Genomic DNA, 144,179 nt, shown 5'->3' with positions numbered 1-144,179 from the left:
TGGAGCTGGTTCAGATCCACTCCCGTAGATGCAGCTCCCACTGCAGTTGATGGAAACTTCATCTGTGTAATTGTACCAATGTAACAATTATAAAATTGGACTTTCAATGCAAGTTTTCATTGGATTATTTTGGCGGTGCTTAGTTGACAGACTGTGGTACACCTAGTAGTTCTGTGTATTTGAACAGACCTATTAAAAGAAATAAAAAGGATATCACAGTAAGCCCCATAATAAACAGACTACTAAAATCCTATTTCAGCAGCAAGAAGCAGCATGGCCCTTCATACAGGTACCTCGTGTTCTACTAATCTAGAAGATTGTGGGAAGATCAAATTAAAGCAGAGTGAGTCCTCAGATGAATAAGAATTTAATTTCATTGTGTTCCTATCAAATCCCTACATCTTGATCTCCAGATCTCTGGAAAAACTCTTTACATCGTGATAAACTTGAGAGGAGACTCTGGATAATCTGGCCTCTTGTATGCAGAAGCAGAATTAATTTTAGATTTTTTTTCAGCTGTCCTCAAAGAAAGGACAACGTAGGGTCATAATTTTTTTTAGATTACCTGAAATAGGGATGTTTTAGTTGTTGCCATTCTCAGCAGAAACAGCTTATTGTTGAAGCTATAATGTCTTCTATCAGACCTCACAGCAGCCTTTCTTTCCACACCTGTAGGAATGCACATACCTTTAGAGCCAGAGAGATCTCCAGCTGCAATTCCAGAGTCCTGCAGCTCCCTCTGCTCTCCCCACTAATTTGCAGGTCCAAGGCATCAGTCACATCAGTGGTACCAAGGTAGTTCCCTTCTTTAATTATACAAGAGGGATAACATCAGTTATGGGACCTAGGGAGCTAAGAAGAAATGAACTGGTTTACAAAATTCATGTTTGAGAAGACACATGTTGAGACTAGGACTGACCTGGGGATCTTCACTCCATCCTCCATTCTGCACCACAGAGTTTGGAATCTAAACTGCCTCAGATTGCCAGCAGTGGGAATCACTTGTGCACTTGTGCACATGACAGTCAAGCATGGATTTAACAACAATGCTGTTTTTCCTTTCTTAATATTGTGTAGGACAAGGCAGCATCATATCACTACCAAAGTACTGCACTACAGATAAATTATGTCGCAGCTTGACATTCTGTTAACTTTCTGATCATCCAAAAACATAACCTTGTGAATTCCAGAACTATGAAATTTCACAATCAAGAGATTAATAATTTGTGACTGTATTTCCAGAAATATTAAATTAATGAAAGCAAACCCATGCATCTCATTTCTGTTTTTTTCTTTTCATTTGGGGATTTTTTTGTGGTTTCTTTTTAAAAGAATTGTGCAAGGGAAAAACTTTAGTTAGAAAACAACCATTGAAATTTATGGATTATCTGAAAGTTGGGAATCGAAACAGCAGTGAATAAACTCATTTATTTCCAGTCATTTTCTTTCAACAGCCAGTAGAAGACTGATTTACTGATAAAAGCAGCTATTTTTCCCCACAGCCTGATACAAAATAAATTAGTTACCTTTATAATACAGTGCATGGAATTTAGTATAATGCAACTAAGGCAGAGGGCACCTGCAAATGAACCAGATGTTAGATCATGAAGATGACTGAGCGATATACTTTTGCACAGTTCTCACTGAACTGTTAGCAGTTGGACAGAACATCTGGTGCTGGGAATTCATCAGCTATTCTTCATCAACTTACTTTCTAACAGACTGGTCTAGGGGTGACTGTGAATGCTGATCGTGTTTCCTTAGAGTCCAGGGAAATCACAACATGTAAGTGGAATATAAAGAATGAAGAGAAATAAGGCAGGGCCGTGAACAACATCAAAAGAAAACAAGCAAACAAACAAAGGATTGTTGGAGGAGGGGAAGAGCCAGGCAAAAACGTAAATCAATTTCATGTATTTTAACATCAGAAACCCTGAACTGATATAAGAATATTCAAACTCACTATATTAGCTGCTTTTAGCAAATTAAAGCTCCACAAGCAGCAGTACAGAAGCATCTACTCTATAGCAGACTTGGGATATACATGTATTTTTACCTCTGCAAAACTTTTACTACTGCAGTCTATTCTGGCAGCCTTGAAATCAGTGTCTTAGCAAAAAGGTCAGCACCACTCGCACCTCTGCAAAAAATGGATAAAAAGAGACGACTCTCATGCTGAGTATGCTCATGTCATTGAGCAATGAATTCCTTTATTTTCTACTTAAGCCTTAAAGAAGGCATCAGAGTTATCCCACTTGTGCCTACACTCACTTTTCACTGGAAGAGCAGCATTACAGTTTCTTCATCCACTTGGCAAATCACCCTGCAAAATTGTAAGTATTTCCTACAGGGACTCTACTCACAAGTCTCTTCCCACGTAACTGATGACCAAAGAGTTCATCTGTAACCGTTAATCATCTCTAGGAATTCACCAGTCTGGTTCACTGTTCCCTCTCATGGGAATTTAGATTTTTAATGTTGCAAGTCATTTCTTTGTTTAATAATTTATATTCCTGCATCAAGACTTCCCCCCAAATTAATAGCACTTGCACTGCCCAACATAAAAAGTTTTTTTAAAACACAGCTAGGCCAGAACAGAAACGGTGGGCACAGACCTTAAACCTGAAAATGCTACATAACATCCGGTCAGTTGCTGCAGTGATTTGCTCAGTCCATGCAGCAGTGTAGGAATAACAACAAAACTGACAGAAAGAAAGAAAGCCTTAAAATGTCCAAACCTTCTTTAATAGAAGAGTTATGATATTCTGATATTGTAAGCTTATGGAGAGCTGTGTTTCATGCAGTCTTAAATCTTTGTTAAAAAAACTATTGTCCTTCTTCCTCCTGACTCTGAATCCAGTTTTATTTTTTTGGATTCTAATTCATGTTGTCAGCTTTCAAGTCCAGACACTGCCAATCTACAAATACAGCAGCTTTTTTTCAAGTTTTATAGTGTTCTAGGATAAACATCTTGGGGAAACATGACATGTGGATTAACCCTTCCACTTTTAGCACTGAAGTACTCGCTTTAGTGATCTGTGCTATGTTGAGTCAAAGGGCATTCCACGATTTCTGAAGGGCTTCCAATAAAATTGTGCATACACAGGAGATCAGGTAAATTAGACATAGGTGAGACCTATCAATGTTAGTAGACCTGGAAGAGGCCAACAGCCCACCACAGAGTACTACTACAAAGCCTCAGATCAGACAGGTGTACAGTCCCAAATTAATCTCTAGATTATCTGCTATGAAAACAATTGTCCAAAATCTTCTATGTCTTCTACTTCCTGATGCTTAATTTTAACATTGTGTCAGACATCAGGATGAGCTGCTACATCCTCCAGGGTATAATCTATTTTACAGTCAAGAACTGTTGAAAATTACTTCATCTAATTTTCTGCAGAGTCTGGTGCTCCTGTGTTTTTTCTTAACCAGAACTATGGACTAAAACCTCACTGAAATCTTCGTGGTGTTTTCTGAAGTGAACTAGAATTCCTCATTCCTACCAATAAAATAATGAGTTTGTTTAATGAGTTGGGATATCCAGTATCAATTTTATGTTGGACCAGAAGTGTTGACACAGTTCCTTGAGTCAAAACTATAATTCCCAAACAGAAATTCTGATGGGTTTGCTGTCCCTTTAATCATATGGCTTTGCACAAAACCAAATTCCCTGCAGACTTTTAGAACTTTACCCTCATCCTCTCCCCACTCTTATTTTCCTCCCTACCAGTGTTCAACAGGTGTATAGATTTTTCAAAAATCTATATTTTATAAACAGATTTTTTCCTATCTGTTTTTGCTCAAACATTCAGCCAGACAACTATGACTTCTCACTGTTTCATCACTTCTACATCTTGATCCCTTTCTTCTTTTACTGCAGAAAACTTACAGAATGTAGAGGTTCTAATAATGACTTTCCCCTGGAGTAGCTCCTGAAAGCCTACAAACCATTGCCTCAACCCATGCCAGATTTTCAGGAAGCAACTTCAGCAGACCAAATTTGCAGATACTTTCTATAGGACTATCAAGTTATTAGCCATGCTAAAATGCAGGTCAGTTTTTCCATGACGCAAACTTTCTTGGATTTTAGAGTAGTCATATCCCATTTTTGGATGACTGCATGTTCCTGGATCATGAACTTGATTTAGAGCAGTTCTGCTCTGAACACCCCACTTCCCACATTTTTTTTAGAATGCCTTTTCCAAGACACTTCCTTTTAGCATTTCAAAAACTAACTACTATTATTCAGCTGCAGAACTAATTCATTCCTTGCCCTTCCAAATCTAGGTAGTTTTTCATTCCATGAAAGAGATTTTCTTTGGACATGTGTGATGCTCTCCGCTAACCAGTCTTGCATTTCTAAAAATGCTTTTTATAAACAAGTTTTTTTACACTGCCAGCACTTAATGGAACTGTTTACCTTAATATTTGAATTACTGCCAATTTCCTTTATGTTTGAACAGTTCAATAGAATCTTTTGCCTGGACATGGAGCTGTACTTATGACCAGCTTTCACCAGTTATTCTCATGTTTAGCACCATAGCAAACTCCTTACTTTCTAAGTGTCACAGAATCACAGAATGCTTGAGGTTGGAAAGAACCTCTGGAGGGTATCTGGTCCAACATCCCCGCTCAAGTAGGGTCACCTAGACCTGGTTGCCCAGGACCAAAGAGTTTCTGAATATCTCCAAGGATGGAGGTCTCATAACTTCTCTGGGCAACCTGTGCCAGTGTTCAGTCACCCTCACAGTAAAAATGTGTTTCCTGATGTTCACAGGGAACCTCCTGTGTTTCAGTTTATACCCCGTGCTCCTTGTGCAGTCGCTGGGTACCACTGAAAAGAACCTGGCTCCATTTTCTTTGTACCCTGCCTTCAGGTATTTATAGACATTGATAAGATCTTCCTGAGCCTTCTCTTCTCTAGGATGAACAGTCCCAGCTCTCTCAGCATTTCATCATAGGAGAGATGCTCCAGTCCCTTCATCATCCTTGTGGCCCTTTGCTGGACTCTCTCCAGTATGTCCATGTCTCTCTTGTAGTAAGGACCCCAGAACTGGACACGGGACTCCAGGTGTGACCTCGCCAGTGCTGAATAAAGGGGAAGGATCACCTCCCTCAACCTGCTGGCAATACTTTGTCTAATGCAGCCCAGGATACCATTAGCCTTCTCTGATGCAAGGGCACATTGCTGGCTTATGACCTTGACATTCTTTAGATTTCAAGTCCAACCAAACATTCATAAATTGTTTTATTGTCAATTTAGCTTTACAGCCCTTGGTATGCCTGTACTACAGATCTCCACAAGTCCTCCATCAACTCAGAGACAGCTGACTCTTTCTTCAATATTTAGCTTTTGGCACACTTTAGCTAGCTGACTTTCTAGTGCATGTCCTGGACTTGCATCATTTCTAGACCAATCTGTTTTCTGAGAGCAAATTCTTCAGTTTTATTAGACTTTATCTTGGCCATTAAGATATGCCTTCACACCTAGTCATTTATTTGTGCTACAATGCTGAACTAAGAAAATATGCTATCCTTATACATTTTAATGTAAACTGGGACATCCTGACCTCTGGCCAAATGGCCCTTTGTCTAAGCTTTCTTACCATTATAGAGAAGACTTTGTAACTGTGTGTTTCAGACTGCCTAGACATTTTGCATTTATTGTTCTAACAAAAGTATTCAACTAAATACCATTTTTTTTCTGCTTTTTATGGTAATAAAAATATAATGGTCTTTGGATCATATGAAGTTCTTCCACTGTTTGTTCCACATTATTACAGGTGGGTACTAGCTCACAGCATATCTTCTTGATTTTTCAGGTTACCTTCCTGACCGGAAAGAAATGATAAACTGGCTTCTTTTAAATCATGTAGAATAAGAAATTGTGAAAAGGCTAGGTGACAGCATATGTTTGATGCTGCTGGTGGTTTATAAGCATCTGAACCCTTTGAATACAAGGGATGAAGACAAACGAAGTCATTTTCCTGGCTTAGAGCAAGCATCTTTCCAGAAGTCTTCTAGCCCATTCTCCATATTTCTAAATTTAGATTGATTCGTTCTTCCAACCTCAGTTCCAACCTCTTCATTCTCCACCTCAGTTTGCATCATAAACACCAAACATCCTTCACAGAGGTTATGTTAACTACTGAATGCCATTGCACCTTATTCTATTTTGGGCAAAATATTGGGCAGTGTTGTCTTCTATAGCTATTTTACATGAAAAGCAATGATGTAGTAAAGTTTGCTTTAGCTTTTTAATCTTATATACTTCATTGTTTATACAGTAAAAGACTTGAATGTATAAACGTTAATAGACACAGTTCTAACTTGTCTGTGTTGTCAAATAAACATTGTTTTTTGCCTGAAAGATATTTCTCAAGCACATCATCATCATATTAAGAAATTTTTTTTTCTACAAATTTACAAGCAAATGCCAGGTGTTTTTAGGAGCTTTATCAGATAAAGTTTTACTTTCCAGCAGAACCCTATGCTGTTGAACATAAAATAGGTGTTGTGCTCCATGCAAAATATCAAATGTGAGGGAAGCAATGAATGTAAGGGAAACAATGATAAAATTCATATATCACAAATCACTCCACCTGGGAGTCTATTAGAATGGCTACCTCAGTTAAGTGCACCAAAGCACAGTAATTCAGTTGACTGATGCTAACAGCCTGTTCAAAAGAAATGACAGCTACTTAATATTTCACTTCATACCTTCTAAAGCACAGAATTCTCAGCTTCACAAGGGTGGGGTGCAGCAGAACCTGACTCCAGATATATTGAATTCATAATGCAATTGATATATCATCTGGGAATGCCTGACAACCTTATCTGGGGTGTCAGATTTTGATGAAGTTCAATGACAGTTGGTCTGACTGATTAAGCACAGCTTCACCTATGCCTGCATTTCAATTTTCCATATGCATGAATCTGGGAGCATTCCATTCTGTCAGACTAAAGACTATCGTCTACCATCTGTATTTCTTCCAAGACACCTCTTTACATGTCTGGTATGTAAAGTCACTTAATTTTCCACATGGCAATCAAGAAAGGATGTGGATCAACTGGAGAATGTTCAGGGAACAGGCCTAGTAAAAAGTCAACTAACATTTACTAGAAGAAAGAAAAAAATTGAGCTGTTTTCTTTAGAGAGAGAAGACTGGGGAGATGTGTATTGACTTTTCAAATACGTAAGAGGTAGCCATAAAAAGATAAAGGGAATAAACTCCTCTCTATGCCTACCATGGGTAAAAGCAATATTAGTGGTTTAAATTACAGCAGTAGAGATTTTGTTCAACATTGGAAAATAAAAGCTTCCTAATAATAAGGACAATGAAACACAGGAATAAGTTGTCAATCAAAGTTGGTGGAACCTCCACCATAGAAAATTTTAAGGATTTATTGGATAGGCACCTTTCAGAAATGAAATCCATTTCAGGTACATCTGCTTCATGTATACCTTCATGTATAGTGTCCTCTTCTTCATCTGTGCTCCTTTACAACCTTATTTTCTATGATCAGGTCCTCCCTTTAAGTTGGGTTCAGAGAGGTTTTTCAGCAGCCCTATTCACTTCAGAAGGCACTTAGACATCTGTCTAAGACTTCTGATGTACTTCCAACTTTAACATTTTCAGATAATACAAAGAAGCATTTCAGTTGAAGATTCATTGTTTGATGTTTAAGTCATGGATTTTTCTATGGCTCTGAAATGCAATTGCAATCTCTCCAATATATGCCATTTTTTCTCTCCAGCCATTTCCATTGATTGGGTAGAAGAAGATAGCTATGGAGTTGCAGCTAATGACTCTATTTTGCTACCTAGATACAAGATCTAGGAGGGGCTGTGTGATAAGTGGATTTTAGCACTCTTTATTAGTGTCAGGCCACAGAGTTTTGATTACGCCCAGTTCATTTCTTATCTTGCCTGCCAGATTTTTTGCTGCATGAGATTCAAATATATCTCTACTGAAAGTCTTATGAGAGAGAATACTGATAGAAAATTAAATAACTGTTTATGGGATTTTCTGATATGAAAATCCCAAGCTGCCAAGATTCATCTAAATCAGTTCCGGGAAAAGAGCAGGGCTAGAATAATATTATATTTTTCTAGTTCACATGGTGACTTATTTCATTAACATAACAATTTGCTCTAGACCCCTGAATGATGGCTGTAAAGTACAATCAGCCACCAGCTCTATCAACATAAGTCAAACTGTATTTTTGCTGAGGGACAGAAGAATGTTCCATTACAGAAAAGAAAGTATTCTGCAGTACCTTACAGAGCTTATTGAAATGTTTCAGTCCATATACAATTTAAAAATTGTCCTAAAGCTCAGCGTCTCTCTTCACCACTAGAAGCCATCTGCAATTCTCTGCTCCTCATGGTATGGTGGAAGTACAGTGGAAGTTTACCTACTTAAGCTCCATTTTCTTTCCAACTCTGAGAAGATCTGAGAATCTTAGAAGAGCTGAAGTCACTGAAGATCTAAGAAAAGGGTGTTATTACAATTCTTTAACACTAAAGAGTGAACTTGGAACAAATATTTAAGCATCCTCTATAAAAAAACATAAGATACCCAGCTGAAAGTACAGAATGTGAAATGCAAGTCCTTTAAGACATTGTAGATTCTGCTACTACAAAATGCACCGATTAGTCAAGGATTGATTTTCCAGGGCAAGCTGCTCTACAGGAGATGTTTCCTGAATGATCAATATATTATTGCTCATTCAGTGAGTGATGAAGCTTGCCAGCCTGACAGAGCATTATCAGCTCACCTGGAAACACATCTTCCCTGTTCTCTAACATGGAGAAGGGCCATGAGCAGTAGACTTCTGTGAAACAAATGCAATCCACAATGACATTGCCATTATCACATTAGCCTTAGTGGTTGGATTATTCATATATGTCACTGGCACAAGTGACTGTAAAAAATACTTCAGATTATGCTCTTTTCTAATAGCACACTCTTCCCTTTTTTCCTGGCACATTTTCTTGACTTTTGACATTATAATCATGAAGTACAACTGAAGGACAGAGCCCATCTCCCTGCTTAGTCATTCCCTCTCCCCTCAAAAGTCACAGAAATTTATGTCACCTTCCCTTAAAAGCCTCCAAAAAAGGAGATTATGCTCTCACTGTGGGTAATCTCCCTATTTTTCATTCATGAGCGAATCAATTAGACTGCCTAAGAACTATGCCAGGTCAACTCAAGGGTCCTTGTAGTCCAGAATTTTATCTCCAACAGCTATAAACAGAAGAGTGTAACAACAGAACAAACACACAGTCTTCTTCAGACTACACTCACTGGCTATAATGAATTCTGGCTTAGGAAATCACTGTGCCAGAGTTGCTCAATGTTTTTTAGTAATACACAACCTAAAACTCACCTGCAACAGGTAGATTCTATGTGGAATAAGGAAACTATACTGAAGAATTATACAGCCTCAGAGTTAATTCAAGATTCATTGTTGCAATTTATATTGTAGTGAATATCTCTTGAAAAGCTTCTAAAGTGTTCAATTAAGTTTCCGATTTTATCACAGAATCACAGAATCATCTAGGTTGGAAAAGACCTTGAAGATCATCTAGTCCAACCATTAACCTAACACTGGCCAGTCTCAACCACACCATATCCCTCAGCGCTATGTCAACCCCATTTCACTGATCTCCACCACTATCACTTGCTACCACAGTTCTTAATAGACTTCAGTGTGCTCTGAATTGGGCTGAGGAAAAAATTCAAGTCCTAACTTTTGGAAATTGTTGCTAGAGTAAACGAAGAGTCAATTAAAAGTTTTTACAGTAGGATTCCCTTCCCTTCTCTGCTTGAAAGTTTCTATTCCTCTTCTTTTTTTCCCAAATGGTTATCTAAAACTAGTGACTTTGTTTCAAGAACATTTGCATTTTCAAGTCAGCAAAAAGGATTTTGTAAAAAAAAAAAAAATCTGAAAATGATTATTTCAACCAATAAACTCTTGCAAAAACTATGTGTGCTTTTCCCAATCTTTTGAAAGAAAAGCATTTTAAAAAATTCTTTTTTTTTTTTTTAAGGAATTTTCCTGTTCCTGTCCACCTTTTTTTTATATATTGTTTTCTGCTGCAAACAATATACCAAGGTAAAAAGCCAACAGTGTCTGCCACATGTAAGATGGCAAGGATTGTTAATGAAAGAAATATACACAAATATTACAGGTGTTAAAGGTAAGAAAAAAAAGTTGCATTTATTAAAATTATTGCTCATGTGCCTTTTAAAAATCATTAAATTACCATTGATCTAACATCCTCATTTTGCAGATGCACCTCATCATACTTGTGATTTTCTTCTTTATTTTGATTTGCCTGATTAATCTCTGCCTCTTGTAAAGATTAACCATTTTAGATGGGTACATTCTGCAGCAAACAAGAAGCTGGGAATATCTCAGATAGGTTACATGATGCAGCAGTCTAATACTTTATCTAACGTCAGTATAAAGATTCCTGCATGGTAAGAACAATTCTTATATTTTGGAGCACCTCTGCAGCATACTCTGAAGGTATTAAAATGGTATCACACAGTTTTGCTTGTTAGCTAGTGGATAGACAGCTGAAGCAACTAAGGAGATACTAACATGGAATAATGTCTGTTTAGTACAACTGGCCTGTTGTTAATTTACTAGGCATATTTCCTTGACTTGAAAAATGCTAGATGCAATGGAGACAATATAGTTATTCATTCATTTTCAGATGTGGCCTTATGATGTCTGAAAACCTCTGAGCAGTGATATACTTCAGATAGGCAACCGCATAAATTACTTAGACTGCCAAAAGACAAATTGAAAAAAAACCTTGAGCTCCATACTTTATAAAATACCCAAGTGAATGAAACACCAGTGCAAATTTTGGAATGCTCTGGGCTGAGAGCTGGTGATGAAGCCAAGTTATGAGGTGGTTTCAGCAAAGTTATTTTAATCTTCTTTGGATGTTTTCTGTTTCTTCCTTTCCTAGCATGGCTCCCCTTGGATGGCTTCAAGTAACAAACTAGGATTTTAGACTTTGAGGAAAAAATTATAAAAGGGAAAATAATACGGAAATTTTAATTTTTGTCACTTAAGAAATTCCTGGCAAATATTTAATGAAAAAGAATACTGGGAGGTAATTTAAATCCTTAAGACCCCTTTGTTTAGATTCAGGTCTGTTGCACTGAATAACCAACTTAGGAAGTTTCTTCTCATTTTCGTTTCATTAATCAAAAATGTGGAAAAATAGGTTATCTTTTCACATTGGATGCACAAGAGTAGAACACAGATATGATATGCAAACACCATCATATATTATATTATTTCTAAAAAATAAACAGAAATTGTGAAAAGGCCTTTGAATTACACAGGAACTTATGCCAAATGAAAAACCTGACTGAAAGTCTCCACTGAAATCAGTGCTCTTAAAGGCTAAGGACATAAATATCATGTTTAAATAGAGCTATAGAGAACAGCTTTAGACTATGAACCTGCCTAGCTTTCCCACCCTGAAATACCCAAGGGCTTCATTAGCTGTAAGGTGGTATATCCAGGGAAAAAAAACCTTACATTTTTAGGGCTCCAGAGAGGAAATAAAGGGCACATGCCTTTGCAAAGCTTCAGTAATGTTATTTTGATTAGAGGAAGGTTTCTTTCTAAGGAAGCTATTAACTACGGGAGTTTAAAATGCTATTTTAAGATACAGGAGTAAAGAAGTTGCACTTCAGTGAGCATTAGCAAATGATTTCTGGCTGCTTTTAAAGGGGTGCAGAGGGGTTAATTGGCTTTCTGCAAAAATGCAGAAGGATATGCTGACAGACCCAAGAATTATTTTGAAGACCAGATAAGGAAATATACATGCACACACACATTTTGTGGAAGTACTGTCAGCTAAACAGACAAGCATTGCAAGTTGTACATTCACAAGGTGTCTAAAATCCTGTAAAAACACCATACAAACCTTAGAGGAGGAAAAGACAGCATGATGACAGTGGCTTGCTCATTTTATGGGTAAATTGAAGGGATAACTGGGATCTTCCTCCAAAGAAAGCTTGGAGGAGCGTGAAAGGTTTTTTCTGACCAACTCCAAGAGCAATGTAAAGAGAAAAACAACTACTTCATGTATTTTTTCAGGTTTGTCATTTTGCAGCAGACACCTGGGACGAGGGCTTCTGAGCTCCAGTGACTATCAAGCTTTTTCAGTCAGCCTGGATGCTTTGGGATATGAGCTAGAAGTTTTTCAGTGCTGTTTTCAGTTGTGGGTCATGTCAGTCCTAGACCCATCACATGAAAGGGGTGCAGCACAAAATAGCCCTAACAGCAGCTGTCCAAGACCTACTGAGTGGAAAGTGATTGTGCAGCACGTCTGGTGACTTTCTGTGCATGCAAGATTTCTGCACCGGGTTCCAAAAGCCCTGTAAGCCTCACTGACAGTGTTGGCCCCACCAGCAGTTTGTTGTTAGAAGTGCTAAGGCTAACAGGCTCAAGCCAGAGTTGACCTATAGATGAATCCTGTATATATTATAACTGATAACCATTGTGCTAGTAGGTATTGTACTAAGTTATAACAACTCACTTATGCTGATGTAAAAAGTGCTAAAGTGTTGAAGTATTGAAGTCTGAACAACAGGCCCCAAGCCGAAGCTGCTCACTTAGCATGTAATCATTAACAAAGTATATAAGCTCACTAGTGAAAGATGCAGCTTAGACAGAATATAATCAGTAGTGAGGATGAAATGCTGAGAGAATGTATCCAACTTTCCTTTCTCAGCCTTGTTCAAGGCTCAACCCTAACCCTAACCCTAACCCTTGTTCAAGGCTGAGAACCCAAGTATTTCGCCTTGTTAGAAACTCCCTTGGTTTCCCCTCCTGAGCCCTGGCCAGGCTTTGGGTGGAATCCAACAGGAGAATGAAACCAGATATTTTCCACTCAAAGCAAAGGTGCCAGCTATTCTGGCTTGCTGATTTTTGGTATATAAGGCTGGACCCGCTCACAGCAACTTTGGAAGCCTCACCTATGGGTGGACGCACCGCGTAGGGCTTCCCACTTGCCGGGACAGGCTCCCAAATCCTCGCTGTAACCAGGGCTCCCCAGAGACTGCGGATCTGGATGATGGTAACGGGTGCAAGTGGTGATGGATCTTTCTTCATCACTATTCTCTCTCTCTGGTAGTAATGATTTGATGCATTACCCTGCATTTTCCTATTTGTTTGCTTTAGGTGCATTATTCTGCCTTTTCTTACTGCATGTTTTCTGTATTACTCTGTTACATCATTTAGTTATCACCAGTAAAATACGCCTACTCTTTTCACTCTGGGCTCTGAGTTTAATTGGTATACTTAATCAGCAACACATCGTTGCAGAGGGAGATTCACCCAGATACACATGCACTAAGGATATGATGCCTGCTTCTTTTGCCACATTGAGAGGAAAAAAGGGCGATGTCAATGATGGATTATCTTTCCCACAAGAACAGACAGGCCAAGACAGCATCCTTGGCATTCCAGTGACAGAAAGAACACTAGCATATCACACACTGATACTCAAATCCAGTAAGCATCTCTTTCTTGGGTTTATCTAAGTTCATCAACAGTCTTGCTCTCTGCACTTCTGTAAGCTCACAACTTTCATAATGGCACTGCTTTTGTACCCACTGTGTCTGATGCCATCAGTCAAATGTGCAGCAGAGAGTCTTCTTGTTTTGAAGTCTTTCACTTACACCCATTTTAAGCCCAAGAATGGATTGCCAGGCCCCAGGACTCCTGCTTCAAATTATACAGCTTACTTTAAATAAGCTGGCAGTAAAGTCCTGGACATGCCCTTCAGTGACAGACTTTGCTGCAGAAAGGACTGAACCCATTTCAAACTGTGAGAGTGTTTTGCATTTTATCCTCACTACTGATTATATTCTGTCTAAGCTGCATCTTTCACTAGTGAGCTTACATACTTTGTTAATGATTACATGCTAAGTGAGCAGCTTCAGCTTGGGGCCTGTTGTTCAGGCTTCAGTATTTCAACACTTTAGCACTTTTTACATCAGCATAAGTGGGTTGCTATAACTTAGTACAATACCTACTAGCACAATGGTTATCAGTTATAATATATACAGGATTCATCTATAGGTCAACTGTGGCTTGGGCCTGTTGTCCAAGCCTTAGCACTTCAGAGAGAAAACAGATCTCAGATACTTGGTCTCTCATGAACAAAATCATTATCATTTATTGTCTCCTGGCACTGTTGAGTCAATGTGCATAGCTGAACACTAGAAGTGCATGAGGACAGATGATGGCACTTGGTTATCTGATACCAAGGTTGGCTTAAAAAAATTGTACCAAAAAATAATACATTTAATTAGACTACTGAGAGAAAAATGCTGAACTGTTGGTTGAAACAGCCTAAGATTCAAGCACTGAGTCAACTCTTAATTTCTATTTAATTTTTGTAGAAATTGTGTTGAATAGTGAAGAGAAGCTACTTAAAAAGAGGCATAGAAAGGCAGTTGTTTAGTGTGACACCCAAGGCAAAAAAAGGAAAATAACAGAAGAAAGTAGAAATACAGACAACAGGTAAATCCAGAGTCTGGCCCTCCTAGAGATGCTGATTGATATTTTTCATCCCTATTTTGGCAGAAAAAAGGTCTTTTAATTACACGTGGCAATACTGGCACCTTACTTTCCCTAAATTCTTACCAGCCAGTGTGCCCCACTGCTCAGAGAAGAAAAAACACTAATGGAAAAACAAACTCAGTCCAGTAAGAACTTCTTTCCACTCTTGCTACCCTTTCTAAAAAGAGGCAAGTACCATATCTTTGCAAAGTTCACAAATATATTCACTGATATCACTACTGTTATTAATTTCAGACAGCTACTATAATGACAAGTATAAATGTCCTGTAAGAAAAGGGTGTTGGCAGCATGACATATTATATTCAAAAGTCTTTTTGAGATTGACCTGGCTTTTGGTTAGGGACAGCTTTAATCATAATGGAGACTTTGTGACAGGGTCTTCAAACTTAAACTACTCATGAGACACACACATTAATCCTGGATAGTAAAGGCCATTAGTCCTGCACTTCAAAAAAGCTGACAAATCTGATCAAACTCTTATCTAACGTAGAAAAAACATCCCAGTGAACCCTAATAATGGGAAGGATAACCCCACCCAGACTACGATTTATAGGAAAATATGTGAATTTCCTAATGTAGAGTTCAAACCACACAAAAAAAATTCCCAGTTTCTTAGTTTTTCAAGAGCAAACTCCAATTATGCAATTCTAATTTGAAGCAGTATTGCTGTTACAAATGTATCGCTCATTTGTTCCTTAGTAGTTTCACTTTCTGGCTTTCATCCTAACACAGAACTGCAATTTGCAGGCTGCAAACACTGCACAGGGAAGCTTCATTCTAAATAAAACAGTTTCACCATTATTAGTTTAAAACCACCCAAGAAAATGTATGCATATGATGTGTATAACAAAATTTAAAACCTGAATTTATACCATGGCATCAGACCACACCATCTTAAGATTTCTTCGTATCATCTGTGGGCTTTGGCATCTATGCTAAAATAAATCCTAAACAAAGAGGTGTAGCTTTACTTTCAATACAGTTTGAGATTTGTCACTGACTTTAATAAAGCAGGACTCAAGTCTATAAACACTATTCAAACACGATGGAAGAAGACAGACATTTAACCATGTAACTGACTCATATCAGATGGTACATGATTTAGAAACTAAGCATCATCTGTCCTCACACTCTTACTTTAAAATATTGCAGTTCAAAGGGTTTTTATCCAAATATCACTGCTCTGGAAATGATCATGAAAAGTATTCTGAAAGCATGACATCAGAATACATGTCCAAAGGTCAACAGGTGTTCTCTACGGAAGATATACCAAGCAGCAGTTTGGAGAACAGGTTTATCATTTCACAGTTGCCCCTATTAAACGTAATGGACCAGATCCAGTCAAGAATGATAGGAAAAAAAGAATGTAAAAAAGGTTTTAATGCAACAATGCTACAATACTACTAGACATTACCAAGGCAGTGTGTGAAGAAAGATTAAATTCAGGAAGACTATTGCTGCCCTAACGGCCCAGTGGATAGGGTACAAAACTTCAAATTCCTCCAAAGAGAGAAAACATGGACCCTCACAGACATCAGAGTTTAGTCTTATTTTTAACTAAAAGGAGTTCAGACACTATGGGGACAAGGATAGCACATGAATATATACAGAAATAAAAGTCAAATATTGGGGGTTTTGTCTGAACCATTTGAAAAAATGAGTAAGCCTATTCAAAGCTCTTATAAATACTATGGTGAAAATTTTGGCCAGGAAGGGAGTAAGTTCTCATCCTCTTGATGTAAAGTTTTCTGACAGCACCTTTTACAGGAGCACAGAGCAACTGGAGAGCAATTCCCACAGCCTAGGTAGATTTGCTGACCTGAAATAGAATAGGATCTCATTTATAAAAGAGTGATGTCTGAGTACCTGTCAACAATCTGCAGACAACTAAGTCGCACTGATGCATATTGCTGAATGATGGGTAGAAAGAGGAAAAAAAAGGGTGAAGGTAGGGGGAGCTTCATTGTCTGAGTGAGACCATGGTGGAGATGGGATAGGGTGGAGTGTGTAGTAGAAGGAAAGAATGAACGTCACAGCATAGTGGGCAATATTCTACTTGGAGACTCCTTCACCTTCTGCTGATTTCTCTTATATTTCATTCACAGAGCAGTGTATGAGTCATAGTACCCTAGGGCATGTTAGAAACCAAACACACGCCGAGTTAGAAAACAGGTATATGCAACAGCACAACATTCCTCGACCTAATGTGATTACAGTGCCCATCTCTCACCTCACAGCACCATTCACGTCCTCCAGACCATTGGCCTGGAACACTGCAATGCTTTTTTTTTTTTTTTTTTTATGGTATCACACACAGAAAACACTGCAGTCCTTTAACCAAACTGCCCTCCAAATTATTTTGGGGTGAAATTCAAGGCAGCAAATCTGATTAGCCAATCTGTTGATCTAGGCTGTTCAACAGACCCTTTCAGCTATGCCCGTCTCATTTTCTGCCTCCTCCCTTCGTTCCAATGCATCATTCAGTTATTCAATAAGAATTTTGGAGGCACAATTGCTACGCTATCACTATGATTGCAGGAAGAATCTTTCTTTTCTAGCTTGATCACTTTCTCCCTTTGCTCTACTGTCCTCTACATAGTGGTAACAGTACAAATGAGTGAAAAAACAAGACCTGTATCACTGTAACAATTTTAATTTGAGGACTGCTTTATATATTTATGTGAATGAAACTCTAAATTGAATAAAAGTGAGTGTGTGTTTATTCTGTAGAAGAGTGAGTCCCCGATGTAAAGCAGGGGATCATTTTCCAGTTGACGCAGCAAGTCAGAGCCAGAGTAAAGACAAGATCTCAGATGCAAACCTTCACACAACTCAGAGGGGCTGATTTTCCAAAAGTAGATTCTCATGCCTGTCTGCAAAATCAAATGAACAACAGCAACAAAAAGATAAGGTCTTTTGCTTTCTCTCAAATGGAATTATTGCAATAACTAGCTATTTATGAAAGTCTTAACACAGGTTTCTATTGAAGTTTTTAGATAACACTCTCTCCCCCCAAACTTGCGTTCCAGTGTGGCATATGAGAACCAGGCAAAGATATAAGAGTATATATTGTAAAGGATACAGTTGATGGGCATGTAAAGGCAGAGGCATTTTCATGTGATCTCAGGAGTAGTACCAACATTGCTCACTGGAATATAAACAGATATCTTCTGTAATAATAATAAAAGTTCAAGATGTTTATATTCTAAAAAACCAAATATGCAAGATGGAATTTCCTCATGTATAACATCTGTTAAAAATAACCACTGAGCTCTTCTGTTGCCATGCACACAGAACACATCAAAAAGGTCCAAGAGTACAGTCCTTGCACAACCAGTTTCTGAAGCAGTAGGATCAAGGGAAGGACCAACGGTCAAACTGAGCTTCACAAACATTTATCCTGTTAAAAGTGATTGGCTGGCTAAGCACCATAGCATCATCCTTACTAATGACACCATTCACGATATCGTGAAGTATCCCAGCAGCCCAGCAAAACACCACATAAAAAGTTTGCAAGAGTACTTTATTTAACATAGAAGAAATAATTTCCACCCTCAGTGAAAGCACTTAGCAACCTCAAGGATCTTTCATAATGTAAATATTCCATAGAGTACCATTGCAAATGCATTTTTAAAGAATAATATAACTTTGGTTCTGCAGCAAAAAGGACTTTGGCAAGTAATTTACAGTTCCTGCAGTGCTCTATACCCTGTGTTCCTGTTAAGTAATAGCAATATGACATGTTCCTTCCTTCTTGTCTATCTGTCTACTGAAAGTGAAGCAGCTATTAGAGATCTATAAATTACACAATATGCATTCTAGAAGGTCAGGTTTTATCACTGCTCTAGTGCAATACTAAGTTGAATAAAACCAACAGTAGCTTCACTATTCAAGACCAACCACCTGATCTTTAAGACTAGAAACAGAAAGGCACCAACAGCTTGGAGTATCTATATCGGACTCAAAACATCCTGAAGATATAAGGATGCAACATCTTTTATTTTAGTGAAGGACTGGCAGATAATATTCAAAGCTCTAACAGGCATGTTCTTTCACATTACCTAAACTGAAGGCAAATGATGACCTTGCCTTAGGACATGAAGAACATTCCTTTCTTCTAAGATGAAAATAAAAATAGTGTTGCCAGCTTTTCTCTCCAGAAGAGAATGAACAGTAACTGCTGAAATTCTTCCCGGTCTACATATGTGAAATAAAGTAGGTCAGGAAGCAGTCAATGGTAAAGCCTTTCAGAAAAGCTACCAGCAGATGAAATATGTGGGAAGGAAAGAAGTGGGCCTGTGATTTCTCATCCATGCAGTGTTCCAAATGTGTAGGCTACTGTTTAAGGTAGAACTGAGACAAGTGGATACTTTTGAATCAACTTCACAGTCATGTCCCTTTTGAAGATCAGTCCTCAGATCAAAAACAAGGATAAGACTGAAATAGCTGCTCACAGAATCAAGACTTCACTCTGCTTCAGCCTCTTACACTCTCCTTCAGCCAATGAGTAAGAGAGAGGGCATAACTATGAGCAACCTATGCAAGTGGCTCCCACTTTGTGCTCCCTCCTAGGTACATCATCACATCTTCCTTCCTGATAACTGATCTAATGTGTTGGCTGCAACTATTTGACCTGAGCTGCATCCCACCACCATGCTGCACCTTTCCATCAGGTAAACACAGCAAGAGAAGAGCCTGTGGCACTGCACTTCAGCTACAGATTTATAGTCCAACCAGATTGTGTTAAAGAGCACACTGTCCTACCATGAGACACTCTGATCCCACTACTCATACAATTTTCCATTTAATCTTGTACTTGACTTGATTTCCATCAGCCTGGAGTAACCTCAGAGTGGCACTAGAGCTTGCTGAGCCAGGAGCTTGCTGATGGCCAGGATGTCATGCTGGAGAGTGATTAGACTTAGCTATAGAGAAGTAATTCTTCAATAAAGAGGAAACCTTCCCTTTGTTCATCCGCATCACATGGTGACTGAAGAAAAGAAAATTATGTTACTTGGCTTGTCACCTCCTCAGCCTACACAAGTGCAAGTTTCCCCAGTCATTACCACATCCTAAATCCCTAACTGTGCAAAAAGCTTTGATTTTTCTTTGCCATAGAGAAAAGACACACACTCCCCTTACCCTGCACATCCTACATTAGAAAGCATTTTTGGGGAAGTTCTAGCATCCTGTGTTGTCATCCGCTAATCCATGCAAGGTTTTGTTTTGGATTTAAACTTCCTTTGAAGGGTTCCTTTTTTTTTTTTTTTTTTTTCTTTTAAGGAAAAAAAAGGTATTTAAAGAACCAGATAAAAATCCCACAGTCCTTTTAGATCAATACTCTCAAGGCTGGCCAAAGTCCAATTAGATTTAGAGCGCCACTTGCTGCCCTTCTTTGCATCCAGGAAATACAGACAAAATCCACTAATATCAAGAGATTTCTTCTGAAAATAAACAAATGTCATTTAGTCACTAGGCCTCATTTTGTTTCGTGCACTTCTCTGTTATTTATGGCCCCTCCCAGGCTGCCTACCCAAATTATCCACTGAGTAGCAAAGGTATTAAAATGCTGGGTTTTTGTATGCTCCCCAAATCTTGCCAGCTCAGAAAAACTCGTAGCAAACAGGCAAAATAAAAGGCAAATACAAACACATCTGGCAGCTCACAGGAAAAATCAGTTTCTTATGTTGCTATTCCTGTGTCCTCCTTGGACAGTAATTTCTAAATTAAGTAGCCACTACACTGAAATTAAAACCAGTTTTATGAGCTCTAGAAAACAAAATGTTTAAGTGATATTGTTTGTTCAGTGAATGCTACAGTGCTAGTAACTCAGTTGGGATGTCTCTTGGTTCTGTCTTGATAAACTCCATGATCCATCCTGGTGATAACTCCTCCACACTATTTAGACTGTAAGTCATCTTCTAAGAAGCTCCCATCCCATGACAATTTTGCACAGGGTCCAGTCCAGCAGAAGCCCATCTCTGCAAAATGCTGACAATCATCTCTCTGACTGAAGAATATAAGAATCTGTTTTCAAGGTGCGTAAATCTGATTTCAACTTTCATGCTACTGATGTGGAAGTGAGTGGAAGAACAGAGGTATTTTTTTAACATTAGTGTAGAAGAGTGGAAGGCTGAGCTGAAACAAGGAGATAGGATCCTAGCAGGTTCCTCATAGGAGGCATACTCCAGGTGAGTTATAGTACTGCTGTAACCCCCACTCAGTAGGCGTGATGGAGGATAGAAGAAGGCATAAGAAGGAAGAAAAAAATGAATGGGGGCGAAAAAAGTTGAACAGTCTCTCACATTGAATGTATGAGATTTAAAGAGTGTCAGTGTAGTTGACAGGTTGCATGACACCAGATTCTGTAAAAGTAGGACTATTGTTTTCACTGCTTATGCTCGATTGAATGTGTATCACAGGCTGAAGACCTGACCTGACCTTACCTAACCAGACCAGAAAAAGAGCTACGAGAAGAATGTAACTTTCAAAGAATGAATGTACTCTACAAATTTAAATGCATGACACAGGCGCATCTTTTGCACACGTATGAATTCAGCGGGCTTGATTCCTCATTTTCCCAAATTGTAAATGCTGTAGCTGCGCTTATATAAGGCAAGTATAAGTGGAAATCAGAAGAACCAAACCCGTGATGTTCATTTCACGGTTATATTTCTTTTTGCTGACTTCGTTGAAAGCAAAGCGGCTCTGTCGGACTACGGTCTCGGGTCGTACAAGTTAAATAAAGAGGAGGCGAATATGCTCAGATTAGTGGGCAGGCTGTGGTTGCCATCTGGTGGCTAAATGTGAATAGTACAGGAAAATAATAGTCCCATCTGTCAATCATGCGTTCTTAAAATAATCTTTAAAGAACGTGCAAGTATTATCACTATATTCTTTTGTTTCGGGGTTAGTAACATGTCTAAGATATTCAAAGATTTATTACTTAAATATACAAGTTCTCAGAAATTGACTTCTTCTCTTTTACCTTTTGCTACGAGAAATCAATCATTGCGTTCTCCTTCACTCTCCCTCATGTAACTTACTCTCTGCAGACTAGCTCTAAAAAGACTTAAAGTAGTTGCATGTAGAAGAGCAAGAGATTCTCATGTTGTCCTCATCCTTTGTCTAATAGAACAACGACCCTACAGAGATTGCCACCTTCACCACCCCTATGCCAGCACATCACTAGATCCTGTAGAATCTAGACAATATTGTTAGACAATAACAGATGGTGTTGATTGACTGATGTCCAGGAAGCTGATATGGAGGTGGCCAAGAGCATCAGAAGGACTGATGCAGTTTAAGGCTGTTTCTATTTTCAAAATACCAATATACAAGCTTTCCATTCATTCTCCCCAGCTTCCCTATTTCTGTGCTGTCTTTTCAAATAACTTTGGCTTGTTCCAACAGAAGAACAAGTTGCTATTGGCAACATTTCTTTTTTAAACCCCCTCTGCAAGACTGTCTGAAGGATTTACCCTGTGGGTTCAGAATGTAGAACACAATTTCTCCAAGGACTAAATGAAAAGCTATAGTAAGTCAGGCTGCCTTTATTTAAGCTCTTCAGGTGAGGAAGAAATGATTATCCCTTTTGGTAAAATACTCATATAAAACCTTCAGTCAGGTGTGTATGGCTACAGTGCCATATTTCACAGGCATCCCTACATATGCGCAGCACATGTCCCATCTGAGGCTGTAGGTGTGCCTATAACACAAATTAATAATATAGTATATGAAATGTCACATACGTTCTACAGAAAACTAATGTAATTTTATTCAGATGATCACCTTTACAGGTTTCTATGCAGAATACAGCCAACCTTTGCAGCTCCTTCTTAGCATCCACGAAAGAACCTCTAAGTTCTCATCAATGGGTTTGTTTTAGTAGTCTTTTAGCAGCAAAACCTAAAGTCTACATCAATTTCACTGACCACCAACAGCCACTGAAGGGCAAGAACCTGCGAGTTGAATACTGTAATACTAAATACTTTGACAGACCTGAATTCTCTGTCACCAGTAAGATTCAGTCAGGACCTGCTCAGCTGATCTCCATACGTACCTACTGCCATACATCCTTTCACTTCAGTCTTCCACTATGGAGGTGCAGGAAATGTGTTTGGTTTGCACTTCTCGCATAGCAACTGAAGCACATGCGAGGAGATCTTTTTTTGTGATGATACTCAGCAATGAAAACAGACTAATACATGAATGTGACCTGCCCTCTCATGCCTGCCATTCACATCCAGAGAAAAAAACATAGACATGGTAGGTCTCACTAATTTCATTGACCTCATACTTGAAGGTTGAGAGGCAGATGGTAATTGTAACTGAACCACAACGGTGCTGGAATTATTAAGGTATCTCTTAACAAGAGAGGAAGGAAAGGCATTTACAACTGAAGTAATTAATCTTGTAGTGACTGAGGGAAGAAGTGGACCCCACAGATCCAATTTCATTCACCCTGCAATCTGCCAGACTCTCATTTCAATCAATTTAGTTTAGTGCTGTTTCAAGCTCCACTAGAATGATGCATTTTCAACATAAAATGGCTCAGCAGAAGAGGGCTTTCCTTACACTGCTGCATAGAACAGCCAGCGTGACTGAATTCTTGAAGTGAATTTCTTTCTTCAAACAATATCAAATTCACTGACTGAACATGGGGAAATAGATGTTAGTACTTCCCTTGCACATAGAGTTTCAGAGAACTGATGACTTCTCTTTAGAGGTCAGGGCAGGAGAAAGCGTTTTTCACCTTAAACTGCAGGACTTTCACAAGAGTAATTTTAAAGAGTTGTTTATTTCTTGCTTTGCCTTTCTTCAGCTTCCGTCTTTAATCTGAACTCTGTCCTTTGTTCATAATTTTTCTTCTACAGCTGCATATCCTTTTATTGCTCTCGCAATTATTTTTTTTATCAGGAGGTTGAGTGTACTTCAATTTGTCCTTCACATAGTGATCACACAAAGTTCAGGAGTCTGATTTACTTGTGTATCTTTCCAATTTCACACCAGTGCAGTTTCTCTTTAAAGAGACTAGAGAGTAAGACTGCTGTGATTCAGGCCAACACTACAGATTTGTATGCAGTACTGAAAATCAGTGAAGTATTTAGGTGTCTGGGAGACAGTTCATCTGAGCTGCTGGGATATTTTTCAAGGAAAGACAATGCTTGAAATATGCAGACAAACGGGGGAAAAAAAACCTTCCCCACTTTTCACTGACTGCAGAAATTATGATACAGTAATACAGTAAGTTGAACTGTATCTGGTAGTGTTTTTTCTACACACACACAGTGCATAACGATCAAAACAACTTGCCTTTGCAGTTGCAAAGCCCAAGAAATCAGCTCATCATCTGAGAATCAAATGTAGACATAAGGAATATTACAGGCTTTGGATTCAGGGAAGTTATTGTAGTCCTGTGGTCAGGACACAGGGCTGAGGAATCACAGACCTTCCTGTCTGCTACAGTGACCTCAGACAAGTCAGAAAGACTGTACTTCAGACTCAGTGAGGATTAAAAGAAGTACCCTTCATAAAGTGCTTCAAACTACCTGGGAAAAAAGGCCAAGTATTCTAATTTATCCATATGATAAAAGAAATAAAAAAAGAGCATGAAATCTCCAACCACAGAATTATCCTGAATAGCACAAAAATTGAAACAGACATTGTAAACTTCTGGAGCAAATATTTATTTCTTACATCTGACCACAAAAAATCCCACTGAGAATTATTAACATCATTTCTGAGAAAATGAAATTCACAACAGGAAACTATAAAAAAACAAGCTTCATATTTTGTATTACGATGCAATCGCACAACAAACACAAATGTCCACAACAGTGGTGCCTATTTTTAATTTGCTTTTAGAATTTAAAGCTGCTATGTCTTGTTCACCAGCAGAATTGAGATGGATCCCTGCTTCTGACTACACATACTAAATCTCTTCTAGCTTCAATACAAGATTTTAAAGAATAAACAGCTAGGAGCAGACAAAATTTCCAAAACACATATAACAGTAATAAACACAGCAGTACCACTATTCTGTAAAATTCAGAGAATACATATTGAGTAACTGTGACTCACCATCAGTAAAAACGGGTATTTAATAGGCAATATAATTTAAGTCTGTGTAGGTAGGCACAGAAAAAATCCCTCTTATCCTTTGCTCCTGTAGCACGCATAAACTAGGATATTAGTAGGCTTCAGAACACTCCAGTGCAGCTATGAGGAAAGCAGAAATGGTCTGGATGCTCATCTTAAAGCAGTTGCAACATAACTAAATTGCATTTTATTGATTTCTCAGAGCAGAAAGGCACATATTTTGATATCAACTATGCTCTAACACCTGAGAGGTTTTCCATGTGTACATCATTAATTCTGCTCCATTCTCCTTGTTTTCCACGTTGGCATCCCAGTCTTTGCTAGAACCACCAGAAGAATCTGTGCTTGCTATATGTGAAAGATCAATGCCCTGGGAAGGCAAAAGCTGAAAACAGCCACAGAACAAACTGCCTTTCTGTAAAAACTTGTTCACAATCCATAGAAAGATTCAAGACAGTTCAGCCATGGTAGAGTTAATTCTGTGCTAATAACAGGCCATTTATGTTCTCATGGTGACATTAACACAGGACAGCTTGAGCTAATTTAACATTCTGCTGCCACAAAAGGGGCGGATAGTCCCTGGATCATCTTTTGCCATGTCTGCAGCTTGTCTGACTCCTCCACAGGCCAATTCAACACCATAATCCAGCAGCAAACTGAAGTTGAGAGGAGTAAACACTCCTCTGTGCCATACTGATGAAGCCTAATGAATCAGTTCATGAGGAGTCCAGTGAGCATCACAGTTCGGAGAGAACTGACTAGTGAAGCCAACAGCAGGAGGAAGCAGCAAAAGCTCCCTCATTCAGTATAGTAAGCTGTTAAATCAGTGCAGGCATCTTTACTTAGCTTTATCCTTCTGCGTGTTGCAACACTGGGGCTGAGACTATCTCTGTTACAATTCAGAATTACCTCAGGTCTTTCCATGTGTAGCACAGATCCTTAGAGGCCTTCATACTAGTTCACAGTACCTTCCTCTTCCTTCTTTTACAATGTACTACCCCAAAATGCTGTGCCATTTGAATAATCAGACTCCCTTCTTCAAATAGATGAATTCTGCAGAAGCTAAAGTGTTCCAGCATTTCATTAGGAAGCCCCAGAAGATGGAAGCATAATTATTTCTAACAGAGTAACTAATGTCACCGTTCAAGACAGAAGGGAGTTAGAAAAGCACACCTGGGCAGGTAGTTACTATGGTAAATTCATTACCATTTTCACTAGGGCTTAAGAATGGATTCCCTTGCAGAATTTTAAAAGCTTGGAGAGGAGAAAAGAGGATAAAAAGGAACTCAGAGGAGAGAAGGAGGACACTGCTGCTTTTTTTGATTGCCACCAGAGCCGCAGGAGAAGGAATGTTATCACAGCAGTGTAAATACTCCACAGATCTCTAAGCACACAGCATAGGGACAAGGCACAAACCCAACACAGAAAGCTAATAAACTTGACTACCAAAAATTAAAATTGGGGAGGTGCTGTTTACACTGTTTATCTCAAATACAATGAAAAGAGTATATAGAAGGGGAAAGGAAAATACAAGTTATAGACCTACTTATTATTTGCATATCTTATATGAGTAAAAAGTGTGAAGCTGGTATTTTGAGTTTCAAAATATGAAGCTAGAATAGATTGTAAGAAAAGTTTTCTAGGTGAAAAGTCTTCTAGGTTTCATTTCCTGCTCTTCTATTGACACTTTACAACAACACATCTAATTTAATTCACTCATGAAGCATGTAACAATAACTTCCATCAGAAACACTTCCAATTTAATTACTGAGTGGTTATATAGCATAATAGAGACTTGGAACTCATGAATTTCTTTACTTTTTTTCAAAATAAATTATTTAATCCTACAGAACCCTTGGGAGCTAGGCAAGTCTTTTTATTGCACTATCTGTACCGCAAATTTGTAACAGAAACAGAGTTTAACATTTACAAAGCAGACTGCATATTAATTTACAAGAAGCTCTCCATTAAAATCACAGAATCATAGAAAAATGTTAGAAGGGACCCCAGGAGGTCAATTCAGACCAACTCCTGCTCAAAACAGAGGTAATGTCCAAGTTAGATCATGTTGCACTGGGCTTTGTTCAGGTGTTTTGAAAAGCTCCAAGAATTTATATACCACATCTTTGGGCAGCCTGTTCTAGTGCTTACCCACTCCCATGCTGAAGGACCTGTAATCATGAGACTTCTTCTAGTTGTTTAAAGAAGATTTCACCCATTTTCTCATCTTGAGAGAGCAGTCAGTAGCAGATGACCCACATGATGTCCCCTGTTAACCTCTCCTCAAACCCTGGCACATAACCTCTCAGCCAGCCTGCCACCAATTCCACAGCAGAACTCTGTGCATTTGAGCATCCACTCTTTCACAGTTAAAACTCTAACAAAGACTGGCAGCTATAAGCAAACACACTTTTATTTGACAAGGTGTAAAAGCTTTCGTCAGACACTACAGTAGTGTTACCTCCACACTAAACTGGCTGTTCCTCCAGTGCATTGTAAGTGACCTAACTGGTTTGACCTTCTTCGCTTTATGGTCTAGCCAAGAGTTTGGAAGCTCCTGACCTAATCACCTATCACACTAGCTTTGTGACTCAGAGGAATGAAAGGCTACTGCAAAAACTGCCACTGAGACAACTTCTCCCCACCTTTCCCCAAATCCTGAACCTGAGTGAACTCACAGCATGCATCTAGTAGGTACATCAAGAACCCTTCCCACAACTATCTGTAAGCCTTATTTTCAGTAAATTAATGTGACAACTTTTTCACATGCTGAAGGGCTAGCAAAGAATAAAGTAGTAATCCTGCAGGTATATCAAAAGAAAGTAGCACAGAAGTTGATCTTATTGTATGTGTGTTTGAGCAGCACCTTAACATACAACTAGGTTCCTCAACACCTTGCAATTGCAGATCCTACCTAAAATAGTCACATGAAATTGGTTTCAGTCGGACCTAAGGAAAACTGTGTCATGATGAATGATATGTAAAAGGATAATCCTAACCATAACATTGCTTGAGATTTGCATCTCAAAAAACTGAGTTTGTTTCTTCAGGTGGATGAGTGGAAAAAAGAAAATTTAATACACTTGTCACAGCTCAGAGATAAGAAAAATAACTTATAGTACTTTGATTAGTAGAAGATTTTCTATTAAAGCATAGAGAGAGGACAAGCATTAACTTTTCCTACTTTTGCTTTATTGAACGTTTCTGGTTTAGTGAAATGGCTTTGCCTGCAAAGTGCTATACAATTCTGTATAGGAACAAGCATAACATTTCATGCGTTTATCATGACTGTAATCTGTTCTTGAATAAAGCTTTCCTCTGCCCTTTGGCTGCTGCTATTGTGTATTTAAGGGTCATAACGTCCTGTCCAAGCTCCAGGCACGCGGCAAGACTACATATATAAAATGTCTGCAAGCAGTAATTCACAGATTCTAAGTAGTGTGGGCAGGTCAATTAGTTTCAGAGTACTGAACAGCACCAAACTTTTGACAATATTCACATCTCAGTTTCCTCACTGTTCCTTTCCATCTTATTTTATTTGAATAAGTGTGGCCATAAGCCACTGGGATTGATTAAATCCCTCTGGAATATTAATTGAGAGATAAGATATGCTTTTACTCAGCATCTAGTCCCATGGTGCTTCATTAACTTAATTTCCAAGTGCTTCAAACAGAAATTAGCTGACCGAGGAGCTCTTTCAAGTTCCTGTGCCCAGAGGTGCCCTGGCCATATTAATCAGTTTAGGAATACCAGAAGACATGTCCATTCTTCAGCCCGTCTTAACTTAAACATCACATTGATTTCAGCTTCCGTCAATGAGTAGTGGTGGAGTAGTGAACACAGGCACATTATGCCCCTCCAGGTACAGAATGGGGAAGGAAAGTAGACTGCTGGGTAGAGGTACAACCTTCCACTGTGCTCATTTCCAAGCTTAGGTTCCCTGTATATTTTAGGGGAGAGCTGGACATTCCAGAATGGTATCTACAACAGCCAGCACACTGAGAGCAACTTAGCAGGCATCTGGGTTTGACTTGACAACATGGCAGAGTACCCCACTCAGAGTGTCATTAAAAGCAGGGCTTTTGCACAATAGGGCCAGACTGCGTTGGATACTATAAAGCAGAAGACAGGACTAATATCACAAATACTGGCATTTTTTATAGTATCTGTCTGATCATTTGGAGATTTTTTGTCTCATAAAATTTCAAAACATGCTACTGTTGTGTCACTGGTGTATTGCTCTTTGCAACCAACACTTCTGCTTTCCACGGGGCCCATCTAGTAGTCTTGTACTAAGATTTCCTAAGCGCAGTGGGCTCTGCAGATGAGGTTGGTCAAAGTCCAGTGTCTGGAATTCATCCTAGACTTAGGTTTTGTCTGCATCAGCAAGTAGTGTGGTGCAATAGGCACAGTCCTGTAGAGTGCTTGCACCTGCTGTTGAGAACAGGCTGCCCATGTTATATGTGGACACGGACACAACATAACTACAGACTTTGTGTCTTAAACATCAGCTGTGTCCCTAGCTGGCACCTGAGCAAGGGTTCTGAAGATGAAAATCTGTGCAGAGCCCAGAAGGTCACCTCTGGGTGCAAAGTTCCTCTCTATTCATGGACCTAAAGGCAGTCTGCTCCCAAGTGTGATGACCTAAGTGAATGGATAGGTTTTTCCAAAACAATACAGTGGAGATTTTAAGAGATGGAAGAAAGACTCCAGCAAAGTCAAGTGTGTACAAAGTTTGAGGATTGTCCTCAAACCAGCAGTTGGGGTGCACCGTCACTCTTTGAGGTTGTACCTCTGTAAACTGGGAAAAAAAAAAAAAAAACCAACCCACAGCACAGTGATGTCTGGTAGTCAACCTACCTTCTGGTAGTAAGTCCTCATGGGCATATACCTCTCTGAAGAGTCTTTATAACCTTTCAGAGAGTGTTGGGTACTTGGGTATAATGTTTCATAAAATAAATCTCTTAAAATAACGGCTTTTACCTTTTTTCCCCCTCACATTCCCCAGGCTGGTGTTGCCCTCTCTTGCACGTGCTCTGAGGAGGACCGCATGGCACAGCCCTGTGTGACACAGTCACGGCAAAACGGGTGTCCAAATCATCACTTTAGCTCCCCACCACACTTTGTAGCAAGTTAAAAGAAATACGAGGTGGCAGGATACCTAGGCCATGCAGGGAGTGGGGGGTGAGCACGCCTGGACCTGACAGACCTCAGCGAGAGTGGCAAGCGCCCGGGCAGTGGCTTCGGCACCCGGGCGCGGGGGCCTCTTTCCTGGGCGGTGGGGGAGAGCGGAACACCTCACGGGCGGCCCCCGGGCTCCGTGTGAGGCGGCCGGGCTGAGGCGTGAGCCGCTGAGGGGGCCGCGACCAGCGCCCGGCGCCTGCCCGCCCACGGCCGCCTCCGGGGCGGGCCGAGCCGCGGCGGGACTTCGGTCGGCGAGGCGGGCGCTGGCGGGAGCGGCGCGGAGCGGCGGGAGCGGGCTGGCGGCGATGTGGAGGTCGCTCAGCGCCGGCAAGGAGCCGGCCGGCCCCCGGGCAGCCAGCGGCCGCTTCTGGGCTGTCGTCCTGGGAGCAGCGGCAGGGTTCTTCCTCCTCGGGTTCCTCATCGGTACAGTGCAGACTGACCCTCCCTCGGGTCGGAGGGGCTCTCCCGGCCACCCCTGGCCTTTCCAACCGGGGGAGGTGGCTCGGCGCCGGGCCGAGGAAGGGGCGGGCGGGGGGAAGGAGCGGGCGGGTTTCCAGCAACGGGGCTTTGCGCCGGGGGTGCCCGAGGTGAGTCCGTGCTCGGCCGCCGAGAGCCCCCTCCCTCCCTCCACACCAAGCAAGTGCAGTCACCGACCCCTCCTGGGATTTCCAGCTCCTCCGCGGGAGAAGGGGTCTTTGTCTCTTCTACTTGTTTTTTGATTTCCTTTTACACAAAGTAGTTATGCTGTGGGAGGAGAAGAGGTGCGGGGTTTGTGAGGAGGGCACAGAAGACTGGCCCCTCCAGCCTACTGCGTTGAAACCGCACCGGCCCAGAAAGGCGGGATGATAAATACAGGGCTGGAGGAGCGCTGACAGGAGGGGTGGAATAGTCTTTAATGTTCCACCTCCCCTCGGCCCAGACAGGCAAACCTGTGGGTTACTGCCACAAGATTTCCCCTCCCTACCTCCCCTTTGGATCAGGATCAGTTTGGGGGAGGAAGGAAAACAAAAGAGCCACTTGTATTGTGAAATGCCTTTTGGTGTGTACTTGGGGTTAGTGCCACTGGGAAGCCCTGAGCGAATTCCACTGGTGTGGAAAAGAGCCTTTTGCTGTGCCGGTGACTAGTGCCTCAGTAGTGCCAGCTTGTTACCTGCTCTTTGCTCCCCACCGCTTCTCTCATTTGCACTGCCCGTGTAACTGCTGCTGCATTTGCACTGAACATGTCCAGCCTCTGACTTAAAAATAAAAACAGATGTCAGAAACACTTTCTAGCCAGGTGTTCCTCTCATCACTTACTCTGGTAATGCCTGCACAGTAAGGGAAGGATTCCAGAATAAGAGCCAGACAGACCAGAGAGTGAGAAAGGAGTTACAAGACATCTGTTCCTTACAAAGGGTGTCTGTGTTTCTGTGCATTTTTGTAAAGCTGCTGCCTTATTACTGAGGTGGCTGATACGACTGACATGACTGACAGCATGATGTTCTGGTGCTAAAGGAAGATAGATAAGTCTCCTTAGCATCTACAGTAAAATAACCGTGATGAATAAATATAGTATTTTATTCCCCTCAATATCTATCTAGGCAAATAAGTTCTCTTACTGTGTGGGGGACTGCCACTGCTATCACTGTGCAGCCTGTATTAGGTTGTGGCTGCTTGTCTGTGCAGAGATAAAAACAATTGTAAAATACATAGTGAAAATCCTGCAGTGATACCAAGGAGAAATGGTGTGTGTCATGGGAATGTTGCTGTAATGTTTTTACTGTTGTATTTTGCTGTGTTGTACAGGCTGGTTTGCAAAACCTACAGAAAAGAAGACATCTGTGAGTCCTCATGAGGACATGAAGGCGGCATTTATGACTGAAATGAAAGCAGAAAACATCAAGCAGTTTCTTTAGTAAGCAATGTGTAGACTAATCAGTCCGAAAAAGAAAAATTCAAGCAGGAACCAGCCCAAGGATGCCATCAGACAGAGGATGGTGTGCAGGTTTTCAGCCATAGGTTTTATCTAATGTGTCCCAGTGAGCTGTGATGGACAAAACAGTCCATCTCAGCTCCTCTCATTCTTGTTTCTGTTGGAAACAATTAAGTTGTCAGTAATCTCAGTACTTAAAGTAATTAAAAATTGGCCAAGCTCTTGCTCAGCATTTGGTGAATGCTTGTACAATGATGCAGAGGTTCAACCTTTCTCTTATGTGTCCTTTTTCAGTCTACAGTGTTTATCTTCTATTGATTTTTATGGAAAAATCATTCACTTTAAATTAGGCAGTACGAATGTACTTAAATCAGGAGACATTAAATGAAAAATAGAGGAGTACCTCAGTGTAAGAGACAAGAAAGTCATACCAGTGTTTGAGCCTTTAGTTCTTTCTCCAGTTTAGGCCTTAATAACATTGCTACTCTCCCTTCACGCTTTGTTATACTGTGACCAAATTTATGTGTTAATCTGTCACCATTCTGACCTTGTACTCACTTTCATGAAGAAAAATACGTTTCCAAGCTCTCTCCCTCTGCACAGTGAATAGCTAGAATAGACATAGTAGATATCAGCTAGTCATCTGATTAGACTGTTCATAATAATAAATCTAATAGTCTTAAAGCTTTTCAAGACCATGTTTTTTCCTAATATTTTTTTTTTCATTCCATCTACCCTTTATATTAGGTGATTTTAAATATACTCTTGTTTCTTTTATTAAATCCTAGAAACAAAACTGCTAATATTTGTTCCTGAAAATTTAAACAGTGGAAGATGACAATATAGATATGTTAAAAATCTATTATAGTTTAATTACTGTAATTAATTTCTTAATTTCTGTAACTTAGAAGGTTTAACTACAAGGAAGATGATGTAGTATTATTTATTTATTTTAGAGATCTTGTAAACAGATACTTTTTCTCTTAGGATAGTGCGGTATTTGGTAAAAACATGTCTTTATTTGAGTCAGTAATAGACCAGAAGTCATAGTTTATTGATAGAAATTTACTTTCTGTGTAAAGGAAATGATAGAGTATCAGTTATTTTAGGAGTGATCAACAAATTTGGGTTTGCCTTAAATTCCCATCCTGATTACATAGCATGGAGTTGTATCTTGCTGCAAAACTAAATTCCTGAAAAAACATTTTCGGTTTATAAGATTGTGGCAATACTACTGATTTCATTTTAAGTGCACTTACCACAAACTATTGCAAATAAATTAGCTGGAAAGTACGTTCTCTTTACTACATAACAGTCATGTCCTGGACTATATAAACATTGAAAACTGAGAACTTAGGATTTTTTACAGTCATAATGTGTGTTTTGGCTCCTACAAAGTCAACTGTTAAACAGCTCTGTAAAAGGACTGCTTTCTGTCCTCTAAACTCTCTGTCTCTATGCCAACAGGAAACATTGTACCTCATTTACTGTCACAGGGCCAGTTCTGTGGTGAAATATGACAGATACTTAGCCACTGCTCAGAACTACCAGTACAGGCAGCGAACAGATTAGAAGAGGAAATGAAGAAAAACAATATGATTCAGTTAAATAGGAATATAATACAGGAGAACATTATTGCATACAGCAAATTTTAATGAAAACGTGAGACTTAAGCATTCCTAACTCTTACAGAAGACAGCGTTGGCTCTAACAATAACACATAACTGCTCTTGGTTCAGAAAGTGATACTGTCACTGTAACAGGGACTTTTAGTACAGGGTTGGTACTCGATGTTGACATCATCAACATGGTTTTATCTAGCAGCATTCCCCTGCTAAGGATTTTGGAGAAAAGGAGGCTGAGGGGCAACCTCATTGCTCTCTACAGCTTCCTGAGGAGGGGAAGTGGAGAGGGAGGTGCTGACCTCTTCTTCCTGGTGTCCAGTGACAGGACACATGGGAATGGTTCAAAGCTGTGCCAGGAGAAGTTTAGACTGGACGTTAGGAAGCATTTCTTTACCGAGAGGGTGGTCAAACACTGGAACAGGCTTCCTAGAGAGGTGGTTGATGCCCCAAGCCTGTCAGTGTTTAAGAGGCATTTGGACAATGCCCTTAATAACATGCTTTAACTTTTGGTCAGCCCTGAAGTGGTCAGGCAGTTGGACTAGATGATCCTTGTAGGTCCCTTCTAACTGATCTATTCTATTCTATTCTATTCTATTCTATTCTATTCTATTCTATTCTATTCTATTCTATTCTATTCTATTCTATTCTATTCTATTCTATTCTATTCTATTCTATTCTATCCTATTCTATTCTATCCTATCCTATCCTATCCTATCCTATCCTATCCTATCCTATCCTATCCTATCCTATCCTATTTCTATAATTCTTTTAAAGTAATTTGTTTGATGGCTTGGTTCTCACTCAAAGCCAAGAATTAAAATTTTCTCCAATCTTACAACCGTTCCTTATCAAAGATCCAATTTCCTTCATTAACACCAGCTGGTGCAACACATGGTTCTGTGGCATGTTGATGGCATGATCATGATGGCATGACAGGATGAAGACATCATGATGACAACCTCATGCAGCTCGGAGTTTCTTCAGCTCATTTCACCACTGGACTTTCTCAATGATCTGGACAATTCTTTCTTTTCAGACAATGGGTTGCTCACTATTTATTGTATCTTTCACTGTTATTCATGATGCCTGACTTTTAAGTCACAAGCTGTTGGGTTTTTGTGTTCCTTGTTTGTAAGCCACTGTGAACTCACTTTCTCTTGTTTGCTAACAAGACACATTCAGAGAGAACTTTTAGATAAATCAGTATTTATGCCAAAATTAATTAAAATAGTGGGATCCAAGGAGAATATCCAGTTAATTAAAAGTAGGGATCAGAGTAATTATGCACATTTCTAAATAGAATACACAACAATAATTATACTTAATTTTTTAATCACTTTACAAGGAAGGTCAGTCTCATTATGCATAGCAGTGATTGGTCTAAGGTCACCCGGAGGACGAGTAAAGCAAGAATAGGCCCAACAGCTGATGTCCTCATGCCATTCTTGCTAAGCCACGCTGCGAGGAAGATGCAAACACCTATGATAGCTCAGGACAGACTGAAACCCTTTACCTTAACTTATGTATAAGACAGGCAAAAACATAGATTCAGAGGAGTCTGGGTACTTATTTAGCCTGGGTACATCTGGTCATCTCTAGGGGGATTTATTTCCAGCTAGGCTAAGAGTTCTGATTATTAACTGCCATGCCTGATCCTGACTCATTGCTTCTTTTTCTCTAGCAATTTTACACAGCTTCCTCACCTAGCAGGAACAAAGGAGAATCTGCATCTGGCACAGCAAGTCCAAGCTGAGTGGAAGGAGTTTGGTTTGGATTCTGTTCAGCTGGTTCATTATGATGTCTTGCTCTCTTACCCTGATGACACTAAGCCCAACTACATCTCAATAATTGATGAGCATGGAAATGAGGTACAGAAAACACCAGTTTTTGCAACCAGCCAACAAAATCACCTTCATACACCTGGGAAAACTGGGAGGGAAAGCTATCCTCTGTTAATGGTGTTGGGCCTGATCCCAAGTGCACAGAAATCAGGGGTTCCAGTTTGCCTTTATATTTTGTATTTTCATTTTGTAATGTATGTGCTAGGAGTACTAATATCCTGATTCATATAGCATACTGACATATGGATTAAAGGAGAATTATATAAGAGAATTACTTGATGAAATTCAATTGTTTTAAAATTATTCTGTTGTTTAGAAAGAGGAAAGCAACCATGGTCAGCGTCATTATTTGCATTGATTCATTATACAGTATTGGTGATTCTGCTAAATTCAGTTTCTTGAAGATTAGAGTCTAGGCCTCGAGATGTACTATCACAAGTAACATCAGTTCATTACAGAGTAGCTCTAGTTCCCGTAGAAGCTCCAGGGATGAGCAGAATGCAAGTGGGTTTTACCATTATGATCTAACCTGCTCTTATCTCTTATTGAACTGAGACCACCTTAAGGGACCCTGTGTTCATTTAAGCAGGTTTCTGTGTGAAGAGTGGAGATGGGATTTGCAAGATCACACATTGAACCTGCCTACTGAAAAGGATGCCCAGTGCTTGCTAAAGTTTCGGCCATTCCTCCTTTAGAGTTCTAAAACTAGAGTCCTTTAAACTGCAAATGCATGTGAAATGTGCCTGAATAGACAGGACTTCTTTTCCATATTGCCTGGTTTATTTTTTTTCTTTTTCTCTTTCCCACTAGATTTTTAACACATCGTTATCTGAGCCTCCTCCTCCAGGATATGAGACTGTTAGAGATGTGGTGCCACCCTACAGTGCGTTTTCAGCCCAAGGAATGCCTGAGGTAACATAGTAGAATAGTAAAAGAAATGGAAGTAGAGACAGAAATAGAAGTAACAGAAATAGAAAAGAGGGAATACCATAGTGTAGTGTAGCATAGCATAGCACAGAATAGCACAGAGCAGTATAGAATAATTTGAATTTCCTGGGTCTTAAGCTTTAGTTCAAAACCTGACATATCACCAGTAGGAAAGATGTCCTTTATGCTTCCCAGGCTAACTGTAGGTCACCTTCCTGGAAAGTGGGAGAAACGGTCAAAGTTCTTCATACTAAGAGAGGCCAAGAAAGCAGCTCACCCATTTTCTGGGTGAGTGCTATAATCTGGGAGTTGTGGAAATGTGGTTCGGCACTGCTAGCACTATTACTTTTTCCTGCAGCTGCCTTTTAAAAATAAGTGGCAGTGACTGTGTTGAAGGTTAAATACTGTCAGAGTGGGATAGTAGCTACCTGCCTGCTAGAGTGAGACCCTGCAGAGATTTAGAAGTAGTTCCCATTCATTTCAGGTTCTCAGTAGATGGAGGAGGGAATATATCTTGGTCTGCCATACAGATTGTTAGAAAATTTAAGTTTCTTCTGTGTGGTGTATATTAACTAAATCCCAATAAACAGTTGGATGAAAAAAGTTAAGTTTTGAGCAGAAACTTTTTTAACAGAAATATTTAGCAAAAAGCAGGCAAAGTAGTGAAGTCATATTCTGTCAGACAGTAGTAGTAGTTTGGAACATTAGCATCATAAATGATGGTAAAATTTTTCACTTCCTTTTTCAGTGATTGCAAAAGTACTCCCACTCAGTTAATGATGGTCACAAGTAAGAGGTGTCCTTTAGATCTCTAACTATGCTAAGAAAGCCCAGACAAGACATTTTATTAGCCCACACTATATTCTCAAAGCTTGTATTTTGTAATAGTTCTATAAACGTAAGGGATTTCATCACATCACCAGGAAATTATGATACAAAACTGTCACAATGCTCTGATAAATTTATTACATTGATGTAGTTCTTAGTACTGTTAATGAAAGTTAAAGATGAAGAATTTTCAGAGATACTAAAAGAATTTAATTAAGGAAGCCTGATTTGCTATGCACTATATCAAATAATGTCAGAATCTTCAAATAAGCACCTTTTGATGTAGTTTCAGAAATCTAGAGATTGAGTAAATTTGAAATTATTCTGCAACATCAGGAAAAATGCTATGAATACAGATTATATACTTTATTTCAGCTATAGTTGTAAGACCTTCTTCTAAAGATCAGAACTGTTCTTTATGTGATGACATCTACTTAAAGACATTACTTAAAAAAACCCTGAAAAGTGTGAACAGGTTTTCACCATAAAATGTTACTCTCATATGTTAACTTGTTTTGCACTTCACTGTAGAACAAGGGCCCTGAATGTAAGAACCCCGCAGGTTGCTATTAATTGTTATAATTACAGCTCTGTGATTATGTAAGCTAAACTATTGAAATCGACATTTTTGTATGTGTTGTTAAAAATACAATAGCCTAAATATGTAGGTATTCTGTACAAGATATTCTAAAGAAATTATGTTAAAATGGAGGACCAAATTCCCCTTCTACTTAATCTAAATAGACTGGAAGAACTGTCTTGACTTCAGAAGAGTTACAGTTGATTTTACTGAGAGGGAAAACTACTCCATAAATTCAGAAAAACCTCCCCAAGAACAATCCTTGTGTTTATGAATTGTTCTCTGAACAGAGAGGACCAGAATCTTACTAGATTTGAAACTGTTTGGCTTACTTAAATAGCATTCCCATCATTTAATGACTTTATTCTGAGTTCATTTTGCTTAATTTAAGAAGAAATTGTGAAACCAGTACAGTCAAAATGACCATACCACAGTCTTATCAGGACCAGGATATGCTGTATGCTGTTATATGCGACCACCTGAATGTCTAGTCAGCAATTTTTATCTGTATAAGAGATTTAAGTTTATACCTTTTTGAAATTAACTTGAAGATCTCTCTGGAGGTGTCTGGTAATATGGAGAAATGCACTAAGGAAGAGTTTCCTGTCACCTAATTTTAATTGTCTAAAATTGTAGGCATCTTCCCTAAACTAGTCTTTGAGGCTTTTTATAGGCATTTACTCTAAACCAGTCTTTGAGGTATAATAAATGAGAGGTGTATCCAGAGCTCGATTTATTCCTTCCTAAAATAGGTGTTTAAAACAGATTTGGGGTGAACTCTCCTGGACAGGGTGAGTTCTCAGAGAACTTTCCAGCTCTTCACTGGCTATGGAGAGCACTACAGGACCTTCTCAGACAATGCACACAGCTTTTAGGTAGCTGACATTAAGGAAGATGAATCACGTACCAAGTGTTGAATAACACAGTTGAAACACAGTCATGAAGAATACTTTATTCGTGTGAAAGGTGTATTTATTTTGACAGTCAACCACCTGTAGCTTCTGCCGTATTGAATAAGAATCGAGTCCTGAGAATTTCAGAGGATATTGGCATCATTCAGTTTACTGCATAAAATACAATTGATATTTATTGTGGTGTCTGGGCCCAGAATACCTCCAGCTGTCCAAGACTGACTACAGCTTCAACAGACTAGAAAGAGAAGTAAATGCTGTACTCTGGTCACTTCAGGTTTCTGATTCAGAAGCCATATCTTAACATTCTCGATTGTGAACAAAGTCTGGCAGCTTTGGATGGTAGGAGTCTAAATTCATTAGAATTCATTTGCCTGCCTAATTGTCTCATGATCAAAAAAGAACTCATACTGGAGCCAGTCCCAGAGCTCATTTTTCCCAGCTTATTTTCTTACTAGATCACATACTCCTGACATACTCATTGACATTGTTGTTCCAAATTCTACCTCTTTCTCTCAGGGTGAGTTAGTGTATGTGAATTATGGCCGCACTGAGGACTTCTTTAAGCTGGAGCGTGAAATGGGAATTAACTGTACGGGAAAGATTGTTATTGTCAGATATGGAAAGATCTTCAGAGGAAATAAGGTAATGCCACTATATAAAGATGTTATTTGTGCTGTAATTCAGTTGATTTCAGGAGACTGAAACACTGACCTAAAGTGTTTTGGAGATTTTAGCATAACTGAGTTTTCATAGAGCTGTGTTCAAAGAATAATCTTTATTAGAAGATATTTGATAGATATAATACATCTATAGGACAAAAAGTAAATAAGTTGGAAAAATTTACATATTTTTATATTCATTTGCATACTATAAATTGTTCCAAAATATTACTAACATTCTTGGGAAATACACTCTAACTCTGAACTAGGCTGTTGTTGCCTATTAGTTCAGCTGTGCTTTAAGATGCCTATATTGTGTTTCTTTATAACAGTTTCTGTACACCAGGCAGAGACTATAACTATATGGAGGTTATTTTAAATTCTGTATTTATTCAATGTCCCTATCATATAAATATTTTTAAACTACAGATTTCTGCAGATTTCCATGGCCTGAGAGGAAAGGAAATAATCATGTGCATGCTTCAGGCATGCACTCAAGTTATTTCCTCAATAGGAATGTAAGAAGATAGTCTATTTTAAGTGTGTTTGGCTCTTGTACAAAAATTAGTTTGACCCTAATTTGGCAGGACTATAATTTGTATTTCTCAGTTACCTAAGGGTATCAAACCCTGAACCTCCTTGCTGGAATGCCAGATCTTATTATATGCTGTTGACTAATCTGTGAGCTTTTAAATGGGTAACTCACTGGTTTACATACATACCATTTTCACCAGTGAAAAGTGACATGTAACTCATATTCTGGGTCAGATAATATTTTCACTAAATTGTTCACCACACTTAAACATACTATCTGAATGGAAAAGACTTAAAAATTGAAGAAGGTAACTGCTGTCTGTGAATCTTTTCTTAAAATGAAATACAAACACGTCAGTGTTACTAATATCTAGAGGGGCGGTTGTCCTGTGGTTTGGAAATTACATGCCCTCTTTGAGACAAAGGGAAGGTATGTTAATTCTTAGCAGTAGCATTTCTAATGACTGTTTATATACTGAAGAATTCATTAGTCTATATAAAATCTGGAGAACTGTACTGTTATTTTCTGACTTCCTAATGGTGTGAAAAAATAGGACAGAGGATGAAGGCAAGTACTGTATTTCTAAAAAAAGCTATGTTATTTCTGAATTAAAATACCCAAATTTAAAACTGTTGAGGATTAATTGTCACTCAGTCACTATACATCACTGTCATGTCTAGTAGCAAAACAGATTGGGGTGTCAGAATGACATACATTTTCTCTCTTTCACTCTCTACCAACCAGTATTATACAATAATAAAGTTGCATGAGAACACTTTTTTAATCAAAACAGCATGCAGGTCAGTCCTTCTGCCATAATAAGCATAAGATACATACTCTTTGGAGTTAGTCTTTTTCACAGCCAAAGACAGTTTCAAGCTCTCCAGTAATAATCTTTCTGTGTACTCTGAACTCTTGAGATACTTTCCAGAGATCATTTAGGTAAATAAGGTAAATACATTACTAACTGAACGATAAGGTTGCATCAGTGTGATACAGTTTTTTCTATCCATGATGTGTACATTTCAATAGTCAGTTGATTGTAATGATCTGGGTGACAGAATACAAACTCAGGTTATGTAGTAATACTGTGAGGGATCTTTTCCATGTCACTGCAGTTATCTCCTAACTAAATTTCAAAGCAATAGCAAACCTCTTACTTTCATACAAAACCAGATATATGTATATATATTTTCAGGAAATTTTATGATATGAGACAGTTATGGGCCTTTTACTTACCTCAAGCACTGTAAAAGGCCCTGAGGAGTAATCACTGTCATTTATAATACTTTCGTTTGCCCCTTGAACTCTTGTGTCAAGCTATGGACTGGATAGGGACCAGAGATGTGCTTTGCAGGTGAAGAATGCTGAACTGGCAGGTGCCAAGGGAGTTATTCTGTACTCTGACCCTGCTGACTACTGCGCCCCAGGAGTAGATCCTTATCCAAACGGCTGGAACCTGCCAGGTGGAGGAGCCCAGCGTGGAAATGTGTTAAACCTGAATGGGGCAGGGGATCCCCTGACGCCAGGTTATCCTGCAAAAGGTGAGTGACACTAGAGAAGTCATGCTCTGGGGGTCTGGTTTCAGGAAAGGGGGCAAAGGTAATGGGGATGTTCTTTCCCTTGGAACAAAACACATTTTTTCTTCGTCTTTCTGTTGCTCAAAAGAGGCAGCTTTGGGCTTCATGTCAGTAGGCCACTTCTGCAAATGGTGCATGAGAGAAAGTGAGGGGATGTTAAGGGAGCCACACAGTGCAGTGCTGAACTGCTTAACTTCACAGATATACCCAAGTTAGCCCAGAGATCATGACATAAGTATTCAACAACTGAAGTCATAGTGTTCTTTCTGTTTCTGATGAGTGAGTCAGCAAGGAGCTAGGCTGCACAGCTCACAGATTTTTTTGCTTTTGCAGTTCTCCTTTCTTCAGGATTTAGGCTCCTTTCCCTCCACAAAAGCCCCTGCTGGCAATGCTGGGATCTTTCATGCTGTGACTCATGTCACCCTGGCTGCAGCTGAGGCTCATGAGAAGATGACCATTCCCCACTGGTCCATCACCTTCACCTCATGCTTCCTCAGCTGCTTATTTGAGCTCTGCCTAAGCTGTTTCATTTAGCACCTGACCCAGATCATTTTGACTGAAAGGCATTAAGAATCATTCACGCCAGCACTTGAGCCAGCATATCTGAGGGAGGCAGTCACCTCAAGAAGAGTAGTCCCTAGCGGATGGGGAAAGTTACCTCTAGCCAGCACAGCATGAGCTGGAAGAGGTTATGTGTTCACAACAGCAGCATGGCAGAAGCAGATCATGAGAAAGGTTTCTGGTTCCTCATGCTAGAGTCAGTGATCTCAGGGGTGAATCCCTGTCTGCTTTCCTCAACTATTCCATACCTGCTGGCTTGCAAACATCAAATTTTGTCCACAATGTGAAAATTAAGATTCTCATTTGTAAAAAAACCTATGATTTGTATTTGAGCTTTACCAGAACAAAACCAGCAAACCAGCATATTCAGTAGCCCAGTGTATAAGATTTCATCTGCATCTCTAATCAACTGGCAAAAATTTTTTAGTTCCCAGCTGAATGTTCCAGGCATCAGACTACAGGCTTTCTCTTTGCTCTTGTTCTTTATCTGTGGCTTAGTCTGAAGTTGTTTCCCACAGACGGAAATCTTTCTATCTAAAAGCTTTCAACACAAAAAAATTAGCAAGTAATTTTAAAATTTCCAGCCAGGTCTAAATGCATGTCTGCAGACACTATGGGAGAACCCTTGTTAGTGTCTCTCTGAAAACATATTGTTAAAGCATAAAAAATTAAATCACTGAAGAAATGTCAGCCTGTCTTCGAGGAAAGTGAAATTATCCCTGACTCCAGTGTTAGGACTATGCTATGAACTGTACAGATTTCTTCCGAGAGTTGTAAATATGAAAATATCTGTCTTTTGCTTTCAGAATACACCTACCGATTAGACAAAGCCAGTGGTGTAGGTCTCCCAAAAATTCCAGTTCATCCCATTGGCTATCACGATGCCGAGTTATTACTCCGGTAAGTGTATGGGAGACATGAGGAATTTTAAACAGACTATTTTTTGAACGTTATGACAGTATTTGAAAAGAAATGGAAAATACTTTTGCACTGTGCTCTACTGTAGCTGTTGAAATAGTATACGTTTGTCATTAGGTGCTCTGTAGGACGTAAACTTGTTATCTATTACTACATATCAGATACAGGCAGAGTGATGTGGAAAGGATCATTTGCAAAATATCATGATCAGTCAAGTAAACTGAAGTTATAAAGTTCTCAGTTTGAATAAAAGCAAAAATTTTTGAGGATGGCATGATACCTGTCTCGTGAAAAAGACCTCAAACGAAGTTGTTCATTTGTCCAGGGAAATACTTGCCATGCATGTTTGATGGGACAGTGTCTGTACTGTCCTCTGTTAAATGAAGGTGGGTGCTTTCTCTCATCAGGTATATTACATAGCATAAATATGAAGTTATGCTAGTGAACTAACATAAGGACAGTGAAGAAACTGCAGTATTATAGGGGATTTAATACACATCTACGTGTAAGTAAGTGTGCTTACTAAACATGCAAGTGACATGAAGACAGGCTACCAGCTTGCCAGAGGACAGCATTAAAATTCACAATTATCTTGACACACCAAGTAAGTTCTCTAAAAAACCTAAGGTGTGATTGAGTTTGCAAGTGTACCATTTCCCTAAAAATGTACCAGTAATCATCTGTATGAACTGCAGAGATACAGAGCAGGAAATGCCAGGTTGGCAACAGTACCATGGACAAGTGTTTAGGGCAGTAAGTGAACATAATCTTGGGTGTGTATTTGTATAGGAATTTTACATCTAAATCACATGAGCAATCATTCTGCTCTTGTCTGATGCCTCTTTGAATATTGAGTCAAAAAAAAATTCTATCTTGGTTTTCTATGCAGGTTTCTTCTGAAGTATCGAAACTATTTATTTTTATATGAGGCTGAATTTTACTGTCTTTGGTGTTTTTGCATACCTGATGTTCATTAACACTGGTTTAGTGTTTTTCCTATTTCCTCTCAAACTTTCATGGTCTAATATATCTCCAAACTGTCTTTTCTCTAAAACTTTCTGGTCATCACTGTTATGAGGATAACTTCTTATAATGATAAAGGTATAGGTTAAAAAACCCTCTTTTTTCCACTGCCAACTGGTAGTGGTAGAGCAGATTAATATGTATAAATATGATATAGCTAGGTATTTCTCTTCAGTAAGTTGTAAATAATTATAGAACTTGGTTTTAATAATTATGAATGAAATCTAAATCCTCTAAAAGTACTGGGTACTTGTTTTCACTTTTGTCTTGAGAAGTCATAACTTCTGGTTATTCCTGCCATTAAATTTTTATATGAAAAATATACTGAGGACTTGAAGACATGCTGAAGTTTCTGTGGAATACAGTTTGACTGAAGTATGCATTTACAGTAAAGGATATGCTTTCATTTACAATAACTATATTTTGCCTTATAAGAACCAGAACATCCAGCATACTTTTCAATATTTTTTTTTGTGTTTCTCACAAGTTCATGTCAAAATTATAAATCCTTTAGAATAGGTGAATAAGAATGGGTGATTGCGATCCACTGGATTACTGCATTTCCAGTTGTGTTAACTGAGAAAAAACATCTTGCCTTTGACAACAGAACAAGAAAATGACTGGGACTGATCATGTTGCTCCAATTTTAGACATTGTTGAAACACATCAACTCTGTCTATGCTACCAGATTAAAGAGTGTCCAGGGACAGGCACTGGAAGACAACTGCCTATGCTGTTAAACTGTTAGAATGGTCTAAGTTACTCTCTGCTAATTCAAGTGCAAATGCATTTTAAGGCAGTAGAAAGTTCCAGGGACCATTTACAAGAGGCAGTTTGTATGCACAACCTTTGGAGGCCAACACTGTATTCCAGGATAGCTGTAGGCTGTTCCAAGCTGATCTCAGTGCTCAGGACTATTCCTCTATGTTTATTTGCTAGTATTAATGTAGCTGAAAACACAGATTATTCTCCTGTGGAAACTTGTAGTATACATTGTCAAAGACAAAGATCATCACTGTGGTCTGTGTGTGCATGTGACCTAACGAAGTGTGGTTCCTGGTTCCTCATTTGTGTTTGGTGCTATTGTAAGATGTCTGTGAGTAATAATGATTTTTTTTTTTTCATAATAGTAATATGGGAGGATATGCACCACCGCATAGTAGCTGGAAAGGAAATTTGAATGTGTCTTACAACGTTGGTCCTGGTTTCACAACAGATTATTCTACAAGGTCAGTTTTGTTTCATAAGGAAAGCATGCTTGGGATCAGAGAAAAACATTTAGAGCAATAGAATTTGACCAAAGGTAGAGTAGCTGGGGTGATCTGCATCATTCCTTTGATTATGACAATTTTCTGGGCTGAAATGTGCTCAGTGCAAAGCTTCAGTAGGTTTACATCTTGATTGGATGGATATGACTGAATTGCTTTAGTTTCAAGCCAGTCCTGAACCAGTTTAACTTGAAAAACATCTAGCCTTTGACAAACTATTAGATGAGACTGATTATTTTTTTGGGAACTGAATTTATTTGTTGTCTTTTTAAAATTCATGTGGGTCCAGTTTCTGGTCTTACCTATTGCCTTATATAAAACAGTATTAACCTACAAGTCAAGTTTTCCAGAAAAAAAGCTTTAACGACAATGTAATTTTTATTGCTTCAGATTGTTTTTAAATTGATTTAGTAATTGCAGTTTAGGACTGAAGTCCAGGTGTTTCAATATTGGCTGAGCTATTGTTCTGACTTCTTTTGAACCGTTTGACATTTTCCTTATGTCTTGGTCATACCACGTGAAAAAATCTTTCTGAAAAATATACAGACAACCCTTGAGGATGATTTGTTGCACCTCCAGCTGTGTTGTAGAAAAACACACAAAGAAAGTCTCTTGATGCAACTCAGGACTCTCTGCTACCTGAGGTGCCACATCAGTATTGACTGTGCTGGAGTCTGTTCTGATTTGCACCAATCTCTAGATAATTAGAACTATTTACCTTTTCAACATTAGATGGTTTTAATTTTTCTTTCACTCTTCTGAATTTAAAAATTAACTGCTAGCAAAAGGTCATTGAATTTGGAGTTCTGAGCCTGTTATCTGTATAAATCTTACTGACATCAAGAACAGTACATAGCTTTTAAGGACTAAACGGTGTTCTCAGTTGCACAGATATAAATCCAGAAAAAACTACATTGAAATATTTTCAGGATTTACTTTAGTTTAATGTAGGGTAAATTTGGCCAAAATGCTTTCTTTACAATTTATATTGTACACTTTTGAAAGGTGTCAAAATGTTTTATTATCTAATCTGGTGGATTTTCTTTGGATTTTCTTCCCAATACACTAGAAAGGTGAAAATGCACATTCATAGTAACAATGAAGTAAGAAGGATTTACAATGTGATTGGTACCATCAGAGGCACAGTGGAACCAGGTAAAGTCATTTGTCTTCAGTGTAATGTGAGTGTGCAGTGACCTCTACATGCACTTCATAGTTACAAGGGGGAAATGAGGAATATAGTTTTCTCTGAAATATTGCACTACATGATCATTGGTGTTGAAATGTTTATTGCACCAGCTTTCATATGGTTCAGGGTATGTCAGCACTTTCACTGTAAATGCTGATTTTCAAGGGGGAGTCATAACCAAGACAGAAATATTTGTCTTCAGGCAAGTAACTCTGTAATTGAAAGAATATTCTTAAGTGGATATTCTTCCCTACTAAAACAGGAATGCATTTTGCATTCCACCTGAAGACATCATATCCACCACTGTCTGTCTTACAGTCTCTTGTAACCAGTGTGATTTTACACTCTAGAAGAACAGATATATAGACATCCCCAGTATGATAATACATCATTTAACCTGAAACTACAGCACTTCCCTGTTGCCTGAAACACAACTGTTAACTATATTATAGTAGCACAGATGTCTAGTCTGACTTTGATCTTATTAATAACATCTTTGTCATGATTTGGACAACCCTTTTTATGATTGACTACATATATATTCAGAGAAATACTGCATTCAGCACACCTTAATGTTGTGAGTTGGCATGCTGTACAAATGTAATTAGTGGATCAGCTTTACCGTGAAACAACTATTGTAAAATATAGCAAGATGCTTCTATCTTTAGAGGAAAGGTGCAGTAGTTCTAATAATAAAAGTAACATTATGGAATTTAAGAGGTTTTAAGTCTTATGGGATCAAGTTATTGTGTTTGACAAATTCTTTAGCACTGGCTGAAAATGCAGAAGAATGTCTTTGGAGATTTAAAATGTCTTTTGCCTTTCTATCATGTATATTATAAACTATTAACCTTTGTTGTCTGATACCTACATGGAAAATTAGAAGTTACTTCCAATTAACATCTTCATGGAAGGAAAATTTTTTTCTAAGTAAACCTCCATAATTAATTTCTCTAGACAGATATGTCATCCTGGGAGGCCACCGTGACTCATGGGTATTTGGTGGCATTGATCCTCAGAGTGGGGCAGCTGTGGTTCATGAGATTGTGAGGAGCTTTGGAAAACTGAAAAGGAAAGGTAATGTAATGAAAGAATAAAGCACACCAGAATAATCACTGCTCTCAGCAGGACCCATTGATTTCTCTGGGATTTAAGCATATGCTTAAAATTAAATGTGTATCTGATCTCTCGAATAAGCACACTGCTCTGCAGCTGTTAACTAGTTCCAGTTACACCCTTGGTATATGTGAGGTACTTTTCTACTCAAAAGAAAGTAACGGAAAAACAAAACACAAAATGAGGGATACTGAAATAAATATGACATTTATGTACAATTGGTTACTGTGTATTTGAGGCTGGTCAGACTGGTTGTTTCAATGGTCCTATAAAACTGTGGTGGACTGATCAAGGCTTCATCAGGGCAACATTGAGAGCCTTCTCAGCACTTGACTGCAGTTTGGAGACAAACCCAAGAGTAAATAATGTCTGTGTAATGCAGAGAATGAGCTGTGCAAACATAGTAGGAGGTAATGGTTAAAAATATCTCATGCCTAGTTACATTAGAATAGGAACAAATGTCAACTATACCAAGTTTCTGCTGCTGTCAGAGCAAATGCTATCTCCCTATCTGACATCCCATGGAAAGAAGCTCTGACATAACTCAAATACTGTGCTAGAGGAGCTTTTTTTGCCTACCCATTACAGTTAGAACCTACTGACATTTAGTTTTCTTTCCATTCCCTCCTACTTACTGATATCAGGGGAAACTGTCTTTGGAATGCAAGCTTAAAAAAAAAAAAAAAGTGAAAAAGAAAGGGAGCAAAAGATGAAAAGATACCAGTAGCCTCAAATAAAACTGGGCAGAGATAGAGAGGCAGGGCAATAGAGCCTTTTCTGTTTAGCCTGGGTTTAAATCAAATGCAGAACTTCAAGTGGAACATCATTGTTTTGAAGGTGGTCTGTCAAAGTTACAGTGAATTCCTTAGGTTTTGAAATCTGGCATTTGGGAGACAGGTCAAAGAAGTTCAGTAATAGTTATGAAAACATGCCAAACACTTTCTGTCAAAGTAGACACTGGTATACAATGTGTACTAAATTGAACAGAGCAAAAAAGAGTAGAAAAGCTTTCTTTCAAGGATTTGTGCACAAGCACATTATTTTTCCTTGTTCAGAGTTTTAAATTTTAGAAAATTATCTTCCCATTAAAGCTGAGGGAAGAAAAAGAATACATTATTTGATGCAACACTGAAGTAGAATTGAGATTGCTACAAAATAAGCAAACCATTACTAGATTAGGTTAGTGAAGAAGTTAAAGTTCCTTAAACACACCTCTTTCCTCACAGCTCAGGATAAAAGATGAGCCCCCCCAAAATGACATTTGTTTTCATGTTATTTACCATGTAACAAGCAGTCTTTATTTCTGTAATACAGTTTTCATGGTCTTTTATTGCAGGATGGAGGCCAAGGAGAACAGTGATATTTGCCAGCTGGGATGCAGAGGAATTTGGCTTGTTAGGATCGACAGAATGGGCTGAGGTAAACCAATAGTGTTCAAAGAGAAGTTTGCACAGTGGCACTTCTTTGAGAAATCTGTACTAGAAAGCAACACTTCTTCCGTCTCTCTTCCTCACTCTCTCTCTCTCTCTCTTTCATTTCCTTTTGAACTTCCAAGAATATATGGCTCCTTGCAGTATATGATGTCTTTCCCTGAAACAGCTGTTATTTCTGTGGATGGGAAAATAGTTCTGAGGAAAAAAAGTTCATCAGCCTTTTCTTCCTCTTTTCCTTCTCGTAGGAAAATGCCAAAGTATTGCAAGCACGAGGAGTGGCTTATATCAATGCAGATTCCTCCATCGAAGGTACGTAGTTTTGACCTGTGTTTTGCAGAAACAGTGATAGTATATACAGATGACTGGGAGGCATTTTGGCTTGGAGATCCGTGTAAGTTTCAATGTGATAATTTTGTTGCATTAGTTTGGGAGTAGATATGGGGAGAAACCGTGACCCAGAATCATAAAGTATCCTTCAGATAGTCCTGTTACTTCAGGGCAGAAGTCCATTACAGTAGCTACACTATTTGGGAAGTCAGGGGGAGAGACGAGAAGTGTTGTGGCCCTGTCAGCAGTTCTATGGCAAATCTTTGGAGTCAGCTTCTCCTCTTAGAAAGTGTGTAATAAACATAGGGACATAGAAAAGCTCTTAAGGGTTGCTTCAGAAGCTGGGCTGTAATTCATCCTAACCAATACAAATGCACTGACAAGATCATAGAATTGTACAGGGAGAATCAGCTTGTTCCTTGAGGGTAGCTGTCTAGTCCCTTTCTTATTAACAAATAATGGTTTCAGCTGAGTAAAACTTGCTCCTTCGAATAGTTTTTCCTTTTTTTCAGGAACCTACACACTACGAGTGGATTGCACACCACTGATGTACAGACTGGTGTACAGTCTGACTAAAGAGGTAATATTGCTTGAAATTTTTAGCCAGCATGTTCAGTGCTCACTTACTGGATGGGACCCAGTGTCTAAAATATGGTGTCAGATGTTTCTTTCTTTCCTGACTGCAGTACCCCTTTTAAAGTCAGTAGCTAAGTAACTGGAGCTTTTTCCCAGGAGTGGCAAAGGGATTCAAGCTTATACCTTTAAATTATTAACTATTCAGGATTAGGGGATTTTTCCACTCCTCCTGTGAAAGTATTCCTTCTAAGAACAAAAGAGTAAAAAAATGCCATGAGCCAGAGGACAGAAACAAGCACAAACCTGGCTGCCCAGTCCAACTACTAGGGTGCCCATGGTAGTGGAGACTTTGACTCCCTTTAGGCAGGGGAAGAAATTAGGCTTGCTACAGCATTGTTTTTAGCATGATGTGACAGGTTTGGTCAATGTGCTCAGCTTCAGTGCCCCCTGTTGGTTAGTCATGGGCTCTGACCATGATGCTCTCACACATATTTGGATGGCACACAAAATTAAAAGGCAAGGACCTTTCTCAGGCTGTAGCCTCACCATCTTAAGAGGTAAAATGTTCCTTGCTTTGACAGTGGGTCTTAGAGACTGGCACTAAGGGGTTTTTATTTCTGTTTTCTTTTTTAATGTTCATCTGAATTAAAGCATGAACATTGCTTTAGTCATCTTTGTGTGTATTTTATATACATATCTATAATATACATTCAACTACTGTATATATTCTATGAATCTACTATATCTGCGCTCATCTGCTGTATATATTCAGTCCTCCCTTTTCCAGGGTTGATAATTTGTTGTCTCTTGGAACCTGGCATTAGACCGGTACAAAAGTAAAGGAAATGTAGTAATTCAGTATAATCATTTTCTGGCAATTGAAAGACAACAAACAAAATTTAACTCGGTTAAAATTAGGTGGCCAGAAAAAGATATTTCTGTCCTGAACTGCAGAAGCACTGATCACCTGCAGTTCCCATAGTAACCTATGCTAAGTGCAGGTGGTCAGAACAGTCAGAAAATCGAGTCAGCAGAGTCTCAGCTTGGACACCAAGAGCCTTCATTAAAATGTTGACCTAAATACCAGTAAATACGGTTACATAACCCTTCCTCGAGCTGGGAAGCAGCAACAAATGCTGATGAATACATGTAACCACAGCTTGTTGGTAGCTGATGTCTGAAGAGAATGCTGATCAGGAAGCAGGTCCCCTGTGATCCCATCAAAGTTAATCTGTGGCAAAAACTGTTAATGCTGTTAACACTGTTCTATGAACAATTAGCTTTGTGACCAAAACTCCAAATATATTAGTTTTATTTTGATTCCTATTGTGGCGTAATTCTTAGATAGTAGATATTAATATCTATTCTATTATTAATATCTATAATCTTTACTAAATTAAAGATAATAAAACCTCATCAGCCCACCAATAAAAAGGAAAGATGAAAAAATAGCCACAGTATTTAACCTGCTTAGTAATCTGGAAAGTAGTCAGAGTGATAGGAACAAACTTTAGGATGATCATGATTTATATGCCTCTGTGGCAGCTATGATGACATAAACACCAAGTACTGTACACTTTGCCCTTCTAAGGTTACTGCTGCATCCATGAAAATAACTTTTTGTGAACTAAAACAAGGTAGAAACAGTTTTGAATTAATCCATTACAAAACTGAAATTTCCTGCGTAAGTGAAAGAAAAAGCTTTGGGTTTGTGAGGGATTTTTGTGTTGAATATTTAAATTATGAAAATCTCATAAATAAATATCAGAATGTAAATATTGACTTGAAATATTTTGCTTTCCGTGTGTTTTCTTCCATCAAAAATTACCTGGTTTTAGCAAATAAACTGTTCCTCTGGAAAGCGCTATACATTTGAAATGTTAAAATGGAAATGAAGAAAGGTTGAGGGACTTAAGACTGTGACTTATTCATTGCTGTAAAGCCATAGGCTTTATGTGATCACAGGTTGTATATTTGTTGCTTGGTAACACTTAAAATTGTACCCTTTGTCTTTTTTTACAATATACTTTTTCTAGATACCAAGTCCTGATGAGGGGTTTGAAGGAAAATCTCTGTATGAGAGCTGGTATTAAAAAAATCCATCAAGTGAATATAAAGAGGTCCCCAGGTCAGTGACAAAAGAAAATAAATGATATACCAAAAATTATTATAACTTGTGTGGGTTTTTAAGTGTGGGTTTTAAAGAAATACCCACTTGAAAAACGGAGTGCCTAAAAGAAATGGTGTGATTCTCAGCTGGTGTAAATTTCAGAGCTTTATTGATTGCAGCTGATACACTATTGTACAACAGCTTTGTGAACTTGCCTTTGTAGCATGAACAGGAGGCTTTATATATGAAAAGTAAAGTGTTCGTGCAGTTTATAGAGATTTAGACGAATAAGGGTAGTATGCACAAGCCAGCAGCAGGCACACAAGATGCTAACGCAGCAGCTTTTCCTTGAACTCGCTTCCTGTCTCCTGGAAGGCCTTCAAGTTTGGGTGACTGGGGAGCACACCAAGCAGGATTTTACAACACTGTCCTTCAGATTTACCAGGCTTTCTCTAGAGAATCTCAGACTGATTGTATTCCATGGAGCCATGCTGATACTGTTGTGATTTCTCTGAGTTGAGAGCTCGGGATAGTGGAAGTTCAACAGGAGGAAGGTCATTGGGTCTTCTCAATGATTAAAGAGAGTGAGTTAAATTCTCCTCTTGAGAGTTTGATTTCTCTGACCCTGAGAATGATGACTGTGCTTCTCTAAGAATGCAATTGATAAGGTGCATGTAATGTAGGGGTCACAAGCAATTCATGGTATATTGACAGAAATAGTGTACTAGGGAAAGACTGTAGTGACTGCAACAGCAGAATAAAGAATTGCCACGGTACCGGGAAGCAAACTAAAATTATACTTTAAGTATTGTCACTCAAGGCATTTTCCTTTTTCTTGTTAAAAGAATAAATAAACTGGGTTCTGGCAATGACTTTGAAGTCTTTTTTCAACGTCTTGGCATCGCTTCAGGGAGAGCACGTTACAGTAAAAATTTGGTAAGTCTGTGTCTTTGTAATTTTGTCTCCCTTGTAACTGCCTGAATAATATCACCTGTAATTGAGCCATTTAGACTGCCAGTTTTTTGGAGGAGTTCGGTTTAGTGTGTCAGAGTGGAGCCCCAGTTCATTACTAGAACTCTATGTGCTACTGCAACACAAATATTTATTAAATAGGTCAGCTTGGTGTCAGTCAGACGAAAGACCTTTGCTCAGGATAAATGGATGTGCTCAAAATTACCTATGGTTGATGAAGGGTTTATAAGTGGCTTATGATGACTTTTGAATGATTTTTAATAACTTACGAAGTTCTGAATTCAAAATGGTTCATTTTTAATGGAAAATACATGTTTGACTGTGGAGCGTACTGTGAGAGGAGACTGACAAATGTTCAAGGAGCAATCTATTCAATGTGGTGTTTTCCTCTGAAAATGTGTATCCAAAGGCACAAACAGGAATGACTGTTGAGATCCAAGCAAAGAGAGGACAGGCAATCTCACCTTAATTTAGCCAACTAAAAGTTATTTGGCTGTTCTTAGCTACCTTCTTTAGGCTCTACGTGGTCAGTGGAGAGAGGTATCTCCAAATGACTGTTCGTCATAGGTTGATGTCCAAGAGAACCACCACTGAGCAGTTCTTCTCATTCGACGGTCTGCAGTAGCTACATAGGGTTAGTGTGACCTGAACACTGAACTTTACAGTGCCTTGAATACCACAGCAAAGGTTTTCAAGCAAAGCTGAAGTATCCACAGCTGAATAATGGTTTTGTTTGGGTTGGTTTGTTTCAGAATGTAGAAAAATATAGCAGCTATCCAGTTTACCACACTGTCTATGAAACCTATGAAATTGTGGAGAGGTTTTATGATCCCACTTTCAAGAATCATCTGACAGTAGCTCAGGTACGGGGAGGGCTGGTGTTTGAATTGGCCAACTCCGTTGTGCTTCCTTTCGACTGTAGAGATTATGCATCAGCTGTGAGCAACTATGCTCACATCATCTATAATTTGTCAAGGAATCATGAAGAGGAACTGGCAACATACAATGTATCCTTTGGTACGTACAGGCTTTCATCGCACTCCTCTGTTAATGCTAGCAGTGCCTTATCTTAATGCGTATCTTAGTCATGACCTGACATTTACCTTGCGTTGAATGAACAGTAAATAAAATAAGTGCCACACCCTCAAATAATTTGAAATTTGAATATTTTGTCACTAGTATGCCTGTGTAGAGACTATGCGACTGCCAAGTAGAGCTGACACAGTTACACATTCATGGTTCACTGATGATGGCAACAAGATATCTTTGTCTTGGTCCCTAAAAATAATAACACTGCTTTGCAGTGTTGGATAATTCTCCGTCCAACACTGATCATAGGATAATTCAGGTTAGAAGGAACCTCAGGAGGTCTCTAGGTCAGCCTGCCCAAGGCAGGGTCAGCTCTGAGGTCAGACCAGGTTGCACAGAGCTTTATTCCATCTGGTCTTGAAAACCTGCAAGGACAGAGACCAAAACCTCTGTGGTCCGCAGTGCTTGACAGTCCTTAGGGTAAAAAGATTCTCCTTATATCTAGTCAGAACTTCTCTTGTTTGAGTTTATGTACTCATGATGGCAAGTGCAAGCACCATGAGAGGTTTGCCTCATGGCTTGGTCAGGCAGGAATGGTTCAGCCCTGTGCCACAATAGGGATCTTCTACTGGCATGTGAAATTTTATTTCATGTTATAGGGATTCACAATACGCTTCCTGCCTGAGAAGCCTTTATTTTATTTGCAACATTATATACTATTCAGTTTAGAACTTGGCTGCTAATGACCAATATCAGGTATGTGTGTCTGCGTGTGCACACACACAGATGTACTCTCAGTCTTTCTCAAAACTCTGTATGTGTGGAGGTACATACCAGTAAAACACAGCTTGTTGTGATTTATAAATCCCAGACCTACTTGAACAGTCTGGTTCTGGCAATCCATGCTCTAGTTTTTGGTGTTTCTGTACATTCTTCAAGTAGGAAATAATAATATTTACAAAAATACTGATTTCTATTGTCTGCAAGGCAAATTTTCACACAGAATTATGTAGTTTTTAATGTAGAAATATGGGGTCATCTGATTTTCGATCAGTGAGAACTGACAGATCATGATCACAGTGAAAGATAAAGCTTTAATTTGAAGAATTTGATTTGTTAAAAGATTTCTTTGGAATTTGAAGTTAAATACTTCCTTCCTGCTCCCTCCAGATGCTCTCTTTTCAGCTGTGGAGAATTTTACAGAAGTTGCTGCTAGCTTTCATTACAGACTGCAACAAATAGATACCAATAAGTAAGTTTAACTCTTTTTTTTTCTTCCAGTCAAATGCTCCATGTAGTCCTCTGAGCTCAGAGGGCATAGTCTTCACTTGCATTTAGTCCCCTGAATAACCTTGGTGACAAATGACAGACAGTCATTTGTTTCATTTTAAGTCCTTATGGAGTCTTGTCTTTAAGGATCTGGTTACTCTACGAAAAAAAGTATAGAAATGTTGGATTAGTGGGCATCAGAGACACTGCAGAGCCTGGGAATCTAGCCATGTCAGCTTCAAAAAGTGTCCAACTAATTAGTGTCAATTCTTGACAGGTTTTAGTTGAGGAGCAGTGCCAGGATGATACATGGATGTAACTAGAATGTTGGTTAGCATAAGCAGAGACAGCTGAGGTGTGTAACTCCCTCTAAGTAGAGACACGTCCTAAGATTTTGTCACTGGATTAGCTTTAAAGGATGAATGTTGACTCGTGGTCTTCGTTTGCCAGCACTCTAGTTTTCAAGATACAGGTAGCACTTATTGAAAATAAAAAAAATAGCTGTACCGTGATTGTGGTTGTGGTAAGCTTTTTTGATGAGCTTTCAAAAAATTCTATACACCACCTATACCAAAAAGTCTAATTTGCATTTGACTAATTTACACTTTCTTTGTAGGCCATGCCCCAGAATGACAAACCAAACTTTCTTTTGTACATACATATGGGTATGTTACAGTTCTTGGGAAGAATCTAATTTAGTCATTAGTTTACCGTTATGGAAGACTAAGTGAGAATAAAAGCCATCTTTTTAATGGCACCCACTTTCAAGATAAATGACTTAACAATAATTTCTTATGTAAAATATGACATTTATGATATATGACATATATGTGGCATTTTCAAATTGGTATCATTGATGGATGGCTTAAATCTAAACTTTAATTCAACCACCCAGTTTCGTCTTCCGTTTACACCAATGTAAACTTGAAACAATTTCATTGGTGGTAGTAGTTACTCCAGCCTTACTGTGGTATAAGTTTTACCTTTTTTTAATTGGTGAATGCCTTCAAAGCTTTACAGTAAGTTACTTTGGATGTAAACTACCAAACCCACATATATTCAGTATAATCTTCACAGTTCTTTTATTTGTTAAGCATCAGTAGTATGCTCAGAGCCATTCAAAGCACACAGACACAGATGGTCTCTGCTCTGGGGAATTTACAATCTGCTGTCAGAAAAACACAATTCTTGGATGACTCAAAAGATGATTCTAACATCACAAGGTTCCTGTTTCTCAGATGTTGTGGTTTCACATAAAAATAAATGTGATTTTATTGAAGTAGTTCGCAGCTGGCTGGCTTTGTGGAAAATAGGGTCTTCAGAAAGCTGTTGTACAAAGGAAAATAATGGTCTGCCTAAGCATCCTAATGAAAAGGAGATAAAGGAATAAGATGCAATATGAGAGAAAATACCTGAAAGTCTCTGTCTTCTTTGATACTATTCCTTGGCCTTTCAAAACAACTTTAAGAGACTTTAAGGTTATGAACCAGATTGTCTCACAGTACATATCAGCATAATTCTGTTGTGTGGGTTAGCTGTCTTTAGTGGGCTATACTTTAAGTTCAGCATCTTGGATCTACTGTCTTTCATAAATCAAGATCTGTGTACATTGGGGCATGGGACGAAAGTGGCCAAACACTCTGTAGCTAACATATTCCTGTTTTCTTTTTAGCCTACTTGCTGTCAGAACACTAAATGATCAGCTCATGTTGCTAGAAAGGGCTTTCATTGATCCTCTTGGATTACCTGGCAGGCCATTCTATAGGTAAGAAAGACTTATTTTTCACTTTCTGCCTGGAATACATTATGAGAATTCCGTTAAGATTTACAGGTCTCTAAATGGAATTGTAATTATTTTATTCAACATGGTAAAAGTAGATTAAACAGGACAAATAAGATTGAAAAGGGAAAGCAACATTAGGGGAAATTTCAGTGAGATACACTATACAGAATGAGGAAAAGTCTTGTTGGAAGCCTATGCAGATCAGTAAACGCATTTCCATTGATTTCATTGGACTTCTAAACATATCTGTAAGTTTGGCCCTGGACTCAGTTGAGTAATTTCAGTGATAAAGGATCTTTAGGAAGTTATTATTATTTGAAAGTGAAATAGGGTATAACTGAAGTACCTACAATTTGATCTATTATAGCAGAACAGTCATGCAGTACTTCAACAGCAGTGAAGTGAATTCAGTAGTCCTCTCGTCCAGTTCAAGAAGTTAATCTTGTTTGAGAGGCAGAACAGTCAAGTCTAACTTTTTGGTCCTTCTACCAGTCTACATAATTCAGAACAGTAATCTTTCCACTAAAAAGTAACTGTAGAAGGAGAACTTGAGATCTACAGTCCTTGTACCTCTGATAGCTTGTGATTAAAAATCTGTGGAGAACAGTCTCTTGTTAAAGCATCAGCTTTCCTTCCTCAAAACATACCTGTATCTGTTGGAGACTGTATATCTGTGAGAAAAGAAGCTGTCTTTTTTTAATCTCTCCATTTCATCTAAAATGAGAGAAAGGTAAATATTTTAGTGAACTTCATCTCAAGTCCTCTTAGCTATAAAGTTCTGGAATTCACATGGATAATGTAGTTTATGTTATTTTCTTGCTTCATAGATTATAGGTACTATTGCTGCAATAATCTCATTTATTTACATCTTCAGTGTCAAGAATTTAACAGATGATACAGAAACAGATTAGTTTTATCCAAAAAATAATATGTTTTGTTTTCCTAATGCAGAATATTGGGTTTTTTTTTTTCCTTCAACTTCCCCACAGACATGTTATCTTTGCTCCAAGCAGCCATAACAAGTATGCAGGAGAATCATTCCCAGGGATCTATGATGCCATGTTTGACATTAAAAACAAAGCTGATCAACATGAAGCCTGGGAAGAAGTTAAGAAGCAGATTTCCATTGCAGCCTTCACTGTGCAGGCAGCAGCAGAAACACTGAAAGAAGTAGCTTAAATATCAACAACATAATCATCAATGAAGACTACATATGGCAGTTTGCAGAAGCCTTAAAAACAGAGCATTTAAAAACACTAGGAGGATTATTACAAAGAACACAAAATCAAAAAAATCTTGTTCTTTGCAAATAACATACCCAAGTAGAATGCATTTAGCAATGTTAACAATGTAATGCACCCCATTCGGAGAGCTCAGGCTTTAGATATCTTCTGAAGTGAGAGTGAAAAAGTTTCATGTTTTCTCTCAGCTTCATGTTTTAAAAATTGCTAACCACTGGATTTATTTTCAGAGCTTTGAGTTTTGCTAGCCTGATTATTATGGGAGTCTTCATAGTGCATCAGGAAACCAGAAGTCATTTCCTGTTTCTATCAGTTTCTAATTTTGTTGTTGACTTTTGATTATTTACCTTGGAGTTGCATAATTATACTCCAGGATAGCCCTTTCAGCTCTCCTTTTACACAAAGATTCGTGTATGAAGGTGGGAAAACTGTCACATACCGTGTGCAGGATGTATAATGATCATAACAAGTTTTGGGCAGACAGCCCAGAATACTCATCCATGACGTTCTTATCTTCACATGCTGAGTCTTGCAGCTGTTTGCAAATAAAAGGCAAGAAGCCACCTAAGTCACCAGAGTAAAATCAAGGCAATACATCTTGTCAGACATCATCTCACAAAACATGTCTTTCGAGATTCAGACCTACTTTTATTCTTTTATCCAAAATCTACCCATGCTATGCCTCTTCCATATCAAGGTATTTTTAATATTAAGACAATTAGAAGCAAAGAAAATTCATCATATCCTTAGTTTGAATGTATACCAAATTATTACTGTCTTTGTAGAGTCTGTATTTCTGATTTTGGTGTGCAGTTTACTCCTATGACAGGCTGCTCAAAAGTCTACTATCTACTTTATCGCTGCTGGCTGCTCCACTGCTCCTTTTGCCAGTGGAGAATTCATTATGATGGTCTATAAGCCACCTCTGGTGAAATTAGCCAGGTTAGTTTAGATCATCAGTTAGGTTGACCTAGAGGATTTTGTCTGCAGTAATCAAGGGAATGATAACACAAATCCACCATGCAGAAAGGAGCAGCAATAAACAGCATCTGTTAACTAGCTGGGTACAAAAAGTATTTTTCTATTGCTAAGGAGGATGAACTGAAGCGCCAGACTCCAAAATTGTGGTGATCTTTCCCTAATGACCTACCTGTAAACTTCCTCAGCAACTTTTTCACTCAGCCCAGAAGACATAATTTTTTAATCTCTGGCCTAACCATAGCATTGTTCCATTTAAGTTTAATTAGAGCCCTTTTTGGGAATAGCTAGCAGATAATATACAATGTCAGGGCCGAGGACCTCACAAAATACAGAGATAGTTACACTCTTAAAATACAGCAACATCCATTTTTAAAAAAAAAGTCTGTGGGCTGTCACCTAGTCACTGCAGGGAATAGGATATAGGAACAGAAGTTCTCTCTCTCCTATTGACTCTGTTCCCCTGCACACAAAAAACTCAAGACTAACTGGTCTAGAGAGAGGAAGCAACTGGTTGTAACGCAGTGATTTACATGATGTTTTGGTAAAGTGGAATTCAAACTGTTCAGTGCCTTCTCACACATTTGGGTCTGCTTTGTGACCCATCTTTGTTCAGTGCAAACCACAACCTGTAGCATTTGAATTTGTAAAGCAAATGGAGCCTTGCTTAATTTTTTAAGAGAAGAACATCTTAGATTGACTCAGTCCAGCTCGTTCTCCAAGCCCTAACCCAGTCTCCTGTCAAAGAGATCTAAGACCCTAAGCTCCATGCTGTCAATGAGGGTCTTTCCCCAACTCGCTTGTCAGCATGAAGCTTTTCTGAACTCCATTCTGAGAAGCCTAATACTAGGTGCTGACTTCTTTTGAGACAGCCACTGTGATTCTTATCCTTAGCTTATCCAGCATCACCTTGGATGTTCCTGGTCCCACTACACAAAACCACCACAATTTACAAATTTGTTATGACAAACCAGCACTCATTCTGTTTTTCCTCAATATACTGGGCTGCAGCTTGTGCCTGTTCAACAGCATCTTCAACAGGTGCTAAGACATCTTTGCATGTTTATCTGGGCCTTGCTGAGAGAGGGGAAGACAGACAGTGGGTGGTATTCCATGGTAAACTGTCTGTGCTTGTAAGTGTATACCTCAGACTCCTTCATTTGTGTGAGGAAGGAGGCACAGGTGTCTAGTTCTGCAAGCCCCAAGTTAGACAAGGTAGCACCTAGCATTTAGACACATCATGGCCCATTCTAAAGTTCTTGATCAGTTTTTAAATTGAAAATAAAGATGCTTTTTAGTCTTCAAGAACTTCTATGCAAATTCTGGCAAGAACATTCTTCTCACTAAATCATTTCTTATTGTCAGTCTTCCATGGAGTCTAGATAGAGCCACTGCAGCCTTCAGCTCCTCAGAGATTATTCCAGGCAGAAATGGCTGGTGTTATTACTGGACAGCAAAGGGCAAAGTTTATGTAGCTAATTACTGAAGCTACATGATCTGTAGTCATCTGTCCAACTCATATGTCAAAATATATGCATGTATGCTTATGCAACTGTCCATTTCCTATGTGTGTCACTAGGATTATGAGTTCTAAACAAAAAGCAAAAAATGAAACAATAGTGTATGCCTCGAGAAATGTCATTTCACATGACTCATTTACCAGGATGATACAAAGAAACAAGGGTCACATTTCACATTTATGATCAAATTTGGGCCAACTGACATGTGCCAGGAAATGAAGACATCTAGTTTCTACCAGACAAGTGGGAAACAATGGTTAAATAAATAAGTAATATGCGTTAAAATCACTGTCTGTTAATATGTTCTTGCAAACTTTGTAGCTGCACTGAGAAACATTTCTAGTCCATTGATTTTGAGAGCTCAGAAAACTGTCTGAACCAGCCACATGTGCAGAGAGGTGGTATGCTATGGAGCAGTCTACTAAGAAAAAGGCAGACAATGAGAAGCCAGATACAGGAATAACTACTTTTTAAGCATCTGCATTTTTTGTTAGATCTGCCAGGGTATCTCAGGGGCATACCTATTAGCTAACTCAAACCCTGACTGTCAAATCCTTTCCTACACGAGGAGTCAAGATAAGATTTATATGCTAATTCTCCTTCGGCAAAGTAGAACTTTAAAGTCTTTTTCTAGACTTCTACAGTGAGTTGAAATTTAACACTGCCAAATGCTGTTGACCAGATAGCTGATTTGGCTCTCAAGCTCTGATACTATTCCACAGTAACTGGCCAACAAAGACTGTTGAATTAAATAAATAAATAAATAGAATCGGATGTTAACAGGAACAAAACCCAAAATCAACTAAGTATGTTGAATTTATAGTTTATTAATCATCTAACCTGAGCCAGCTGTTCATGTAACTACAGATGGTTTTAGCTAGAGATGGCCATTAACAGAGCTGTTTACTATAATCAACTTTCAGTTCTTTTATTTTCTAAATATGCTGTGAGTAATACTTGGAAGAACTAAGATCCTAATGCCGGACAGCTCCTTGCAAACACTCATTTGGCTTTTACAGTTATTGCAGACAAACTCACCAAGTCATTGATTTATATACACCAGCAGACTTAATTACAAGACAGGAGCTTTAAAAGCATTTAGCAAGCAGAGGGAGGAACCTAGCTGGCACTGTGGCATTGTTGAGAGCATCCTTTCCAGTTTGAGCAATTATGTTAAAGAATCTGGAGGTGAAATGAAAAAGTAGCAGTATTTTTTGAAGAAAGTACTTCCTATCATGATCATAAATTGGATGGTCTGAAAATTTTTCCAGAGAAGTCCACACAATGACCATCCTAAATGACCATCTAAATGACCGTCCAATGACCATCTAAATCAAGTTAAATGAAAGAATACATGTGTGTTGAAAAGGTAGAAACTATACTTGTGTTAAAATGAATCCTTGCTTTCATGAAACCAGCAATGTCAGTGTTACTTTGGCTGGAAAGTCTGTTGACCTGGCAGCATAATTTCTAAATTAAGATGCTGTTGACACAGATCTTACTTCAAGTGTTGATTTAGCTGAGACAGAGCAATCACTGGTAGACAAGATCTTTGAGATGGGACCTGTGCTCATCTCTGCTTGTATGAGCAGTTTGAAATGTGCTGCTGGACTACAGACAATACCATAGTGGAGCAGAGCAGCCAACTCTCACAGCTGGAGTCAGAATAAATTGTATTCTTTCACCTGATGGACAGCAGCTCCCCAGGGCAGGGGATTGTAGTAAATGGAAGAATATCACACAATTATAGGATCATAGGATTGGAAGAGAACTCAGGATGTCTCTAGTGCAAACTCCTGCTCAAAGCACAGTGAGCTCCAGGGTCAGACCAGGTTGCACAGAGTTTTATCAAGTCCAGTCTTGAAAATCTCCAAGGGTGGAGATCGCATAACCTCTTTGTGCAACATATTCCAGTGCTTCACTGCCCTCATGATGGAGAAGCTTTTCCTTGTATCCAGACAAAACCTCTTGTTGTTTCAGTTTATGACTGTTGTTTCTCATCCTCCTGTCATGCCTACTGAAGAGGCTGGCTCTGTCTTCTTGAGAAACTTCTTATACATGCTGGAAGATATTGTTTGGTTTATGTTCAATGCACAGTCCTTTACTCTGCCTCAGTAGATACATTCCTCTTGTAGAAGAAAGGATCAAAGTTTGCAAGATGAACTTGTCAGCTGACAACAATGTAAACTTTATTTTAACTGGAGTCTGATAATGGACTCCTGAAGTTCAAGATAACAGAGACTCCAACTCCAAGCATCGACATTTACTACCCTTTTAACCTGATAGTCAGATAGACTGCAGAGGCCATGAGAGAGTTTTGGGGAACTGCAACTGGCAGAGTCAGAAGGAAACTACTCATTTGAAATTGTGCTTGAGCATTCCCCTGTTGCCATTTTTCCTGCAAGAGCTGCCTTTTCCACACACCAGGGCCCTTTGATCTCTCAAGCCACAAGTTCAACCTTTAGTCAAACAACAGGTCAAGCAGCACAACAGTAGCATATCTTTCTTGCTGCTGATATTAACCTTTGGAGCCCAGTTGCTGAGCAGCTACAACCTACAATTTACAAGCCCTGTCATTCATTCTGTGTATTATGTGTTTTTCTGTACTGTTGCTGGTTTTGCTAATTGGCTGCATAGCATAATTATGCATTCAACAAAAAAATCCATGCTAGTTTTGCATTTGTCATTCATGTGTATCTGCCGTTTTTGGAGCTTTTTTAGTTTACCACATTTTGGGGGGTTTTTGTTGTGGCTTTTTTGTTGGGTGTTTTTTTTTTTTTTTTTACTAAGCAGAATATATGTAGCTATCTACAAGTTCTGCTAGCTTCAGCTGAACCTCACTCTTGTTTTCACTCTCAAATGTGCAATTCTCACTACTCCTGAGCTCACTATGAGGCCTATGCTGTAACTGATAGTTTTCTTGCTAGTTTTAAAAGTGGTATTAATTTGAAGAAGTACTGTGTGTTCAGGAGTTTGTCTGTATTTTGTACTTTTTTTCCAGTTTTGTCACCTGGTCTGAGAAAATAAATCTCTCCTAATCTTTTCATGTTGCTTGTCTTGCATAATTTTTGTGACTACTTAGGACCGGTTTTATCTCCCATCAGCCTCAGGTCTTAACGTTGATTACATTTAGGCTAAGGTTGGTATTTTCAACATTGAATAAAATACCCAACTATTCTCAGAGAAGCAGCCTTAGCAGTATCTCGCAGATAGTAGAAGTGCTAGCAGGAAAAGCCCCATGTAAAAGAATAGGGTGACTGACAGATGCAGTTTTGGTTTGGTCAGGAAGTTACTCAAAGAGAGATGAGTCTTATGGGATACTGATTATGTTAAAAGCTCAGAGCTTTCTCCTTGGCTGCTAAGTGAGATGCTCAGTAATAGCTAAGAGTGAGATGAGGTTTGGTTTGGAGCAGCTTTTTACACCTCCTCACAGGTGTACACCTCCTCTAGGCATGCTGTAATTAAGATCTCACCATAGCAGGCTCATTTTAATCTGACTCCAGTTGTTCTGAGGAGCATTTGTAAGACATGATTCTAGAACGTTGGCTTTGTGATTTAGTAACATGTATAGTGGGTTATTTAGGCCATGTCCCAAGACTCAGGAAACAGTGAACATGCAGGAGAGATACTGCGTTCCTTATGCTGCCTATCTTGGAACTGGTAGTACCAGCAAAGGGGAGAAAGTAAAGGAAGTACAGAAAAATAAAAGAGAGGGACAAGAAAGGAGCAGCAAAACAATGCTAAGGAGAACCACCTTTTCCAGCGTAAGCACTGAGGAAAATGGAAGCTGGTATATGAGGAGCTAGTTTTATTCCCCCTCCTTTCTTTTGGAAAACTTAGTTCTAGCTCCTCTTTGCTCTCTCCCCACATTCTTTAAGAAGCATCTGGATTTCTGCACCCTGTTCCCCCTTCCAAAAGGGAAGCCAGCAGCATCTATAAACTTTGTTATCAAACCAACTTTAAACTTCTGTTCTCCTGGGTGAATGGTATTTATTTAGCCTTTATATGCTCTTTTACTCATCTTCCCAGGGAGTGTGTAGATGAGATAGCTCAGAGATACTTTTGCAACATATGAGCAAGCAATTTCAAATATCTATGTATAAAATAGATATGACCCAAGAGGGACAACAAAAATTCTTGTGCAGTAATGTCACTCCTTACACTGGCGTCCACAACATACCAAGCTGATTCATAGAATAGAATAGGTTGGAACAGACCTCCAAAGATCATCTAGTCCAGCCCCCCCTGCCATGGACAGGGGCATCTTCAACTCAATCAGGTTGCTCAGAGCCCCGTCCAACCTGGCCTTGTATGTTTCCAGGGATGGGGCATCTACCACCTCTCTGGGCAACTGTACCAGTGCCTCACCAGCCTCACCGTAAAAAATTTCTTCCTTCTATCTAGTCTGAATCTACCCTCTTTTAGTTTAAAACCATTCCCTTTGTCCTATCACTACAGGCCCTACTGAAAAGTCTGACCCCATCTTGCTTATAAGCTCTCTTTAAGTACTGAAAAGCCACAATAGGTCTCCCCAGAGCCCTTTCTTCCCCAGGCTGAACAACCACAACTCCCTCAGCCTGTCCTCACAGGGGAGCTGTTCCATCCGTCTGATCATCTTCACAGCTCTCCTCTGGACCCACTCCAAGTCTATGGAAGAAGCAGTAAATAATCCCTTATTCAGCTGGGAAAGATAAATAAATATTTCAAGAATTTAGGGCTGGAAAGAACCCAAAAATTCCAATGTATGAAAATAGGAGGTTTCAGAATGTGGCTTTATTCAACACTGGAGTAGGACTACAATAATTCATGAGAGAGAGACCTACTTGTTTTCAAACAGTTGATGGCACAGTTGTTCGGTAATCTGCTCAAGCAATACATATGTGAGGTTCATTACTTTTCTATGCCTGATGAAGAGCATGAGTTTAAACACGACTGGATAAGTTTGCAGGACTGGTTTATGAAGACTGTGACTTTCTTTCCCAGTGAGTATTTCACTCGTTTACAACACCTGAAGGAGTTTAGGAGAGAAAAAATTAGCCCAGATTAACCAATAATTAGAGCACCTCAACCTAGTCAGAATGACAATTTTTTACAGAGGACTTCACTTTCTGAGGGAAATGTTATAACTCCAGGGCTCTTCTGAGTAACAAACTTCCCTGCCATTTATATCAAACTCCCACTCTTGCTCTGGTATGTCTGAGCCATCACACAGCCAAGGAAACACAAAGCTGCTCAAACATTTCCATCAAGGCATGGATCAGTCCAGGGCACCCAAGAACTCTGTTTTTTTTCCACCCACTCAACAAACTTCCTCATGAAGAGGAGGAGGAGAAGGGGGAGGAGGATGAGGCGGTGGTGGTGGTGGTGGAGGTGCTCCAGGTGCTGGAGCAGGTGTTGCCCTGCAGCCTGGGGACGAGGCCGCAGTGGAGCAGATCTCCACGCTGCAGCCGGTGGAGGACCCCACACCAGAGCAGCTGGATATTTCCTGAATGAACTGCAGCCTGTGGAGAGCCCACACAGGAGCAGGGGAACAGTGGGAGGAGAAAGGAGCCACAGAGAGGGGCAGTTAGGTACTGATCATAATCCCCATTCCCCACCCCCTGTGCCGGGTGGGGTGGGGGTGTTGGAGGAGTCAGGAGTGATGGAGTGAGGGTCAGCCTGGGATAAAAAGGCAGGGAAGCTGTTGTTTTAATTTTTGTCTTTGTTTTCTACTACCAAATCTATTTTAATTGGCAATAAATTATTTTCCACATGTCAAGTCCGTTTTGCCCGTGACAGTAACTGGTTGGCAATCTCTCTGTCTTTATCTCAAACCACGGACATTTCCATCCTCTGTTCTTCTGTCCCACTGAGGAGGGGGAGCGAGTGAGCAGCAGGGTGGGTCTGTGGCCCTTAGCCAAGGTTAACCCACCACAGCTGGGAATATATCTCATTCTTTCTCAACCTTAATCACGACTATCGTAAAATCTTCTTCAGCAGCACAACATTTTCTATCTGCATCCCTTTTTGAAGCCTGCATATGCAGAGAGATCATGGCCAGTTCTGAGCAGCCACTTCTTTTAATGGGGTTAAGCATTTTGCATTGCTCAACAGCATTCATTAAGATCAGCTCTAGTTCAACATAAAGTATTAATCTGAACTGAAAACAGAAAAAAGGATAGAATAAGTTAAAATGACTTGAGCATATGCAGTACAAGGCCCCTTGTATTGCTCATTCTTTTCACTGAACTTCACTTGTCCATGCTTATATCCTAGTTATGTCCAAGACTCACTCTATAACGAGAGGAGAAGAAAAAAAACACTTCTAAGGTATAACTTATTTCAGTCTAAATCAATGCCTGAAGTGAAGCACCTGTTTCTCACCACCGATTTCTGAAATAGGAAGCCTGCTTCAGAAGGTGAGGAATTGGCATTATACGTCTCTAAATAAGATGAGATGAGCCTCACCTCCAATGCCTGCTTGGCCCATTCTGTGCTGGCTTACCAACACTTTTAACAGATACGTAAGGCAACATATGCAGGGTCTCTAGGTCAACCCACAAAAATTTAGTACTCTAGGTCATAAAAGATGTGGTCCGTGGAAATGCACAAAAAGCAGTCTTTAGAGTTTATCATTTGAATGACACTCAATACTCTGTGAAGAAGCCCTGCAAATCTATCAAGGTATATGGTACAAGTAGGATATGAAAATATTGATCACTAATAAGGGAAAATAGGTTCACAAGTCATACGAGGACTGTGAAACCCCAGCTTGGTACTACAGAAATATGAGACATCAGCTTCACAGACCATGATGGAAACAAAGCAGAATGATCAGGCATTCCTAGTGTGATCTGGTGACTTGATTTCATGTTTTTTAAAAAGTAATCAAGTCAATGTATTATTTACTGGGTTTGCATCATCGTTCATAAAATAGTCACTCATGTGAGGTACCTTAACCTTGGATTTGAATCAGGTTTCAACTCTAAGGAAAGTCTTTGCTTCAAATTCAATTCAGAAGTCTCTCCTTTGTGGTCTTTGTGTCTTTGGATGGCAGACTGGGAAAAGGCAGCTTTCCATTCAGCCTAGTCCAGTCTAAACCAGTAAAGCCTACACGGCAACTGTCCTGGTGTTACTTCAGCCCCTCCAAGTGATATGTGTTGCACCAGGACTAACATTTATCATGACAGATCTTTTCATAATACTCTTCCTATTGTAAACCAATATATTTTCTCAATGCTTTCTGATTAACATGAGAACGTCACACTCGACTTTGCAAAACATGAGTTTTATGCACTTCCTTTATATCCATTGACATTTCTGGGACAGGTCTGGCTCAAAAATCAGTCCAGGAGGAGAGGAAACAACAGCATGGATGTTAAATTGCCAATGAGTTTAAGGCTCAGAGTCTCCTCTAGACAGTATGACAGTTGTGTCCCTTAGTTGCATCGTATTATGTAATTAGAAATCTCAGGGATTCAAATAAGAATAAAAAGAATCACAGAAAGGCAGCAAATGACATTGCCTTATATAGTCCCTTACATAGGAATTAAAAGCGTGTCATGCCAGCTCTCACAACATAGTCTGCCCAGAGACACCTGAATCACAAACATTGGCTTATATGCTTTGGTAAAACTTCAGATTCCACTGTGATTTTGAGAAATTACTAAGATATTAGTAAGATACCAGTATTGTATTATTGACATTGACTTAGATTTTAAATTTCTGAGGATTTGAGGGTGGTTTTAAATCTATATAATGAAAGATTGGAAAAAATCTTCAGTAAAAGTCTGCCCTGGATTGGATGCAATGTGTGGTAATGTTTCAATCAAGAAATTCAGAATAGCAGCCACATGCATCTGTATGTGAATCTGTAAGGAATTCCATGGATAATGGATGTTTTCTGAGACAGAACAGGTAAGAGAATGAAAAGTTTTTCTTTGATGGTCTCAGATGAAAATTACCAGAGATCAAGCGCAAAGCATCCTCGTTGTGCTCTTGACAGCAAACAACCTTGTTGTGAGGTCTGTCTGGAGCCCATATCACACAGAATGCCCTCAAAATCCTTCCTCATCGGACTGACTTAAGGACGTGACTCTTGGCATGTTTCCATACTGCTCTGTGAGTGACCGGTCGGTATGTTTTGAAACCGTCGTGCCCACATGATCCTAAAGCACTCTCTGATTGGCTCTGCGCTTCCTTTAGATCAAGAAGTGCTCATGTAGAACAATATGCAGATATAGAGAGAGACATTTCTGTATATATCTATGTGTGGACAAATGTGTATAAATATATATTTATTTATACATAGATACACTTTATGTGTATAAATACATCTATATATGTGTATATGTTGCACATTATATATATTATACATACACATATATGTCAATATAGTAAGGAAATAAGGATCATAAGAAAAGACCCAAAAGTTTTCCCAACCCCCCACGCAAACCAGAAGGGCCAGCCAATGGGTTCATAAGTCAGAAACTTTATTTCAAGGTTGGTTCCGGACAGAGAAGGTGGGTGTCACGGAGCTCCCCCTGTCCAAGGCTGTGGGGATCTTCCAGCTACCTGTGGGACCGTGGTGGGGTGCGGACTGGGGCTGTGTGTGCTTCCTTGTTCTCGGGTCAAGGGCTTTGCAGAAAGCTGCAGAAGTCTGAGGAGGGAGGGGACGGGAGTGTGCCAGGGTCTAGTCGTGTCCCTGTCTGGGCCTCAGCCTGTGAAAAATAGGACAATATGTACAAACAGTGGGAGCAGCCACCCTCAGTGACCGTGGGCAACCCCTGCCCAGGGCTCCCCAGCCTCAGGCCAAGACTGTCAGTCCCCATCTCCCCAGCAGCTTGGAGACACCTGTCCTGGGGTGGCCATGTCACCAACCCCACCACCAGCCTGCTGCCCACTGTGGCACGGCCACTACATTGCTGAGGCTGCTGCCAGGAGCAGATAGCTCCAAAATGGCACCAGTCAGGTGTTATTTTGATTCCTTATCTTTACGTCGATGTCCTTGTAGAAGACTGCAAATCTCTCCGGCTGAGTGGCCAAGGACAGGGGTGTGCCATGGTCTGGTCACGTCCCCTCTGGGGCCTCTGGCCCTAGAAGGCAAAGGAAGAGCAGCCACTAACTGTTGCACCCCAGGCAACCCCTGACTCTCTGCCTGTGGCCCAGCTGTCCCCTTCCCTGCCCTCCCACCTCAGCCTTTGCTCACCCACCAGCTCGCCTCCAGCCTGGCTCACCGCCCAGCCCTTTTCACACCCTCCCTGGGCCAGCTGTGTCACTGACCCTGCTGTGACACGGCCCCTGCCCACGTTCTGCTCTGACAGAGCCACTCTAGAACCAGGGAGGGGCTGCCAGGGGCTGATGGACGGCCCAGCCCTCAGCTGCCCAGGGAAAAAGGGCTGTTGCTCTTCAGATTTACTCAAATGCAGTGGGCCAGATGATAACTCGAGCCTCTGAGGAAAATGGCCAACATGGAGAGCCCACTGTTGCTCCTGTCTGTGGGGGACAGCCTGTGGCCAGGGCTGTGATCACGTCACAGCCTCTCATCACCCCCAGCCCACCCCACCTCCCCTCGTCCTCCTCCTTGCTGTCAGGGCTGGGGCAGGGGGCGGTGGAGCCCAGCATGAGGGTGCAGACAAATAAATGTGGTGTCTAAATGCTGGGGAGAAATCCAGGTCTTTAATACTGACCTAGTGCCACTTTGGCTGTCAGAAAGCCTGATGTCCTATGAATAGACATGAAACCAGCAGACTACTGGACCTGGGAAAAATGCTTATTCAGGTGGGGTATACTAAGGCATCTGAAATTGCACTAAATACTTATTTCAATTCCAGTTTTATTGCCTGGAACTCCACTGGCTCTGGCTCTGGACAGTTAGCTCACACCTGCCTGCACAGAGCAGGATTCAGTCATCTGTAAACAGGCTCTGCAGTATCACTTTAGGGGTTGTGAGAAGTCTCACCTGACCTGTAGCCGCTACACCAGAGCAGGGCAGGCCTGATATAAATGCTGCCCTGGACTGGTTTGCTCTGTCTGGAGGTCTCGGACACTCCACGAGCTCCCAGGTGTCACTGGGTACTTTTCTGTTGGGAACTGAACACTTTCTGTAGAGAATATTTGAAGTGCTTAAACTTAGGTGTTTAGCACACTTTAGATATCCTGGGGCTTGGTCCCAGGCGGCCTCCTGTGTCGTACATGGCAGCTCTATGGCATAGAGGAATCAGGAATTGACAAGTAAAGATAAACTGTATAAATTGGGTGTGGTGTAGGAGAAGATGTTTTAAATTTTGTCTTTATTTCTCACTACACAAGTCTATTTTAATTTGTAATAAGTTACATTATTTTTCCCTAAATTGAGTCTGTTTTGCCTATGATGGTAATTGGCAAATGATGTCACTTTCTTTATCTCAGCCCATGAGCTTTTTCATCTTATTTCCTGCCTCTGTCCTGTTGTGGAGGGCATATGATTCAAGGCATAGATTTAGACTGTAAGTTATACTTGCATTTAAATGGAACATATAATACTCCACCAGTGGCCAATCCATGAAATGTAAGAATATGCCACAACTAATAGTACTAGGACTTTATTTTAAGTGGTAGAAGCCACTTGGTTGCTGTTATTATTCAACCTCAGCACTTCTGATGCCCTTATCACTTTAAAAAGACATAGGCACAGAAATAAATACATTTCAAACTTTCTCACTGCTGCTATACTTACTTCTTCCTCCACTGATGTTATAATCATGTGATGCCTAATTTTAATAGTAATCTCCAAAAGCCCTTGTCACTTTACTGTCTATTATGTGCCAGTCCTACACCTGTGGTGCTATATAAATGCTAATAATACATCAATATGCTCATTCTTTATAAGTTCTGTAGGTGGAATTCCATCTGGTTTGTATATGTCAAGTGAGATGTTGGTGTGAAAAGTCTTTGCTGTTCAGAATTTGTGATGGCTTATGAGCAGTTGGGAAATGACAGAAAAAAAAGATCACAAAACTGGACGTGCTTTTCATTTGAACAAAGACATCCAGACGTATGCTTAAGACAGTGGCTGTGCCTGGTGCAGAATACCCAAGTGGTGTAATTCTTCTCTAATATCTGCAAAGCTTTAGTGAAATAATTTGAACATTAAACAGTTTTTTCAGCTGTTTCTGAATATTTTCAGCTCAACCTAGTGTATTTAAGAAAGTTTTGATACTTGGAACACTGCCATTTCTTTCACAAAATGTATCTACTTGGGAGTGAGTGGTAAGAACTCAGAGCATGTCCAAGCTCCCAGAAAAGCTTTCCTGTCTTCAGCGAGATGATTGGTCTTAGATGGGCAGGTCCTCGGTTCTAGAAAAATCAGCCTTGGCTTCCATGTAGCCTTGCAGGAACTCACCAGCAGGGAGTGATGTGCAGGGCTAAAGCAAGTTTGTACAAAGTATGATGATTCTATGAAAATATCTTGACTATTACCTGGGCTGAAGTTGGGTCCTTTCCCATGACATGCTGATGGATTTGGCTGAATTAGACCAGGAAAACTTGATCCTAAGAACCTTGTAATCCAAAATGTAAAAAAGCTAGAGAATATAGGAAATAATTTTGCAACTTTTCCCAGCTGAAAAGTGGATGACGTCTGGAAGTGTCCCCATTGGCTAATCCAAATTGTATTCTGAACAGCTCTAAGTATTCATCATTTGCCAAGGATTAATACAACCACAGATTATAAAGGGGAGCCATTCAGTGCGTCTTTTGTAAGGATAAAACAAGTTTTCCCTTCCTCCATTTCATCTCTTGGACACTTCCACTGGAACAAATACTGATTGTGATTAAGGCTAAAACAGGAACTTTCAAAACCAGAAACTCCTGATAATGAATAGAAATTAGCCTTTAAAAGAGTACTTATGCATTGCTTCGTGCACAGTCTAGAGGTATATTTGTTACAGAGATACACATACAGCTACATACAAACTGTCTTGTGGGGTGAGACTAAGAAATTAATGTTTTCTTGAACTCAGAAACTCACATTATCATCATCCAGGGATTAAGGCTGGTTAGGCAGCACGAGAGCTGAGAAGCACAGAAGCCAGGGACAGCCCTGGGGCTGAGGGCGGGAAGAGGAGGAGGAGAGGGAGGAGGAGGAGGAGGAAGGCAGCTGCTTGTCTGCTCTCCTCGCAGCCTGCAAAGCTGCCGGCCACCCGTGCCCGTATGGCCAGGAGCAAGGCCACCGCCCGCACATGGCTAGGCTGCCCCGGGCTGCTGGGCTGTTTCTTGCTGGGCTTTCTTGCAGGTGAGTACAGAGACACGGGGGCTCAGCCCGCAGCCTGTGCCCTCTACGGATACTTGTGTGCAATCCCTGTTGTGATTAACTCCCCATCAGGGAGCTTTTACTGCGTTTTAGGGACATTATAAAATACTCGTCCCACTGTTTTTCTAATAGGTTGCTCTCTCTAGCAGTTTGGGTCTTTAGGGTGTGAGGAATTATAATGGCTGTGTGCTTCAGCCCAAGATGAGCCCTGGTGAATTGACAGCTTCCCGTAATAGGTAGTCAGATGGTGAAAGAGGAGAGATTATAGAAGGGTTTAAGACTTCTGTGATTGCAGAACTGCTAGGATTATTTTTTTATTTCTATTTCCTGATTTTCATTTAAATACTTCTTTTCAGTTACTATTTTAGAAATTAAAGGAAGAATGTAGAGAAGGACTTTTGACCGACAGCCAAGAGTGGAGTCGCTGAAATTTTTCATCATGAACTTTACTAGAACATTAGATTCTTTTCTGCAGTCACTTGCAGCATTTTAAGTCCAGAGCTGCATGTCTGTTTTAAACTTGTGTTGTAGCACACATCTAAAGCTAAAGCATGAAAGAAAAATCCATTTCTGGTGTTTATGCTATTCTTATACATTTCCCTGAACATCCTCTTTTGGTCATGCTCCAAAACAGAATACTCGGCAAGATGGACTTTTGGTCTGATCCAGTACCACGGTTATGTTCAGAGTGTTACTACAATTGTATTTAAGTCAAGAAAGTCATATATATTGTGCAGGTGACAGCACATATACTTAGCTTTATAATGACAATTTTCCCATCTTGGGATTTTCTAACTATAATAATAAAATCATTTGTTTGCTTGTTTGTTTAAAGATCAATTCATATAGTGGATATACTCCTTTCAGATTTATGGCTACTAAAAAATCTTTAACTTTTTAAAACTGACTTGGGTCACAGTTAACTTTGTTCCTTTACTTATTAAATAGACTAACCCCACCCTTCCCCAAATCTGTAACTATTATAATGCTGGTAGGGTGGCTGCTGACTCCTGGACCTTCACTTTAAATACGCTTATACACATATTTTAAAATATATATATATAAATTAAATAGGGGAATTTCATCATGAGTATCAGGAGTTCAATCTTCACCCTGCAAACAGTTAATTGAGAATTTAAACTATAGTTTAAAATTAATGAGATGAATCTGCCTTAAAAAGGGGACTGTATTTACCAGAGTTTTAGGGTGTGCTCTTTTAACTATGTCACTTTTTTGGCAATTCAGTCAATGAAGTATATTTTACTTTTTTGCTTCACTTCTATGTTTGAGCCAGCAAACACTGACAGAGGGTGCTCTAAGCCCTGTTCATCCTCATGGTTTTAATGAGACTGTTCAGTGCTTTAGGTTGCACATGAGTTTAAACATGTGAGGACTGGGGTTCTTGCTAAGCAACAAGCTTCTCAAATGTGTTTCAGGATGGTTTACAAAACCGACCGAAAAACCCCCCAACTCTTCAGATGTCTATCAAAACGTGCGACAGAAACTTGTGGCTGAAATGAAAGCAGAAAACATCAAGCAATTCCTTCGGTAAGCCCTGCACATCTTGGGTTTTGAATAATTTTATCAGTCACAAAAGCCAGAAAGTGATAACATCAGCTCCAAGGAACAGCCTCTGAAAGCAGAGCTGTTAATATGGTTTGGAAGTATTTGGTTTGTACAGAATGTCTGGGGGGAAAGAGAAGGGAGAGACTCACAACCCTTCTGTTTCCCCCTCCCCATTTTTGAAGTTACCTTTTTGGAGTGGTTGTACTGTTAAGTGTACTTCCCTCAAGCTGCATTACTGCCAGTGCTTATCATGTTTTTTGATTATAATTTTCCATAGTCTTGATTTAATGCAGTATAAGTGTCTGGTTTTATTTCACAAGTGTCGGAAGCTCTAACATTGGATAACTTTGCTTTGTCTCAGACTGAGATGATTTTACTGGATTTGAGATACACTGATTGCTATTCATTACATTTGATTTATAATCTGTCCACTGTCTCCTTAAACTTTCAGTTTGAGCAGCTGGTCTAAGTAGGAAATGCATATATTAAAAATGTAGCATTAAAAATGCTACAAAGTTTGCATGGCGCTGAGTTACATGTGTACTTAAAATTGATAATTCCTTTAGTGTGGCCATATTGGATAATGTGCTGTTAATTGGGTGCTTGAGATCCCACTACACCCTGTCTTCTGTTTCAGAAGATGAAGGTCCCTGTCCATGTGTGTGTGTATGGTTGGTTAAATCTTGCATGATGTAATTCTTATTAAATACATTTTTTTGCATCCTAGTGCATCCATGTGGTTTTTTCAAGACATCTAAAATGCTGAGGATATGGAAATAATCTTTTGTTTTGCTGTGTATTCCACTGGAAATTAAAAAAAAAAAAAAAATCATTCCTGTGCATATTTATATCTTCTACAGAGGAACAGATATATTCACACAGAAAGTAAACAAATATAACCTCTGGTTACTAATATATTGCTATTCAGCACGTAAGTCAGCAGCTGCATCACAAACATCAAAGGATTACTGACAAATTTGATTTCTGTACATTTATTCTAAAACTGAATGTTTTCATTTCTAACATCAATTAGCATTTTAAGTCTATAGGCCTTATCTTACTTTATGTTTGTTGCTCTCAGTAGATTGGAGAGTTCTTGAAGATTGTGTTTGAGTGAGAGTCTAGGCAACATGGAGATTGATGACAGCATGAAATAGCTCTGCAATTATGCTAAAGTTTCTTGGCCATAGGGTATTAATGGTATCTGGTTTGTCTGCTTGCTTTGATGATGGGCCAAATGCTTAATACTGTTATGGGTTTTTTCTTAAATTCAAATAAAAAGCAGGAACTGCAGAAAAATTACATTAATACACTATCCAAAAAGTTTGTTAAAAGCATAAAAAAAAATGTGAACTTGAGAATTTTGATCCATATTCTTACTTTTTCAGACTACTAAATCTGCTTTTATCAAGTGGGGAAAACAAACTATGAGTTTCAGAAAATACAGACACTTTGACCTTTAGCATTGAATCATAGCTCTGGAAAGGGTGAAACCGTTTGGAAGTGAAAAATTGAAAAAAGGCATCACGTGTTCTTCAGTATATTTTTCTATATGGCATATGTAGTATTTAAACTTAATTTAAAGGAATTAAAAGGCACTTAAAATACTCTAGAGAATTAAAGTGCATGAAGAAAACAGGCAACAAACTTTGATAAAGGTTGCTTCCAGACCACAGTGCATACCTGCACAATTTAAAGAGAGGGAAAGACAACAGCAGAGAGGAGATGGTTGTGGTCTACTTAGAGCATCTAGATGCATTCAAATCCAGGGTGCCCAGGGCGATTCACATAAAAGACCTGGATGTTATGATTGCAAGGCTGCTGTCTATGAGAAGTTCTGGTGATTGAAAGAAGTTCCTGGTGGCTGAAAAAGGCTGATGTGCCCATTTTTAAGTAAGGCAAGGACAACCTGGGTGGGCCGTGAGCTGTCCAGCTTCGCTTCAGTCCCTGGAAGGGTGACTGAAGAGCCTTCTGGAATCTGTTTCCAAACACATGAAGGACACAAAGATAGTTAAGAACACTCAGCATTTATTTACTGTTTGTTTATATGATTAGCATGATTGCCTTCTGTAAGGAAATGACTGCCTACATGGATGAGTGGGGACATGACAGTGGCTGTAACACCCTTGACTTTAACAAGGCTTTGGACGTTGTCTCCCACAACATTCTAGTTTGGAAGCTGAGGGAGCACATACTGAAGAACAAGCTGTTACATGGGTTGAAAATAGTCTGAACTGACAGGTTGAAGTGCTACTAATCATGGTATTTGGTACCACTAATTATAGGTAACTAATGATATCTGACATTCATGGGGCAGCCTGCTGGGAATTCGAAGCCGGTGTTTAGTACCCACTGACTCATCAGAGTTCGCCATAACTTGTTTGTTCAGTGGGCCAAACAAATTGTAGACAGATTTGTGTAGCCCAGAGGGGCTGGATGTTGTTCCTATTGATCACCATTATGTGTTATATCTTATCTGGATGTGTTGTTAAGAAGGCTTTTATTATTCAGGCTTTTGATTAAGAAAAAAAGAATCTGTGCTGATAGTTTGACATAATGATTTTCATGTTAAACTTATTAGTGCATGTTATGCCAACAATGTATAAACCCACCATCAGATACGAGAATTATTTGGAGGGCTCCTTTCTGAATGTGTAGCTTTCCTGTATCTACTTCCCCTCCTTGCATACTGTTCATATTCTTTTGCTGAATGTCTTTGACACTGATTTTCATTGCTTGTATGCAGATGTGGCTATTTCTGTTATGCAAAGAGAAAGGTTCAGCTGCCTTATCTTAAGGCCTCAGGAAAGATACTCTGCTCTGACTACATTTTGTGCTTATCCTGATGTGGACTGATAAACAAACATGTTACACAGCTCAGACTTTAACTATCAGTCCTTAGTTTTCATGCATGTGTCTTGAAGAGAAGCTTTATACACACTGATCCTAGTTCACTATTGTGCCTCTTGACATTTGCTCCTTACTAGCAATTTTCTGTTTTATTCTAGCTCGTTTACCAAGTTGCCTCACCTCGCAGGAACTGAACAGAATCTTCTTCTTGCCAAACAAATTCAAGGCCAGTGGAAGGAATTTGGACTGGATTCAGCAGAACTTGTTCATTATGATGTGCTTCTTTCATACCCAAATGAAACGCAGCCAAACTACATCTCAGTAATTGATGATCAAGGGAATGAGGTGATCTTTTAAATGATTAAACTACATTTATGTAAGACTTCTTTAAAGAAACAGTGTCTTCCTCTGTTTTCCCAGTCACTCATCCCAGCATGTGCTTTATAATATGTTAAAAAATCCAGCACAAAGGGAACTCTTATTTAGAATTGGTTTTCCCGACTGTGCAGCAGAGCAGCAGAGTGGCTGAAGTCTCAGTGCCTCATACAGTAGAGAAAGGATGTGTGCAGAAGCTGCAATTAACACCAATAGACCATAACATCTAAGAATGGCCATACTCATTCAGATTAAGGATACATCTAGGCCAATAGCCTGTTGACATAAGCAGCCTTAAGTGGATGCACAGGAAGTTTAAAAACAAAGAAATGTATTTAAGGCATGCAAATCTTCCAGTGTCTACCTGTTTTCATCTCAGTGGTTCTCTGAGCGTGGTGCAAGTAGTCTCTTTAAGAATCCTCATTAGACTTCTTTTCCAAGTATTTATCCAGTTAGTGACCCTCCTTAGAGCTCTCTTCCAAGTACCTATCCAATCTCTGCTTGAACATCTGTACAATTTTTGCTTCCACAACATGCTGAGGTAAGGAATGCCACACAGATACTATCCATTGTATGAAGTACTACCTCCTTTCGCTGACTCTGAACAGGATCCTACCAGCTTCCTGCGGGGTCTCCTAAGTAATAATAAACAGTTGGTCTATAGTCACCTTCTCCATTTTGTGCACACAGGGAAATAAAGAAGTAGATGTAAAATCTGACAAGGAGTCTGAGCGAGGAGAGGAGATGGGACTGCTAGAGAAGCATCATAGCACATAGGTAGGGATGAACAGCCCTGGTAGAAACTAAGGAATATGTGCTCGGGGTCAACATGAGCTTAGAGGTGAAAGAATGAAGAAATTCTTCCAGAAATCCTGGAACAGTCTCTCAGCTATAATTTCACAAGGTGACAAAGAGTGAACATGAACCTTGAGGCAACACGAGTGTTACAATACCTAGTGATAAAAGGCAGCACATTTAACTGGAGCATAACTAGCAAAGAGGTGAGGAGTAATAATAATGCAGGTGCGAGTAATCACAAAAAATACCTGTGATGGCATGGATGAACCAGATGTCTTTTATTGCCACCACTTCTTGGTAATTTTCAGCTAATTCTTTGCTTAGGTTCAGGCAGCGACTGATGAGCATCTTCTGACAAGTGATCTATCTCTCTGTATTCATATCTGCATTCTGTTATAAAAATTCAGCTATGTATCCCTCACTGGTTTTTTGTTTGAACTTATGCATGCTAGTTAGAATTGTATTTTTTGCTAACAATTTATGGAAACTAGCATATCATTTGCTATAACCAAGCTTAGTGTACAAACTTGTGCTGGAGGTAGAGTGTTTGACCAAAGACTTCTGTTATTTATTGATAGATTTTCAATACATCATTGTTTGAACCACCTCCACAGGGGTATGAAAATGTTACTGATATACTACCACCATATAATGCTTTTTCAGCACAAGGAGTGCCAGAGGTAAGAAAAAAAGTATGTAAGGGTATCATTAGCTGAAGTAATATTTTGTGAAACACTTGCTGGGATAGATTGCTCCAGCTTCTCAAAATATTTGTGGTAGTAGTTTTAATTAATCATTAGTATAAAAGAACATTTAAGGACAGATAGGCCACATACTACGTGAAGGTTAGAAGTCTCCTATTACAAAAAAAAATTCTCAAATTGCTAGAATTCTGAATCACATAATAAGTGAAAAGCTTTTATCTTTATGGAAAATGTTGGATACATCTCAGATTACTCCACATTACTCAATCATATGGAGAGGACTTGCATAAGTCTTAAGTAGAAATAGTAATATATAAATCAATTTGGAATACATTTAGGGTTAAGTGAATGTCTTCAAAGGCTACAAAACTCCTTCACTTAATCTGATAATTCATCATGGAGGAACAAGTCAGGGACAACTTTGCATTGCATAAATGAATGAAATTGTGTAATAGCGAGTGTTTGTGTATGCAAGGAATACCACTGTTTTTTCATGGCCACAGAGGTTTGTCAGTTTAGCAAAGTATGTTAGCTTAGTTTCCAACCTCAGTTTATAGGGCTGATGTTAAGTGCAGGATAATATAGAGAGGTCAGCAGCTTGAGCCAAGGCTTCCTATAGAATATTATGGATATCTTTTGCTATTGTTTTTATGAGTACTGGATCTTGTTTGTAGAAATGCAAAAAAATAACTATATCGTACATAGTGAATGAAACTCTGTATTTCTGAAAACAGATGTTTTGTTTGCTGAATGACCAGTCGCCATAAAACTGCTTTTCTTTTCCGTGCAGGCAGATCTGGTATATGTGAATTATGGCCGTACCGAAGACTTTTTTAAACTGGAGCGTGAAATGGGAATTAACTGTACAGGAAAGATTGTCATTGCCAGATATGGGAAGATCTTCAGAGGAAACAAAGTAAGGGTTGTGTTTTATATTTTCCCTCAGTGGGTCAGACATTGCTCATGGTAGAGCCGGTGGGAACTAATGAGGGCTGTAAGTTGGAACATATGAGCAGTAGGAAGTCTGCGATGTATCCATTGTGACTGCACTCTTTAAGAATAACTTCCAAAACAATAAAAACATGAATGTATTAATCTCCTGAGACTGAGATGACTGCAAACTCCTTAGGCAGTTCTTGCAAGGAAGAGATTAGTTTAGCAAACTGACTAGTTTGTAGAGCCAAGGCTTTTAATAATTTTCATCCGCAGGACTGCAGTATTTTGAAGAAGTAAGTATTTGACAAGGAGTCTGATGCATGGAGATTGAATAACTAACTCTTCTGACTGCAGATACCAGCTCTGACAGAATTGGTGATGGTGGAACAGTGGGGATAGTGGTCAGTTTTTGTGCCTCAGTTTTGTGTCCTGTGTTTTATTTTGTGGCCTTGAACTATGACTAGAGGTGTGACACAACTAATGGACATACTGGGTTTCACAGTGGTTTGTTCTGCTGAGTCTGTGTTCACTCTTCCACATATACAACTTCTAAAGATGTGTCCCCATGGAAGTAAATTGCAACATTCAGATTTATTACTGCATTAAAAAAAAAAAAAAAAAAAAAAAAAGGGCTTTTCTTAAAATCAAATAATTTCACAGGTTAAAAATGCCGTATTAGCAGGAGCCCAAGGGATCATACTTTATTCCGACCCTGCTGACTACTGTGCCTCAGGAGTAGATGCTTATCCAGATGGCTGGAACCTTCCAGGTGGAGGAGCCCAGCGTGGGAATGTGCTAAACCTGAATGGAGCTGGGGACCCTCTAACACCAGGTTATCCTGCAAAAGGTGAGTGAAAGATCTGCACACTGGACCATCAAGTACTTTATAATCTGGTGCTGAAATTTATTGTGGCACTAGAAATTATCTATTTTCAGTATAAATGCAAAGAAAAAAGATGCTTAAAATTATTTTTAGCAGTAGTTAATTTCCTATTGCAGACCAAGTTCTACCTGTATGTCATTTCAACTGGTTGCTTTTGAGTTAGGCAGGGAAAGCAAGTTTTTAGGAAAAACTCTTTGTATGATCTCAGCCTTGTAACTCTTAGAAAAGCAGCAGAAAATGGCTGAGAATTTATAGTAAGTTTTAAATTTCTGTGTTTCTGAAGAGGACCAGTTTAAACTAGTTTATAGTCTACCATCAAAGAGGAGTAATAGCTCTGGTTGGAGGTATGTTTCCTTGCTGATCCTAAATTACAAGCAGAAAACCAGTTTAAAATCCTCTTTACAGGGAGTAAAATTTCTGTAGTAAAAATAACAGTAACCTGGAGTCTTTTCAAAAACCTGGCACCATGTGCTTGTCTTGTCCTTGTAGGCATCCTGAACTCAGTCTGAACTAAGATGCCTACTAGTCCTGCCTGCTGGGAATGGGGTGGGAATACAGGGGTGCTTCTGGAAAGCTCACTGGCTTGTGTGACCATTGTTGGGGGCATAAGACAACAACTTACTGAAAAAACAGGATAGATTCTGTGTGCCTCACTCACCAGATTTAGACATTGACTGTCTTCAACGTAGGTAAATGCATCCATGGATGTCTTCTGCAGCTTGCCAACAGGCTGCACAGGGGCTGTCTTCACCTCACACACCAGCTTGGTTATCTCACAGCCAGCTTTCAGGAGGTGTAATAATATGGATGGACAGTAAATCTAACCTTGCATCAAATGTGGGGACTTCTCTTACACAGTTATGCAGATGCACTAATGCATTTGTGGTTCTGTCATTAAATTTTTGTTTCCTAGAAGCAATATCTAAGAAATGATGTCAGAATTAAAAAAATTGATGCATGCGTGTGGCTACTGTGTTGCTGCACTGTTCAAACGTACTTCCAGTTTGATGAAAGTTGCTAAGAAAACTATAAACTTGACATTTTGTTCTGGTTTCTCAGAGTACACTTTCAGGTATAAAGTTAATGAAGGTGTAGGGATTCCCAAAATCCCAGTTCATCCCATTGGATATCATGATGCAGAAGTATTATTACGGTGAGTATACATCAGTCCTCCTCACCAGAAGTCAGTATTCACAAATGTGCAACAAAAGTTTTTACACTAAGATGGTAAAATCCATGCTGTTACTTGTATTTATTGCTCTTTTGTAGTAGCGTGTGGTTCAGAAAATGTAGAAAATTCAAAGCAATCTGTTTCTGGCATAATGTTTTTAAGAATTTTGTAAACCCACCTTGTTTTAGGTGCAATAATCCTTAAGGGAATTTAAGGTTTAGCCTGCTGGTCAACTACATTTGTCTTGGTTTTCACTTACCAGTGCAATGGGAGGACCCGCAGCTCCAGACAGCAGCTGGAAGGGAAGCCTCAACGTGTCTTATAACATAGGGCCAGGATTTGCAGAGAATTCTTCTACAAGGTCTGTTTTGACATTTTCCTATTTAAAATATATTAAAAAAAAATCTCAACAAGGAAGACTGTTAAACGATGTATCGAGAGATATTCTGGAGAAATTTACTTCCTTCTGAGTGGGCAACACTTGGTGATAATTGTTAGAATTTGGAAATAAATTCTCAAAACTATGGTCAATGGATAGACAGATTCAGAAGGTATAGGTCTAGCACTGTCATTCCAACTTTACTCCTTACATTAAGGTTCAGATGTGTTTCACTGGTACTTTTCAAAATGGCTATATAGCAGTAAGTAGACATTTTTTAATACTGTTGAATTTACCCTAAACTTCCTCTCCACTTCAAGTTTGGTCTTTATTTTCTGTTTCTGATGACCAAGGGGACAATAGGACAGCCAGCTTGTACCAGTCCAACTGGGAAGGACTGACAATTCAGTAGTTCTCTTCTACGTATGTTTCTTTTGTCCACTAGCAGCCTCCCAGGGTTTCTGTGAACTTAGAGCTGTGAAGTGTAGCAATGATTTGGGAGTCCATCAGGTGTTCCCCAAAGCTGGTAGGCCCCATGGTTGAAAGCCCTGAACAACAGGACAGAAGAGCCCAATGCACATATATCTTACTAATTTGTTTGGGTGGAACTGGCCTTTGACCAGTTGGAATAGCAATAGTATGTTTGTGGTTACATTTTTTCAGCTCTAACAGAGAAATACAACTGTCCAGGTCTCTAGCGCTACTAGCAGAGTCGCTCTCTAGCAGACCAAGACACATAACAATTGCACTTGGCTATCAGGGCTCTCTCCATGAGTGGCTCTCAGGGACAGTCACAGAATCACAGAATCACAGAATCATCTAGGTTGGAAAAGACCTTGAAGATCACCTAGTCATAGCATTCTTCCTTCTTTATAACTGATAAGCTGCAGTCGATAAAGCTAAAGACCACTTTTCTATCACTTTTTCACATAATACTTTCAGTTTCCATGAGAAATTATTCTATGAGGACTAGTAGTGGACCACAATGAACAGTATAAAAATGGTGTATCATTATCACCTCTCCACCTCCTGCAAAACAAGAGTATGTCTGAATATATAATTTTATAAAGATTTCATTGATCATTATTCTTTTCTGCTCTGCTTTAACACTAGCTGAAAATGAATAAAGTAGGGATAAATAAGTAAGAAAGCATATTTGACATAATTAAGGTGCTGTTTGGAATGTCTTGAAAAGCAACAGTGAGAAAAGAAACAATATGATTCATCCACAAAACATATACATGGGAAATATTTTTGAATGCAGTTTTTAACCTCTTCCTACTTGATAGGGTAACAGTTTTTGTAAATATGGGCTATTACTAGATATACTTTTTTCTCAGAGGAGCTCCATATCAAAATGAACCTTTTGAGTCTAGGTAGAAAGTCACTTGCACATGGAAAGTGCAAGTATATGCATGCTCAAGGCACTGGTGTCAGTTATTTTCTGGGCAAAGATCCAGTAGCTGTCCTGAAGTAGGTTTTGATTTTGACAGCTATGCAGATTTGCTGCTGAAAAGATAACTTCAAATGTGAAACTCTTGGGCTTTTGCCAGACACAAAAAAAGCACTGTTTGATGCATTCTTTCTGCTACAGGTTAAGAGGGGATGAATACTACATTATTTTTAGTTCTCCTAATACCTGAATTTCCTTCCTTTTTATAAAATTTCTCAAGCAGATTTTACTGGGGGGGTAGGGATGGAGGATTGACAAATCTTGATCACTTAGATCTGCTGTCCTAAACAGAGATTTCAGTTTATTCCTGGATGAATATTTCTAATGACCTTCTCTCCAAGTTCTATCTTATTACACATAATTGTACTAGGAAACCAAAATGTATTCTTTATAAAAATATGTATGTCCACAATTAAAATTTTGGTGAAAATGTAAATGTATTTTTAATTACTGTATATGATTTTCAGTTTACTCCTCTAATTATCTGCTTGACTCTCATAAGTAACAATTCAATAAATTCTGTAAATGTTTGCAAGTTTATAGATTGCCTGCTTCATAGGGTTGTTTCTAAGGCACCTTTCTGTCAGCAGGTTAACTTGAAATAAAAAATAGGACACTCATACAGCATGACAGGTTAGATCAGTGCTGAACACACAAAGCAGAACAGAAACATAAACTTTCTGTCTTACAAGTTATTAACATTGGCTTTTTATTTCTTTCTCAGTCAGAAATGGCTACTTCATATTGTTTTTCATTTCAGAAAAGTCAGAATGCATGTTCATACAAACAATAAAATAACACGAATTTACAATGTCATTGGCATCCTCAGAGGAGCTGTGGAACCAGGTGAGCATCGTGTGCTTGATGATTTTAATTCCTTCTTTATTTTGTGTTTGTTGAAACCTCAGGTTTTTTAGATAGTCAGATAGTATGGAATCTGAGAAACCCTTAATAGTTGTCCTGTCCCTCCCATCACACTGTTTTGCATTGGCATTGGCATAGAATGATAGATGTCAGAGAATTTTTTTATACTGCCTGTCATTTTACAGTAGGTTTCCCCCTACATCATCCATACATTTTGCCTTTGCAAAAATTAATCCAATGTAAAGTACAGAAAGCTAGTGATGATTTCAGACCTCAACATACTATTGTTGATACTTAATAGCAGGTCGTATACATGAAAGACTTTTAAGGGGGAAAATATGTATAAAACATTTCTTGTCTTCATTTATATACTTCAGTAGAGTAAGTGAATGATTGCAGATTACCTTAAAAAATACATTTGTAGCACTGCTATTAAACTTTGTATTTTGTTTGACACAAGTAGGGATTCAGTCGAAGGAAATGCAGGTAACCTAAATGCATTTTTAATTAAGGATTGCTATTATGTGTTTGTTTCCAGATAGATATATTATTTTAGGAGGTCATAGAGACTCTTGGGTATTTGGTGGTATTGATCCAACTACGGGTGCAGCTGTTCTGCAAGAGGTTGTACGGAGTTTTGGTAAAATGAAGATGGAAGGTAACTTATTACAGACATAAAATGATGGATATGGAAAACAGCAGCTTTGAGGAACTGTGTTGCATGTTCCCATAAGCAGTTGTGTTGATTTAACTTTTAACCTCTACAGAATGTTGTATTTCTTATTATGAAAGATGCAAATTAATTGAAGAGATGCATATGTAGCATTGCATCTTGGCTGAATTTATTCTCTCACATTTCTCATCCGTGTAATAGTACCCTCTTAGTTGTGTAGAATAAAAATATTGCATTAAGAAGAAATGCCCCTGCAATAATATGTTGGTCTAAGGAGTTTAGAGAGGATTTTTTTTTTTTTTTTACAGCTATATCAATTAAGTACTATTTTTTTAAAAGTGATTTCAATTAACTGTGGTGATCTTTCACTAGACTTTATAACTTTCAGTTGACTTTCAAGTTTAACTATGTGATTGCAGGTTGGAGACCTAAGCGAACTATTATTTTTGCTAGCTGGGATGCAGAAGAATTTGGATTATTGGGTTCCACGGAATGGGCTGAGGTAAGTAAAAAAATAGTGTAAAGAAAGCAAAACTTGAAAGTCTGTTGCAGGCAGCTGCAATACCCAATGACATCTATTCCTAGGCTGCAATCAATAGTTCAAGGTAAAATTGGAGCACAGCAGACTCCTTCAGGTGCTGTGAGGCCCTCATATAATTTACAAATTACCTACCTAACGTCTTACATCGTAAGTGCACAAACTCTTCTAAGATTTAAAAATCTACTTTAATTCAAAGCTAATGTCCCTCAGTGGTCGCTATGTGGAAATCTACCCCTTCATTTAACAGAATGATAGCATTTTATAGAACCTAAGTTGGTTTATTTTCTAATTTTCTACTCAGAAAATTCCTTACTTTCTATAAACTAAAGTCCAGATTATGTACCTTTGATCCATAAGCACACCAAGCCCTTTGTGTAGAAACTAGTCCTTCTGGGCAAATGAAAGGGTAAGTAGTCTGTGAGTGAATAGTTTCAAATTCCTGTGAAACTTCCAGTATTGTAGAGTTTCAGGGGCAGGACAATTGATTAATTCTGTAGTGGGATCCCTGACTATATTCCTGCCTTATAGAAGGATGTTGAGAAATTCAGAAGTGAGGTTCTGAATGTTTTTCTCTTCCTTTCCCTGTTGGGTATGTTCAGTTCTTAACCCTGTGAGTGGATTTGTTCAGCCCCAGTAAGAAATATAGGTCTTACAAGAGTTTTCATTGCTTTGTCTGTAAAATCCAAATTAAAAATAGAGCAGGCAGAAAATTGTCTGATGAAACATTTCTGCTGAATTATGTCAACTTATTAGTACTGAATAGTTTAACAGAAATGTATTGTCTTGTTCTTCTGTTAGAATTTTATTTACAAGGCTGTATTTAGATATGTGGATAGAGTTTTCAAAATCTATAAAAAAAATTAATCTTTTTATTTTAGTTTATTGGCAGGTATTTCAGTAAACCACAAAATTACATGGGAAAATGACACATGTCAGAAGAAGTAACAAAACCAGAAGTATGCTCCCAAACACCAAAGGGATTCCATCATTCTGTTAAAAAAGCTGAGATTTCTATTCCTTTGGATTTGCACTAATTCTTTCTCCCATAAACTGTTTGGCTTCCAGCTGCAATAGACTCTCTGCATCTTACTGTTGGTTTATGGGACATTAGATGAAGAAAGCACAATTTAAATTATCTTTAAAATCACTGAGAGATTTTAAAATTTACTTTAAATTTTACTGAGAGATTTTAGAGTTCTCATTAAAGTTTCATCCCAACTGAACTCCACTGGTAACAAAAGTATACTGTATATAAAACTTTATTTGTGATTTCTTTGTCTGTGTATCTGTGCACATATTGAGATACTGTCAAGAAAAAACACACAATTGTTCTAACGGAGGAATATGAAACAATGGTACTTAAAAGATCAATGTCTCTTGAGCAAGTCATGAATAAATTAGTTCTTTTTGTTTGATTTGGTCACATATTGCTACTGTTGTTCTGTAATGTTTTTTGTTTTATAATTTAAAATCTAGTAATCTGTCATCCATTACTTCATGAAACAGCAGCTGTACTAGATTAGAAAGCCATGAGCACAATTTATATTTGAACCTCAATGTTTTTATATTATTGTTTTCTTGTTTTATCTTGGTGGTGTGCATCCCTACTCTTTTACACCTAAATTATATTCAGTTTCTCTAGAGACATTCCTCACAGTTTACATTCATGTTTTCTGCAGCTGCCAGATCTGTCACGTACTAAATCTTGAGGAAAATTAACCCATGATATTCACCATCTTCTGTGTAACAAAAAGACTCTGCAACTGTGTCAACATCCTTTTGTTACATAGACAATCTCCATTGCTCCTAAATGAAGGAATTTCTTTATGTTGCAAATATGCTTTTGCATATATGCAAGGCCTCATGTATGCATATACAGGCTTGTTCCCTCCCTTCATATTCTTTTGCAAGATCTCCTCTACAGTTTGTTTTAAAGATATTAATTTCATTATGAAGTTATCAATTACTACTTCCATTTTTAGTTCACATGAGTTACAAATGATTAGTTGGGTTATAAATTGAATGAATCAAGTAACAATTACTAACCTAATTAGAATATCTATCACAAAGCCAAGACTTAGTAAAATACCACTTACTGATTAGAATATCAATTTCAAACATAATTACCAGTTTGCAAAAAATCAAACAAGTGTGTGTATATATTTAGCAGAAAAGCAATGCTGGTTGACTCAAAACATTCAGATTCATTTTAATATGAAGTGTCAGTGCTCTGACTTATCCCTTTTGAAATGGAAGAGTGTAGAAATGACAACAATACTCGGTTTATAAGTGTTAAAATTGAGTTCAGTGCTGCGAGCTCGCACGCATAACTAGGGATTAAAAGCGTGGAGGAATTCTGACTGACCTCACAGTCACATGTTGCATGTTCAAAAAGGTCTGCAAGTACAGAGTTAAAACACACATATAACCTTAATTTACCCTGTTAGAATGTTGTTCAGTAATGTTCCTGTTCCATCTTGCTCCTGTGTGATGCAGTGGGCAGCACCTACATTTTGTGGATGTCTTCCACAACAAAGTAAGTCCCAGAAAGCAGGAGTGAATTTCACGTGCCTAGATCATTGACCCATCCTCAAACATTAATATAATTAGTAAGGTATGTAGTGCTACTTATCCTGACTGGGTTCTTAAAGGTAATGCTGTAAAACCCACTGCACTTAACATGATCTTGACTAAATGTCACTAATTGAAAATAATAATTACACTTTTACAACCCCAGGAAAATGCCAGAATCCTCCAGGAACGGGCAGTTGCTTACATCAACACAGATTCTTCTATAGAAGGTGTGTCTTTTATTTTTAAACTCACTTTACCGCATAGATGTCAATTTTAATAGTTCACTGTATATTACTTATTGCATCCAGAGCTGGCAAATGTAAGACAGATAATGTGATGTTCAGAATAAGTGTGAAAATACAGAAATAAGTGGAAAGAGAGAACAATTTAAATTTTCATGTTGCTTTCTTGTTGCAAATAGTGCCATCCATGAGCTGCAGCCCACATGTCTGGAGTCCAGAATGTCTCCTTTGGAGGAGTTTAGTATTCTGTGCTGATGAACTGAGAGGTCTGAGTGTTAAACTCTCTCTTAACTGCACTAGCTTTAATTCACAATTACAGGTTTAATATATGACATATTGCACCTTGTTCTGATTGCAGCTCCAGATCCTTTCCCTGTAGAATTATAATATTTTGGGACACTAATTTATTACAAACTTAAGACAATTTGTGTCAAGAATTTAGGTTTACATTTTGTGGGGGTGGCACCCATTTTGGTGCTTCGGGCCATTGTGGTCACCTTGTTCATTGCTGTGAGCTGAGAGAATATGCAGGGAGTTACATATGTATTATGGCAGGGCTTTTCTAGAAAAATAAGTGCTGTTTCACAAAAAAAGTTGATCCATCATTATCCAATTTACTATGCCCTTCAGATTATGAGAAGAATCTGTCATACAGGAATGCTGCTTAGAAACTGGACTTTGAATTTTGGGCCCAACATTATGACCTAATTCACAAAGTACTTCTTAAATTATACTGAGCTTTATTACAGAAGGACTTAATTTATAGTTGTCTATGCTGAAATAAAAGTCAGTAGTATCCTGTGGAGCTGTCCTGCATCATAACCTCAGTTATTTAGGGCATTGCTCTTCCCAAGTTAAACCCAACTTATTTGGGCTTACTGTGTGTGAATAAAATGGATATCAACAGGCATATTTAAGAACTCTTTTTATTCCTGTCAGCTGAAAATTTTGTCTGTCACAAAAGGATTGGAAAGAAAGAAAGAAAAGCCAAAGCCAGTTTCTAAATGCTCAGTTGGAGTTGGGGTATAGGGAGGCTTAGAGCTGTTCTTCAATTATGCAGCCTACATGCTGTGTAAAAAGTAGAGCAGAATTTCACGCCTAGAAGATCTCACCAATGAAATAATAGCTTTACAACTGCTTCATATTCTCAGCATGGGTTGTAACACATATTTTTAGTTGGTTTGCAGCCAACATGCTGCTGCCTTAACAATTTTCTTCTAAATCTTGATTATTCAAACATGTCTCTTGCTTTATGCATTAAAGAAAATGTGAAAGTAAAACCACTGGAAAAGAAATATGTAATAAGGAAAAGAACACCATATTCAGTGTACTGTTTTAAGTATGTTGGACTTCTTTCACCTAACTGAGCATTAAAATCTCCTGTAGAGCCATAGCATCCATGTACTCTGCCGATTATTTTAACATCATACATTCTCCACAGCACTTCTTATGCCACATTTTGGACAGTGAAATATTTCTATTCATTGTCCTTTAACAATGAAAAGAATAGTGGGTCACCCTTTTGAGCATTTTTGTGACTTTAATTTCCAGTTCTCAAATATAGACTCTCCTTGGAAACATCATTGACATTATCTAGTATTTTTTCCATCATCATGGGGTTTTCTGTAATTGTCAGTCTAGTTCTCTCGTGAGTACACACTGTGCAAAGGATGACCCAAAGGTCTAAAGCCATATCAAAGCCTAATAACTGTGTTTTCTGAGAGCTTATGTTTTATTATGCCCCAGCCTTCTCATCCCTCCTTCCTCCTTTGTTGTTGTCTGTATTTGAGGGCAGAGGTGTTTGCCCAGCTGCTGTCCGGTGGCTGTAGTCTTTAGAGAAGACTGTTTTACATTCCTGCCTGCTTCAGAAGTGGTGATAGTTTCTTTTCAATGGGGCTCTTGCTGCTGTAACTGACAACTTCAGTATGAGATACTTACCTAGCTCAACATAGCTCACAGGCAGTGTGGAAACCTCGTGGGTGTAAACTGTAGGAGCCACAGCATGGTGGTAAAAGGGGAGGTTTAGGACACAGTAGATAAAAATATTACTCTGCATTTTTGTTGCCTCCTGTTTGGATTAGACTTAGTTCTGAAATATAAAATGCCAGATGTCTTGCAAGTCTCTTTCTTACTCAGAAAATGACCTGTCTTTCACGTACAGTCTTGCAAAAACATTGAAAAAGTACTCTTTATGATAAGAGAAGAAGCAGCGGCATTGAAAGTCTTCTTAAAACGTCTTGCAGGGAATATGTCTTTCCTCCTGCACAGTTCCTGAATGCACTAACTATTTTTAACAACCTACAAAAAATAGGATGTTGCCATTGCCTTCTGTTTAACACAAGCTTCGGGAAGCGTATGAGTGACAGGGGTTTGTAGCTAATGAGGGATAGTTAGTCATATTTTAGAACTATGAGAAGGCTTAATTACATAGCTGTATATCTACGATAACCAATGGATCACTGTCATATAGTAGCAGTAGCTTATACAATGTGACCAAGTAGTCTTTTTCTCTATATATTCTGAGAAGATCTAAATTCTTGCCTTGGAGTCAAGAAGTTTGTCTAAGAAAGGACTATAGGGTTTAATCCATTAAGAAGATAATGCCGCTGGTATGTGAAGGGAAAATTTCCTTGTCTTTGTTTCATTTTCAGGTAACTACACATTAAGAGTTGATTGCAGCCCGCTTCTCTACAAACTGGTGTATAATCTGACAAAAGAGGTACAGAATCAGAGTGTCTATTCATGACTTCCTAAGAATGTAAAACTGCAAGTTTTTTGGACAAAATTGGATTATTGAATAATATGGGATTTACTTTATCACTGTGCTGGAAGAATCTTAATCCCACCAAAATCAATAGCAAACATCCCATCAGTGGTACGCAGTCCAGGCTCACAGTCCCTCAGTATTCTTAGAGAGGTTGAAAGGTGTCACTAACGTAAGTGGAATAGTATTTGCAATATATAGTAAAAATAATAATAATAAAAACAAGATAATAAGACACTTAAGCAGGATCAATTCTCTAAAGTGAGAAGCATTTGAGGAAATAAATTGCATTTTAAATTTCCATTTCATGTGCAAAAGAGAACCTATTCATTTTTACATTGGCTGGCTACCATTTTCTCTCTGTCTGTTTCCCCTTCATATCTCATTAAGCCCCTGAAGTAATGTGATAAATATTGAAGGATTGAAAGGGTTTTGTAACAGGCCAGATGTATGGATTTGCATGATTACAAGTGGTCTAATCACGTCTCCTTTGCTTTCATCTCTCAGGGTGAATTATCATAAGGCTGAAAGATTGTGACCCATTAAAGATGAAACTTCATTGGCCATATGAGAAGTTAACCACATTAGACACCTAGCATGAGCCATTGTCACTACCCTTAGATCTGGATTCATCTCAATTAACAGAAGACATCTCTGTCTGACTTAAGCAACATAGGCTGCCTTTAAAGGCAATGGGTAGAAATAGGAACCTTTGGGATGAGATTCATTTGACTGAATGTGGTTGTCTACTCTTGTACGTACAGAACTCTCAAACTATTTTTCCCCCCTGAGATTAAGGGAACCCAGGTGACTTGGTCCAGTGTAAAAATCTGCACTGTAATGCCACTAGGTAGAATGACTCCAGCTATTAGTTTCCCACCACACTAGATGCATTCATCCTGAGTTATTTTCAAATGCAGTAGACTTTCTTTTAACACTAGAAATGTCATGGTTTGAATCTGGGGTGGTTTATCTATGTTATGCTCATGTTTATCTCCTTTTCCTTTTCTTTTCTTTTCTTTTCTTTTCTTTTCTTTTCTTTTCTTTTCTTTTCTTTTCTTTTCTTTTCTTTTCTTTTCTTTTCTTTTCTTTTCTTTTCTTTTCTTTTCTTTTCTTTTCTTTTCTTTTCTTTTCTTTTCTTTTCTTTTCTTTTCTTTTCTTTCCTTTCCTTTCCTTTCCTTTCCTTTCCTTTCCTTTCCTTTCCTTTCCTTTCCTTTCCTTTCCTTTCCTTTCCTTTCCTTTCCTTTCCTTTCCTTTCCTTTCCTTTCCTTTCCTTTCCTTTCCTTTCCTTTCCTTTCCTTTCCTTTCCTTTCCTTTCCTTTCCTTTCCTTTCCTTTCCTTTCCTTTCCTTTCCTTTCCTTAACTGTTTCCATCTTACTCTTTCTTCCTTGTGGGGGAAGAAGCTGTTCTTGTTCAAACACTAGCTGTGACACTTTGAACAGTGGAGGACATTCTGTTTTGCCTATAAAAATTTCCATGTCCCTAGTGCCACAGGATCTTGGATAAAATAATTTATTTTCTGTCTGCAGCAAGCCACTTACCCAGGAATATGTTTTTCTGAAAAAAGATAAACAAAGTGAAAAAATTATTCTGGGCTAAAAATAGTACCTCAGTCTTGATCTTAAGTCAACTATTCAACTATTTCTGGGTTGGAGTAGAAAACTTCCATTAAAATACCATATGAAGTGCTTGAGACCGAGTTTTTGAAAATTTTCCTATTCAGTGTTATTTAAGCTTTTAGCAGTAGAAGCATAATGTAAACAACAGAAAAACCTGACAACTAGCCCATAATTCCATGCTGTTTCCCTGCTAATAAGCTCCTGGAAGTACATTATATTAATCTATATTCTTCATAGCTCCATTTATAAAGGGGATTATTTTATGTTAAAGAGTTGTTAGTGAAAAGTCTGACTATTTCTGGAGCTCCTTAAAGCCACTGTTGGAACATCTTAGATTTATTTTTTTCTTATTAGCTTGCTATAGAGAAAACCCACAACTGCTTTTTATTTTCTGCTGTTCCACAGAGCAGGATTCCGCAACAACATTTTGATTCTCTAGTGTTCTCTGCTTTCTGTACACATTCAAAAAGTGTTTTCTCCAGTTTTATCATATTGTCTCTGGCCAAAGAATCTCATCTGCAATCCCTTGTTTCTTTTTACTCATTTTTTTTCACTGTTTTGCTAAATAAATTTGAGACGTTCCTTGCCATATTTGTCTAGAGGAGTGTTTTCCTCTTTTTTTACTGCTAAACCTGGAAATGCTTCTCATCTTTTTGAAAAATAAAATCATGGTTCAATTTTGACAGTGTTTCAACATTCTAGTTTTCATCTCAGAACCATCTTTCATTTACCGGTATTGATGTGCCACCAGTGACCTCCAGTGATCCATAAATCACAGGCTGTGAAACCTTTCTCTAGAACACTTACTCTTATGAACTTTGCTGTAAGATCATTCATAGAGATTGTTGGAATTTTCCCAAGGAAAAAGATGTTTTGATGGACTCTTGGAGAGAAGTCAGGGATACCAAAGGGCGTGTGCTGAAGGACCACTTCTAACTATGACACCATTTTTGTTGGCATAGGAACATGTATACAGATGACTGATAGACTCCACAGAAAATTGGCATATCTTTTACTTGGCTCACTGCTTCTAGCATCACAGAATAAAAAGGGTTCAAACATCTTTATTCTCCAGGTCTCTAAAAATTCTAGTGAATTGGATTAGGAAAAGAGGGGGAGAAACTAAAGCAACAGCTAGAACAGGGAAGCTCAGTTTTGCAGAGGGATCTGCTTAATTTTCTTTTTTTTTTTTTTTTTTCTTCACTTGCATTTAGGTATCCTCTTATAAAGGTAACCAAAGACTACAATCTGTACCTTTGCTAATGAGTTGTGTCTTTTCCATTAATCCAAAAAAACCCTCTAATTTCTGTAAGGGCTAGAAGGACAAAGGCAGAGAGATTACATTATTAGTTTTGCTGTTTCAACTTCAATGCATTTGGTTTTGGATGACATTGGGAAGCTAGATGTACACATCAAAGTCTCAGCCCATTACGTCTTTGAATATCCTGGTTATTAGTTTCGTGAATAGGAATAGTGAGAAGTCCTGTGCACCTTAGGAGTCCTAGTTAATTCCTGGAAGCAGCCACAGCACCATAATGTTCCCTATGCTTTGCATTAGGCTTTTGTATGGGATTGAATTTCATTCAGGAATTCCAGTACGTGGAAGAACATAAGTGCAGGTGTGGGTGATTATGCATGTCCAAAAGAAAGTTTTTTCTTTTAATGTTAAAGAGTCCAGCATCCAACTATCCAACATCCCAAGATCTCTTTGTTCTTCCTGTTTTTTAGTGAGCCACTTCTCACCAGAAAAACGTAGTGTACATATGAAATGTCATCTTTCAGGAGTTCTGCATTTAAGTATGGTTGTCAGCATACAGCTGGGACAGTTAGCTGTTGACAGTCTTTTTTGGCCCTGCTCTACTGCCAGGCTTTAGACAATTGGTCACTACCAGCCAGTGTCTGCAACAGTTTAACTCCAATTCCCCTTTTCTGATCATCACTTCTTACTTTGTATTTATACTTAATGAACTCTGCATCTTCCCTTGAGGTAGCAGTAAGCTTATGCTCATTCACAGTTTGGATCTAAGTCAGGACAAATAATATGTTTTACTGCTAGGCTCTCAGTGTTGTATGAAAAAGCTGGCCAATGGCTTTTACATTACCAGAGCTGCCAGAACAGCATCTCTGCCAAAGCATGGAGTACTTTTACTCCCATATGTCAGAGTTCAGCTTGCTCTTATTAATGTGCCATTTTCAATTTAGCCCTAGAACTTGACCGAAGTGCCCTGAAGATGACAGCAGCCAAGCAGTTACTTCACAAAGTTGTTATTTTTCTGCTAGCTGCTGACATAATCTCCAAGGTCAGAACTCTTGGATTTTCAATTTGGAGACTGTCTATTTTTCAGTGCAAAATTTAAGTCTCAATAATAATGTGGGACCATGTATCTAGCCATGAACATTTATGCTTTGTTTTTTGGGGAAAAAAAAAAAAAATCGCAATCCTCTCCACATCATAGCCAATCTTATATTTAAAGACCCATGTCTATTAGGATTGTTAAAGTGTAGATGGAGATGAGAGGCAGAGTCTTGATTTATTTTTACCTCTGCCACAGATTTTTTAAGAGCTTTGTCAACTAATATTATACTCTTTCATAGTTTTCTTGGCTGCATGATGACTGTACTAATACCTAACTTTTCCACCCCGGTTACACAGTTTTTTGATTGTTTTAAGGTAAGGGTGGGACCTACATTTGTACATACTGTGTCTTCCGCAATGGTTCTCCAGTCTTGGTTGAGACCCCTTGGCACTGCTACAATATAGTCAATGACTGGTTTTGACCCTTCTAGCACAAGTCTTTTGTACTCTTTCTCTACAAAAAGCAGTGAAGTTTCAGGCAGACACTGTTGAGAAAATATTGTTGCTGTGTGGGGCAAACGTCCATAGGGTTAGGGCTGTCATCTCCCCTTGCCTGCTCAAAGGAAAGCAGCTGGGGCATCCTGGCTGCTGGAGGAACTCCATAGTGTTATATATGCTGTAGTGTGTTTACATACACAGTGCTATAAGCTGGTAAGAAGTCCTAGAAATCCCCAGGATCCACTTCCCCCAGAAGTGGATGAGCTCCAGCCAGTGTCCTTGAGCTTTTAACCTGCTCTTCTGCACTGTCTGTGGTTGGTTCCAAGTGTCTGTGAGATGCTTTTCATGGTTGGGATCCATAAATGTATGTAACAAATGCAAATAGTGTATGTGTACTTCCCTGCATGCAGCAGAGCTGTTGATTAAGAATGATGCAGATAGCCATAAAGGTCTCCTTTGATAATGAATTGAGTTAGAGGTACTTCCAATGAGATTATATTTTCCTCTCCAGATTTTAAGCCCTGATGAGGGTTATGAAAATAAGTCTCTCTATGACAGTTGGCTTGACAAAGACCCTGCAACTGAAAATAATAGCTATCCCAGGTAAGTTCTTAATCTGTTTTATCTTTCCCAATATTTTCATCATATCATGGCTACTCCCCAGAATTTTTCAAGATGTGCTATTGATGACAGCAGTACAAAACCTTTTAATACAAGGTGAGTTTCTAGCAATATCTTTTAAAGTAAAATAAAATAAAATGTTATGACTTTTTTTTTTAATGATGTTGACATCTATGCCTGCTGTAAAATGAACCCTCACAATTTTTAAAGGCCTTTTATTAGCAGAAAAGCAATTTGGAAAGCAATCAAAAAAGAGCAGGGCAGGGAAAGAGTTCAAAATATAGTTTAGTCATCCTACTAGATGAGATAACATCAAAATTGTCAGGACAAGCAAATGTTCAGTTGAAAGAAACTGCCTAGAGCGATAATTAAAAAGCTCGTGATACTTATTCTTTGTTTATACAATGGATGTAAATGTAATACATTACAAATCAATATCTGAGGGTATTAAAGCTTCATATTTGAAGGTATTAAAACTCCAAAACACTCTTTGAACCTGTGACTCACGGGGCTAAATCTTATTCGCAATGTGGCATTACTCTTGTAAGGTAAATAGAACTGCCCCTTTGTGTGAGTTGATCAAAGAGTTCAGCACCCTATCTTGCAGGCTCTAGTTAGATTCATTAGACTCACTGAGACTTCTTCCTTCTGAAAAAGCTACCAGAGCTGATCTTTCTCAGTTGATACAAATAGTTCCTTGCAGAAATTTATACTAACAGAAGAACTTTAGCTGGAACAGAAGAAACTTTTTTGGTTTTTAGCTGAGAAACACCAATAATTCACCAGGCTAGACATATAAACCTTAAACTTAATATAAAACTTAAATAAATATTTGAAAGTACTTAGACTATTACATGTTTTTATCTTTTCCTCTGTCTTACCACACCAACCCAGCAGATGGCAATATTTACTCGTAAGTAACAAAAGCTAATTGTGTCTTCTGCAGAGGAAATTATTTATCAGTCTTTGATTCTACTGTGGAATATGTTAAGTATATAAACACATCTGTCTTTACGTATATCGCTGCCCAATTCATATTAGTCTGGAAATAGATGATTAATGTTTTAATATTGCAGAGACATGTCTGATGCAATTTTATGGCTTTTGTGCATAATGTGTACTCTTTTTTAAAAAATGTGGTCAGTGCCATAATCCGGATTGTTACCTTTAAAAGATCTTCCTAGAAATATTGGGTACTGAATTAGTGTGGTGAAATAAAATCAGTTAGCGTAATTAAGCTTGCCACTCATCTAGTGTCTGATCTTACTAGTCTCCCTGATGTGTCCTCCAGAGGAAATCACCTCCATTTCTTTGAAAAATTTGCATTTTTCATACATTACTACCATACTATACAATAAGTGCTCTTACTAAGATGTTGTCTTTCCTACGTGTAGAATAAACAAACTAGGATCAGGCAGTGATTTTGAAGCTTACTTTCAGCGACTGGGAATTGCGTCAGGCAGAGTCCGTTATACCAAGAACAGGGTAAGTCTTCCAGATTGCTTGAAGAAGTTAGTTTGATAGTGCTGAGCAGTCATCTTTTAAAAATATTTATTAATGATTAATAAAAAAGCTTCAAAGAATCTTTGACTGGTTTGTATATCAGTGCCATTTCTTAATTTAGCAAGAAACCTAAATGTTTGGAGAATAAAACATGTTGCAGTGGTGTGATATTCTATAGACTGTCAAGTTCACAGGAACGTATTTATAGAATCTGATTGGAGGTGTATATTTGATTCCACTATACTACTAGTAGGCCCAGTAATATACAAATCATCCTTGATTGTGTTCAGAAATAACTACACAAGATGAAAGGGGACCATGATCGAGGACTTCTATCCAAAACCCCAATCTGTTTTCACTTCTAGTGAAGGCAACCTCTGTACAAGGGAACTGAAGGCAGGTCTGTGTAATTAGAGAGAAGGAAGCCTGCTCACTTAATCTTGTGCAACAGTCCATGGATTCAGGTTGTTTTAGTTTCTTAAAATGAGCACACAAAAATGGAAGGGTAGTAAATTGTGTTTTGTAGCAAATAGCTTTTTTGATTTGGAAACTGTGCAAAACATCATAGTCCTTAAGTGATCAATGCATCCCTTAACTGCAGTTAGAATACAGGACACTGACAAATTTGCTTGCTCTTTTTCAGAAAGCAGACAAATTCAGCAATTATCCTGTTTATCACACTGTGTATGAGACCTTTGAGTTAGTGGAAAAATTTTATGACCCTACCTTCAAGAAACAGCTAACAATTGCCCAGTTACGAGGCAAATTGGTTTATGAACTGGCAGATTCCCAGGTCATTCCATTCGACTGTAGAGATTATGGAGAAGCCTTAAAAGGATATAGCAATAGAATTTATAAATTGGCCAAGAAACATGAAGAACAGCTGAAACCTTACAAAGTATCCTTCGGTGAGTAATATCCACAAGACTATTTCTTAAGTGCATTAATTAGAATCATGCAGGGACACGTTATATCTGTTATAGCTCCAAAACTGAATTCCTTACTTTCCTCTTTCAATTCTGCCATCATAATAAAAAGCCTCTATTTTTTCTTCTAAACATACCACAGATTTAACACATTATTCTCTAGATAAGAGGATTATAACAATTTTCATGCATATTATTAATTATGGGTATTAAGACAGTGCTCATGAGCAGTCATGGACCTCAAACGCAGAACAGATATATCAGCCTGCTTCTCAGTTTCTTGCTTAAAAGTGAAGCCAAGTTAAATGTTTATGGTAACTGCCTGGAACTTGAGAGACACAGGTGCTCGTTCCTCCTTAGCCAAAGACTTCATTTTACCCTGGGAAACTTGCTTACCATTTGTCTCAGGGCCTGACTACCACTTTTAGGCCACAGAAGCATTTCTCTAACTCTTCTGCACAAACACATCCATTTGCTGAGCACCTGAACACATTGCAATGAAGCATATAAAACAGGTCTGAAGCAGCAGAGTGCTCTGGATCCCAGGCTACGATAGCTTCCACAGTAATTTTCCCTCTCTCCTTTTTTAATTCTTGCCTCATTCATCCCTTGTGTTTCTGGACCATGGAGTATTTTCAGTCAGTCCTAATCACTCGCTATCTGATGGACCCATGGTTTAGAGACATAAAATAGCTTTTTGGAGATCCAGTGAAACATTAGAAAGAGATGGAGATCCAGTGAAACTCAAATTGAATCCTCATTTGGGGAAGATTAAAAATGACATTTAAAACTTCATGTAATGGTTTAGGTGAAAAATTCTTGACTATTTTGAAAAGACACCCTTTTTTGTAAAAAGGCCACTCGAGACAGAGGAAGCCTTGTGTGATGGATCATCTGATCTGAGATTTTACATATCACAAGGATTTATTTCAATATGTTCCTGTGTTTACTGCAGCATTTCTTGTAAGGAAACATCAAATCTGGAATTTCTTTTTGCAGTATAGAACATTTACCAAAATTTCTGTTAAATCATTTATTTTCATTGTTTGAGTTTCTTTCTCATTTCAGATTAGAAGTTGCCCAAACTATCTTCTGACCAATTCACCTATTTTTGTTCCTAGATTCTAGAAGCAATCTTTCTTTAAGCTTTTTTTTCCCCAAAATATCACTTAATCCTCTCCTTAATAACTTTATAGAAGTGTCATTTCGACCATTTTTTTACAAGGCATGTTTTTCAGTCTTTTCAATATTTTCATGGCTCTTCTCTGATGCCTGATAAGTTTTAAATGATTTCTTGAATAAAACTACAATTTCTAATTTTTATTTATTCTACTGCACGAGAGTACATTAAAAGTTGTAGGCAATACTGAGAGAATTAAAATTAATTTCACTCAATATTTTCATAGAATTGCCTATTGATGACACTGAGTGTCAGAAAAATATTAAGCCTGAATAAGTCACATAATTGTCCTTCAGAATAATAGCTTAAGGTTTTTATCTGCCCTTGGATTCACGTTTCAGCTATTCTTCTGCAACAGTGAAGGCTGTAAACCTTTTTTCATAAAATACATACTTGTAGTCATATGCTATCAAGAACTAAGGTTTGCAGGGGATAAAAAAAAAAAAAAAAAAAAAAAAGTGGTATTTTCTAAAATAACCAGCATTGACAACACTGAATATCTAGTGAACATGAACACAAATTCTCTTACATATTTTCAGATGATCTTTCTTTTTTTCCTCTTAAATTCCCTCCTCCTGCTTCTGAAATATAGTCTGTTGCCATGATATAGCCATGATGTCAGCATGGCAGAGCTCTGTCCTCCAGCAAATTTATAACTATTGCCACAGCTGTGGACAAGTTGTCATGGGTCTGTCTATACTGCAGTTCGTGTACAGCTTGCATACATAAAATCTGTGCCTCTAATTATGTAAACTAAACAAAAATATTAATACAAGAAAAGGCAAGTGTAGGCTGGTGATGAATACATGTTTGCTAGAAATAGAAGAGCAAATGAGACTGCAGGACAGCTTTCAATAGGAGGCCTGGGAACGAAAAGCCTATCACACTAAATACTGTGATAAATCTAACTACAGAAAGCCTATCACACTAAAAGAGTGTGAAACATTTATAAACAGTGAAGGGCCATAGTTGCCCACGGAGGACTGGATATAGGAGATGACCTAATCTTATGTCCCATATTCCTGTACGATCAAAGAGAGGATACTCTGCTTTATCTAAGGTTTTCTGAAATTTGTGGGCAAAATATTCAAGTTTTAAACCTTCCTTCTTTGAAATTGAGTTGAGTTTTGGTAAGGCTAGAAGTTGTTCTCCTCATAACACCCACCTGTTACTTATTCTACAAAAATTAGCTGCATAGACTGATACTTTTCCCAGGTCTGTATTAAATAGACCCTTCCACAGGAAAATGACCACAGCTGATATTGTCATTAAAAGCGAGGCCTGCTGCTTCATTAAAAAGAAAGGCCTACTTCTTCTTTGACTAAGTTATTCCACATGGCTTGGATGTACTGCCAGGGACAGAGTAGGAAAAAGCAACTGGCTTACTTGTCAGCCTGCCTGCACACAGTCAGGCACTACCAGCCCAACCCTGGGGTTTGAGCAGCAGTGCTGTGGCACGGCTTGCAGGGCCGTGGCAGAGACAACCCCTGTGCTGTACCTCCAGTGCATGTGTGGAGCAAGGACGGGGCTTGGCTGTCACTTACCTTGTTTGTCACTTGTTTGTCACTGTATTCCACGAGTTGTGTCTTTTATGCCTCACCTAATTCCATTCAATATACGTATCACACTCTTCTGTTATGATAGGAATAGGACATTATGTCCCAAGAGGGAAATCCTGCTGTCTTTCCACAGCCTGCTGGAAGAGCGGGTATTTTTGATGTAAGTCAGGCTTTTTATAGCTAAATGCTGCAGTGCATCCCTTTGTTAAAAAGGAAAATTCAGAGTTCTCCATTTGCAATGCCAGACAGTCTTTTCCTTGCCAGGCAGAGGGAACATGTATACTTGTGAAGCTATATCAAGCATTCTGCTTTATTGTTGGCCTCACTGCACAAAGTCTTTGTCTATTATTGCTAGTAGTGCAGCTTTTTAAAGTCTGCACTAGGGAAACTAATGGATTATGGAAAGACAACAAAAATAATGCAATTATATCAGCAAACCAAATGTAGTTTTCCTCCAACTGGGCAACTGAAATGTATATTGGGCTCAGCAGATACTCTGAAGTTGTTCACAAAGTCCTTCCTTTTCTAGATCCTCTTTTTTCTGCTGTGGTGAACTTCTCAAAGGCTGCTGCTGAATTTCACAGGAGACTTGAACAAGTTGACAAGAAAGAGTAAGTCTGAAAAAAAAATTTTTTTATATATATGTATATCTGCCTTCAGTACCCAGGGTGGCAGTTTTTTCTTTCCAATGACTTCACAATGAGTTTCTTTGATTAGTGTAGAACAGAACCCTTGAACTCTGAGACATCTGCTAAAATGAATTCTGCTTCCCATAATGAATAGTGTCAGTTATAGAGCTTATTGCTAGTATCAGCTTGTCATCCAAATCATTGTAATACATGGAAAGGCAGGTAACAGTGAAAGTTAAAGTTGGACTGAGCTCTGTATTTAGACACCTACACTTGAGTGTTGTAGGTGATGCCAGCATTTGTACTGGCAGCACATCTCAAGGAGCAGGATGATGCTTCAGAGTATCTAAGATATGACGCTTGCAAATATAAGGGCCCTATGGGACTCACATGCCCTCGGAGTTCAGTGACTGGAGGCCAGATGCTCCTAGGCACCTCGTATGGTACCAGATAGTTGTGTTTAGGCAACTGAATCCCATCCATACTATGTTACTATGTATAGATCAGAGCAGAAGTTTGGACACTTGGCTTATGGGTAACGCTTGGCTTATGGATGGACACTAAAATCTAGCTATCTTCATCTTGACCTAAATCTCAGCCTTCCCCTCCCTTCTGTTAAGTGGGATCTTTCTAGTTCCATTTAATGCTAAGCAAGTGTCTGATACTCTCAGAAAGTCTTCCATTTTATTTTTCATAGTGTGAAATCCTGTAGTTGAGTTTTCTAACACAGAAATCCCAATGCATTAATATTACATGTATTGAATATCTCCATTTGCAAAACCTCATCTTTTTGCAAACTGTAGACCATCTTTGTCACTTTTTTTACTGTCCAAAGCAGAGGAAAGGTGTTTAAATGAAACTGGGCAGTCATGCTTCTTTATTGTGTGAAATGGCTCTGTCTCCATTATTTGCAGTCCAGTCGCAGTGCGAATCATGAATGATCAGCTGATGTTTATAGAAAGAGCTTTCATTGATCCTCTTGGCTTACCAGGAAGGAAGTTTTACAGGTGAGGTAACAAGTTTTTTGACCTGCCTGTCTAAGGCACTGTATTTTTTGCAGGTGAGCCCCTCCCTGAGTGGTCAGTTGAATTGCTATATAGGCCTCGTATAGGAATTACAGTTCAACAGATTGGTTTAGGTACAATCCAGTGAGTAGCTGAATTTGTTTATAACCCCCAACAAGAACTCCTTGGCTGTACCAGTCTAGTTCCTCTTCTTAGGTCTGGCATTCTGTTTTTATTAGCCATCATACTTTGTGACTGTCACTTACAGGTGTGTTCTTCTGTTACCACTTGCTCTTTTAAACCTGTACAAAGTGAGGATTGAGTGAAGAATCGACTGTATTGAAAAGAAAGGAGAAACAAGGGCAGAGTAAAGGGAGAAGAGGATAAGAACAGATGTGTAGTGAGGGTCAGGTGAAGAGAGAAGTCCAGAAGAGAGAGCTTGGAGAGAGACCTTTCAGCACAGGATAGATAAAGGCCCATAAGGTGTGCTGCAGAGTCCCATCTGTGTCAGCTTTGGCTGCTTCTATAGATGCTCCTATTAGCTTAAATCATTAACTAGTTATTCCTGAAGTTTTCTCTCTACAGCACATGGGCCTGGAGAAAGTTTGGTGCACCACACCCTTTATAGAAGCCTAGTGCATTTATTAGTAACACTTGACAAAAAGCTATCTTCCAGTGTCAGGTGTGTGACTACCTCACTTTACTCTCCATATCCCCCTTTTCCTAATGACTGGATATATCTGACTCATTGATCATTGGCTTTCACACCAAGCCAGAAGTCCCTCAGGCAGGTAAAATTGAGAATCACACTTCCATCCTCCTAGGATAAACTGTCGTTCACACTTTTGGAAGAATGAAATGGTTGTTTTCTACAGTTCTTCTTGTTGGATGTTAGGTATCATTTAGAGCTGTCTGGATTTTTAATTTTTTTTTTTTTTTACTTGCTTGCACTTATTAATGTAGTTTTAGTGTTTATTTTGATTTGGTAGGACTCTTTCACAAGCTACAAATGCGCTTTGATGCTTCACATGAACAAAATCAATTTAAAAGCAGATCTGCAACTATTCATTATTTAAGAAAAAAACCCCACCAACAGATAAAATTGATACTTTGATCACTTCTTCTTTGAAGAATTCACGCTCTTCTCAAAAACTCTCCCATAGATTTTTTTTCCCTCTTTTTACATTCCTTTCCCAGATAGCTGCTTAGTTATTTTTGAGCTTTCTATTCCATTTCTCATTGTACACCCATAACTAATTTTATTCCTTGTTCCAGACTGCCACGTTAGTTCAACAGGTTTGTCGAGCTCCCATTTTCAAAAAATTTAACATGGTTTCTTTCCTAATTAGACAAATGCATCATCTTGTCCCAAGGAGAAGGCTACCTGGTCTAAAGCTGTGCCCTTTCCCATCAATTTTGTCCTTGGGGCTGCTTCCTCCTGTTCTTTTAAAGATGGGTCCAGCTAGATTTCCTGTGTATTAGTAAGTTCTGATCTTCACAGGATTCATAGCTGCTTTATGTAGCACACATCCAGTTCCCTACAGTGAACACCGCCCCCCATTAATGGTTACTTTTATTTAGTATGCCTACACTTTTTTCTTCTTTCCCCACAGACATGTCATCTTTGCTCCAAGCAGTCACAACAAGTATGCTGGAGAGTCCTTCCCGGGGATCTATGATGCCATGTTTGATATTGAAAGCAAAGCAGATCAGCATGAAGCCTGGGAAGAAGTAAAGAGGCAGATTTCCATTGCAGCCTTCACTGTGCAGGCAGCAGCAGGGACACTGAAAGAAGTAGCATAGGATGATGGCTGTGAAAAGCTCAAACAGCAGAGTCTGAAATGCAGTGCAGTCAGGCTATGACAGTGTCCCAGTCTCTCCTGGCTGCCTGACGTATCTGAGCCTCCAGCCTCCTGAATGAACGCAAGTGTACTGGTAGGGTGAGCAGCAGCTGTGTATTAAAGAACTCCTGAGCTAGAAATTACCGCTTCTCTGATACTGACAAAACTGTAGCTTTAAGAACAACCCTAGATGGAAGCAAATCTGGGGGTGAGGAGGGTGGGGCAAAGGAAGAATCAGTTCCCAATTAGAGTTTTCTGAAAGATCTGCCAATTTTGAGACTTGCTATTTTGGATGTACAATTACAAACCCAGTTGTTTGCCAAGATACCTGTAAAACTTGCCTGTAGCAGTGATCAACAGCACACATTTCAGGAGAAAAAATATAACACTCCTCAGCACATGCATGTTTCTTGTTCTGACAATTACTTTTATAATATAAGACACCAAAGGCATCTCTATATTTTAGAATCTATTCTGCAGGACTGGTAAATGCTCATGATACTGATTTGATTTCTTTCCCTGAAAAAAAAATTCTGGCCCTCCTGCTGATTGCCAAAGCAGTACTAGCCATTCTTGATAATCAGAGAAAACAGCTGCTTATATGCAGAAATCCAAAAGCATTTTCTAGGGCAGTGAGCGCCCATCCCTCTGAAAGACACTGTGCAACTCCCTCCTTTATTTACACCTTGGAAAATGAAGATTTTTGGGGATAACTAAAAGCTGACATCCCTGCTCCTTTTGGCACTTTCACTGATAGCAGACCCCTGGCAGCTTTTTTTCCTACTTTTTCCCAGGAGTTCTCTTCCATGCAGATGTCTTCTTCCAGTTGAGGGAGCTGGAGGACATTGTCACTATTGGCATGGAGCTTGAGGTTATTCCATCTTTGGGTAAGACCTGAAGAAAGTTTCCCATCAGGAGCTGCTTTTACATTCAAAGAGAAACTAAAATGCATGAGAAGGGTAATTGTAAAAAACTGTTTAATTTGTAAAAAAATTGATTCTTGCTTCATTTGTCCTTTAAATGTACTTTTCATCTATATGCTTTGCAACTAATAAAATTACTAGAATTTTATTAAATCACATTCCAGTTTGTGGGAGCTGATAATAACCAATTTCTTCTCTTATGTAAAATATACTACATTTTTTCTTGCAACTATAAATTTCACCAGGTTGTGGGAATAAAATCCTTTTTGTTTTATGGAGAATAGAACAGATGTGGTACTAAAAAAGACAGAATTAGAGGAACAGGACAATTACTAGGCTACAGAAGGAGTTGTTCTCATCTCAGATGCCTTGAATTCAGTCAAGGGAACCAGAAATTACCATAGTTCAGTCTTTTGGGAAATTGTTTTGGGGGTATATGCCACCAAGAAGAGAGGCTTTCACTGGCAGCACTTCCAATAAGCCTTTCTGAAAGATGAAGGACCTATGGATATTGTGCTCAGAATTTACTGTTCACAAATCAAGCCTTAGGCACATGAGGAGAAAATTACACTTCCACAGTCCATACTTTACCTCTTCTGTTGGAAAAAGTAGTGCTTAACTGACCTTGTCAGCAAGCACATGTGACATGAGTAAACAATGCTGAGGACACCAGAACAATAACTACATTTTTGTTGTTGGCTTTACTTCTACCTAACTGGGGCCACTCACAGTTACTAAGTTGTTCATCTCCACATCTGTAGCTTAAGGTGTTGCTGAAGGATGAGATACCTTGTGAACAGTGACTGGTACGTAACTGCACTGGGTTTTCTTCCCTTTTCCTAAATCACCCACTACTCCTGCTCCACCATAGCTTTATGTTAACTGCAATGGGCAGTAACTGAATGTGCCCCCAGGGAAGGGTTAGGATATCTGGATAACAGAAAAAAGCCACTAGTGCCTCTTCCTTGTGAAGAGCAGCCAGCTTTGCATCCGTCAGCAGCTGCTGCTGCAGGATCATCAGAAGATAAGGCAAACAAGGAATTTCCACATAAAAATGAAATATCTGACAAAGCGTGCTTCCTCCTTCATTTACAGAAATCTCTTTAACAGTATAATCCAGTGAACAAATGTTTCACCAGTAAACATATTTTTTCAGTGGTAGTTGGCCTTTGAAGTTCTGTGCCATTACCCTGCTGCTGCAAAAGAACATTATCTCTTTTTGTTTCCATGTGCAGTTTGAAGCTGTAAGAATAAATTACAGCTCAAATCAGGCTGAATGCACAGCTGGCATCGATTGCTTTGTGCCTCTTCTCAACTTAATTGATAATTCTGTATGAATGTACAATTCATCATGACCCACTGCATCCCAAGAAGTATACAAAATAGCTTAAATCTATATCTGTTCCTCTCTGTAAAGTTCTACTGAGGGAGAGCGATACCCAAACCCTTATAAATAAGGAAACCAAACCACTTATAAATGGCTTATACTAATTGATTTCCATAAAGTCACACATTTTTGGCATTGAAAGGATCAGTTACTGAGAGCAGAGATTGCCTCCCCTGCTTTAATCAGTAGTATTTCATTTCCTATAGATGGGCAACCAAGCAGCTACTGCTGTCTCCCAGCCCAAAGGCTGCTGTATTTGTGTAGCTCTACCTGCCCATAATTTCAAAATGTGGGGGGATTTTTCAGGGTCTCCTTACAAATGGATAGCATTGGACCACCTACTCTGTCCTTCCCCAGTTCAATTTTCCCAGTTCATTCACTCAACATGGCTGAAGCAATCTGTGAATCATACAGCTGGGAGAAACAGACCCTTCAGCCTAGACTGGAGCTGCAAAATAATTCGGCAAAATTAAACTTTGATGAACCAAATATCACTTGGATATGTGGTTTGCCAATTGTCTCCTTAGAAAATCAGTTTCAAAGGGACAGGGCCAGGAGGTTTATTTCAGATTCTCTTAAATACCTTTGGTTTGCCTTTGGAAAGGAAGCTGGAACACTTGGTCAATTTAGTGATGGCTGGAAAGTGGAGATAAGCTACATGCTCCATTCTGCACTGAGTACATGATAAATACAATCCAGTTACTCATTCATTTGCACCAAAAATGGTGGTAACTTAAAATAGTTATTCTGCTGTGTTTTTCAATCAGTCAATAAATAGAACCACCTAAAAAATGCTCTGCAGAACTTAAGCTTAATAAAAACTCGGACTAATTCAAAACTTTTGACAATTAAGATTTGACATTAAGTGATGCCAGTGCTTCTCTCAACACCCTGTAATTGAGCAACCCTTCCCAAAGTTGACTCATGCATCAAGGGACTGCCTCTGTGGAGCAACGAAATGAAAATTTCCCTATCCCAATATCTCGATGACTGAAATACAAGTACACCAGCTGCAGAAGTTTCATAAATCTCAGTAATTATACAGTTCAGGTGTTAGAACAGGACATTTGGATTTGTCTGGTTTTTTGGTTCAGCCAAAGCAGTTTGTCAAGTCCAGGTCAAACTTTTAAATTGCCTCAGCTGATATAAAATTGCATTCTTTTACAACAGTGATAAAAATAAAACACACTGTGTAACTCAGTGTATCTATTAAGGGAATGACATTGCAAGAGAAAGGTCCTAAAGCAGTCAATCAGCCCATCAAGCAGATGATCACAATCGGTACTGGTGCTGTACACTGACTTTTCCGCAGACGTGATTTCTGTTATTCTGTCCTTCTACAGATAACCTATAAAATAATCTCTGCATGTTCATAAGGGCCAAGAGAATGTGAACTCTACTGACTGCATAGTATTTTGCAACAGAAGAGGACCTGAACACCTGGCCAGCAGCCCTCAGTGACCTGGAACCCTTTCCTTGTGTGGAGCAACTATTGCTGTTCCTGTCCATGCGGCCTAATACAATACCACACAGCAGGTTTAAAACAAAGGGATTACTCACACTACATGTGATTATCTGGTGAAGTACACTGCTACAGGAGCTGGTGTAGGGGTTGTGTACAGGAGCTTGAAATGGGTTAAAAAAGGATCAGACCCATGCAAGGAGTGCTCATGCCTCATGAGCCAGATGCAACCTTTCATTCAGAAGGCCCTAAAGCACTTGGAAATTAAAACATAATGTGAAGGGATTAAAACATACCTGCTTCATTCCTTGCTTTATGCATTTGTCATGGAGAGATTATTTGGAAAGACAGTACTTTGCACTCTCTCATTGTGCCTTCCACTGAATAGACAGCTCTTTGAGTGCTGCTGGTGGTCCTCTGTTGGTGTGCACTTGACTGAAACCCATGAAAATTAATAAAATGTATCTTTAAACCGTTGCTAGTTTTCCTCTTTAAATGAAAATAATGGTTAAGTATGTCAATCACAGGTCTTTTTACAAAACAAAATTGCCTGAGAGCAAAGAGTTTATCCTGTGGTGGTGTCATTCAGAGGGTAAGAGGTGCTGTGCAGCATCTGCAGAGACCTACTGCAGTGACCCCACATTATTTCTAAGGAAAACAGCAGCAAGATGAGATTCTGGAAGACCCTGACTGGGTCTGAAAATCACTGAGGACTTTCTGCACCACCCAGGCAATGCTGTAGAAACCCTCAAGGAGGCAGAGCTGAAATCTCCAGGGGATACAGCATCAAAAGCAAGTGGGGACCTCCTCTCTGCAGCTGGGAGGAATAGGATATAACCAGCATGGCCCATTTTTTCTCTCTTACTCTAAATTCCTCTATTTCCATTCATGGGATTTTTAACATACAGTTAAGAGTGCCGTTAAGAGACCTGAATGATGGTGAACGTCATGGACTTCCCTACGGCAAAGCAGAGAAGACAACACTAATTAAATGAAATACAGAAATCTTGCTTCTGCTATGCTGTTCTCTTCCAAGCCAAACCAAAGTGCTATGTCCCTCACTGAGCAACACCTGCTACACAGAAATTGTCCCTAGAGAAACCAGCAGGAGCTGAATTTAGTGAGCAGCCTTTTTTTAACACAAAAGACGGTTTCCATTTCACCACTGTGACTAAAAGCAACTCCAACCAAGCAAGAGTGGCTACTGTTTAATCCTGTAATTTAGCTGCAAGTCTATGATGTATTAAAGTTGAGCTCTAACTCACGATCAGCAGTTACTTCTGTTAATCAGCGTCAGCAGGAGGAACTTAGAAAGTCTAAATGGTTTAGGAGCTGTCTGTCCTATGGATTGCTTCTGTATTTGCTTGTGCCAGTTATAGTCTGTGAAGTCAAGGCAGCTCCTGTCAGTGTCAGCACAGTGTTTGCCCTGATGGATCCTACACCTTTAAACATCTTCTTATATCCAAGAAAATCTACAAGCTATTTTTTAACTCAACCTGTAAGGCACATCCATTTTCTGGATGAGCTTGGGGAGCTCAAAGAATGGAGGAGGAGGAGAAGGAGGACTGGTTTGTTAGAAACTTCATGCAGGAGGGCTGGACGTGGTTCAAGTAAACTGCAAACACATTACAACCTTCCATAAAGGGAAAGAACAGGAGAGGTGATAATAGGAAAAGCATTTCACAGAAGGGTATCAGATAAGAATAGACTTGCTATGTTTACATGGCACCTTCCCCAGATGTGCTTTGCTAGCTTGCTGACAGTAAGCTGCTGACTCATTCCTGATGCTGCCATCCACTCTACCTCCAAACTTGGCTGCATTTTCAGAAGGAAACTCAAGCCACAGTTGCTGGATACAGTGACTGTTGTGACAACACACCCTTACGTAACCATAAGCAGTAGGACACCAGGCCAGGGCAACACGGTCAGCTGCAAACACTGAGCACTGAAAGATTCAGCTCCCGCTGAGATCACTCATGCCTTCAGATATTCCTGGAACCAGCACCCCCCTCCTGAAGCAGTTTTTGCTTCCTCAGCTCTCTATATCTCCCAAGCCATGTTGCCATTTTCGACTTGAGCCCGCATGCCCTGGCACCTCCCGCCTGCTCTAAAACATCGTCTTCAGCCCACAGCTCAGACAGAATTAGCCTTGAAAAACTGTGGGCACTTACGTCGTGTTGCCCGTTGCAATGGCAGAGGAGTAAAACAAACATCCTGCCTGTCTTATTACAGGCAGAAGGAGACATAATTTATAAGTAAAGCCAAGTTCATTGTTAGTATACTTGAAATCTTAACTGTGTGATCAAAGAATGTTCAGTCGCTATTAGTTACAGAAAAAGAAAAACCAAATAATACTATTACAGACAAACCTTTCAATAACAAAGCAGTTAAAATGATTATGAGATGTTTATCTTGCTGGGGTCACCGGTATCATCCTGTGCCCCTTCTCTAACCATCTCATGCCCATGGTCCTCTACACCACATCCCATGCCCCAGTCTTCAAGGCCTCTGCTTGTATCAGGCTGGTATTCCTCTGCAATGTGATGCTAGAATCATAAATCCATTGTTCTACACAGAAAAACGGCTTGGTACTAGTATCTATATTAAAAATACGGTTATACCATACAACTATAAAAGGAGAAACAAAGGTAAAACAAATAAGGCAATAGCCACCTGGTCATGTGAAAACTTGTAACAGCCAAACAAGCTAAAACAAAGCTCTGGGCAGGCAAAGCTCTGGAGCAGCTCATCCTGAGTACCATCACACAACATACAAGGGACAACGAGATGATCAGGCCCAGTCAGCATGGGTTTATGAAAGTCAGGTCCTGCTTGACAAACCTGATCTCCTTCTACAACAGGGTGACCTGCTTATTGGATGAGGGAAAGGCTGTGGATATAGTTTACCTTGACTTCAGTAAGGCCTTTGACACCATTTCCCACAGCATTCTCCTGGCAAAACTGGTTGCTCGAGGCTTGGATGAGCACACACTTTGTTGGGTAAACAACTGGCTGGATGGCTGGGCCCAAAGAGTTGTGGTGAACAGAGTTAAATCTAGTTGGCGGCCGGTCATGAGTGGTGTCCCCCAGGGCTTGGTTTTGGGGCCACTCCTGTTTAACATCTTTATTGATGATCTAGACGAGGGGATCGAGTGCACCCTCAGTAAGTTTGCAGATGACACCAAGTTGGGTGGGAGTGTTGATCTGCTCGAGGGTAGGGAGGCTCTGCAGAGAGACCTGGACAGGCTGGAGCGATGGGCTGAGGCCAACTGTAGGAGCTTCAATAAGGCCAAATGCCGGGTGCTGCACTTGGGCCACAACAACGCCCAGCAGCGCTACAGGCTTGGGGAGGAGTGGCTGGAGAGCTGCCAGTCAGAGAGGGACCTGGGGATGTTGATTGACAGCTGGCTGAACATGAGCCAGCAGTGTGCCCAGGTGGCCAAGAAGGCCAATGGTATCCTGGCTTGCATCAGAAATAGCGTGGCCAGCAGGGACAGGGAAGGGATCTTACCCCTGTACTCGGCACTGGTGAGGCCGCACCTCGATTACTGTGTTCGGTTTTGGGCCCCTTCACTCCAAAAATGACATTGAATTACTCGAGCGTGTCCAGAGAAGGGCAACGAAGCTGGTGCAGGGTCTGGAGCACATGTTGTACGAGGAGCGGCTGAGGGAACTGGGGTTGTTTAGTCTGGAGAAGAGAAGGCTGAGGGGAGATGTCATCGCCCTCTACAGCTACCTGAAAGGAGGTTGCAGAGAGCTGGGGATGAGTCTCTTTAACCAAATAATGAGCAATAAGACAAGAGGGAATGGCCTCAAGTTGCGCCAGGGAAGGTTTAGACTGGATATTAGGAAGCATTTCTTTACAGAACGGGTAGTTAGGCGTTGGAATGGGCTGCCCAGGGAGGTGGTGGAGTCCCCATCCCTGGAGGTGTTTAAGAGTAGGGTTGACATAGCACTTTGGGATATGGTGTAGTTGGGATCTGTCAGTGCTAGGTTAACTTTTGGACTAGATGATCTTCAAGGTCTTTTCCAACCTAGATGATTCTGTGATTCTGTGAAAGAGTTCAGACAATGTAAGCTTGGCAAGTCCTGAGGCCCTGCAAAGCTGGAACAAAACGTGTGCTCTGCTACCAGCCATGGCAACACTGAATTTATCGAGCTGTCAGCAGAGACGGGCATGCAGGGGCTACCTGGGGAAGATCCCAAGTTTCTGAAAGAACAATCATTAAGGACAGCTTCTTACATATAGCCATATACATACGTAGTATCTAGTCCTGGCAAATCTGAGAAATGGATGAAACAGACCTAGCTTTTCTTTTTACATTTTCAAACCATCCCAGTTCACAGAATTCAGCCTGACTGGGCTTTGGTTTTGCAAATATCAGATCATCCTTGTCATCTGCAGTCTGATAAATGATAATCTGCCTGAGGACTAGGTATTTATATAGGATTCAGAGCATAACTTCAGGACTCAGCCCTTGCTGAGTATTTTCAAATACTTGTTTCCAGTAGGCAACAAAAATATTTTATTCAAGAGGATGGTTCCTTCTCACACAGAAGCACACTGGCTGCAAAAAACCCTGCATGCTTTCTGGATAGCCTGAATCGGTCACCATACAAGTTGATCTGTTAAGCTAAAGAAAAACACACCCATGCATTTCACATACCTCCAGATCACAGGTACCTGCTCCTACAGCCCCCTTCTCTCTAGGCTCACAGGCTGACTACAAATGCATAGACAGTGGTCACATTGTGGCAGGTGCACATGAAAGCTTCTTGGCTGCTGAAGGGCAGCAGCTCCTGACTGCCTTTGTTCTCAGGGCCTCGCAGTAGTTGGGGCCTTTGGCCAATGGGAGCCGCTATTGACTACAGGTCAGATTTGGCCTGGGTATAAATGGAGTCCCCTGGGGGAGCCATTTGGAGCTTGTCCCCTGGAGCAGCAGCTGTGGTTGAGGACTCTCCCCTGGGGTCAGGACGCTGCCCAAGGAAACTCCTCGAGGTGCCTTGGGTCAGGACGCTGCCCTGAGCAGGTTCTCGAGGTTGAGAGCCCTCACTTGTCAGGTGAGTGTTAGAGTGTTTTGGGTTGCCGTTAAACCCCAGGGAGTGGGGCTTTGTTCTGTGTTTTGGGTTGCTTAAACCCTAGAAAGTTGCTCTGTTCTCCTCTCATAGACATTCGAACCTGTAATTTATGGAGAGCTAGTTAATTGTGTTAATAATTAATTTTTTATTTTTGGTGGTTGGTTGCTCATTTGGGAGCCTCTGTAACAATTGGCGTAGTCAGCAGGATGTCGATAGAGGAGTTATTACAGAAATATAGTTGTGCCCCTTCTCCCCCAGATGTACAATGGGCGAAGGAGAGGTTGTTTGATCGGGTGGAAGTTGCGAGAAAGTTGGAACAAAGCTGGGGAAGTTGGTGGAATAGCAGAAGTGAAGGACAAATGTGTGCCATACTAGGTGCCTGCTTCATTCAGGCGCAAGATTATTTTGTAATAGTGGAGAGAAATGCCTTAGAGGAGTGGTTGGAAATCGATCATTTAAAGACAGAACTCTTACGAGAGAGAAGGTGGCTATTAAAAAAAAACATTGAAGTTATGCTGGCATGAGCAAAAAAGCCTCCTAGTTTTGTTCAGATTCGAAAGTTAATTCCAAGTGTAGACTTGAGGAATGGGATGAAGATATTTGGGGAGAGTCTGATGAAAGTGGCTCGGACGAAATAAAGGAATTGCAGGAAAGACATGTGTGACCTCTCAGGAAAACAGAAAGGCATACAGGTCCACAAGGTGGGAACCCCCAAACCTCTGTCTGCACAACTCCCTGATGGGACCTGAGCTTAGTGAGCTTCAGGTTAAATATTAGCGTAAATCGGGTGAAACTGAAACCAAGTGTTTGTGGAGAGTTTCTTTAACGGGGGAGGGGGACGGAATTCTGTTGAGTGATGACGAGGCGGGAGGTTTCTGGGGTCCCAGAGTGTTTTTAAGTGATGGACCAGTGGGTAACCAGTTGGTAACATCTGGAGTGGCTTACTGGGCTGGGGGGTCGCCCCTAAGGAGAGGGGGGAACCTGCTAACATTAAGGTGAAGGGGCTGGCGGAGGGAGTACAAAAGGCGGCTGGCATTCAGGCGGCGGGTGAGACAGGGGGTATGGGATACCGCTTGCCGCCTCGGTGGATCCCGGCCACCTTAGAGCTCATATTAGAGGGCTCCCGGGTGCCTTAAAGATCCATGTCCAGTCCCTGAGAGAAAGGGTGCAAAGAGCTATTGAATGGGACCAGCGAACCCCCCCGCCCCTCGCGTGCTGCTGCTGGGCGAGAGATGGGCTGGAGTGACGGGGGCAGGGAGGTGAAGATGGAATCTGGAGGGTTCGGCCAGTCAATTGGAAACTGCACCCCCCCAGCAGCCTCCTGGTAGAGAGTTTAAACCGCGCCGGGATAAGTGAGGTCGGTTTGATGATTCGGGCAGGAATCCTCTTTGGCGGAAGGCGCGGGCACTGGGGTACCCCGAGCAATATTACATGGGCAAGCTACTGGTCAGATCTCATGTTGGTGCAATTGCTGGAGGGCAGAGCTCGAGAACAAAAGAAGTATATTAGGGTTTGATGTTTTGGCAGGGAAACAGTGGTGTTTCCCAGATGGCAGAGTGCAGAGTTTTGGAGTTAGGGGGACAGAAGTTACCTGTGTCTCTCAGTATCCATCGCCAACTGCTGCCAAACAGGGTATTTTCGAGGTGATTCATGATACTGAAAAAATATTATAAATCCTACACATTCCCCTGGGGTGTAGCCAGTCGGCAAACCAAACAAAAGGTGGCAATTAACAGCCGATTATGGGCGGCTTAATGCCCATCCCGGCCCTTTGTCAGCTGCAGGGCCTGGCTGGGCTGGGCTCGGCCTGCAGGAGCGCATTCACCATGTCTGGGACCGGTTCTTTGTGTTTTTTTGTCAGAAGCAGAGATGGCTTTGCTCCCACCTGGGAGGGCGGGCAATTTATATTTGCATGTCTTTCGCTGACAATTGCTTGCTATCACTGGCTCAAAAGCACGCTAAAACCTGCGAAGGGGTTAAGATCTCTGGACACACCCCCCCCCCCCCAGGAGTGGGCACACAAGGCATCAAGTGGGTGTTTCATACACCATATTACCCTCAAACTAATGGCATGGTTGAGAGAATTAATGTCTTGATCAAGAGAAATGCCAATGTTTCATGACCTAACTGGGATATAAGGTTGGCACAAGCAGTTTCTATTGTTAATAACCGCTAGGGACATTATGTGAACCCAAAAATATGAGCATTTAGTCCTATGGGATTATCAGGTGATGATGCTCCTATATTTGACAATCATAAGGGCCAGTTCCCCGTGAAAATGCAGGCCAACCTGTCATGGTGAAGTTGCCCTCAGTTGGCATTGTGCCTATGACCTTGGTAAAATCTAGGGGGTTTGCACACCCCATCCTGTCCTCAGGCTAATGGGCATTGTTGACATGCTTGGAAAGCCTTAGGGAAAGGTGGAAGAACTCACCATATTAGTGCCCAATAGATAATTACTGATTTTTAAGTTGATGCCCAGGTTCTGATCCAAGGCCTAGTTCTGTTTTTTTTGTTAGGATCTTGGAGGAACAGATGACTTTGGCATCCTGCTTGCCATGGGAATCCATATGGACAATCCAGACTTGGATGACGACATGGTGGTGGCGAATGAATCTTGTGAAATTGGCAGCATTCAGAAGAATGTGATTGGACTTGGTGCTATTGTGTTAATGTCACTTTAGGTCAACAAATGAAGAAAGTGGCAAGAGACTTGAGGCAATTGTTGCTATATTAAGCATTAATTGGTTAATTGGGTATGTTTGAATCTTCCTTGTTAGAATCGTTAATCAGCTTCCTTGAATTTTGATTGTACTACATTGTATGGTTGGAGGGTTGGGTTTTTTTTAAGATTTGATTGTATAATCATCTAGGGAGTATGGAGACTCACCAGGACCGCACTCCCTTTTAACCTTGGAGGCAAGAGGTGACTGCACCACCATTCAAGGAAACCAGCCGAATCATGGCTGTAGTCACGGGGTGGATTGTGGCAGGTGCACCCGCCCAATGAAAGCAGAGCTTCTCGGCTGCTGAAGTGCAGCAGCTCCTGGCTGCCTTTGTTCTCAGGGCCTCGAGGTAATTGGGGCCTTTGGCCAATGGGAGCCGCTACTGACTACAGGTCAGATTGGGCCTGGGTATAAATGGAGTCCCCTGGGGGAGCCATTTGGGCTCGTCCCCTGGAGCAGCAGCTGCAGTTGAGGACTCTCCCCTGGGGTCAGGATGCTGCCCAGGGAAACTCCTCGAGGTGCCTTGGGTCAGGATGCTGCCCTGAGCAGGTCCTCGAGGTTGAGAGCCCTCACTTGTCAGGTGAGCGTTAGAGTGTTCTAGGTTGCTGTTAAACCCTAGGGAGTGGGGCTTTGTTCTGTGTTTTGGGTTGTCGCTAAACCCTAGAAAGTTGTTCTGTTCTCCTCTCACAGACATTCGAACCTGTAATTTATGGAGAGCTAGTTAATTGTGTTAATAATTAATTTTTTATGTTTGGTGGTTAATTTTTTTATTTGAGAGCATCTGTAACACACATACAATAGGTCTTCATTCCTGTTCATGTCAGCATTGTGTCAGGAAAACAAAATGTACAGAAGTTGAACAGAAAAATAATGACTTTATGAACACAGGTTGAAACCTGTGCTGCCTGCAGAGAAGTCGTAAGGACTGTGCCCTTTGCTCATCCTATCTCCCCAACACCCACCCTTCATTTTGCAGACAAACTCAGAGAAACTGAATTTACTTCACTAACAATCATTTGGCATAGTAACTGTGGATTAGTTTATAATGTTTGTGACAGTGTCTTAATTATCTTAGGTTAAAATACCTAACCAAACTTTGAGAAAACACAAAGCTTCTCTTAGCACGGAAAATTTCAGGCCCCAAGAAGTGAATATTCTTTCTCTTCATTGTGGGAATGCCAGAGGTTTTGACAGGTATCTTCTTCCCTTTTCCAAGAAACCAGTAAAAAAGGAGCAGCTCTTATCTTCAGCATTCTTAGAAACAGCCCAAACATTGTATTTGGAATTATTTCCGTTCCATTATGTTTGTGACAGCCCAGAATTCTTGGACAGAACAATTTCCTTGGATGAGACAGGCCCCCATCTGAGTAGCCATGCTTACTCAAATTGCTGCAAAACTTATATATCTGGACTGGGCTGTTGTGTTAGAAAGCAACAGGCAAAGAAAGAAACCAAGGGGTGGGGAAAAACCTCTTTGCCACACAGTTTCCCTCATATATAGAGTGACCTGTGGAAAATGCCTACTTAGATTTTATTTCAACAACTGTGTTGCAAATCCAAAGGGAAGTTCTCTCGCATAACAAAAGAAGTCAAAAAAAATCCCAAATGCAACCAGCATGTAATAAGAATTTTATTGAATACATTTAGAAAAAAATTAGAACATGAAGACATGAGATTAATTTCTGCATATAAGTTTTATGAATGTGCAGAATCAAACAACCATGCAAAAAGACATCTTCCCCCTTTAACTGTAATTCAAAACTCTCATAATGGCAAAATTATGACCACCTTAAAACAGTGTTCCAGACACGTAACTCATTACTTTAAAAAGAATCTTGTTCCTGAACAGAGATAAAAAAAATTTTAGTAGCAATGGGAAGGACCAATGACTAACAGGTACAGTATTTAACCAATACTCATGCCATGTTTAAAGAATGCAAGCAAAAAATGCATCATTACATAGAATAAGTAGATCTTTTTTTTTCCAAGGCAAAAGTCCTATTAAAACTAATCCCTAAACTACTTGAAATGGTGACTTGATAATGTACATGTTCCAGAAGATAATCCAATGGAAGATTTTTTTGTTAAGTTACATCAGTGCCATGTAAAATGTAAGAGTCAGAGTAGCTGAAGAGCCCAGTGCTTAACAGTATATTAACATCAAAAATAAACTTCCACTCCTCCAAGAAATGTTGTTACAGATATAATGTGCAATGCTCAGTAGGAAAATGGGCGTATACATGAGGGAAAAGATCAAGATTTCTGTCACAAACTTGCATACCCATGCAACTTTTCATACTGAAAAGGGATGGTGAAGGAAAAGTTTTATATGCACCTGGCCAGTCAGTTCTGAGACATGTAATGTGCTGTCTACATGTGTAACATGTAAACCCATACTGAAACACACTACAGCTTTTAAAGACTCATTAAACCTAGACTGTATCAAGTTAACCAGCTTGTTAAATACAGCACAACTTCTTAAATCATAAAAAAAGGGTAAATTTAACAGCAAGTATTCCAGTACGTACTTGTTTGCAATTTAGTTTCACTATTATTAGACAGGTGAAAGCCTATGTGATCAAAAATCACTTAGCTTATTTTTCACATGCTGCTGCTGAGAATGCATTGTCACTGTTTGGTACACTACAGCTGGTTTCACCATCTCTCCACACCTACTAATAAAAGCTACAGCCTAACCAATATTCCACTGAAGTGTCAGCTACCACTACGCATGTCAAGATGTCATTTCATGAAATACCAGGATCATACATTGGTGTGTTGAAGCCTGTTCTTAGCAACTGCTCAAAACACTCAAATTCAGTATGTGATACAGCTTTTGCAGCTTGATAATGGATGCAGACATATGGTTATAAAAACTGCTAAGAATTAATGCAGTTAAACAAGAGACTTATGGCAGTCTATAGCATCTGAAAGTTTATCCTTCTACTTTGAAAAACATCACAGGCCACATAAAACTAGGCTATTATTTGTAAAACCTACACCTTCTTGCCTGATCAAAGCTGGTTTGTTGGGGTTTTTTGCTTACTTTTTTAAATGGGTGAATTTTAAAAGTGTTTTTATTGCCACCGATGGGGAAAGTCATTATGGAAATCCTGAAGATCTTTAAATTTTGTGCTGAAAGTTTGAATAACAGGAAAAAGAGTAGGAGGAATGAATGAAAAGCAAAAGCAAAACTGAGGACCATGTTTACAGGACATTTCTTCTGCTTATGGCCAAGTTGACTCAGCTACCAGAAGAATGTAATTTTAAAGAGTGTAACAATGATTCTCTAATTCTGTGATTCTAAACCAAATAGTTACAGGGTCCCAAAGCCTGCAGCATTAACAGCAGAAGGTCCATCCAGTGACATTTCTCTCCATTTAGCCTTTAGTATACTGAGGAAGAATATGACTTGCTTAAAAACAGAAATTCTATTTTCCCAATAAATTTCATTTTGCTTGTAGTTCTTTAAAATAGATTTTACATTATGTAAACCTACTGCATGTGAAGATGCAAATAAATTGAAAATATGTCTAAAAAATGTGGAAAACAGAAGATATTTAGGGTATTTATATATCCATATGGATAGGCACACATTTGAATTTGCTTGTTAAATAAGAACTTTATCCTGGCATTTAAACACTGCTCATTTAGCTGTCCAAGTTCAGAGTTCTGCATACAAAAATACAGATGGCGCGCTAGTAGCTACAGCTATCTAGAACTTTTCATCCATTGAAGTGACTGTTCTCAGTATTATACTAATAACAGCTCCACTTCTTGGTTCAGAACACATCAGGGAACATCTGTTAAATTTTTAGAGGACCATTTAGACTGGATATTAGGAAGTATTTCTTTACAGAATGGGTTGTTAGGCGTTGGAATGGGCTGCCCAGGGAGGTGGTGGAGTCCCCATCCCTGGAGGTGTTTAAGAGTCAGGCCGACATGGTGCTTAGGGATATGGTGTAGTTGGGAACTGTCAGTGTTAGGTTAATGGTTTGACTAGATGATCTTCAAGGTCCTTTCCAACCTAGATGATTCTGTGATCTGTGATTTGCAGGCATACATTTTTGTAAGCTTGTCCCTATCACTTCACAGCACCTGACATTTCAAATTTCCTTAAAAAGAAAAAAAATAATAGGAGGCATTATTAAAGGTTAATAGAATCTTTTAGGCAGAACTTGGAGCTGGAACTTTTAATAGGGGTCCAAGTGAGTAAACAACCACACTCCCTCCCAAGTCAATGAGAAAAAGTAAAGAAGCACCAAAACAAATTTCATATATACAGCACTGGTGTTACTTTCCTAGTGTTTAGGGATGGTTTCTTTGGTAATGTATTTCCTATTACTTTAAAGCATGAAGTAGGATTTCAAGTACTGCTAGAAACAGAACTCTGAGCTCAAGTCAAATTATTCCTGTTGGAAAACAGTAAGATTCTTAGCAATCCATATTTAAGTTCAAAATGCCTTTACTATGGTCTGTGTTTCTCTTGGTGTTATTCCAGGTCTGCCAAGGTGGGCAGATGAGCATCCACACCTGTCAACAATCCACAGGACTACTTGTTTACATATATAAGTTTTGGCACAATAAATAATCATGTATATTTTGCATGACATATATGAAAAAATTGGGTTGTTTTTTAGCTGCAACCCAAAATTAAGAAACTATTTCAAGCAGAAAGAGAAAGCAACATCATGAGTTGGATAAAAGTCTCACCTTTAAAAATATCCTGTTTTCAGCCACCAATCTTTACTGGTGGAGAACTGAAAACAAAAATAAGGTCTTGATTTCCAATTACAGTGTTTTGCTTATGCTGTTCAAAAGAAATAGTATTTTGAAAATGTTTTAATTCAAAGGTACAATTATGATTTGAGACAGACATTTTAAAACTTCTTGTTTGTTTCACCTAAGATTTGTCCTGCAGATAAATTTAGTTCTTAGATTAACATCCTCAGAAACAAGAGCTATGCATATCTACATGGAAATAATTTTCCTGAGACACCTACAGTGTGCACTGGCTGCTCCTACTACACATATGCACCTACTCTGAAAAACGACTCATAATTTTGAATGTTGTAGAATAGGACAGAATATATATTCTAAAGACCATCAAATATATACAGCACCTTGGTAATTTTACAATAGTCTGCTCTTTGTGTATTTTCCACAGCTGAGATGCTAAGTTTCAGCCATTTCACTGTCCATTCACTTTTATACTTAGCAATTCAAATACTAAAGTTACAGGAGTTAAAAAAAAAAAAATCCCCTCTTGCCAACTTTGCTTTTAATTCTAATCTGTTCTCCTGCTTTTATACATGAAAGGTGGCAAGAGTCAGCAAGTACTGAAATCCTTAGCAAAATACCATTTATTTCATCCCTCCACATCCAACAGGTATGGAAATGAACCTTAGTTTCATAAGGCAAAAGTGCAAGTCTACAAGTGTTCTTTCATACTCGTATTTATGTACCTTTTTATTCTAGATGTAGCATTGTGTGCTAAATCACTTCATAAACTCAGATTTTTGTATCTGTATTACTGTATGCTTCATAAATGAACAGTGCTGAATTTTTAGCATGTGCTACCCAGTAGATCCAGTCTAAACCAAACAGTTGAAAAATTAACACACACAGTGGACTGAGAACACATCTATTTGGATAGTCAATGCATGACAGGTAAGGTTGTAAGCACAGGGCAATAGCTCTTTTACTCTAAATCCCCACGGAGACTCTCCAACTAGAATAAATATACTCATGGGAGCAAGAGCAGAAATAGCTATTACTCTTCAGGTTTACACCCCCATTTACTGTGCGTCAGATTTCTTTGTAGAATGGAACACGTGAACTAGCATAAAAAAAAAGAATCTATATAGAAGTTAAATATTTGATTACAGTAGCAAGTCACCAATTCATAATGGGAAATAACTTGTCTCTTGGAATCATTATTGATCTGAATTCTCTTTTTTCTGTTGTGTGTTGGATACCGGTAATTCAAGACTTGCCCATAATAGGGGCTCTGCTTTTCTCATAGTAAGCTCAATCTTTGTAGCCGTCATGTTCACATAACTCCTCTTTACATCGATTACCTAGAACAGAAAGCATATTTCACACTTCTATTTAAGAAAAAAGACTGCCAGATGTTTGGGCATTAAGTTAGAAAGAGTACCTTATCGCTATATTTCAGTAGATGTTTAGGTAGATGGAGTTTCCTCTGTTCCCATTCCCAAGCTATGAACATATGCCTATGCATATATAATATATACATTGGTCTAACATACACATAAGCATAGAGCTACATGGTGTCAAGGGTTTTCTGCAATACCACTTTCATGGTGTTGGGACCAGAAAGGACCTCAGGAGGTGACCTGCTCAGAGCAGTCTCAACTGAGATGTCATACCTGATCACTTGGGGCATTAGATTCATATTTAAATGCAATTACTGAATGACATGCAACTGAATGTCTCTCAATATGCAAAGTAACGAGGAAAAACAAACTGTTTTGAAAGAGAGGAAGCTGAGGGTTTGTATTTTGTTTGTTTTGTGTTTTTTTTTTTAAATAGAATAATTATACTTACTCCCCATAATTTCACACTGCGATGAAATTCCTTTTCTCCTTCAAATACAATATGGATATTTAACTTAACAGGAAAAACAACAGAAAATTTTGTCAGGCTAATAATACATTTGACACCTCAAGTATGTTTAAGCAAAATATATCACATTAGAACTCAGATCCTACAAGAGCAAAGTGATCAAATTGTCCCTCAGACACAGAAGTGAAAATCTATTTTAATAAATTCTGATACAATATCATAGTCAGTAGTGGCCATATATATATCCTGGAAGCTGTATCGTTTTCTCCAAATGCGTGATTAAGAAATCAGAAGCATTTTAACACTTGTTTAATATTAGTAGCTGTGAAACTGCATGCCATGAAGAACAATATTAAATTACATTAAGCCAAATAAATTATGACCTGTAATTATTTACACATATGGTGATGCAAATCCATCACATTTGGATTTTAATTGCAGAAGTCAAATTAAAGATTTTAAAAATATTATATTACAGCTTTAAAAAAAACCCAACACATTAAAGCACAGATGTCCAAACAGAAGGGAAAAAAAGAAGCTATACATACTTGAACAAACACAAATGCCAAGACAGAGCCGACACTCAAAAAAGATTCTTAGGCTACCTCTGAGTTTTAAATAAAGTAGAAGCCAGATTTTTCTAACTTCTTGCTGTTGTAAGAATTAAAAAAAAAAAAAAAAAAGAATTACATCTTAATGTAGATACTCACCATTGTGCTATTTGCTTCTACATAGCTCAGATCAGGAACAGAGTTCTTAGCATATACAGAAATAGTTACTTCTCCTCCAGTCTGGTGCCAATCATGCCTGCATGGAACTACTTTCTTACCCTATATAAGGAAAAAGGTACAGAAAAAGAGACTTAAAATTGCATTCAGGAGTATTTTTACAAGATTAATCAGGATAAAAGCCCAGGACTATTTTAACAGGCAATAAGCGTAGCTAATGAAAAACTACATTTCATGTTCACAGGAGATTGCAAGACTCCCCTTACATCTCTACTGTAAATATTTCAGCCACTGGTCCCTGACAGACATTACAAGTGAGAAAACCAATGCTTATGACAGAAACTACAGTAAGAAACCAGGACATTGTGATAGGAAAAAAACCACACTGAAAAACCCTAAAAAAACCCCAACCATCCAAAAAAAAAAGAGTTACTTGTTGAATTAACTCCCCTTCCAAGACTATGGTTATCCAGCAGGTTGTAGAAAGAAACTGAACGAAGAAAAAAAGCCGTAACACCAAGAAACTTCCATAGTACTGCAAAAAATTATTGAATATTACCCTCTGTTCTCTGATGTAGGAAAAATAAATGGTGGAAAAAAGCCCAAATTAACAGCAAAAAGGTAAAGCCAAAAGCCCCCAGTTAGCTAGAAGCCTGTTATCTCAATATACACACATTTAATGTACACGTAGTTTCTTAACATCTGGGTAAATTCTTTACAAGAATACTCTCCTGCTTTAGTCTCACAACTTCAGCTATTTTTTTTTCTAATACCTCCTTTCTGTATTTGAAAATAATTCTTGAACACAAACATAAATCCTCAAAGCAAGCAGAAATTCCATGACTTAAAGGAAGTAAAGGACTTGTGAAGTAATTGTAGAATGAGGTAACAGAACTACACTTTCTGTAATACATCTTTATTTTCTTCTGTTAAATGTTACTGATGTTTGCAGCATCAAACCCATTTTGCCTCAGCAATAGACAATATATTCATAGCAAGAATTTTGTGTTCATCTGCACCCAACATGTGACCACTAATATTTTTGAAGTGTTCATTTCCATTATTACGTTTTATAACGTTCTCCAAGAATCTTTTTAAACCTTAAATGGTAATATTTTTCACCTTGTCATTCCTCAGTTTGCTACCAACATTGCAATGAAATACCTACAAACTAAACATATGCTCTCTCTGTATTTGTTATACTGGTAGCCAAACCAAAACACTCAATTAGATTCAGACATGTAAACAGAATCCAAATTAGACAGAAAGAGACTCTTCCATCCCCGCACCCCCACCCATGGAACCTCATCAACCTTATCTGCCCTGCCATCATGGCCTGGTTCAGTTAGGATAGGGTTAAGTTTCCCCAGCAGTGGGGAGGGAGCTCTAGCCGGGTTATTCGATACCATGCTGATGTCAGGTCCATCGGCTTTTGTTCAGTTTAGTTAGGTACCCTCACTGCTGTATCCGTGCGGTATATCTCTTGTTCTGTTCATTGTTATTACTGTTATTGTTGTTTGGTTTGTTGCTGTTACACTGTTGTATTACATTTTTCCTTATCTCAACCCCGGGGTTTGTATTTCACTCCCTGCCCCGTCCGGTCCAAGGGTGGGAGGAGAGGCAGCGGCATTGTGGTCTCGGGTCCCGGCAGGGCCTAAACCACCACACATCACTACCTAAACAACTCAACTACTCTGAATTAAACTGTGAGTACAGTTATTTTACTACAGAATGTATATGGCTGCTCTCTTCATGGTCTGTGGGAGAGGAAAGACTTCTAATAATCTTAAAGTAATATATATAGAGAATATATTCTATATGGAATAGTATAGACTTTCTTAACTAACAAAGCAGAAAAGGCTGCTGTGGTTTATTTTTCTGAATTTGCCCAAATCACTTTTACTATAAAATAATACTATACATATCACTAAAAAGAAAGTTTGTACTCCATTAGAAGTACACTTCTACCACAGATTACTTCAAACTCCATTTCTCTGTTGTCATTCTGTGCATAATATCCTCCATATTATTTCAGAGGTAGTGATCCGTAACAGCTCAACTACAGTAGTAACTCAATCAAGCTACTAACTACATTTCAGTACTCAAAATGACCAGCTACAGAATGCAACATTAATGCTACTTACCGCATCCTTTTTAGTCCATACGTGTGTTCCTGTTGTGCAGCCTTCTTGAGCTAAAAACGTATTGAAGTCAGATGTTTTCCTTTTACAACAGCTCCAATACTTCATCCTTGAAAGTTTGCAAAGTAATTAACAAACAGTATTTAGGACAGTATTTACTGTGAATACTTGAGAATTTTTCCTTTATACAATATTACTGTTCATTTAGTATTCTCTCTTCAAGCATTGCCATTTTTTGATTGAAGAAGAAATACAGAATGAAAACAAGGCAACATCTCTGAAGAAAGGATGAACTCATGATAGACTAATTAAAAAAATTGAAGTTAACTGAATACTAACCCTTCATGGAATATAGGTACACCAGAATGGTATATACATATATCTTCTGTGCTCTGTGGTCCTTCGTAGGTCTAGTAAAACAAAGCATTTAAAGTGTATTTACTGTTACAGGATGTGGACCAAAGGAAAAAAACAAAACAAAACACAACCCACAACACAAATATTGAACAAAGTCCTACAAAGCTTCTGAGTAAATAATTAGATCTAATGGCTTGCCCTAGCTTTTCAAATTAACCATTCAACCTTCATTCCCAGAAGGTTCCCTGGCACTCCTACCAAGCTATACTTCGTATTGGTTCAATGGCATACATCAATGGTGACATCATCTATGCTCATAAAGGACACTTAAGATCCTCAGCAGTATCTATCCTTAAAAATACTCTGAATATTCAGAGAAAGCAAGTACTTAACTGGAAAATAAATTAAATTTGTCATTCATAAAACACAGATTCTCAAAAGGAATTGAACAATATACAACTCTGTCATTGAATATCAGATCAGTTCTTCCGAACACAAACAAGAGACTGCTGTAAGTTCTCCTGCCACCAGAGCTTCATGCAAAATCTGTCAGATGTCCAGTGAAATACCCATTTAAATTCTGCTGTCCCATTCTGTGCAACACAAGAGTGTCAGTGTAAAAAATTTTCAGTTTAAATGACTATGTATTGTGAAGACTAATTCTGGTGCTAGAAGTGTTAGAAGATTTTTTTGTGGATTCTTCTGGCAGGAAGCATTAATTGATAATATCTGCAGATGCTTCTGACCTATACACAGATTATCAAGAGCAACTCAAGCATCATCAGTAAGCCACCTCTCACCAATATTATATTTAACATTTTGAGTTAAAACACGTCAGTATCATGGGTATGGCAAACCTACTAATTAGAAGTTCTGGACAGGCTTAAAAAAAGTAATCTTAGACTTGCTGCATGCACAGTACAAAATAGCCCACATTTGTCCATACTTAAAGTGTGTTACCAAATGTGCATTCGTTAAGCCTGATGGACTTTGTGCCATTTCCAAATCAATTTGCAGCAAACAGAAAAACACACATGAAAGGAAAACAAAACAGCACACTTAATAGTTTAGCAGCTGGGTTTAAGAGTGGAACTGAACCACTTACTTTTGAACAGCCTGCATTCTTACATGCCGTCCCAATCTTGATTTCATCACTGTCTTCCTCTGTAAACAGAATCATATAGAAAATAGCAACTGAATTGTATAATGTACTAAATATTTTGCTTTTATTAAGAATTAAAACAAGCTAAGGAGTAGATCAGAAAAATTTTCTGCCTGGCACTGAAGTCTGCCAGAAAGGTACAAAGAAACAGAAATTATGCAAACATTCCAAAAGCTGTATTACCCATGCATCAGATTCTAGGTTCTATACCTTTACACTGTTTTAAGTGTGGCAGAAAAAAAAAAAAATGATGAAGAGGATTATTACAACATCTTGTTTGGTTTTGTAAAACTAAGAACGTAAAAGCTCCAACTGCTGTCTATAGATACACAGAAGGAAAGAATTTGGATACCAAGTAGAAAGAAGAGCTAAATTTTAAATAAGTTTTGGCACAAGAACGGAAGAGTATAAAATAGCCATAAAAAGTGTTCCTTAAGGAGCAGTGTTGTTCTGGAACCAAATTCCAAATAAACTGTGGGAAATAAAAAAAAAAGGAAAAACAGATGAGGGGGAACCAACTAGTATTCAGAGAAATTTCACCGGTTTACGAAAGGCTTTATAAGACACAGTGTTTGCAGTAACATAGGAGTAGAGTTCACTTCTTGGGAGCTCTTTCAGACATATATTCAGAAATGGATGTTCCTATCATGCCCATTCTAACCAGGAAATCTTACAAAACAGGCAGTTCAAATAATTTTAATTGCAACATACTGCTAGTAAGACCCAAGTCTCCACATTGTTCACATTTCAACTTTGATTATCATTGCCTAGACTGGAAAGTACTTCCCAGATTATTAAGAACAAGAACATAATTGCATGAAACAATCACTTCAGAAACAACAACAAAAAATAGCATTTTATTTATTTGTGTGACAATTAGCATCATGTACCTACTTAACCTCCCTATAGCCTTACCTTTTTTCTCTTCATTTTCTGATGACAGTTTCAGTTTATCTAGTGCTTGCTTCAAGGAAGCTGACACTTTCAGCTGCAAATTTGTCATTGGCTCATCTGGGCTAAAAAAATGTCCATGTATTCATGTCAGCTTCGTGAAAAATAATTTACAAAAGACAACAAAGTAGTAACTTTTAATCTTGCTATAAGGCTCTTCCTTTCCAACCTCCCTTACAACAGTAAACAAACTAGATTAGGAAATGCCAATTCTTACTGTTTATGGAAAAACAGACTAGAAATTTAGAATGAAGTGTTGGCTTTCAACAGGAAATCTTAAATACTCTTCAACAATAAAAATAAATCGGAGAGATTAAGGAATCTACATACAAGCACCCTAAAATTACATTTTATGACTGTTTAAAACACAATAGCTAGCGGCATTCTAAGCTACGAGGCTTTAGACTGCAATTTTTGTTTCCAGTGAAGTTAAATGCTGAGAGATCCAGTACTACCTTGTCCTAACCAGAGCCCTTTTATCTCATTTTGAAGCTGAAGATCACATCATCACTGCTACCAATCACAAGCTCTTTTAAAGTTAATCTCAGAATTTTTACACGATAGGAAATGTGTAGCACTGAATAACCAAATGAGCTTTAACTTGGCTGACTGACCACAAATTTGGAAAAATTTAGTTTCATATACTGTACCTTGGCCTTTTAATTGTTTCCAATGGTTTTGGTGCCTGAATGATGTGTTCTTGAAATTTGGGTTTCAGTTCTGCTAGCTCCTTTCGTTCAGAGGTAGTTTTGACTTCTGGTTTAACAGGCTCAGGAGGTTTCTCACTGTTATGGAGACCCTTTGTACAGCCCTATTGTGGAAAGCATACATTTATGCATATGCAGCATAGCTTATGTGCACAAATAAATATCATCAAAAACTGCAACAAGTTTTCTTGATTTATTTCTTCAGCCCCATCTTCTCCTTTAGCCCACGCTGACTACAAAGGAAATCCTGCAAGTAACGTGGAAAATATCTTCATCTGGACAGAAGTTAAAGAAAAAATGCATACTTTCCATAATCAAGCAAAATAACAAAAAATATTGACCTTCCTTCATTGTTAACAAGTGTCTAAATAGGTTTTGATAGAACTAATTATAACAATTAAAGCTTGCAAATGAGACCCAAGTTCAACTATATATCAGGAAAAACAGTGCATGCAGGATTTAAAACAGTTTTAACACAAAGAAGCACATTTTAAACATGTAAGTACATGTACCATTTAATATTTATCACTGCCCTTTGATAAGTATAAAAATTGTAAATAATCATAAGTACATACCACAATGCTTAAGAAGTCAGAAAAGTCTGTTGTTCTTCTCTTACAACACGACCAACCCTATAAACATTTTGGAATAAAAAAACCAAGCATGACTACCTTACTTGGCAACAGCTTTCAAAAAGTAAAAGCCTAATTATATTCCTTTACAAGATGCAACACATGATGATTAGAGATTATTTTCTTCCCTTCTTTGGAAAATATTATCATCATCTGCATTTTTAAAAGCCAGAGAAACCTTTTACAGCTGCCATTTCTAGTTCACTCATGCTGTCTTAATCAGAAAGTTTGGCAAACGTTAGGCAATATTTCCATGACAAGTTAGATGCCAACTCTGTACAACAGAAAACAGAAATGCTACTTTATTTCATAAAGTAACACGTAAACAAAACAAACAAATACTATACCTGAGACCACGCTCACCTGTGGCAGAATTTACAGGCCCCCTTCCTAAAATGATGAGGATTTTTTCTTTCCTTGAGCACTAGGTCAAGTCTTTCAACTGATTATTTCCCACCATAAAGCTGGATATCTGCATTGCATAGCCATCTATCCAACCACATCCATCAAGAGCACTTTTTATTATATAAACCAGAAATCCAATTTTAGAGGAAATTATCTTGCCACTGTGAATAATGTATCAGAACTCAGAGAACCTTAATAAAGGCAACAGTTTGACTAATAAATGCACCACCGCTTTGAGAGTTTAAGTAGTGAAGGGTTTAGGTAGGTGGTTCTAAAATATCCTCAAAATATTAACTATTTCCACAGTCAAGGAGACAAAAGGTTCACTCTGCCCACTTACAGTACAGCAGGAAGAAAACTGCTCGTACAATATTATGATAAATTTTTAATTAGGCCAAGAGAGAGGATAAGGAGAGGGGGGGAAAGTAGTACTTGTTTTAAAAACTGTGTGTATATAAAAGGAAGAGGGAGTAAACACAAGTTTTTAAGGTAACTGTACAAAGGTAGAAGTTTTATGTACCGTGTTATGAGTACAACTATAATTTTGTACACAACAAATTGTCGTAGTCTAAGTAACTGTATCGTATTTGATCTAACAGCATCTGTCCCAATTTGCCAGTGGCACATGATGGCCGATTCTGGAGTCATGTACTGCAACACCAGCAATCGCTCACAGAAAACACGCTACCCAACACATGCACACCAGCTTCCGTGAGCCCAAAGGACACTAGATTATGGGTCAGGGATGAGGTGCACTGCCAGTGGAAGCAGTTCCTAAACGCCAAGAAAAAATGCTTGCCCCAGAGCTCGGTTAAATAGCAGTTTGGTGTCCTAAGAAAGGTCACATAGGCTACATCTGTATTAATACAGCGAACAGAGCCAGGCTCCATTTCTGGACACCAGATTTCTGACAAGACACAATTAAATTGTTAGAATGATTTCCAGTATTGTTTTGGCAGCTGTGTCTCAAATAATTCCCTTTAGGCACTTCAGATTCATCCAGTAGATCTTGTAGTAGGAAAACAGTTTAATACAACAAACATGGGCTATGCAGTTGACCTAAGCCCTGGAGACCAGTCACAAGTATATTTAACTCACTACTGAAGATGTAGCCCAAGAATCCTGGACAGCTGCATCAGAGGCATGGGTGGCCAGTCCCAACTTAACCAACATTTGCATTTGGCCTATTAACAGAACACAATTATTTTTTACAGTAGGCAAATGTCACATACACATCAGTGCTCTAGCCACATAAAACCACGAGCAGCTGGTTTGAATTCCAAGCAGGCTAATTAACTGAAAGAGTATGACACCTCTCAATGCCTCCAAAGACCTATTCAGAGGATCCAATTAAACTGTTGAGACACCTAATGTCCATCAATAGGAAACACGTGTCATACAGACTTGCATGGCATTTAGACCATGAGTACAGTTTTTAATTTCCTCTTCAGCTTTGAGTTAAATGCGCTTTTCTGATTTCATGGGTTTGCTCAAACATGATAGGTTGAACATCAGTTTCTACAACACTGAAAGACTTGGAATTAAAAAGGAGAACAAGCATACTGTTTTACATATATGGAAAAAAGATAAGAGTTAAAAAGATAGGTGCATACTTACTTTGAGAGCATCATGAAAGACTGGCACACCTGGATGATATGTGCATGAATCTAGAAGAAAATTACTATTATTAATATTCAGGCATACCAAAAATCCTTATTCATCTGATCACAAACCCAGGAAAAATTTCAGGCCTGCAATTCATGTATGCCATGAGCTGTTCCACTTCCCCAGGTGCACATAATTATGAAGGAAAATACAGACTCCACAGAACAAGCTTTCTGAGTCCATATATTAAACCTAAATAATCAACATTTTTTCTTCTGTATTATACAACATAAACCAGAAAGCAGGCATCTAAGGCAAACTTCTACTTCCATATGGAGCAAGCAAACTTTCTACGGACTGTCCCTTGCCTTCATCAATAATCAGTCCTTACTGGTAATTCAGCAGAAGTAAGAAGGTGGCTCTGCAGCCATCTGACAGACGTAAAATGCCCATTTACAGCATCAGATACATCTATTTGCACCTGATCAATGTTTTCTATCTAGAAGTACTCTGTTAAAAAACTCTCCTAACACAAATCACGAGTTCATTATTTTATCCATGGTAATTAGCTGTTCTTTTTTCAATGTTTGTAGCATGCTTGGTCACTTAAGGACTTGAACACAAAGGCTGATCTTCCACATATACAATTCAGACATGTCGATACTATTAATTATTAATAGGTTCTGTACAAATACTACAGTGAAACACAACTTTCATTAACAGAACTGTTTATATTCATAGATTATCAGCATTAAAGCTTTTTATGTAGCAACTGTTCCTTTTTTACTTGAAAAAATACAGATGTTAAGTGCAATACAATTGCTCTCATTATATAACTTCCCTTTGACATATACTGTATGGATAATATTTTAATGACCTGACTCTAGAACCAATGGGAAACAGTAGCTATCTTTTAGCCTTTAAATCAAAATCTTTGTTGTTGTTAGAAACAGCTAAAATTAAGAGTGACATAAACAGTAATGATTTTTGTAATAAGCCTCCATACAACATGAGTGAAAAATATCACAATGCACATAATAGGAAGCAAAAGAGAAAACTGATAGTTTTATTAGTAATCTGCCTACAGATATTAAAGAGGCATAAAAACCCCACAGACTTTGTTGTCTTCATTTTTTATAAATATGTAGATTTTTAAGAAACCTTGCTTAGTATCATTTTCTTTAATTTTATATTCAGTGCCTAAGTCTAAGGCACTAATACAGACATAAGGCACATATTTTGGGACATTAGTCCTTCAGCAGGACTTAGAAACATATCCATGAACTTCTACCAATTTCTTCAGCTTCAGGATGAAAAGCTAATGCTTGTAAACTTTACAGGAAAATTTTAAAAAATGTGGTTATTTTGTATAAAGCGCCCAGGACTTAACTGCTAAATCAAATAAAAGCAGAGGTTATTCTTTTCCAGAAGTATGAAAGTATGTCATCAGAAGCATCATGGTAGTAAAACTAAGCTGTTTGTAGCAAAGATTATTTCTGAATCAGAAGACTTAAATGAATATTTCTAATCCCTCACAAGCATATTGGTTTAAATGAGGTGCTGTTAATCAGTGCAACATTTTTAGAGACAAACCCATCTTATGATCAATTAACTCAGGGGTGGCTATCCTCCAGCTCACAAGTCAGACACCGACATGTGTCCATTAGTCCATCTGGCCAAGGCCAGTCCTATTTCCTTGCTCCCGGAAGCTGTCTCTGCAGGAGGTGCATCATGGAGCAAATGACAGCCCACTTTGCTGCTATCTCATGAGGGCCATTCATGTTCCACAAAGGAAGATGCTGAGACATGGAGCTCTGCAATGCCTCAAGCAGAGGCAGTGGGACTCACCCACTAAGCAGTGTGACCATTCTGCGTACCGCAGGACAGTAAAACATCCACTCGTTTTCACTCATACTGAGTCCAACAACTCTGAGTAGAGTTTACATCCATAAAAGTATCCCATCTCAGACTAGGTGGGGAAAAACAAGAATTTAGGATACACTGATAGTCACCTGAGCAGTTAAAAGCATGTTCTATTTCTGATTTTTCTGAGTTCAGATTCATATTCTAAATTCTTCACTGAAAAAAAATCAAGTTACCTCTCTACTGCTGTTAATAATTTTCCTTAACCAGGACAAACATAAGGTTTTTCAAAGGAAGCCATTTTCTTTCAGACTCAGATAGTTTTTGGAAATGCAAGTATCACAAATTTTCAGGGTTTTTTTTTTTTTTAAATGTTAATTTCATACCCAAACCAATCCCACTCTCACAATGCACACACTGCTGTCTGCTGTTACCTTACTGCTACATCCTTGCTTATTCATTGAAGCACTTTAAAATTAGTCTTTTTGTTAAATGTCAAAGCAGAAAATGGTACAGCTCACGCAAACTTAGAGGTATTTACAATGAAATCCTGCTGAATTCTTGAGGATAAAATGAGGTACCTGTCTACATACAACTTGTAAACCAACCTGCTATCCTCCCATGGAAACACTCCAATACCTCACAAGCTATGCTTTACAGCCTCAAAGCAATAGAAGGTCATTAAACCTGATGAACTTCATTCAGCACCTTGAGGAAGCTGATGCCTTCAAGTGGTTGCTGAAGCTAGAATGCTAATTCCACTGAATTTCTCACAGTGTTGGAAATAAACACAGAAAACAGGACAAACATGGTATGGCAAGAGCTTATAAATAGTCCACAGAGAAAAGAAAGGCTCAGCCTGAGAAACAGAAAGCTGTGGGGAAGACAGAGGATCAGGGGGTGCACTTTACAGGAACAGAGTTTGAACTGTGGGGACCAAATAAGGTTAAAGAAAACACTCTGGGCAGACAGACTCCAAAAATCTAAGCTATCATTTCTCGCAACTACATGCCTCTCTCAGGCCACCTCAGAAATACATAAAGTAAGTTTTCAACAGCTCTGTGACCAGATTTATCCTGTGGGTGAAACATCATTAAGTTTGATCTAAGGAAAAAGGGTATAAACAAACACAAAAGAGTATGTGCTTCTGTTCTGGCATTGGACCAAATTAAATTGCATTAAGAAAGATCCAAATTATAGCCTAAATCAAAAAAACCCCATTGCCGTACAGTGAAAAAATCAAGGCAAACACATTACATACACAATTTCAGTCTGTTTTTGCACACCATCTTTTCAACTGTCATTAAGCAGCACAGCTTTCAAACCTATGCCAAAGTGTGCACTTATTACCTCATACCACTGTTTTAGTGACAAAATTTGACCTGGCCTTGAAATGGATTAGAAATGTTACCATGGTCATTCATAGGTTAAAAAAAAAAAAAAAAAATTAAAACCCTACTACCACTTTTGAAGTTAAGTTCTACCTTCTGCATCAGATGCTGTACACGTCTTTAACAGTATGAATTAACTAGTAGTTAACATATCTAAAACACATGTGAAATTTCTACCTTGGCAGGCATGCCACGGATGAATTAATAACTGTGCACTCAGTCACAACTGTGTAGACATACCTTTAATGCTTTCTCTCAGGCTGTTTTTTCTGCCTCTCTTTAAGAGGCATACAGTCCTTCATGTCAGCCAGTTGCCACTTGCTCATTTTTTGGAAACAATGAGGGTTTCTACAGAAAATACATGCATATATTATTTCAGCCATCAGATTCTGAAGAGAAGATTAATGGCCTCTTACATCAATCATCACTGTGGGAATATACTGCAGGCTGAATGTAGACAAAAAACCTGAAAGATCCAAAACCACTTTGGAGGCAGAAGGCCTTATTTTCTACCTATTTTCATTTACGAAAAATTCCTAATACTATATTTATTCTAAGCTTAACTATTAGATTATGTCAACGCAAAACTTGTTAAAGGGATAAGTATTTTGGTGTTTAACACATGTACTAGCTTTAATCCCCACAATATTTTAGAGGTAAATCCAAACACAGTTCTGAAACACAACCAAATGTTTGAACTTGACAGCCATACACTGCTAAATGTGGATTTAGATGCCAAAGTAGTAATCATCCCATTGACCTTGGTGAATCACTCTAGTTCCAGAGAAAACATGAAACTTGGTTTTCTGAAGTGGTCTGTGAATAACTGTGTTTACCTTTAGAACTGCTCAGTCTAGGACACAGTGATTCCAGTAAGTGTTCCAGTCACTTACCGAAACAAACTTCATCTCAATAAATTGTTTTCCCCAATCCAAGCACTACACAGCACAGGGCCATGCCAACCAGATCGAGTCTACTACAACTTGATCATAAACATAGGAACACATGGTAAAGAACTTTTTATTTTAATGACGAGTTCAGGTCATGAAGCCCCAGTGCAAGTTTTTCGTATAAAACCCCCTATCTGCTTTGTCTTTTGGGGCAAAGTGGCACAGGGGATGCTGGTGGAAGAGATCACTAAATGGAAGCATTCCACAACTGTGCCTGCTTTTGCTGTTACTAACATTAGCAAGTCTTAGCAAAATGCCACCCCTCTCTTTGGAAATACTTTGCTCAGAAAAATAAACACACTTATGCCAGGGTTCTTAATCACAGAATATGCACATGCTAGAACACGTTAGCCTACTCCTAATCTTGTGGGTCACTAAAACTTAAGCTAATGCCAAGAGGCCATTCTAGAAATTCAGCCAACGGAGTTACTTTACAAACCAGTTGAAGGCAAGCCTACTGAAAACTCAGATCACCCTTCTGCAGCCTCTGTGGAATTATGAAACCCAAACCGATAGCACTTTAAAGATGTTTCACCAGGCACTGGATTCCCAGTATACATAGGGGAAGTACTGCAAAAGCTCACAGAACTTGGCAAAGCAGACATACATGTATCATAAGATACATTTAATTACCTGCTGCAAGTCTACACACTACAATTTAAAAAAGAAGTAGCTGATAACTGCTGTGTATGCAACACCCACAGAGGCCCTCAAAAGAAAAACATCTGTTGCTCAAGGCCTGCAGTTTCTACCTTTAGAACATAGGACAGTAATGCACAGAACTGCTTCTTGTTGCCTCTTTTCCCTCATTCTGCTGCGAACAGTTTTGTTATTTCCAAAAGACCTTAAGAGCCAGGCTCACCGCCAGCCCCTCGCTTCCGCATTAAAGGGACAAGTTCCAGCCGGGGCAGGTTTCGCTGTCCAGCTGCCACGAACCCGCAGCATCGCTTCACCACGCCGGGCCGCCCCCCGCCCTACAGCGGCAGAAAGCACCCTGTGAAAACACGACTCTCCCCGGGGAGAAGCGAGCCCGGGCCAGCACGGCGCAGGACAGACAGGCGGAGGCGGGAGGGACGCGCACCCACCGCCGCGGGCCAGGGCTTTCCCTGCCCTCAGTGCTGACCGGCCCCAAGGCCCGTGTGACAGCTCCGCGCCGCGGCTCCAGCAACCGGGGAGGGCACAGAGCGTGGCGGGCGCGCCGGGCGCCTCAGACCGCTCCTCAGACCCCTCACCACCCTCCGAGAGGCCTTTCCTCACACCCCCCAAACCGAGAGCTGCTGGGGGGCGCAATGAGGGAGGCATCCCGCGCCCCCCTGCCCTCTCTGCCGCGCTTCCCCGCCGCTCTCACCCTCCGTGTTGGTTTCGGGGTCGAAGCGCTGGCCGCAGCCCCGGTTGTAGCAGAGCAACGACATGGCGGCAGAGCGGCCGGCGGCGCCTCCTGCCCCACCGCTCGGGAGAGCGGAGTCCGGTGGAGCGGGAAGCGGCAGCCGGAAGCCGGCCGGTGGGGGGGGGGGAGGGGGGCAGCTCCCTCAGCGGAAAGAGCCGGCCGGAATCTTCACGAAGCTTCGGGGGACGGGGAGCGCAGGCGCCGCAGCCCGGCGCCGGAGCTGTTGCCGGAGAGACAGGAGGAGGAGGAGGAGGAGGAGGAGGAGGAGGAAGCAGAGGACGGTGCCGGGCGGCAGGACGCGGCGGTGCGCATGCGCACGGCAAGGCGGTGGGAAGCGAGCGTGTGGCGGTGCGCGTGCGCAGTGGGGCGGAGGGGAGCGATGGCGTGGGGCAGAGCCCGCGCGGTTATGCGGCCTCGCCGCCCGCGGCAGGGCTGGCGCCGGACTGGGATACCCCTGGGAAGCCCTTCAGCTGCAGCAGAAGGAGGTGGTTGCCCCAGGGCTCTGCCGGGCCGGCGGCTGGGCGCGGGGGTGCTGAGGGGGCCGGCCCAGCTCGGCCGAGCGCGGCAGCCCCGTTGGAGGGCTGTGCCCGACGGCGCCTGGAGTCACCCGGAGCCGGCGGGCGCCTCGGACTGGGGCTGGTGCAGCTGCTGGGGTGGGGGGGGGCGAGGGGGATGCTCAGCCTCTGACCGGTTTTTAACTTTTTGTGAGAATGTGGGTTGTGCATGTCACTTCAAAAAACTGACTACATGAAAAGACTGTAATTGGAAAACTATGAATGTTCCTAAATGTCTTATCATGCGAGTTTAATTTTAAAAATTTCTGTGTATGTAGTAAACGATTGTCTCATTTGCACAGAAACAAAAGATAGTAACATCAGAAATGACTGAAAAATGTTTTTCTTGATGTTCTCGGAGTTTTCCTGAAAGTCACCCTGAATGCTCCTGTCAGCTGACCAATTTATGTGTCCTCTGTGGTGTGTGCCAGCTCCTTTAATGTGTTATAATAGGTTGTATATAATAATTATAGCTATCAACATTTATGCAGGCAAATACAAATTGATTTCTTCTAATTAAACATCTACTGCCCGGTTCTTAAAATAGAAAAGCCTAGATGTTTGTACGGCGCACAACAAATCCTGAAACACATGCATGGAATGAGCAGATTAAGTGATCCCTACAAGTGCTTCTTTAAAAAGATTTTAAGGATGCAGATAGGAAAACAGGAGACTGCTTCCAATGGAGCTCTAAACTTCTGCAAACTTGTAAATTCATGTGAGATGCGCTCCACTTGCTTCATTATCTGTATATCTTACATAAAGGTTTGCTTGAGCCATCAAATACCAAGTGCTTGCTTCTGATCTGAAGCTCCCGCTGAGGCCTGTCGTAAGGCTGGGAGGATAAGCTGCTTAGTTTCAAACAGAAAAAACATTCTTTTGCTCTTTGCCAGGAGCATTTTAATGTATAAATATGTGCAGTGATAACAGTTTTGAAAGGGGAGAAGTAAGAATATAATTAAGCTTTATGCTTCCCTTTTTATATAGAAAGCATTTAAGTTCTTTCTGTTTGTTGGATACCTTACTTTGTAAGAAGATTGGCAGAAATGTTGCATAATTAAAGTAGGTGAATTTGCATTGTTATCATAGGACCAAGAATTGTTCTTAAAACATGAAATTCAACTCATGCGCTGTCAATGAAGTACCACATAAGAATAAAAGTCTGATTTATATCAAAACAAGTTCTGTGCTGTTCCTGTGACTGTGGTTGCATTTCATCTATAGTGAGTAAGCATACTTCCATTTTAGAAAGATCCAACATTTTTTGGCTTTGTGCAATGCAAAAAAGTTGTGTTTCTGCAGAGGCAGCATCAATTTCTGTTTTATTTGTATAAAAATTCAAAAAGCATTATTTTAGCAGCATGATATTTACTGGATGAAACAGTAACATTCCTATGACCTTAGTAATGGAGTTTGGTTCAAACACTCCAAGAGAAAACTTGTGGGAAGAAAAAAAAAAATTTAAAATACATATAGTATTTTAAATTTTATGGATACTTCCCCAAAAGTATCATGTGGTGCTATTCTGTACCTAATTGCTATCTCACTGACATGGAGATGTCTTTAGATCGTCCAGAAACAAATCCATCCAGAATGTATTTGTTTCATAGTTCAAAATTCTGTAGTGTATCACATTAAAGAAAATGAAAAATTAATCTGAAAACTCAGTTTGTTGTTAATTTTAACACAGACATAATGGTTCTCTGAAGGTTACTGAGCTGTATCTGTCTTCTTTGTACATGATGTTAAATGGAATGAGTTTTTGTTTCACAGAACACTGTACAAGCACATAGTGGTTTGTAATTAAGTGAGTCTTTTGAAATTGCACACATTCTGCCTGCACAAAACACTGCAGATTCACAGAATACAATAATCACCTCACAGAAGTCTGCATAGCTTCAAAAAGGCAGTTTCTATGCTTGTTAGGAAAGCAGAAGAGATTTGGAACCCCGTTTTGAAAATGTAGGGAGTAACTTGTTCAAATAAGATTTAGATAATCATCTTCTTGTGTGCACAGTAGAATTTTAAGCCTCATTTATTCCTGTGTATTTTGTGTAGAAACCTTTCTTTTTAACTGAGATTCAGAATGATAAGGAATAACTCTAATGGTTAGTCACTGGATTTTGGGTCCCTAGAACTTCACAGAATCATCGAATATGAGGTTGGAAGGGACCTCAAGGATCATCCGTCCAACCTTTCTTGGCAGAAGCACTGTCTAGACAAGATGTCCCAGCACCCTGTACAGTTGAATCTTAGAAGCGTCCAGTGTTGGGGAATCCAGCACTTCCTGGGGAGATTATTCCAGTGGCTGATTGTTCTCATGGTGAAAAATTTTTCTCTGGTGTCCAATCAGAATCTCCCCAGGAGTAACCTGTACCCATTACCCCTTTTCATGTGACTCCTTGTAAAAAGGAATCTCCATGTTGTTTGCAGCTGCCTTTTAAATACTGGAACATGGTGATAAGGTGTCACCTAAACCTTCTTTTCTCAAGGCTGAACAAACCCAATTCTCTCAGCCTTTCCTCACATGACAGGCTGCCCAGTCCCTTGATCATCTTTGTGTCCCTCCTCTGGACCCTCTCCAGCCTGTCCACAGCTTTTTTGTACAGCAGGAACCAAAACTGAGCACGGTATTCCAGGTGTGGCCTGACAGTGCTGAGTAGAGTGGGATAATGACTTCTTTCTCTCTGCTGGTGATGCCCTTGTTGATGCAGCCCAGCATCCTGTTGGCTTTCTTTGCCGCTGCAGCACACTGGTCACTCATAGTGAGCTGCTTGTCCCCCAGGACCCCAGGTCCCTTTCCACAGAGCTGCTCCCCAGCCAGGTAGATCCCAGCCTGTGTTGCACTCCTGGGTTGTGTTTTCCCAGGTGCAAGACCTCACACTTGTCCTTGTTGAACTTCCTAAGGTTCTTATTAGCCCACTCTTCCGGTTTTACTTAAAACATGAAAAGTACTCATATAATTTTTATGAGTTTTATCCTTTATTTTCAGTTGCAAAGTCTTCCAGAGCATTAGACAAACTTTTATGATGTCTTTAACAACTGGATCTTGTATTTGGTGTTCTGAGATATCTTATCTGAGAAACAGTGAAAGATTTGTGCTCATATAACTGTTTTTTTATTTTATTTATACGTGCTCTGTTTTTCTCACATCAGAAACTCTACATTTAAAAAAATATGGAAGCAGTGTTCTACAATGAACAGACATACAAAGGAGAATGTACTGCTGCTCTGGACTTGTATGTATGTATGCATTTGGATAGACTTAAAAGTTGATGGGAAATACTCTGTCGGTGCCAGTCACACCGGTGGTAAGAACACAGGTTTTTTTGCTGATCATAGGTGATCACAGAATGCCTGGAATGTTCTCATCGAGGGGAATTCTGAAGTAATTCTAGAGAAGGTTAAGACTTGATCATAGTTCGTATAATTCCATGGAAAACTGTCATTTTTGATAGAGGGTCACTGAAGCTAACAGAAAGGGACAGGAAAAATCAGTGGCTGAAGAGGGAAGCTGTGCATCTGCAATCCAGAAATTAGATGCACATTCTTAAGAGAAGTGATGATTGATAGGATTATTATTATTTTTATTATGATTATTATTATTATTCCATCACTGGAAGCTTTAAAAGGACGATTGGTTTTGTATGGTATCTATTGATTTTATGTATACATATTCATATATGTATGCATATGTGTGTGTGTATATATATGATATATAATGGGGTTTGTATGGTATCTATAGGTTTTTTATATATATGTATATATAAACCAGTGTCTTTAAAGCACAGATTGTATATCTGAAGCAGGAATTGCTCCAGGAAATTCCCATGTCTTGTTATTCAGAGGGTCAAATTAGACAATCAGACAGTGCAAATGAGATTCTCTTGTGGTGAAGGAGTTCAATCTCTTTTTCTCAGAGAAAATCCTTTTTAATTTGAGATTCATTATCTGAAGTTTGGACCAGAAGATTGAAGTGTCACAGCAACACATTCATTGTGACAATACTTTCCTCTCTGTCTAAATCCTCTCCGCTTCCCCCAGAGTGGTAGCTGGACAGATTGAACTAGTACAGCCAGGAATGTGTGTTGCCTTTTAGAGTACAGAGCTACTGCCCATCCTGTGGTCTTGAGAACCCATGAAAAATGTTTGCTTGTTACCCCCTGGAGATGACCACATGTGAAGCTTTCTCATCCTTTACACCTGCCTACCATGAAATATTATGCATTGTATTACTCTTAACATTTATGTTCCTAAAAACAATAGTTCAATATTTAAGGACTTGTTATGGAAGTTTTCAGTTCAAGGCACTCTGTACCAAGTAGGAAGCCTCTACCAAGAACTATGTTTGCTGCTTTGGACCAAACAGGTAGGTGAAATGAGCAGAATGTGGTGTTGAATTCTGCCAAAAGATGGATTGTAAGGCAATTCTTTGTTAAAGACAGCTTTAGGCAGTTCGAAGTGGTATCTATTCATTGTGCTCTAAGCTTGAAAATATATTATCAAATTTGGTGTGTTTTAATAATGTTATCCTCTGTTGGCTCTCATTGCTAGGTAGCATGTCAGTGCACCCTTCTCTTGGACACTGAATGCTTTCTGTGTGTCCTGACATGCTGGATGTGTTTTCTGGCTGATAGCAGAGTGGTTTATATCCCCCTCTTTGCACAGAGCTAGATTCTGTGCAAAGATTTCCTCTGCCAAAAGCCATCCTGAGTTTCTGCCAGCCAGAAGCCATCCCATCTCACCCCTGGTTAATGGAACTTATACCTGAGATAGCCACAAATTTCCAAGCATTTGAAATGGCAGGGTTTCACTGTAAAACCTGAATCCATAAAGAAATAGCATGTTTCAGTTCACTTCTCAAAATGCGGAATCTGCTGATTTGCTTGCCAGTTTGTCTGGTGAGGAGTCTTTCATCCCTCTGTCTGCAAACCAGGATATTGTTCATGCAGAACTGCTAATCCTAGGATTGCAAAGAAAAAAAACCAACCCTAAACTAAACTGGTTTTGAATAAAACTGGTAGAGGGTGGGAAGAAGATTGTCAAGACTCTTGCTCCAGATGAGGGCTGCTATGTGGGCAGCACCTGTCACACCGGAATGTTTTGGCTTCTCATCAGTGACAAAGGGCATTTTGGGCTCCCTCAACTTCCTTGGAACAGACAGGGAGTCCTTGAAATTTAAAGAGCTTCTGGGGACTCATTGAGAGTCAAGGCAGGTAGCTCTGTTTCAGATCTGGAAATATCAAAATGTGAAATAATTAAACAAATCCTTTCTTTAGGAAGCTTAGCAGAGGTTTAAAATGCACATGTAAATCCCTGTAAATCTGAGTCAGAAACCTGCAAGGTTTGCAAGAAACTATCCAGTTCAACTGAATATGCTCAGATTTGATGGGCAGAACATTGTAAAACATCACATCTCATGGAGAAGCAGAACAACTAACTGGCTTTTTAGGAGAGAATACTTTTTTCCCCCTTCTGTGATTGCTGTTGCTAACATTTTTTAAATGCTGGTTTTTCCCAGGAGGTAAGAGAGATTAAACAGCACCTGCTTCTAATAATCCACCTGACTGCTTGCTGCTAAAACATGGCCTGAATTTGAGTAGATGCTTCATTAAGGCTCACCACCTGCCTTTGATATCTGGCTTTAGCATAGGCTTGCTGTGTGATCATAAGAATTCGTTTAAGGCAGAATTTTCAAAGGTGTCATCTACATAACCTAGGTGCCTGCATTTCATTTTGAGGGAGGTTTAGTAACTTATGGCTGGGTTCTCAAGGGGCCTTTGAAACCTAGAACACATTATAGTTTTTAATCGGTTTTCAGAAGTCTGCTT

The 144,179-nt window shown here is 39.3% G+C and overlaps 3 protein-coding genes across 9 annotated transcripts; 2 read left to right on the top strand and 1 right to left on the bottom strand.

Annotated features, from left to right (window-relative positions):
- The first annotated feature begins 30,089 nt into the window (after window positions 1-30,089).
- On the top strand, window positions 30,090-63,676 carry LOC141919865 (putative N-acetylated-alpha-linked acidic dipeptidase). Its single transcript, XM_074816297.1, is given in 19 exon segments — window positions 30,090-30,339; window positions 31,702-31,810; window positions 35,135-35,321; window positions 36,105-36,206; window positions 39,060-39,185; window positions 41,095-41,281; window positions 42,685-42,778; window positions 44,950-45,048; window positions 46,157-46,242; window positions 47,234-47,353; window positions 48,729-48,811; window positions 49,071-49,134; window positions 49,665-49,732; window positions 51,765-51,856; window positions 52,684-52,774; window positions 53,563-53,827; window positions 55,010-55,091; window positions 56,781-56,873; window positions 57,881-63,676. Coding segments are annotated over 19 exon segments (2,256 nt in total). The 5' UTR covers window positions 30,090-30,221; the 3' UTR covers window positions 58,071-63,676.
- Window positions 55,065-109,226, top strand: LOC141919866 (N-acetylated-alpha-linked acidic dipeptidase 2-like). 6 transcript variants are annotated; one of them, XM_074816302.1, is made up of 20 exons: window positions 55,065-55,091; window positions 56,781-56,873; window positions 74,338-74,449; window positions 77,476-77,662; window positions 79,069-79,170; window positions 79,985-80,110; window positions 80,791-80,977; window positions 82,073-82,166; window positions 82,447-82,545; window positions 84,777-84,862; window positions 85,419-85,538; window positions 85,973-86,055; window positions 88,832-88,895; window positions 91,562-91,629; window positions 96,599-96,690; window positions 98,103-98,193; window positions 98,855-99,119; window positions 102,406-102,487; window positions 103,420-103,512; window positions 105,123-106,431. In XM_074816302.1, exons 3-20 carry the CDS (start codon window positions 74,418-74,420, stop codon window positions 105,310-105,312), a joined length of 2,061 nt encoding a protein of 686 aa, XP_074672403.1. In that variant the 5' UTR covers window positions 55,065-55,091; window positions 56,781-56,873; window positions 74,338-74,417; the 3' UTR covers window positions 105,313-106,431. The 6 variants fall into 6 exon arrangements, with proteins under 6 accessions (XP_074672403.1, XP_074672400.1, XP_074672399.1 ...); XM_074816299.1 differs by lacking the exons at window positions 55,065-55,091; window positions 56,781-56,873 and adding an exon at window positions 72,754-72,883 and having other exon boundaries at window positions 85,419-85,520; XM_074816298.1 differs by lacking the exons at window positions 55,065-55,091; window positions 56,781-56,873 and adding an exon at window positions 72,754-72,883.
- A 9,307-nt stretch (window positions 109,227-118,533) lies between these two features.
- Window positions 118,534-138,039, bottom strand: CHORDC1 (cysteine and histidine rich domain containing 1). Of its 2 annotated transcripts, XM_074816296.1 has the most exons (12): window positions 137,756-138,039; window positions 137,270-137,381; window positions 132,216-132,265; window positions 130,137-130,193; window positions 129,505-129,665; window positions 128,819-128,919; window positions 127,847-127,905; window positions 126,724-126,794; window positions 126,388-126,493; window positions 124,226-124,345; window positions 123,498-123,560; window positions 118,534-123,007 (listed from the first exon to the last, which is right to left on the bottom strand). In XM_074816296.1, exons 2-12 carry the CDS (start codon window positions 137,289-137,291, stop codon window positions 122,864-122,866), a joined length of 954 nt encoding a protein of 317 aa, XP_074672397.1. In that variant the 5' UTR covers window positions 137,292-137,381; window positions 137,756-138,039; the 3' UTR covers window positions 118,534-122,863. The 2 variants fall into 2 exon arrangements, with proteins under 2 accessions (XP_074672397.1, XP_074672396.1); XM_074816295.1 differs by lacking the exon at window positions 137,270-137,381.
- Window positions 138,040-144,179: the final 6,140 nt, after the last annotated feature.

The sequence above is a fragment of the Strix aluco genome, chromosome 2 (assembly GCF_031877795.1).
Source record: "Strix aluco isolate bStrAlu1 chromosome 2, bStrAlu1.hap1, whole genome shotgun sequence".
NCBI classification, from domain to species: domain Eukaryota; kingdom Metazoa; phylum Chordata; class Aves; order Strigiformes; family Strigidae; genus Strix; species Strix aluco.
The sequence above is the reverse complement of the archived record's forward strand: the minus strand, read 5'-3'. Positions and strand labels throughout refer to the sequence as shown.

Bases quoted from the DNA above. Each gene is read 5' to 3' on its own strand.
- CHORDC1 (XM_074816295.1), bottom strand. From the start codon at position 137,819: ATGTCGTTGCTCTGCTACAACCGGGGCTGCGGCCAGCGCTTCGACCCC. The intron at 129,666-130,136 runs GTATGTACTTAT...TTTCCACAATAG, and splicing joins CTGACTTCTTAAGCATTGTG to GGCTGTACAAAGGGTCTCCA. The intron at 123,008-123,497 runs GTAAGTATAATT...TTTCTGTTCTAG, and splicing joins GCAGTGTGAAATTATGGGGA to GTAATCGATGTAAAGAGGAG.
- LOC141919866 (XM_074816298.1), top strand. From the start codon at position 72,802: ATGGCCAGGAGCAAGGCCACCGCCCGCACATGGCTAGGCTGCCCCGGG. The intron at 74,450-77,475 runs GTAAGCCCTGCA...GTTTTATTCTAG, and splicing joins AACATCAAGCAATTCCTTCG to CTCGTTTACCAAGTTGCCTC. The intron at 91,630-96,598 runs GTACAGAATCAG...TTTCCTCTCCAG, and splicing joins TGTATAATCTGACAAAAGAG to ATTTTAAGCCCTGATGAGGG.